This window comes from Cricetulus griseus (assembly GCF_003668045.3).
Source record: "Cricetulus griseus strain 17A/GY chromosome 1 unlocalized genomic scaffold, alternate assembly CriGri-PICRH-1.0 chr1_1, whole genome shotgun sequence".
Taxonomy (NCBI): domain Eukaryota; kingdom Metazoa; phylum Chordata; class Mammalia; order Rodentia; family Cricetidae; genus Cricetulus; species Cricetulus griseus.
This window is the reverse complement of record NW_023276807.1, coordinates 102,735,158-102,841,962: the sequence shown is the minus strand read 5'-3', so window position 1 is coordinate 102,841,962 and position 106,805 is coordinate 102,735,158. Positions and strand designations below refer to the sequence as shown.

Below are 106,805 nucleotides of genomic sequence, written 5' to 3'. Positions count from 1 at the left end.
CTTCTTAGAGAAAGGAAACAGAACCCAGAGAAAACAGAATGCGGAGATGGCATAATACCATGTTCTTCACAAAACCAGTATATAACAAAATCCCTAGGCAAACAAAATAAAGAGAAAGTAAGAAACAACAAGCAGGGTAGTGATGATGCACACCTTTAAACCTAGCACTCTGGAGGTAAATGTAGGCAGATCTCTGAGTTCAAGGCCAGCCTGTTCTGTAGAGTGAATTACAAGAAGCCAGGATTACACAGAGAAACCCTGCCTCAATAAATCAAAAACAATGGGCTGGAGAGATGGCTCAGAGGTTAAGAACACTGGCTGCTCTTCTAAAGGTCCTGAGTTCAATTCCCAGCATCCACATGGTGGCTCACAACCATCTGTAATAAGATCTGGTGACCTCTTCTGGCTTTCAGGCTGACATACCAGCAGAACACTATATACATAATAAATAAATCTTTTTAAAAAATCAAAAAGAAAAGAAAGCAAACAAAACAGAAGCTAAGCACTGTGGTGCAAGCCTGTAATCATTCTTTCTGAGGAGATGAAGCAGGAGGGTTAGAAGTTTGAGCACTGCCTGGGCTGGAGGATCCACACACATCCTGTCTCAGGAATAAATAATTAGGGGTTAGACAGATAGGTAACTAGTCTTTCTCTGTCCCACATAGGGCCTATTTCTGCAGCAGAGCACTTGTGCAGCTGGTGTGCTATGTAAAAATGACTGCCACATTGTGGACACAGCAGCTTCCCAGAGCTAGGGCAGTAGTCATGCCTGCTTGAGATTAGGTTCTCAGAACCAAGGTGGGCAGAGCCAGCTGTCAGAGCCTTTTGGAAACCAGCAGGCTAGCATGTCTAGACAGATTTTTCTTTGGGCTTCCAGCTCGCAAACAACATGGAGACATTACTAATTATGAAAGTGTGAACTTAGCTTAGGCTTGTTCATCTAGCTCTTATACCTTAAATTAACCCAGGTGGCTCTCTGTGAGTTCAAGGCCAGCCTGGTCTATAGAGCAAGTTCCAGAACAGCCAGGACTACACAGAGAAGCTCTGTTGGTTTTTTTTTTTTGGGGGGGGTGTCTGATTTTGTAGCTCTGGCTGTCCTAGAACTCTTTATGTAGATCAGGCTGACCTCCAACTCCGAGATCTGCCTGCCTCTTTGCCTCTTGAGTGCTGGGATTAAAGACATGTGCTCCCAAGAGTGGCTACACTGGGTGTTTGCACGTAGGCATGTCTACATGCATGTGTGCATATGTATACATGACTGGCATCGTGTGCATGTAGCAATCATAGGACAGTTTACAGGTCTCTACAACATGGGGATGGTGCATGTCCACATTTTTAGCACTTGGGAAGCTGAGACAGGATGATAAGGAAGGCCAGCCTCAATTATGTAGTGAATTCAAGGACAGCCTCAACTACCTGAGACCCTGTAGCAAAAACCCAAATACATTAGTTCCTCCAGCTAATCCTGCTACTAAACTGTTGTGGAATATTTTGGCCACACTGTGACACTTCAGACTGTCAATAAAATTAACCTTGAATAAAGAGGTGGAGCCAGTGACTAGCTTACTGGAATTAGCCATAGAAAAGCCAGCAGGATAGAAAAGTTTGAATAGAAAAGATATACAGGAAGGAAAGGGCAGGGGCTAGAGTTTGAGCTTCCTTTTGGTTCTGGGAAAGGTCTCTTGATGGGTCTCTACTAAAAAACAACATCAGCTCTTTGCTTCTTGGCTTCTCAGATCTAGTAGGTTTTCACCCCCACATCTGTCTATCTAAAATATATCTCTGTATGACATTGAAAACATGCCTAACATGGCCACAAATTTGATTTCTAGATGACTACTAATCTATTTCTTTCAAGGACTAGAATTATACTTTACATAGCCAAATGGACTATATAGGTACAATACCTTAAACAAAAGTAGAATCATATGTGTGTATTAAATAAAATAACCTTAAATTTATATCAATATACAAAAATATCCTAAACAAGAGTAGAAACATATAGAGTATTTTCTAACAAAAATAACCTTAAATCTATATCAATATACTGAAATCCATACCAATGTAAAATATTTGAGATTAATGGTTGCTTTTTAGTTTAAAGTAGAGTCAATAATCTACCCTTTTATCCTATGATTCCTATATCCCCCTTTTTCCTTTTCAGAAAGAGAGCCTTGAATCTAACCCCCCCTTACTTACTTTCCCCCCTTACCATTACCAGTAACAATTTGCAGACAACCCTGCTAAATGACAAACATCTATAATCCACTAAGAAAACAAAACCACACACCCCACCTCATGGAAATGTGGGCGTCATTTCTTAAAATTAATTTTGTTGTCTGGGGGTGACAGCATCTTTAGGAAACACTGAGAAAACCGAGATAATGGTCAAGACTTGGGGAGAGCCTGTTGTATTATATTTTGTTTAGTCTCTGTGTGATGGGAAAGTATAGCACTTATCTTAAATCTTGGCTGGATAGTCTGTGAGGCTAGCAGCCTTGGAGTTATTTTAGATGCAGAATTTTGAGGAAACTGTAACAGTGGCATTCTGAGAGGCTGGATCACCTGGGCTACTTGTCTTTTTTGTTTTTTTTTTTTTGTTTGTTTTGTTTTTTTGGAGGGGGGAGGGGTTTGTGACGGGGTTTTTCTGTGGCTTTGGAGGCTATCCTGGAACTAGCTCTTGTAGACCAGGCTGGTCTTGAACTCACAGAGATCTGCCTGCCTCTGCCTCCTGAGTGCTGGGATTAAAGGCCTGTGCCACCACTGCTGGCTACTTTACTCTTTCTTTAAAGACTTTCCTTTATTATTTTTAAACTATTTTTCTATGTCTGTCTATACTCATTTTTACTGTACCTGTTTAGAGGTTTGTGCAGTCTGGACTGCTTTACTGTGTGCTTGCTGCCTTTTCTGACCACATGAACCAAGCCTTAAACCTGCTGCATGGCTCTGCACAAGGTGCTGGCTGGCTCAAGCCAGCAGGCAGCTGGGGGTCACATTTCTGTACACCACAGCCCACAAGAGAGAATGTAGGACTAAGAAGCTGTGTTTGGCTCTGCGTTTGTGTTTGAAACTTAAAAAAAAAAAAAAAAAAAAAGCTTTTTTAGGTCTTATGTGGAAATATGTGTCCGCACATTGGATGCCATATGTAGTTGGATTTTTCTTTGGGCTGCCAGCTCACAAATGACACAGAGACATTATTAATTATGAAAGCTTGGCCTATAGACTAGGCTTGTTCCTAACTAGCTCTTATAACTTAAATTAGCTCATTTATAGTAATCTATGTTCTATCACATGGCATTACCTCTTTATTGTGGAATATTTATATGCTATGTAAAAGTATATTGCTATGATTAGTATAGTAAGAAGCTGAATGGCCAATAGCTAAGCAGGAGAGATAGGCAGACTTCCAGGAAAAGATGAGGAACTCGGGATGAATCTAGGCACTTGAGGGAGATGCCAAATGAGACAGGTATTCAGACGTACAGAATGAAAGAAGGTAAAAGGCCACAAGACCAAACATAAATTAATAGAAACTGGTTAAGTTACAAGGACTAGTTAGGAACAAGCCTAAGCTATAGGCCAAGCATTTATAGTTAATAAGAAGTCTCTGCATCATTATTTAGGAGCTGGCTGCTGGGACAGAGAAAGACTTGTCACACCTTTCTTCCATCTTGCACCTCCTGTTTCCTTTCTGAGTCTCCTGGTGTCTCCCGTGTACCTAGATTCCCTTTCTTTTCTCTCCCCAGAAATCCTGCCTATACCTCCTGTCTAGCTATTGGCTATTCAGCCTTTTCTGCTTCAGAAAAATGACTGGGTAGATTACTCCTTCCCAATGGGCTGTGCTGGGATACTAGTCAAGCATCCTTGCCAGAGGTCAGCTGGAATTAGGACTTGCTTACATCCAGAGAACAAATCCATTAAGTTCATACTGAAGATCCTCACTTACTATGCTGGCTTCACACCACAGGAACAGAGGAAGAATGGGGAAAAGCATTCCTCAGAGAGCCAAAGCCGGGTAGTGGGATGTAGGAAAGTCTCAAGGAAAGATCTGGTGCTCCAGGATTGGCTTGCAGATCTGTGGAACACTGAAGTTTTCCACTGAAGGGTCTTAGATCTCCACAAACCCGCAGCCTACCATTCCGGTCACACTATGAGGAAGAGGATGCTGCCAGATCTATTCTGGAGTGGGCAGGGATAGATGTGAGTTACCACAGAGGTGACCTGCCAGGAGCGCACATCACCTATGGAGTAGGGGTGCTAGCCTGGTCTCGAACCAGGGAGCTAGGACCAGCTAGCACAGCCTTCTTCGCGGAGCCTGTCCTCGGACAGGGAGTTCTGCTCCCAACCTACCCTTCGTCAAAGCCCCAGGAGCCATTTGCTACGCCTAGTATAGGACTTAGTTGCAAGGAAGCTAGACGTCGGTTCTAATGCTGCCAAAGCGTCCGCAGACCAAAATTCGAGGGTTGGTGCTGCAAACATGCAAGACTATCTGCAGGAAGTCCTGAGCTCAGCAAGAAAGCGCACGCAGCTCATCCCTCAAGGAGGAGCCTGGACGAACGCTTGTAGTTCGGGAAGGAAAGCCACCAGGGTGCAGGCTGGGACTGCTAGTCCGTCAACTAGCCGCCCGTTGCACACTGGGATTGGTAGTCTGTGGCGCGGGTTCTCTCCTCACCTAGCCCGCGGGTGCCTAGGGGCCAATGGGAGCGGCGCCGGCCCTGCCAGCCCCGCCCCGCGCCTCCGGACGTCTGTGCCGGGACATGGCCGCTGCCGGTACTGGGTCCTTGAGCTGAGCGCCGGCTGCCGGAGCCAACCGCTGCGGTCAACCGTCAGAGCGGGCCGGCCCCAGGCGGCGGGACGGGGAAGAGCCGCCGAGGAAGCGGAGACCGCCATAGGACGCCGCCGCGGCGGGCGCATGGCATCCATCTTGCTCAGGAGCTGCCGCGGCCGGGGCCCTGCCAGCCTCGCGCCGCCCCGCGCCACCTCCCCGCGGGGTAAGTGGCCGCCGAGCACCGGACCTGTTGTGGGTGGCCAGGGACCTGCGCGGGACACTCACGCGCCCCATGCCCCGAGGCAGCATGGTGATGACAAGTACCCAGAGGCTCTATGCCGCCTGGACTGGACAGCTTCGCTGTGACCTTAGTTGCTCCGGTCGCTGCAGGTCACCGCTACCGACGGAGGCGTTGGGAAAGTTCCTTAGGGCTGTGGCTGCCCTGGCGCTCTCCTCGATGATGAACCTAACCCAGGCGTGCCCTTTGGCCATCTCAGGCCTGGAAGCCGGAACTCCGGCACAAGGAGATTGGGTTTTGGGTGATGCCAGCACAGAAGGCCGCTCCCTGGGGTGGGGTGGCCGCTGACTAGGGTTTCTAAGGAAACTTGTATGTGTCCTGTTTGTAAGTTACGTTAAGGATGAAACTTGGTCTGTGAGAGTGGGACCCAACACTTTATGGTTTACCCTCAGAAGCACAGTTCTTGTCACCTTAACAGTATTGGGAGCTAGGCATGGTGTGCCAGGCGTGGTGGCACACGCCTTTAATTCCAGCGCTCAGGAGGCAGATGCAGGTGGATCTCTGAGTTCTGGGCAAGCCTGGTCTATATTTCGAATTTTAGACCGGGCTACATACACACACACAAAGCAACAAAACCAGTTATGATCAGTGGAAAGACAGCAGAGTATATGTGGGTTTGGTGCGATTTTTCAAGCTGCCTCTGCTATAAGAGCAATCTACCTGTTAACTTGTTCAGGATGCTGTAAAGCACTTCTGCCCTTTCTTATTTCTGTGGCTTAAAAATTAGCTGGTATTTGTGTGTGTGTTCTTATTATTCTAGGCATAAGATTGTTTTCTGTAGTTAATCAGTGCCCTTTGAACAAAAATATTGCTTCCTTGATAGTGGGTTAGTAAGCTGGTTAGCTGTGGAACCAATAGTGCAGGACTGGATAGCAGATCCCTACACTCACTGGAATGATGTGCTGGCAGAGGCAATAGGCCAATAGGATGAACATTCTAGTTTTTAGTCATAGTGAATAAATTGAGGGCAACATTGCACTAAAATTCTCTTTACTTTTTGTTTGTTTGTTCTTGTTTTTTGAGACAGGGTTTCTCTGTGTAGCTTTGGAGCCTGTCTTGGTACTCGCTCTGTAGACCAGGCTGGCCTTGAACTCACAGAGATCTTCCTGCCTCTGCCTCCCCGAATGCTGAGATTAAAGGCGTTTGCTACCAATGCCTGGCTTTCTCTTTACTTTTGAATACCTACCTTATTCTGCACTTTTGTGTGACATACTTTATTCTGATATTCTCTTTCTGTTTCTTCTGAGACACCACATTAAGTTAGTCCTTGTGACTTTTCAAATTGTAACAGTTTCTCAGATTTTGCTTGTTTTCCATGACCTTGGCAGTTGGATGAGTACTTAGGTCAGGTGTGTTGTAGTATGTCTCTGTTGGTATTTTGCTGATGAGTTCTGGGGAGGAAGGCCACAGATACTAAGTGTCTTTCTCACCACATGCTGCCAAGGCTCTGCAGTTAAGGTAAACTCATCATTGTTGATGTTGACCTGGTTCCCTGGCTAAAGTGTGCTTGTCAGGTTTCCACTGTGGAGTTTCTTTCCTTCCCCTTCCTTTTCTTTTTTTTTTTTTTCTTATAGTTTCAGAGGTTTAGTCCATTATCATGACAGGACATGACAGCATGCAGGCAGATATGATGCTGGAAAGGTAGCTAAGAGTTCTACATCTTGATCTGTAGGCAGCAGGAGTCTGTGTCCCCCTTTGCCTTTCTGTGCTGTTCTCTATGAAAAGAAGTCACTTGATATATAGAAGTGGAGCTGACAGATCCTATAGTGTGTGAAAAAGAAGCATCCAGTCCCTGATGCAATTGTGTCAAGGCTTAGGAAAACAAAAGGAGACTGGATTGGAGTGAGACAAGCAGCTGTTGACAGCTGCAAGGTGCACCAGACCTGGAGACTTTGCATGAAGGTCAGGTAGGACATTGCCTAAAAAGATATAAAAGTCTCTTGGAGACCAGGTGAAAGAGGGAAAGACATTTGGTCTTTCCCCCTGTTCCTCACACTGAACTCCTAAAGCTTTTGGAGTGATAGATAGCAATGAATTTGTTACTTTTTTTGTTTGTTTGTTTTTGTTTTTGTTTTCTCCTGAGACAGGGTTTCTCTAAGTAGTCCTTTGCTGTCCTGGAACTCTGTAGACCAGGCTGGTCTCAAACTCGGAGAACTGATCCACTGCCTTTGTCTTGTGAGTGCTGGGAGTGTGTGTGCCACTACACCTGGGCTGAGTTTGTTACTGAAGGAAAGTGGGGAGTAGACCTAGGCAGATGAGGAGAGGCCTGTTGTAATGAGATTAGAGGGCTGGGACTTAAGCCTAACATCCAGGGAGGTGGAGAATATAGAGTGGTCAGTGGGCCAGAGGAAAGGATACTGCAGAAAGAACCTGGGTTGCTCAGGACTCTCCTGGTCATGTCCATATCTCCTTTGGCTACTCATTTGTATCCTTTGTGGTAAACTGTGACAATGTCTAGAACACTGTGCTGGGTTCTGTGAGTTGTTCTAGCAAATTATCAAAATCAAGAGGGTGTTAAGAACCCTTCAAGGGGCTGGGCGGTGGTGGCGCATCACTCGGGAGGCAGAGGCAGGTGGATTTCTGTGAGTTGGAGACCAGCCTGGTATACAAGAGCTAGTTCCAGGACAGCCTCCAAAGCCACAGAGAAACCCTGTCTCAGAAAAACAACAACAACAACAACAACAACAAAAAACCCTTCAAGGACTTGAGAGATGGCTCAGTAGTTAAAAGCACTGATTGATCTTCCAGAGGACCTAGGTTCAATTTCCCAGCACCCACATGGCAGTGCACAGCTGTCTATAACTCCAAGATCTGACACCCTCACATACATGCAGGTATAACACCAATGCACATAAAATTTTAAAAAGAACTTTTAGATTTTAAAATGTTATGTGTGTCTGTATGGGTATGTATACTGTATGGGTGCAGGTGCCCATGGAGACTAGAAGAACCCATAGAACTGGAGTTACAGGCAATTATGAACCAGCCAATATAAATATTGGAACTGAACTCAGGTCTTCTGCAAGAGAAGCAAGTACTTTTAACTGCTGGACTATCTCTTGAGACCAAACCCCAAATTTACAGACAGCAGAAATGCAGGCTGCCTTCGTAGCTGTAGTGGAATATGGACCTTGAGCCTACCACCCTGAATGGCTTTGACAGTGGAGCAGTAACAGCCTGCCGATGTTATTTGGGGGAGAACCCAGGGAAGGGAGCTGGTCGAATGGAAACAACAGAGTAAGATCTGCCCAGCCTATCTTCTGTGGCCAATGGAGTGTTTCTGAGCCAAATCCTATAGAAGTAGGATTGGAAGGGACAGAGAGGAAGTCCTGGTAGGGGTTCCATTCAGACCTTCAAAAATGCCTGGTTAACACTTGCTTGCTTACCTTTCTTTATTTCTGTCATAGGTAATCTGAGGGATCGATCTTGTCTCAGTTGTACCAGGACCGTGGGGTTAATAAGCCATGGGTAAGTAAGCCCATCACTGAATGTGTCACTGTTCATGTCCGCTTGAGGATGTTGGCCATGCACCTGGATTTTCACTTTTCAGGGAACTGACAGCTTCTTGTTTATTCCTTGTTTCTTTTAAATCATCATCTGTTTACTTTGATGGCTATAACCATATAATGTTGGTGAATTTTAAGAGAATAAATGCTCATAATCCTAGTACCCAGTTATGTATACTGCTGGCATTTTGGTATAATTGCCTTTTGGTGGTTGTCTTTGTCTGGTTAGTTTGGGTTTTGGTTTTTGTTTTGTAAGACAGGGTCTCCATATATAGGATATGTAGCTCAGACTGGCCATCATTTTTGATGACCCAATTGCTTAGCCTTCTAGTTACTGGAATTACATGTGTGCTCCAACATGCCTAGCCTGACGTTTTTACTTATATGTCTGGTTTTTGGTGTAGTTGTTATCACTATAGTTTTGTCTGCCTTTTATGACTAATCTTCCCATGCTCACACAGCTGTCCTCTTTAATGACTTTCCATAGAATCTTGCCTAATTCTTTTCAGCTGTTTGTGGCAGGAGTGTTGGGATCTGTCCATGACAAGGCAGACCCGCTCTTGAATACCTTACCTTGGTCTTTCAAGGGTACCTGTAGCTAGTCTTTCTCTGTCCCACAGCCAGCTTCTAAATCATGACATGGAGACTTAATTATAAAAGCTTAGCCAATAGTTTAGGTTTGCTTCTGATAAGCTCTTATAACTTAAATTAGCCCATATCTTTTAATCTATGAGGTTTTGTTTGTTTGTTTGTTTGTTTGTTTGTTTTATTGTGGCTTTGTTACCTTTACTTTGTAATGCCCATGCTGCTTGCTCTGCATCCTGGCATCTCCTGTCTTCTTCCCAGCGTCTTCTCTGCCCCGAAAATCCTGCCTAGCTATTGGCCATTCAGTTTTTTGTTGGCTTTTTTTTTTTTTTTTTTTTTTTTTATTTATTAGTTCTAGTTAGGGAACAAGCTTGTTTCACATGTAAGTCCCTTCTCCCTCTCCCTCCCCTCACCCCATCCCTTCCTCCCCCACCCCCAGCCTACCCCCCACTCCATCCACCCACCACTCCCCAGGCAGGGTAGGGCCCTCAACGGGGGCTCTGCAAAGTCCACCAAATCTTCCTGTGCTGGGCCTGGGCCCTTCCCCATGTGTCCAGGGCCAGAGTGTAACCCTTCACGTGGGATGGGCTCTCAAAGTCCCTTCTTGCACCAGGGAAAAATGCTAATCCACTTCCAGAGGCTCCCTGGAGTGCAGAGGCCTCCTTATTGACATCCATGTTCAGGGATCTGGATCAGTCTTGTACTGGCCTCCCTGACAGCATTTGGGGTCGATGTGCTCTCTCTTGTTCAGGCCAACTGTTCCTTTGGGTTTCTCCAACCTGGTACAGACCCTTCGCACTCATTCCTCCCTCTCTTCAACTAAATTCCCGATTTCAGCTCAGTGTATATTTTGGATGTCTGTCTCTGCTTCCATCAGCCACTGGATGAGGACTCTAGTTCCTGGGTCGGTCGGCGGAATGGAAGAGTGGGGTGCTACCAGATTCAGGGAACAGAGGCCATTCAGTTTTTTTATTAAACCAATCTGAGTGTACAAAAAAATGTACAAAAAGATTATTCTACAATGGCTACTTGCCTCAGGGATGCCCACAGTATGCCCCTCACCTCACTCAGGTTGTATAGTAAGTCAGGTGTATTTAGCCATTCCCTTTGGTACCTAAAGCCTACAAGGTGACAGTGCCTATGAGATGGTGGCAGCATCTCAGATGAGGCTTTTAGACTTGCCCCAAGGTTGCTATTCTTCTTGTTTCTACCTCAGCCCTGTCTTACCCTAAGGACAGGGCCAGGAAATACCCTTGGCTGTCAGCTCAGATCACTGAAAGGGGGTTCATCTTCTTCCACTTCCATGTTCCTATCACTTTCCTCTGGGAAAGCAGGAAACCAGTGTTATCTTCTGTGCACTTCCTGTCTTTTCAGTTTCTCATTTCTAGAGGGTTTTGTGTTCACTTAAAGCTGTTAACTAAGTACTCAGCTCTGAAACATAACCAGTGGCACTTCTTGTAACAGATTTAATTCCCTGAAATAAAGACAAGTCATTTGTGAAGACTTGGTTTCTGTTAAAGCACATTTGGCTTGATGCCTTGTCAAGTGCTGGGATAAATAGGAGGGCCTGTGGGCTTCTTGGACACAGCAGCATTTCTGGGGCTGGATGGCTACTGCATACACATCGCTTGGTCAGATCCCCACACAGCTGACTGAGAGTCCTTGTGTATGGGCTTCCACCATGTGCCTGAAAGAGTCCTTGTGTGTGGGCCGCCACCATGTGCCTGTTGGGTGAGATGCTCATTGGATTTCTCTTTGGATATTTGGATAGTCTCAAGACTTGTCATGGAATCTTCTTTGTGCCAGTAATGGTATTAAAGTCTGTGTTCAGAGCTTCTTTCACTCTTTTATGGTGTGTGTGTTTTGTTTTGTTTTTTGAAACAGGATTTCTTTGTGTAACAGCTCTGGCTATCCTGGAACTCGATCTGTAGATCAAACTGGCCTCCTCGAACTCACAGAGATCCACCTGCCTCTGCCTCCCGAGTGCGGAGATTAAAGGCGTGCTCCTCCCTTCAGCCCCCCAGTTTAGCTTCTTTCACTCTTCCTGAAGTATGCTGGTGAGCTGTTGAGGCCCAGTAGTCCCTGCTCTTGGAGCTCAGGAGGAGTTAGAATAGGATTTGATGTAGAGTCTCTGGTTTTAAAGAGCCAACACCAAATGAAGATTAGTGGGGTGCTCTGTAGATGCCTGTTTTCCTATAAGGCCATAAAGGTGTGAGTTGTAGGAACTATGATTTATGACTGAATTGGCCTAGATGTTAATCCATACTTCAGGGCAGTATATGTAGCTAACACTGGGATCCACCGTATGCCATTTTCCTTAGTAAGTTCTCTGATTGGCACTCGAATAGGGACCAGTTCCCCACCCTTATTCCGCTGAGATTTTGAGTGTCCTGGATGAACCTATCAGTTCTCATAGGCTAAAACAACCTTTGTGGTGTTGTGACTGAAACACCATTAAGCTATCAAACCACTTGAGATTAGCAGCTTTTTGTTTTGTTTTGTAGAGTTGGGAATAGAACCTAAAGCCTTATGTTTGCTAGATGAATACTTTTATCAACAAGTATATCCACAGTCTCAAGATTAGCACCTTTTTTTTTTTTGCTTCCGAGAGATGGGGTTTTCTGTGTATCCCTGGATATCCTGGAGCTCACTCTGTAGACCAGACTACTGTAGTATTCTATTACACTTTACTTTTTTTTTTCCTTCTCGTGTTGTTAGTTCCTCAGACAGGAAGCAAGTATGGTCTAATATGGTATAACCACAGGCCTCTAAGTAGAGAGTGTCTGCACTTCTGGAATCATCTCTTGATTTTGAAGGCTACAGCTCTGTTGTTCTTACTTTGTGCTGAGGATGACTTGCTTCCTTGACAGCACTTCCCTGAAGAACAGGGTGACTTACCCTGGTTGGTATCTTTCCTGACAAGGACTCTCCTTTGGTTACTAGCTTGCTTCATGTCTTTGTAGGAGCAGCCTATGGTTGGAGGCTCTGGGGTACATTAAGGGAGTTGTCCTCTTGGGAATGGCCTACAGACATACTTTTGGCATTTGTGTAATGTTGATGAAAGTTGTAAACACTGACAGCAGAAGAGGTGTGTCTACCCTCATCTTGTGTATGTGTGTATTTATGTCGGTTCGTGTGTCCCATTTCTGTTCCTGCCTGCCAGATAGCTAAGAATATGTAGCTGATATGGTAAGGCTCACAGACACTTCTCTTTTGTAAGGTGCTACTTAGTCTTCCTGCTCCTAACTTGAAGGCTAGACATTCAGGCTTGGCAGGACATAGGCGCAGGACCCTTATGTAGATGATCACCCTTGCTAAGATTCCTGGCTTCATAATGTAGGTAGATGGGTGCTGTATGATTATCAACCATCCTGGCAAGTCTATGTTTGTAGAGATCAGAGGACAAACTGTGGAAATCAGTTCTCTCCTACCATGTGGATACCAGGGATTAAACAAAAGTCATGAGACTTGATAGTCAGCACGTTTACCCACTGAGCCATCTTGCCAGCTCTAACAGTGTGTTTCTTGTTGAAATATTGTGTTTGGTTGGTGCTGTTTCACTCCATTTTGTAGGTGATTTTCTCAGAAGAGGAAAGGGAAAAACAAGAGGAAGTCAGGAGATAGGGTGGTGGAAGCTAGGACCGTAGTCTGGCCCTTTGGTTAGTGCTGGTGAGTGCCAGCAGCACCAAGATTATTTCTGTATTGGTGAAAAATTTAAGAATGTTAGATAGCCATCTAACATTCAGAGTTCAAGGCCATCCTGGTCTACAGAACAAGTTCCAAATAGGCTCCAAAGCTACACAGAGGAACCCTGTCTTAAAAAGAGAAAGAAAAAAAAGAAAGAAAGAAGGAAAGACTTATATAATTTGGGTAGAGTTGTGGCTCAGTGGTCAGCACTTGGCCTAGCATATGGGAGGCCCTGGGCTCTACTGTTAGCAATATATATATATATATATATATATATATATATATATATTTTTTTCCCCACTGTTTGAAAAGCAAAACATAGCTGGGCGTTGGTGGTGCACGCCTTTAATCCCAGCACTCGGGAGGCCTCCAAAGCCACAGAGAAACCCTGTCTCGAAAAACCAAAAAAAAAAAAAGAAAGAAAGAAAAAGAAAAAGAAACATTATGTGTAAATTGTCAGTAACAGTGGTTAGTAATGAGTTCAAGACCAGCCTGGTCTACAAGAGCTAGTTCCAGGACAGCCTCCAAAGCCACAGACAAACCCTGCATTGAAACCCTCCCCCCCCCAAAAAAAATACAAAAAACAATGGTTAGTAATGTCTGTGATAGCAGTGATAATGGCTCAGTGGGTAAAGGCCTCTACCACTAAACCTGTTGACCTGAGTTTGATCCCCGAGATCCATATGATGGGAGGGAAGAATGGACTCCTACAAATCATCCTCTGACCTATGAGGCTCTTATACCTCATCCTCCCCCAACAACAGCAAACTCTTTGATGAGTTTAAGAAGAGGAAGATATTGGTTCAGCTCTTGCCTAGAATGCTGTGTTGCCTGCTTCATCTTTGTACATGTGTCTTTGTCTTGGTCTGTTGGCTGTCCTTGCACCTGCAGGCATCAAACCTTCTGTGGAAGCTATACCCTTCCTCAGTGAGGATGGGAAATTGATATTTAAGCCTGGTGATGCACTTGTCCCATGTGCAGAACTGTCTTCTCCTGTACTTTAAGGTGAGGCCAAGGTAAGAAGGTAGAAAGTAGAGCCTGCATCTCTCTGTTGGTAAGTAGCTGAATGGTACTCTGAAACTGGTTGTGCTGTCTTGTTCCTTATGGCTTCACCCCAAGTGATGTAACACTATGGTTCAGGACAGAGTGGATCAAAGGCCTCTTCACAACTCCAAGGTTTCAGAGCCAAGGAAATCTAGAGGTGTGGTAATATGGAGCTGGGTGTGGCTTGGAAAGAGATTGACAGCACTTTACAGGAGCCCCAGGGAGATAGATGAAGAGGGTTGGCTGGCATACAAACTCACAGACAAACGATCTCACTGTTTTCACTGGTCCACAGACATGTCCATAACACTCTTCTCTGATATTACTGCTTGCTGAAAGGTCAGTGTGAGCTTATGATCTGTGACAGAGGACAGATTTGGAGTTTGGAGAATGTCATAGCCAGTGATAGCACCAGAGCTGAGCCTAGCAGCTAGAGCCTTGGAGACCATTAAGTCCCATGCCCTGATTCTTTGTGGGCTCATAGTGCTCTATACCAGCTATCACTGTACACTACACGCTGTAAGCAAAACTATGTGTATCACTAGTCTTATATGAGTCCTGCTATGAAGCATTGTGGCTCTGGAGAGTCATACCTTGCTTCCCATTGCTTTGACAGGGCAGTCACATTGGCTCCATTCCTGGTAGGTGTATTTCAACATGAGATTACAAAGGAAGCTCCTGAAGCACAGAGAGGTCAAGTTATGAGGTCACTGCAATTGCAACAAGTGAACCAGTGTGCGTGCGTGCATGCGTGCTTGTGTGTGTGTGTGTGTGTGTGTGTGTGTGTGTTATTGTTGCTTGAGACAGGATCATAATATGTAGTACTGACTAGCAAATATTGACTATCTCACTCTGTAGCTCATGGTGGCCTCAAACTCAGAGATCTGCTTCCCAAATGCTTGGATTAAAGATGTTCACCACTACATGGGGCTTTTTAAACTTCTATTTTAATTTCACTTTATTGTGTATAGGGACAGAGGTACATGCCATGACACCAGTATAGCAGTCAGAGGACAATTCAGGAGTTGGTTTTCTATTACCAGTGCAGCTGACGGGGATCTAACTCAAGTCATCAAGTTTGACAGCAGGCAGCTTTATCCACTGATCCATTTCATCAGCTCAAAGCTGCAGATTTTGAGTTTGGACAGACTGCTTACTATACAGTTCCAGCCCTCATGCTGACATCTAGCCAAGGGCTAGAGGCAAGACAAAGTGGGTTTTGAGCACCCACAACAGGCTTTTAGAGTGAATTTGGAGTTTGTGGCCACCTAGAGGTTGATTTGTAAATGACTAGTAGGGAGAGTTTTCTAAAGTACATTGTAACCCTGAAGGAGGAAGTACAGCTTAGTTGTTTCATGACCAGATGGTAAGTCAGTGCAAACTCTCAGCTCCAGGTTAGGCATGGTCCCCACTGCAGTTTATCTTCTCTTTATGGTTACTTTGTAAGTGAGTTCTACTTGGGTTCCAGGCTGCCCTAGGAGCATGATCCAGTGTGGACAAAGAAGTCTAAGATTTTTAGCTAACAGCTCTGGTTGTGACCTCAGTCATTTTATAGCTGTTATGGAGCCTTCATTCTGGTGAAGAGGTGTAGGCCTGATGACGTATGTGCCTCTCATCTCTCTATGGCAGGTGTTTAGTAGGGAAGTGGACAGAGGTGGGGGAGTCATGCTAGAGCCAGATAAGAGAATGGACCCTGGACTCTCCTTTCGGGTTCCCCTTTTGTTCCAGTGCCTTCTGTCAACCAGGAGTCATCTGTTGAGAGAGAATATCCAAACTGGACAGACTCTTGACTCTTGGACCCCATACCCTCAAATCCCAAAGTCATGAATATCACTTCCTACGTCAGGTACTAGGGGTTGGGTTGAATCCAATCAAGCTTCTGCTTTGTATGCATGTCTACCCTGCTGTTGTGTGTCTTTGGGGGCTTATGAGTTAGGTCAGTGAGGCTCACACTCAATGTGAGGTCTAGCTAGGCCACACACCATCCTAGCCTCATGTGTAAGCCCTCCTAAAGGCTTCTCTAAGGAAGTAAATGGGATACATAATTTGATCCACCATGGAGTATGATTTGATGTTTGGTATTGAGTGGTCAGGTAGGTAGGAATTTCTCATTGCTGCTTTTCTGTTTTTCCCTTTTCAAGGAAAGTTCTATCTCGCTGTTGTACTCCAGCCAACCCTGTGTACCTCAGCTTCAAAAGTGAGCCCCTCAGCTGTTGGACTCAGAGGCCTGAGTGCCAGGGCACCATTGCAAGGGCAACATGGACACCTGCCTCTGCAAGATTGGTTGTCACAGGACCTCAGTACCTTCCTGTGCGCAGCTGGCACTCATCACCTCCCCTAGGAGAGGACTCTGTGATAGAGAAGTCCCTTAAGTCCTTAAAGGACAAAAATAAGAAGCTGGAAGAGGGTGGCCCTGTGTACAGCCCACCAGCTCAGGTGGTAGTAAAGAAGTCCCTTGGACAGAAGGTACTGGATGAGCTGAAACACTACTACCATGGCTTCCGCCTGCTCTGGATCGACACCAAGATAGCTGCCCGCATGCTGTGGCGAATCCTCAATGGTCATACACTGACTCGCCGGGAGCGCAGGCAGGTATGGTACACACCATGCTCTTTGTTTTTTGTTTTTTGGGGTTTTTTTGTTTTGTTTTGTTTTTTTGTTTTTGTTTTTTTCAAGACGGGGGTTTCTCTGTATTGCTTTGGAGGCAGTCCTGGAACTAGTGTAGACAAGGCTGGTTTTGAACTCACAGAGATCCGCCTTCCTTTGCCTCCCGAGTGCTGGGATTAAAGGCATGCGCCACCAACGCCCGGCTATGCTCTTCTTTCTATGCAGGTTATTTTCTACTCCTTCTGATAAAAGTTTATAGAAACATGAGCCTATCTCATACTACTAGTTGAATTATAATGTGAATGCTGACATGTTGTTTCCTTCCTTGGTGGTTTCCTGCAGCCTTGCCCTGGTCTCTGTGTTTCTGTTTCTACTTCATAGACACTGTGTCCCTCGGAGGAAGTCTCTTAAAGTTAAGTTCTTTGGCTCTGTGAGCACTGAATGTAATTCCTGTGTCCTTCAGCTCTGAAAAGGCCCTTCCTGGGGCTGGAGAGATGGCTCAGTCATTAAAAGCACTTACCGTGCCTAAGACTTTGTGCACAGAGTTTGAATTTAAAGGTGACAAACTAATCTGGCAGAGGAAATTTCAAGACAAAAATAAGATCAGAGGCCTACAAGATTGGCTCATCTGTTAAAGGCGCTGGTCACTCCAGCCTGACCACCTGAGTTTAGTTCCTGAAACATGTAAGGGTTAGGGAGAGAAATGACTGCATCAAGTTGTTCTTTCACTTCCATACGTGTGCTGTGACACACATGCACCCTCCCACATACATGATAGGCACACGCACATACAATGAAATCATTGTTTTTACCCAGGTTCATAATGGGGCTCAGGGGCAAAAGCTGCGTAGAATGACTTGAAAAACTTGCAATTGGTCCAGAAAAGCCAGTAAACGTTGGAGCTAAGGATAGTATAGTTGTTAAAGAAATTGGAACTGGGGCTGGAGAGATGGCTCAGCGGGGTTAAGAGCACTGGCTGCTCTTCCAGAGAACTCAGGTTCAATTCACAGCACCCACTTGGCAGCTCACATCTGTCTGTAACTCCAGTTCCAGGGCTTTTGACACCATCACACAAATGTAAATGTAAGCAGAACACCAACGAACATGAAATAAAAGTAAAATTAAAACAAAAGAAAAAGAAACTGGGACCATAGGGCTGGAGAGATGACTCTGATTTAGAACATTTATTGCTCTTGCAAAGAGAGGACTTGAGTTCAGTCCCAGAACTGTTTGGTAGCTCACAACCATCTCTAACTCTAATTCCAAGACTTTAGACACCCTCATTTGAACCACTTTGTGCCCCAGGCATACATATGATACACATACATACATGCAAACAAAGCATTCATGCACATAAATAATTTTTTTTGTTTGTTTGGTTTTTTGTTTTTCGAGACAGGGTTTCCCTGTGGCTTTGGAGGCTGTACTGGAACTAGCTCTTGTAGACCAGGGTGGTCTTGAACTCAGAGCTCCGCCGGCCTCTGCCTCCCGAGTGCTGGGATTAAAGGCGTGAGCCACCACCACCCGGCTGCACATAAATAATTTTTTTTTTTATTAATTCAAGTTAGGGAGCAAGCTTGTTTCACATGTAAGTCCCTTCTCCCTCTCCCTCCCCTCACCCCATCCCTCCTCCCCCACCCCCAACCTACCCCCACCCCATCCACCCACCACTCCCCAGGCAGGGTAGGGCCCTCAACGGGGGCTCTGCAAAGTCCACCAAATCTTCCTGTGCTGGGCCTGGGCCCTTCCCCATGTGTCCAGGGCCAGAGTGTATCCCTTCACGTGGGATGGGCTCTCAAAGTCCCTTCTTACATCAGGGAAAAATGCTAATCCACCACCAGAGGATCCCTGGAGTGCAGAGGCCTCCTTATTGGCATCCATGTTCAGGGGGCTGCATCAGTCTTGTACTGGCCTCCCAGATAAATACATTTTTTAAAATACTTTTTTTAAAGAGAGAGATTGGGGCCAAGCATGGTAGTGCACACATTTAATCCCAGCACTTGGGAGGCAGAGGCAAGTAGATCTCTGTGAGTTCAAGGACAGCCAGGGCTGTTCCACAGAGAAACCCTGTCTGGAAAAAGACAAAACAAACAACAACAAAGAACAAAAAGAGAGAAATCGGGACCATTAAAAACATGCAAGTCAGCTTGCCAGTAAAAGAACTGTCTGAGAAAAATACCCTGCTTGCTTACACTCTGTTAATCTGTAACAAGTTACTTGGACATGAATATATATGGGTTCTTGGGACAACTTGTTTTTACCTGTAATATGTAAAATGTTTAATCATGTAAGGGATATGGAAAACATGCTTTTTACTTGTATTCATTATAATTACTCACTTGAAAAATAGATGTAACCACATGGTAACTTAGATTTTGTGGGATACATAAGCTGTAGAGGAAAAATAAAGAGTAGAATACGGAAGACAAATAAAGAAAAAGTCAGAAGGAAACCATCAAAAAACAAAAACAAGTATTTTGTGAGAAACATGCCTTTAGGTCATCTAAAAAATTGCTCAGGCCTGGTGGTGATGGCACATGCCTTTAATCCCAGCACTTGGAAGGCAGAGGAAGGTGAATCTCTGTGAGTTAGAGGCCAGCCTGGTCTACAAAATGAGTTCCAGGACAGCCAGGGCTGTTACACAGAGAAACCCTATCTGGAGGAGAAAAAAATTGTCAAGACCATGGCCTATAGTAGACTCTGCTATGGAAAATTATAAACTCATTTGAATGCCTTCACAGGTCCTCTACTTGCAGATGGTAGTGTGGGACATCTTTCATAGATCACTATCTTGTCTAAATTGCTCTCCTTTGGGCCTGTTTTGTTTATCTGTTCAGCTAGTGAGCTGTGGGTTAACACCCTACCCCATTTTTCTGAAGGCCATTGGTATTTAGGCTATGAGAAAGAAATGGGTTTCTGGGGGTATCTTCCAAGAGCTCTTGAGTTGCATTTGTAGTAATGCTAAGAGAGATGCTCCTACCTTCTCTGTCCCCACTGATGTGCTCATATCTTTGCAGTTTCTCCGGATTTGTGCAGACCTCTTCCGCCTAGTGCCCTTCCTGGTATTTGTGGTGGTGCCCTTCATGGAATTCCTGCTGCCTGTAGTTGTAAAGCTCTTCCCCAACATGCTGCCATCCACATTTGAAACCCAGTCCATCAAGGTGAGGGCATTGGTGTTATGATAAAGCTCCAGGGGAACCTTGGCAGATTCTATGGCAGTCAGGGAACAAACATTCCAGGCAAACAGAGCTTAAGTGAGATGTTTTATTAGAAGGGGGAGGGAAGAGGGGAGGAAAGAGAAAAGAGGCCTGTCTGCCCCAGGGGGAACAGCAGGAAAGTGACCGGGAGTGGCTGGCGATCTTTCTTTTAAAGGGGTCCTTACACCCACATGCAGACTATGCATCCATGGAACCCTGGGCTGACCAGGGTATTGCCTGAGTGCATTCTGCCAGGTGACAGGGACAGGCCAGCATAATACCTGAATCCTTAAACCTGGGACTTTACACTTTGAAAATGAATCTAAGTGGGTAAAGAAGTATTTGCATGAAAACACAAGGTCTTGAATTTAACTCTCTGGAACCATGTAAAAACCAAGCTGGGTAGTACATCTGTAATCCCAGTTCTCCTATGGCGAAATGGAAGGTAGTGACAGGACAGCTCCCAAAAGATCATGCCAGCTAATAGCAAACAACAAAGAAGAGACCGTCTCAAACAAGTAAATGGTAAGAACCAACACCCAAGGTGTCCTCTAATCTCCACACTCACACAAGTCAATGTACATATATGTACATTAAACAGACAAACACAAACAAAAAAAACAACAAATAGAAAATGAGTCTAAAATTCCTTCCAGACTACACATTGCTAGAAGCATGGTGTCTGGTTCTTTTGTGAAGCATCAGCTGAGCCAAGTGATTATGTCAGACCAAATGACCCATGAGGCCCCAAAACCTCACTGTCTGGTCCTTCATGAAATAAGTATACCATCTTCTGCTATTGAGGTAGAGTTGGGATTTCACACAGACATTTTTTTAAAATCATGAAACAGAATTTAAGAATATATCACACTTAGATTTTGTTCCTTGAAGGGTATGGGATGTGGGAGACTTGTCTTGCAATAGGCAGCAGTCCAAGCAGGTTTCGAGACTACTTCCTACAGTAGAGCCAGGTCCTGGTGGGATGCAAGAGGGTGCAGGGCATGGCTGGAGTATAACCTTAACTTTGCTGTCATAGGAGGAAAGGCTGAAGAAAGAACTTCGGGTAAAGCTGGAGCTAGCCAAGTTTCTCCAGGACACGATAGAGGAAATGGCCCTGAAGAACAAGGCAGCCAAGGGGAATGCCACCAAAGATTTTTCTGCATTTTTCCAGAAGGTGTAGTATTCCCATCTGTCAGTTGTTGGTTTGAATATCAATATCCACTAGGCCTTTTCTTCCCTCTTCCTTCCTTTCTTTTTTTTTCTTCTTCTTTTCTTTTAAATTGTATACTCAACAGAATAAAGCGCTAGAATAAAGCTACCTCTCAAGGGAGCTGTAGTTATATACAAATGTGCTTCTCCCTGCTACTGAGAAAACTGGGTTGTCATCCAGGGCAGTGCCCCACAGTCCTGATGGAAAAAGGACAGCAGAACTGACCCCAGCTGGCATTCCCAGCCTCCTGGTGGACAGCAACTTGGATGGTGCTGCAGAAATAGATGCTTGTGTATACTTGTGCCTCATACAGGCTTAGATTGCCTAAGGTATAACAATTCCCAGGAGAACTTGGTGAGAGGTAGGTGGTCTAGCCTCTGCATCTACTCTCTCCTGGTTCCTTACTTCCAGCTGGAACCCAAGGTTAGTTCTGGGAACAGGAGAATGCACCTAATGGATAATACTTGGTCTTATTTCTGCAGATCCGGGAGACAGGGGAGAGACCCAGCAATGAGGAAATTATGCGTTTTTCCAAATTATTTGAGGATGAACTGACGCTGGATAACCTCACGAGGCCTCAGCTGGTAGCACTGTGCAAGCTGCTAGAACTTCAGTCCATTGGCACCAACAACTTTCTGCGTTTCCAGCTTACCATGCGGCTGAGGTCCATAAAGGCTGATGACAAAGTGAGTTGGACCAAAAGTCAAACCTATTTAGAGTACTGTTCTGGCCACTTGTCTTTGTGTTTTGCAAATGTGTCTTTGTTCCATTTTGTCTCTGCAGTACTCTGTCTTCTTGAATTTCTTTCTCATTTTCTTGTCATTCTTTTTTTTCTGACATAGCTTAGGCTGGCCTAGAACTCACTAAATGGCCCAGGCTTGCCTCATATTTGTGGCAATCCTCCTGCCCCAGGCTACTGAGTGCTGGGATTACAAACATAAACCACCATACCTGGTTTGTTTGTTTTTTCTTTTTGCTTGGGAAGAACAGTCCTGGGTATTGAACTCACATGTTATGTAAGCACTCTAACTCCTAAGCTGTATTCTTACCCCCCTTTTTTCTTTTCCTTTAATTCTTTTAGATTTATTTTATTTTATATGTATGAATGTTTTGCCTGCATGTATCTATGCATACCTTACCACGTGTGTGCCTGGTGCCCTCAGAGTTCAGAAGAGGGCATGGGATCCTGAAATTGGAGTGATTGGATGGTTGTGAACCATGTGATGGGAATTGCATCCTTGTGCTCTAGAAGAACAGCCAGTACTCTCACCTGTTGAGATATGTCTCCAGCCTGCCTCCATTTTCTTTTTTACATTTTTTTCTTGTTCTGTTTTTCATGTGTGTATAGTATTTATGTGTGTATGGATGTTTGCACATGTCTGGGGTGGGTATGTATGTGTGAGTGGGTTCACGTACATGTGTAAGCTCAAGGATGATGTTGGGAATCACCCTCAGTTCTTCTGTCTTACTCAGTACAGCAGAGTCTTCCAGTCAAACCCTAAACTCAAAACTATGGCTAGTTTCCTAGCCAGCTTGCTTTAGGGAGTCCCCAGTCTCTGTCTTCCAAGGCTGGGAATCAAGATTAGCATTTAACTCTTTTTTTTTCTGTTTACACATTTAAAATTTATTCATATCTTACAAACATACATATAACATCACTGTAACTACAATTTCTCACTTCCCAATATGATTGATTCCACATGAAGCACTGTCACTTGGGAAAACACTAGTTATACTGATCTATTTACAGCTTCACCAAAATTGCTCATGTCATTTCAGTATTTAATATAGCAGTTACAGGCATTTAACTCTTTTTTAAAAATGTTTTATTTTGATTTATTTATTTTTATTTTATGTGCATTGGGGTTTTGCCTGCATGTATTTCTATGTGAGGATGTTGGATACCCTGGAACTAGAATTATAGACAGTTGTGAGCTGCTGTGTGTGTGTTGGGTATTGACCTGGGTCCTCTGGAAAAGCAGTCAGTGCTCTTAATTGCTGAGCTATCCCTCCAGCCCCAGCATTTAACTCTTTTAAGACAATTTTCAAAACATTTATTTAGTGTGTCTTGTGTGTGTGCAAGCAGATATGGGCATCACACATTATATGTGTGGAGTCAGTTATACTTGCATGAGTCGGTTCTTTTAATTCTATTATGCTGTTCCCAAGGATCAAATTTAGGTTATCAAGCTTAGTGGGAAGTACCATTTTGCTTCCCTGGCCTTCAACTCTTAATCTTCTTGCTTCCACCGTATAGGATTGTAGGCATGTCTCACCACACCTAGCCTTAGCACTCTTTCTTTAATTTTATTTTGAACATACAGGGTCTCAGTTACCAGGCCAACCTTGAACTTTGAATCTTCCTTCCGCTGACCCCCAAAGCATGGGATTACAGGGGTGGACCACCAACCAGGCCTGGTCTGCCTGCCTGCCTGCCTGCCTTCCTAATTTCACTTCTCTTCCCTTCCCTCCTCTCTCTCCTTCCCTGTCTCTATTTATTTATTTGCAGGCAGTCAAGGGCTCTCTACTGTAGCTCTGGCTATCCTGGAACTTGTTTTGTATACTGAGCTGACCTCAAAACTCATTATGTAGATCAGGCTGGCCTTGATCTAACAGAGATCAGCCTGCCTCTATCTCTCAAGTGCTTCGATTAAAGGCATCTACCACCATACCTGGCCCTTGCTTTCCTTTCCTGAACATACTAATCATAGTTCATGTCCAGTATTATAGGACTGGGGAGAGTGGGGAGTCTATGGATCTTTGTCTTTGCTGTCCTTGCTTTTGTTTGTTTGCTTTATTTATTTTTGGTTTTTTTGAGACAGGGTTTCTCTGTGTAGCTTTGGAGGCTGTCCTGGAACTAGCTCTTGTAGACAAGGCTGGTCTCCAACTCATAGAGATTCACCTGCCTCTGCCTCCCGAGTGCTGGGATTAAAGGCGTGCGCCACCAATGCCCATCATTGTTTGCTATATTTATTTTTTCTGAACTATAGGCACTGACTGTTTTAACAGAGATTCTTCTTTCAGGAAGTACTCACTCAATGAGCAAGCCCAGGGGCTGGCTACTTCTACCCTTGCCAGGATGGCCTTGGGCTGGGAAAGTTTTGGGGAGCTAGCAAAGAGGGAGCTAACAAGGAGCTGACTTGTCCTCAGCAAGTAGTAACAGCTACCTCCTCTCCATCAAGATGTCATTAGGAACAAGTGTAAAACCATGGTTTCCACTCTAGCCCTTCACTGTCAAGTGCATTCAGGAGAAGCCCAGTGGAGTTAGGACTTTGACAGCTGCCCAACAGTAACAAGACCAGCTCCTGTGGTGTCAGTGGGAGCTAGGTGGGAAGCAGTAACGAGGAACTTCTGCCCTGGCAGACAGGGTGTTCAGGCTAACAGAAGTGGTATAGGGTGTTTATCTTAGGGAGTCAGCCAGTACAGTGGGGAGCCTGTGCCCTCATTTGTTCTAAACATCACCCCTTAACTGTAACAAGTCTTTCTCTGTCCCACCAGCCAGCTCTCAGATCATGACACCAAGACTTCTTATTAATTATGAAAGCTTGGTCTTGTTCCTAACTAGCTCTTATAACTTAAATTAACCAATTTACATTAATTTATGTTTTATGTTGTATTACCTCTCTTCCACCTTGCACCTCCTGTTTTCTCTCCATGTCTCCTAGCTTCTCTTGCTTGCCTAGATCCTTCCTCTTCTTCCTTTCTCTCCCTGGAAATCCTACCTATATCTCCTGCCTAGCTATTGGCCATTCATTTTTTTATTACACCAATCACAGCAATACATCTTCACGAAGTGTATATATATCCCACAACACTTAACTGTGGATGGGACCAAGTAGCTGTGTGGAGAGACACCTGTGTGACGTATAGCACCTGAGCCATACGGAACCTTGCTGAGGAATAGGGATAGAGAGCGCAAGGAACTGGCACTGTGCCTTTGTTTCCTATGGGGGAGCAGTCAGGGAGTGGTTTTGACCATAGGCTGTGAAACAGAGAGATCAAAGTTCAGTTTGGTTAAGAAAACCAGTTCACAGAGCAGCTCTGGCTGTAAGATGCAAAAATCTTAATTGCACTTCTGTGAAAGTAGTAACCCCTCCCCCCCCCCACACACACACCCCAGCAGTGTCAGAGGCAGCCAGTAAAACAGAAACTAGAATCCCATCCAGATTCTTCTGCCATGTACCCATGTGAAGAGTTGTATTAGGGTTAGAGAGATCACTCTGTGGTTAAGATCATTTGCTGTCTGATACAGAAATGATAGAATAAAAAGATAGATTATTGAATCTACTTTTCAACCATAAAAAGCAACTACTAGTCTACATATTTTACATTGGTATAGATTTTTGTATATTGATACAAATTTGAGTTTGTTTTTATTATACTGTATGTGTTTCTACTCCTGTTTGAGATATTGTGCTTAAGCAGCTCATTTAAAAATATAATGTTTAAACTCTAGACCTACAACTGTAGAGACTCCAAGGGACCAAACTAGGCCCTCCATATATGGGAGACAGTTGTGAAATTTGGACTATCAGAGAGGCCCTGGCAGTAGTACCACAATACAAACCTGGTATATGAGCTAGCTTGTTGGAGCCCATTGCCTATGGTGGGATGCCGTGCTCAGTCTTAATGCATGGGAGAGGGGTCGGGCCATGTGCCAGACTATGTTGACTCCTCATGGGAACCCTTACCCATGAGGAGGAGTAAACTGGGGGTGGGTTAAGGTGGAGGCAAGGGAGGGTGGGAGGAGGGGTGGGAGGGAGAACTGTGGTTGAAATGTAAAATGAAATAAAAAAATGGAAAAAATATAATATATAGTTAAAAAATACAGATTAATAATTAGTCATCTATAATAGTCACCCATATCTATCAAACTTATGGTCATGTTAGGTTTTCTAAGTATACAAAACAATCCTTTTCTACACTGTGAATATGTATTACTCTCATTGGTTAATAAAAAGGTGATAGGCCAGAAGGATCAGAAGGAAGATGGAGTCGGGAGACACCAGCCAGCTTCCAGGGAAGTAGGACTTATAGAAAATAAGGTAATGGGCTGGAGAGATGACTCAGAGGTTAAGAGCACTGTCTGCTCTTCCAGAGGTCCTGAGTTCAATTCTCAGCAACCACATGGTGGTTCACAACCATCTGTAATGAGATCTGGTGCCCTCTTCTGGCCTGCAGGGACACATGCAGACAGAAAACTGTGTACATAATAAATAAATCTTTAAAAAAAAAAAAAGAAAGAAAGAAGATGAGGTAACAAGCCATGAGCCTTGTGTCGAAGCATAGATAAGAAATATGGTTTAATCTAATTATGAGCAGTCTTTACCTATGTGGTGGCTCACAACCATCTGTAACTCCAGTTCCAGGGCATTTTCAACACTATCTTCTGACCTCTGTGGGCATCAGGCACACATGTGGTACACATACATATATGCAGGCAAAACCCTCATACATATAACTTAAATAAGTTTTTAAAAATTAAAAAGGGCCAAGTGGTGGTGGTGCATGCCTTTAATCCCAGCAGAGGCAGAGGCAGACAAATTTCTGAGTTCAAGGCTAGCCGCTCTACAGAGCATGTTCCAGGACAACCAAGGCTACACAGAGAAACTCTTATCTTTAATTACAAAAAAAAAAGAATGAGAAACAACCAAGACATTCTCAGGTAAAAGAACACAAGAATTGTCTCATATTCCTTAAAGAATGGCCAAAGAGCTTTTCTGGCTGCCCGGCCATCTTGGCTGCGCTTGGTTGGGGCTGCACTGCGCCTGAGGCAGGAACATGGTGGCCACCAAGAAGACAAAAAGTCCCTGGAGTCCATCAACTCCAGGCTCCAGCTGGTGATGAAGAGCAGGAAGTACATGCTGGGCTATAAACAGACGCTCAAGATGATCAGGCAGGGCAAAGCCAAGCTGGTCATCCTCGCCAATAACTGCCCAGCCCTGAGGAAATCTGAAATAGAGTACTATGCCATGTTGGCTAAGACCGGGGTCCATCACTACAGTGGCAATAACATTGAATTGGGCACAGCATGTGGGAAATACTACAGAGTATGCACATTGGCTATCATTGACCCGTGACTCTGATATTATTAGAAGCATGCCAGAACAGACTGGTGAGAAGTAGTAAACCAGAAATGCCTTCCTTTAATAAAACCACCAGAGCTCTTTAAAAAAAAAAAAAAAATGGCCAAAGAAACAAAGGAGATGGGTTGGTTGGTAAAGTGCTGGCCATATAAGCATTTAGACCTGCATTTAGATCCCCAGAACTATACAAGCACTGGTGTAGGCAGAGACAAGTGAAGCTTATTGGCTGGACAACCTAGCTGAACTGATGAACTTCAGGTTCAGCTAGACTCTTGACCCCAAAGAAATAAAAGAGAGTGATCAAAGAAAGACACCTCATGTATAGTTCTGGCCCACAAATCCATATGCATACATATGTACACACATTAACTGGTACAAACATTACAGATACAATACAGTACACACACACATGCCAAAGGAAGTTTTTTACTCAAAACTATTTATTATACAATGCAAGATAAGACTTCGGAATATCAGAAGTAAGGAGGCAGGAAGAAATTTTGAGTGAGTGTGGCCAGCCTTCACTACTACTTTCTAGTGAGCCAAAGGTCTGTAGCACTTGTGATATAGTTCTCTAAGAGAAGAGAAAACAGCTAAGATGACCAGATCAGGAGTAGAAGTAGGCAAAGGAAGGTGAGCATTCTGCCTATTGTTTCACTCTGTAAATTTCGTTAAGTGTGCTCTATATTCCCAGAGCACTCCATGACAATGCTGCAATAGCCAGAGGAAAACAGGGCAGAAACCCAATCAAAAATAGCTTTTTTTGTGTAGTAAATAAACTGGAAATGGCCCCATCTTACTGGGTAAACAGAACAATCCAGTCAGCCTTTGGGAAGCTGCCCATCAGTGAGGAGTCACCTTGGAAGCTCACGGCAGCCAGATGTGTCCTTAGGAACTCCAGAGGTTCCTACATGTGATTTCTGTGTGTTTCTACATGTTCACTATTTTCAAATAACAAGTGACAGCCATAGAAGTCAGGGTGTGTATAAAAGGCAGCATATGGATCCTCATTCAGGTGAACATGGCTCTGTCCTGCCTGCAGTGAGAAGGGTGTGTTTATCTGTGAGTATCTCAGAAAGTTTAATTCAAGAAACTGAGCAGTGGTGCAATAGGATAGTTGTGCAGTTATGGGCCCAACAGAGGCTCAGGAGTTGCCCAGCACATTGTTTACCCATTTCTTCTCTTAACCTGTTGCTTCCTCTGGGTCTCCAGGTCTCCTGTATTCCAAATTGGGGTCACCACGACCTACTCAACTGTAGACTGAAGCAAAGGAAACAACTCTGGGTATGAGGCCATGGTGTCTTCAGTGTGTGGGGCCTCTCTCCCTTAGCACTGTGGATCTGAGCTTTCTGTGGCAGGTTATGAGCCAGCAGGGCACAACTGGTTCTGTCACAAGGAAAGAGCAGGTTCCCCCCAGCACCTTCTCTAGGAAGTGCCTACATGGAGGTGGACTTTCTGACATCTTGGAGTCAATTTTGGTCATCTGTGCTTTCATGACCTTTCCAGATGACTCAAGTTACTTGAGATTCAGAACTTGCTCTGATGGCACTATTTTATCTTTTCTTTTTTTTCTGGTGCCACAGATAGACCCTTGCATCCCAAGGCACTGAGCTATGCCTAATAGCAAAACTTATCAAGAAAGTGGCTGCTGCTGCTCCTGCTGCTTTTTTTTGTGGGGGGTTGGGGTTCGAAGCAGGATTTCTCTGTGTATCCCTGGCTGTCCTGGAACTTGCTTTTTAGACCGGGCTGGCCTCAAACTCAAAGAGATCCACCTGCCTCTGCCTCCCAAGTGCTGAGATTAAAGACATGCATCACCACCACCCCACCTTTCCTTTTACTTTTAAAATTGTATGTGTATGAGTGTTTTGCCTACATGTGTGCCACATAAGTGCTTATGGAGGTCAGTGAGGGCATCAGAACTATAATTATAGATGGTTGTGAACGACCATGTGGGTACTGGGAACCAAAACTAGGTCCTCTGAAACAGCAACAAGTGCTCTTAACCAATGAGCCATCTCTCCAGTCTCAGGAAAATTGTTTCTAATTCAATACTTTTTTTACCCACTTGTGTTAACATCAGTGTCTTAGATCTGGATGATCTTGAAAAGCAGTAATTGGCTTTCTTTTCCAGCTGATTTCTGAGGAAGGAGTGAGCAGTCTGAATGTCAAGGAATTGCAGGCAGCATGTCGAGCACGAGGCATGAGAGCACTTGGAGTCACAGAAGACCGTCTGAAGGACCAACTGAATCAGGTATATGGCCTTAGTGGCTGGCTGGGCAGATTTGTAGCTTTCTCCTCTGTTATCCTCTGTTAGGAATTACCTACCTTTGCTCCAGACCTGTACAGGCCCGTGTGTGTGCGTGCGTGCGTGCGTGCGTGTGTGTGTGTGTGTGTGTGTGTGTGTGTGTGTGTGTGTGTGTGTGTGTGTTTTCAAACTAGAAAAGCCCTAAGATTGGGGTATGGCCTGAGTGGTATGTGTAAGGCCCAGAATTCTATCCTTAACACTGCATGGTAGTACACACATAACACACAAACCTGAGCATGATGGTACATCCTGACACAGAAGGATCACTGAGTTGAGGGCAGCCTGAGCTATAGTGTAAGACCCTGTCTCAGAACAAACAGAGAGAAAGAAAGGTCAGTCAGTTGATAGGCTGCTAGCCTAGCATGCACAGGGCCCTGGGTTGGATCTCTAGTACCATCTGAATGGTTGTACACATTATATGTAATCCTGGCACTCAAGATATGGAAGCAGGACAATCAGAAATTTAAGAGCATCTTCAGCTAAAAATCAAGTTTCGGGACACCCTTACAACTTGACTGGATTTGCATCCACCCTCTCAGCTACCCTGTGCCTGGCCTTCTGTGAGTAGGTGCTTGGTATGTGGTACTGTACCCTGCCTCAGCTTGAGGGTCCTGATGCAATAGTCCCTGTGCAGGTCTATGGAAGTATGTGACATTTACAGCCCTTCATCTTTCATATCAGAAGGCTTAACAGATGTGAGATATGAGCTTGGTCTTCCTCCTAACTCAGCTTCACACCTGTGGTGCCCTTGGCAGTTGTTCACCTGCCACTTTTCACTCTTCACATGCGGCCAAGGATAAGTGCACACTCATTTTCCCATTAAACACATTTCTGCAATCCTTATCCATTTGTCTTTCAAGGGCTTCTCATAACATAGGTAGGTTCCCAGCACAGACCTAAAGGCTGTGTACATTGGCAAACTAGAGAATCCAAGGTCTTAGTCATTTGACTAAGTTGTCAAGTCTATAAATAAATGTCTCAAGCCAGGTGTGGTGGAGCATGCCTTTAATCCCAGCACTTAGGAAGGCAGAAGCAAATGGATCCCTGAGTTTGAGGCCAGCCTGGTCTATAGAGTGAGTTCCGGGACAGCCATCCTACACAGGGAAACTCTGTCTTGGGGGTGGGGGATGATGTCTTTATCTGCTAAGCCATCTTGTCAGCCTTTAGTTTGTTTTTAGTATAGACAAGATCTCCTATATGACCAGTCTGATCTTAAATTTCTAGGTATCCTGCATCAGCCTTTCTAATTGTTTTATTTATATCTAAACACATGGGCCAGTACGATGGATCTGTGGGTAAAGGTGCTTTGCCTCCAAGTTTGACAACCTGAGTTTGATTCCCAGAACCCATGAGGTAGAAGGGGAGAGATGACTCCTAAAAGTCATGTGCCTCTGTGGCATGTGCTGCTACCCACTCCCAAATAAACAGTTGTAAAATATATGAGTAAAAACACAAAGGTTACAAATAGTAATGGGTATAAGTAATATATGTGTATGGTGCCTTAGGCCTTTTTTTTTTTTTTTTAAGTGTCGGGCTTTAATAGCCCAGGCTGCCAGAGAATGTGTGATCCTTCTGCCTCAGCTAGTTTAGGAATTACAGCTATACACCACTATCAGCCAGTGTACTAGCTTGTTTTTAAGCAAGTAACCATTCTCAATCGACCATTGAACTGATGGTCAATTGTTCAGTTTACTGAGATGTGGTGTGTGCTTTACATTATATATATTGGATATTTTTTAATCTTTATTTTATGTGTATGGGCATTGTATGTATGTTTGCATACCTCGTGCATGCAGGTCCCCATGGATGTCAGAAAAGGGTGTCGGATCCCCCAGAACAGGAGTTACAAACAGTTGTGAGCTGCCATGTGAATGCTAGAAACTGAACCCAGGCCCTTTGCAGGAGTAGCAAATACTCCTTCCAGCCCCTGAAACATAGAAATATCATCTTTGGGAAATGTATTTTAATGATGTAATGAACTATTTATTTAGTCGTGTTTGCTGTGGTACCCAGACTCTATATCCCTCAATTAAGCCAAAGCCACAGAAGGGAACTCCGGGGTGGGCAATCTGTCACCTTGAAGGAGAGGCACTGGGGCTGTAGGTCAGGCAAGGACAGCACGTCCAGTGAGTGTGCTTTGATTGCAGTGGCTCGACTTGCACCTGCATCACGAGATCCCCACATCATTGCTCATCCTGTCTCGGGCCATGTACCTCCCAGACACCCTCTCGCCTGCTGACCAGCTCAAGTCCACCTTACAGACCCTACCAGATATTGTGGTATGTATTGTCAGGAGATTCTTTTGACTCTTTATCTTTGTGGGCTTGGTACCCTCACCTCCACAGCTCTGGGATCCTCTCCACCTTGGTCTTCCTGTCCTCTTCACAGCTCCTCGGTTTGTCTCCCTGCCCAGCCCTGTATGAGGCACAGTCTCAGGAACAACAGTGCTAAGGTTGCAAATCTGAATTGATGTATTTGAGTTTTGCTCTGAAACTCAAAACAGTCCCCTGATGGGTGAGGATCCTTATCCTTGGAAGCCTGGAAGCACCTCTAAACACTTGGGAGGCAACAGCCCATTAGTGTATTCTGTTGTTTTGTATGAAGCCCAGGTGGTAACATTGCTCAGATAGAGATAAGGACATTATAGGTCTGACACCTCAGGCTCACTAGCAATTACCTTCTCCTTTCTCTTTCCCTCCAAAGACAAAGGAAGCTCAGGTGAAAGTGGCAGAAGTGGAAGGCGAGGAAGTAGACAACAAGGCAAAGCTGGAGGCTACACTGCAGGAAGAGGCTGCCATCCAACAAGAACACCTGGAAGAACTGCAGCGGGCTGCCAAGGCTGTGGTAAGCAGCCTACACTGACTGACTCTGTGGGACCCACGGCTGTCCCAGTCCAAGTTTCCTAGAGCCTGCCTTATGGCCATGTATGTGGCTCTCAGTCCTATCCTGTCTTTGCCTGTAGGGGTCAGAGTGGTATATGGACACAGGAGTGCTTGACTGTAGAACTATAGCTCTCAGGGACAGTACAGTAGAAGATATGATGTGGCATCTCTCTGGCCACCATTGGCATAGGACAGGCTGGCTTAGCACCCAAGCAGGAGTCACCAAGGGACCACCTTCTCAGGGTTGTTTTCCTAAGACTTGCTGACTCCCCATAACTGATCACCTCTTGGCCCCATAGTCTCAAAAGTTGCAGGAAGCTGTAATGTGACTGGAACTTGGAATTGCCTAAGTTATTCATGCACATCTCTTCATCCAGACTCAGTCCCAGAGATGGGCAGCATGTTCTGACTCAGTCTGTTGAGCTTCAGGTGGCCTGCTCATCCCGGGGCAGGGAACTACTGCTGCTGGGTGATCTGTGGGTCTTCTTTATCACTTAGTAGAATATTCCAAGTGTGACCTGTCAGGAGTACATGCAGAGTGTGGAGCCAAAGCCAGGTGACCAAGGTGACAGTGTTGTACTGCTTACATTTCAGAAGGACATCCAGCCAGAAGTATTGGAAGCCACTATTCCTGGGAAGCCAGGGGCCGAGCTGCAGCTAAAGGTACCTGATGTGATCCTGTCCTCAGAAGCACTGAAGGATACGGCACCTGTGCTGGAGGGTTTGAAGGTGAGCTGTACATGACCAGGAGAGAAGTAGAGCTGGGGTGTGGGTTCCTTAGCTTCAAAGAAGTCTTGCTGGGCAGGGGATCCTCTTACCCTCCAAACAGTCCACACTTCAGACCCTCCCAGAGATCATGGTATGTATTGTTGGGAAACTCCATTGACTCATTCACTTTGTGGATGGAGGGGTCAACTTCACAACCATGGAGCCCCTCCAGGGACACTTTCACTCCCTTGTGAGATAAAGTAGGGGCAAGTAAAGACCAGCCTTAGGGGTATGAGAAGCTTAGAGCCTGTGACACTGAGATGAGGCTGCCAGGCTTCTCATGGGTTTGTAGGCCCTTGTCCTTCTGTTGGGCAATGGGAGAGGAAATGAAAGCTGGGCCTATAAAGCAGAGCTTCCTCTGTAGAGGACCACCCTGGTGTCATTTGCTGGGTAACTGAGTATGAGGCTCCTTGAGAAATTCCTGTCAACAATAAATTAGACAGAACATGAAAATTTTTCTGAGTCCATCTGTCCTGAAATGCTCCAGGGATATCCCACATGAAGGAGCAGATATTCAAGTGTGGTGGGCAATGAAAACTCTTAAATGGATAGAGACAACTTGGTAGGTGAACAAGAGCGAGGAGGAGAGAATGCTAGATGAAAGCTATGTGTTCAGGAAGGTCTCTGCCTGGGGTCCTGTAGGATGGCAAAAGCCCTGTGTGTCTTGAGGGGAATGGATGATCAGGATCACACTTCAGGGCTCAGAAAAAGGAGGTAAAACTTGCTCTTGATAAAAGCAGAAAGTGTGGAGGGCTGAGGCCTGGCAGCTGTCTCTAACAAATAATGGCCTTTGCAAGAAGGGGTATGACAAAGTTTCTGACTCCGGTCTGGTCACTGGAATTTTGGAGAAGACAGTGTGAGTGAGCCCAGCAGAGCCTAGTGGGTGCCTTTGAAGACTGGCCTATAGAGAGCAGGCTGCTCCATGGCCCAGGAGACCCCAGAATAAACATATGGTGTGATCAAGGCTAGAAGGTCATGGTAGTGACACAAGTCCCCCAAACCTGGACTCAAGGTTGTTCCCATACATTCCTGCAGGAAACAGGCTATAGAGGCAAGACAGAATGATCCCTGGAGTTTAATGACCAGCCACCCTAGCTGAATTGGTAACCCCCATGTTCTAACCTAGACTCTGTCTCAAAAAAGAAGGTGGAGGATGGAGAGATGGCTCAGTAGTTACACTGCTCTTGTTCAAGGCCTGTTCCAAGTGCCCACATCTGGTGGCTCACAACCACCTGTAACTCTAGCTTTAAGGGACCTGATGCCTCTCATCTCTTTGGGTACCTACAGTTATGTGCACATTCCCACATACACACATACAATTAAAAAGTTAATTTTTTAAAAATAACTCTCAGAGGGGGCTGGAGAGATAGCTCAGAGGTTAAGAGCACTGAATGTTCTTCCTGAGATCCTGAGTTCAATTCCCAGCAACCACATGGTGGCTCACAGCCATCTGTTATGAGATCTGGTACCCTCTTCTGGTGTGCAGATATACATGGAAGCAGAATGTTGTATACATAATAAATAAATAAAACCTTTAAAAAAATTAACTCTCAGATGTAACATAGTAGCTCATGCTTTTAATCCCAGTACTCAGGAGGCAGAGACATACATGCATAAATAACAAATAAATAATAAATAAACCTCTCACAACTTAATAAATAAGACAAATAATTTTTAAAATTGTCAATACTGAGCCAGATGGTACAGGTTTGTATTTATGGCTACTCAATAGGCTAACACAGGAGATTCACAAGTTCAAAGACGGCCTGGGCAATCTTGTGAAAGCTTATATCCAAATAAAAATAAAATAGCAGGGCTTAGAGAAATGGCTCGGAGGTTAAGAATACTGGCTGTTCTTCCATAAGACCCAGGTTTGATTCTCAGCACCCACATGGCAGCTCACAACTGTTACTCCAGTCCCAGGGGATCCAGTGCCTTTTCTAGTCTCTTCAGGAACAAGGCAGACATGTGGTACACAGACATATATGTAGGCAAAACATACCCATATACATAAAAATAAACACTCTTTAAAAAATGTGAAATAGGGCCAAGGATATGATTCAATAGAGTACTTGTATAACATGCTTAGGATACTAGATTCAGTGCCCAGTACTGGAAAACAAAAAAAAAATTTGACCTTCCACCTAGTGTTGGAGAGGGTGTAGAGAGCCTTGGTCACTTTGGAAACACTTTAATAGTTTTCTAAAGCATCAAAATCATACCCTATGATCAGCTGCACTGCTGCTGGGCATTGCACACCAATGACTATGCACAGACATTCACAGCAACTGTCATTGTAATCATTGAAAGCCAATAGGAAGGAAAAAGATGTGCTTTGATGTGAAGAAATATTTTACCATTGGATGCCAAAATAAGTGAGTTGGTCAAAGAGGCAGAGCTGGTTCCTCTCCTATAAAGTTTTAGAAAACAGGCTGTAGAGATGGCTCAGAGGTTAAGAGCCCTCTTCTGGCCTGCAGGCATACATGCAGACAGAACAGTGTATATAATAAATAAATGGATTGCTAAATTAAAAAAAAAGTCTGCCCTGTCCTGTAGAGCAGGAGACAGGTCAGTCTTGCCTGGGAATGGAATTCTGGGGAATATAAGGGAGCATTCGGGGATAACTAGTGTGCTTACTTTGGTGGCTGTGGGATATAGTGCACCAGGAAGACAAAGAGAGAGATGTCATAGCCAACATAGCCCAGAGCTGAGCTCCAGCTCGCTTGAGGCTGTCCTCGAGTGGCTGCCAGAGCACTTGGTGTGAACAGAGAAGCTTTCAACATTAAGGACAGAAGCCATTTGTTCCCTTGACTTAAGCTTATCTTCTTACTCATTTCTTTCCAGGGAGAAGAGATAACTAAGGAGGAAATTGACATCCTCAGTGACGCCTGCTCTAAGCTAAAGGAACAGAAGAAGTCCCTGACCAAGGAGAAGGAGGAGCTGGAGCTGCTGAAAGAGGATGTCCAGGACTACAGTGAGGTGGGTGAGCAGACAATGCAGGTATATAGACCATTGCAGGGAGCCCATCATCAGCTGGTCAGGGCCCAGACTGACACTGCACAGGGTGGGTACAATACAGCTTTATCAGACCCCAAAACATCAACTAACACTCCTGTCACATATATAACAAGGTGGCCAGAGAATTTGGAAAGAAAAGTCAAATGGAAAATAAATTTTGACCCAGGATATAGTTGGACAGTAGAGCACAAGGCCTAGCATATACAAGCCCCTAGCTTAGAATCCTAGCACCAAAAAAAAGAAAATGAATTTATCCCAAAGCTTTGCCACAGTGATTCTAATTGGGCTACTTCGTAGGTAAGTGGCATCCTTGTTAGTGCTAAGTAGACAGTAATAGGTATCTGCACTCCATTGTCATATGCACAGCTTGGTTGCTTGATACATGAAATCTTACTTTCTTTCATGCCCCTCCAAGGGACTTTTTTTTTCTTATCTAGTGGTTGTTCTCCCTCTCCCCTCCCTTTCTTCTTTCCTTCCCTCCTTTTCTTTCTTTCATAGTGCTGGGATCGATCCCAGGGCCTTGTGCATGCTAGACAAGTGCTGTGCCGCCACTAACTACATCCTCAGCCCCAACAGACATTGTTTTCTTAATCTGAGATAACAGTGCTATTATCCCCACTCTGTTGGGCAAGTGATGGTTTGGAGATTGCTAAAAAATCAGTCAGCTGTTTCTCATCTTCCCTATGGTAGTCCCCTCTAGCTGTACAACTTCACCATCAGAAACCACATTTTTCACCAGACAGACAAGACAGTGCCTCATTCCACTCTGCTCTTCACCCTATTCTTGTCCCTGTTGTTCTTGCTCCATGTAAAGAAAGAAGGTGCTTAGTCTTCCTTGAGCCTTTATGTTTATTCTTTTCCATTTTATTTGTTTATTTATCTTTATTTCACGTGCATTGGTGTGTTTGCCTGCATGTATGTCTGTATAAGGGTGTCGAATTCCCTGGAACTGGAGTTACAGACAGTTGTGAGCTGTTACGTGGGTGCTGGGGATTGCACCTGAGTCCTCTGGAAGAACAGCCACTGCTCTTAACCACTGAGCTGTTTCCCTGGCCCCTAGATGTTTATTCTTTAGTGACTATAAAGGAAGCTGATATTCAGAATAGATTTTTCCCTCTAATAAAAAAAATGAGCTTACAAAAATAAAGGTGGACTGCTAAACCAAAAAATTAATAAAAACAAATGTGCATGGTAGACATAAGATCTTCTGATTTTTCTGAAGCTGAATTTAATTCTTTTGTGGTGCTAGGGAATCAAACAGGGTCTTATGATTTAATTTCTTTTTCAAGCTCAAATTAATATAGAGCCCTCCTTCTTTTTTGATACAAACTTTTTAAAATTAGGACTTACAGGAGATCAAAAAGGAACTTTCAAAGACGGGTGATGAGAAATACATCGAAGAATCCAAAGCTAGCAAGAGGCTGACAAAGCGAGTCCAACAGATGATCGGGCAGATCGATGGCCTAATTGCACAGCTGGAGACCAGTCAACAGAATGGCAAGCTGGGCCCCCATGAGAGCTCTCCAGCGGGGTAAGTGAGCCATGAGCCTCTTCTAGCCTGGCCTGCAGCTGACAGGTGCTTTTGCTGGGATCCAACTCCAAAGCATATCATATTCTTTAGCCTCTGCCTGCCCACCCCACCTAGTGCTCAGGAGCTGCCAACATCTTATTTTTCTTTCCTTCGAAGCTCAGTCTCTGTATCCCTGAGCTTGTTCTATATAGATAGCTCAGATCTGACTCCTCCCTGCCTGTGTCCCCTGACCTGTCTTTCCTCCCTTTCCATGGTGCCATCCCCTCGAGCTTTAGTCTTAACCAAACTTGGCTCATGGTTCTTCAAACTGCCAGCTTTCTCTTGCTTCCTTCCTATGACACCGTTGTGGGCAGTCTGCCTTCTGTAGCATCCACCAGGAAACAGTGGCACACTCCATGCTTTTGTGGCCCAGCAATGAGTGATCCTGATCATAGACTCTACAATGAGGCTGGCTGCCGGTGGCTGCAGCTGGGCTCTGCTTCTGCTCCAGGCCCTATACCCAGAGACCCTTGTTACCTCCAGATGAGGCTGTTTCTCTTTTGAATGTCTATTGACTCCCTGACAAACACAAGCCTAAGGACCTGTGGTGGTCTCCACTGTGGGGATGTGCACATGTGTATGTGGGTGCCCATGGACTCCAAAAGAAGTTGTCAGATCCCTTAGAGCTGGAATTATAGACAACTGTGAGCCATCCAACATGGGTTCTGGGAACTGAACTCAGGTCCTCTGCAAGAGCAATAAGTGCTCTTAACCACTGAGCTGTCTCTCCAGCCTCAAGATTTTTCTTTCAGTTTTGTGTGTGTGTGTGTGTGTGTGTGTGTGTGTGTGTGTGTGTGTGTGTGTGTGTATGGTATGTGTGAGTATGATGTTTGTATATGTGCTATGTGCAAGTGTGTGTGTGCTGGTATATATGCTTATGTGCACATGGAGGCTGTCAGCCTGCAAGGCCATGCATGATCTTCCTGCCTCTGCCCCCACCCAACAGAACTGGGGTTATAGACAAGTAGGTGACTACTCCCAGCTTTTTACATGGGTTCTGAGACTCCGGTCCTTGTGCACTAAGAGCAGTGATGTTTTCTATTAGTCTCCATGCTAGCCTTGAGTCCTAAAGGGAAAGAGCCTGAGGATCTCACTGTGGGAGGAGTCATGCTGTTAATTCCAGTTTATGCATGGCACCGGGATCAGAGCCGATGGGAAGAGCTGTGGGTAAGGCATGAGGCCGAGCACCTGGCCAATATCACATGCAGACTACACTCCCCAGGGAGAGTGTCATCAGTGTCAGTGAGCTCATCAGCGCCATGAAGCAAATCAAGCACATTCCAGAACACAAGCTGATCAGTTTGGCCTCAGCCCTGGATGAAAATAAGGACGGCACTATCAACATCGATGACCTTGTTAAGGTGGGTCTGAGTGAGGGATGAGCCAGGCACACTGGCTTGGCTGCTTCTCTGCTTTAGGGCCCAAGGGTTTGGGGAGAAGCTGCTTATTCAGACCCTTAAGACTCTCAGGAAGGAGCTGGAGAGATAGCTCATCAGTTAAGAGCACTGGCTGCTCTTATAGAGGATCAAGGTTCAATTCCCAGCACCCACATAGTAGCTCACAACTGTCTGTATCTCCAGCTCCAGGAGATCTGGCACCCTCCCACAGACATGCATGCAGGTAAAACACCAATGCACATAAAATAAATCTTTTGGGGTTTTGTTTTTTTCTTTTAAAGACTGTATCAGGAGGTTGGATCTGCAGGCCCAAGTGTCTCAGCCCTTTGCTCTCATTTTGAAATCACACTGGAATTAAGAAGTTATAAAAGAGCCTGCAGGCAGGATATTGTATACATAATGAATAAATAAATCTTTTTTTAAAAAAGTTATAGAAGTTATAGACATAATGGTGAGATGACAAAATGAGTCCCTGCCCTGCCAGAGGCCCACTCTAGCATGTCTCCTTGTTCTGTGTCTACATGTACCATAGTACCTTCCATCCCTATTAGATCTGGGGAACAGGGTGAACACACCTACCAGGACCCTTTGGGGAGCTGCCTGAGATCCAGAGAGACACTGAGTGGGTAGAGCATGTAGGGATAATGGCTAAGCTCCGGGTCCATCAGCCCACAAGTAACGAGTCAGGATCCAGCCAACTTCTAGGGGACATCTGAATTCCAGCCTGCAAATTATCATGGACCTACTTAAACCATAAGTCATGTTTTTGAGGGAAAAAAAACTGCCTTCGTGGTTCCCAGCACACCTGGCAAGTTAGTGATTTTTCTAGATAAAGCCAGAAATACTGGCTAATTACCTTTATGCTAAGCATTTTCCACACTCCCCTCAGTCTTCATGGTAGGAGCAGATATACCCCAATACCTAAACCCCACCCCACCCCACCCCCCACCCTTGCTGCACCAGGAAAGCCATGTTCATGGCAGGGCCATGCTGGCTGGAACAGGGACTTGATGCTACAGTCTTGTTATGAAGTATATGGCCTTGGCGGTCTGAGACTCTGAGTACCAGAACAGCAGAAGGAACCCAGGCACCCATAGCATGCAGTGAAATGGCAAGTGCCTAGCCAAGATGGTTAAGAGGAGTCAAGTCCTACTTCCCCAGAGCTGTCCTCAGGGACAGGAGATGAATGCAGTGGTGGAGCAACTCCTAAGTCCCCCTCTCCTATGTGTGTAGGTAATCGACTTGGTGGACAAAGAAGATGTTCAGATCTCTACCACCCAGGTAGCCGAAATTGTGGCCACACTAGAGAAGGAAGAAAAGGTCGAAGAGAAGGAAAAGGCCAAGGAAAAGGCTGAGAAAGAAGCCGCAGAAGTGAAGAATTAGAACTGCCTGGCTTTTGGCCCCACGGGGTCTGCCTTCATCATGCTACACCAACCACAGTGGTGATGACACAAAAGTGATTGCTTTGAGGTGATTCTTATTAGTGGCAAATCTAATATTTTGTCTGGAATAAATCAGAAACTTCCATAATCAAGCAATTTTTAATTTTTATCATTCCATGAAGATTCAGTCAGGCTGGAGCCTTAGAGCCCTCTGGGTGATTGTGTCTGGACTTGTGTCATGGTGTGGTACTTAATGGCCCTAACCGTTGGGTTAAGGGTACAGCCACCAGTAGGATCATAGCCTTACACTGACCCTAGCTCCAAAGATAGCTTGGGCCAGCTGAGTAGGAAGGCATTTCCCTGTGTATGTCCTTACTTGCTCAGGGTCTGACCAAGCCTCTGTCCCTTGAGAGGAGAGAGAGAACCAAGTGGACTCCCAGCACCTGTGTGGAGCCAAGTGAATGTGCCTGCCTTTCCTCAGAGGCCTTGGGATAGGAATTAGAGAAACACAAAGGCAGGCCTTCTCTGCTCTGAAGACACTGGAGTCAGTCTGAGAATTTGAAATGCCAGTGTATATAGATCTGTATGCTCACACCTCTACAGTTGTGTCTTAACTACCAGCCCTGACAGCAGTTTCTGTCTTGTATGGATTCTGAAGCATGTTAACTGAAAACGTTCTCAATTTACCATTGATCTCCACCTAATTCTTTAACTGACTAGTACTGAATTTCCACACATGACCATCCGCTTAATTCATGAGTAATTCCTTAACTAGTGGGTGACACAGAAGAAGCCTTTGAAAATGAAATCTTTTCTATTGGGCAGTCCACATTGCTGAGTAGGCCTCAGGGATAGAACTGACATCTGCAGCCTGAATATACCTCAGGTTTTATGTGGCTTTTAACATACAATTTAAGTCCTATCACAGGACAGTGGCCAAGATGGGGCTTCACAAGGGCGTCTCGGCATGTTGCAGACTCAAGCTTCTTTAGCATAAATAAATGCTCATGACTGTGCTGCCACCAAGCATGAGGAAGTAGTCCTGTGGTACCACAGAGCTTTCAGTGTGTGTTCCCTGCCTGCTAATGGCTCACTGGCACCCCTCTGAGGAGAGCCTGCACTAGCTTAGAGTCCAGAGCTCTTTGGTTAGTGGCCAGCAACCTTTCTTACTTGGAGATGGCTCCTTGGGCAGGCCAGGGCTGGGTATCCTGTGGCCTCACCACCACCACCTTCCCAGTGTAACCTAGGAGCACAGAGAAAGCAAGACCTTGAGTTCAGCTTGGGCAATTAGCAAGGCTCTTGTCCAGGAAAAAAAAAAAATCCTTGGGACTCCAGACAGGAATTGGAAGATGTACAGAGAAGTAGCAACTAGAATGGAACCGTCTCAGTTTCTTGAAACTTTTTTCTTAAAGGAAGCACATGATGCTAAGCAAGAATAAGATAATTCTCAAATGTAAACCTGTACAGATTTAACGGTGGAAGGAGCCTAGTGAATATATGGTCACATCTGTGAATCCTGGTGTACCCAGCAGCCTAGTTCCAGCTGTCAATGTATACATCTGAGGACAAAATTGTGGTTGCCAAATGTGTTCCCACAGTGGAGAGTTTCTCCAATGAGCAGCCTTCTGGAGCCTGTCCTGTATCTACCTATTGTCTTCATCCTTTATTGTATTACTGGGCACTGCCAGTGGCCCTGTGTTGGCTGTTGCTGGCTCAGGTCATTTCCCTGCTGTCCTGCTACTCTAGACTCTGCCCTCACAGGTCACACCATCACCCTGGAAGTGTGGGTTCACCCTGTGAGGTTGCAGGGCCTTAGCACACATGTGTGCTGGAGGGTCTAGCAATGGGTACTTGCTTTGTTTTTTGTAACTGTCCCCATATCTGTTTGTTTCACTGCTTGACCTTAGTATAGCTAGGTCAGGGTTAGAAATGGCAGATCCACTGGGCAGTGGTAGTGGTGAACACCTTTAATACCAGCACTCCAGAGGCAGAGACAGGTGGATCTCTGGGTTTGTGGTCAGCCTGGTCTACAGAGCAAGTTCCAAGACTACAAGGGCTACACAGAGAAACCCTGTCTTGAACTGCCACACCACCACTACCCCCCAAAAAAGAAAAAGAAATAGCAGGTCCAAGACTGAAAAACTACATGAGCTGAGTATTTGAAAGCTGTGTTCAACTGTCATAACTGCTGTGTACCTCAGTGCTTGCCCAGGGGGCAGATGTCCATACCTGTTAAATGAAGCTAGAGTTTCTGACACAGAAATCTGGTGTTCTTTTCTCCACTCTGAACCATCTCCCACACAGGATATGGGAAGTTGGAGTCTGAAGTCCAGGCTCATTTTGGACTATCAGCATCTTAAATATGAAGGGCACCATACAGTTCTAAAAAGCCATCCTCGTCAGTCTTAGGCTGTGTCTCCTGGGACCATGGTAGAGGAACAAGTTCTGTACCCTCTTCCAGGGATCCCAGAGCCTCCAGCTGTATCACATGTAAACATCTTCCGTGTCTATGTAACAGCCCAAAGGGATACTTCTGAGCCCTGGGCAAGCTGACTAGCAAAGAAATAGAAGGGAAACTCAGGCCACCCTAAGTTAATGATTGTGCTGTGGGCACAGATTTCAGAGGGGCTTCACCCTCCCCTCAGCCCTCAGTGACTGCCAGCTCACCTTTAGGGGCTTGAGCCTGGGTTCCAGGTTCATGCCTTGTGTGACCTATCTGAGGAGATCTGTACCCCTCACCCTGGTACAGCCCTGGTTTGTGGAGTCCGACAAAGTACTTCTTAGACTACAGGCTGACCCAGGGCCCTGTGAGACTGGCAGGCTGCCTGGGATGATGTTCTCTAAACAACTTGATGTAAGGAGGTGACTGAATAAAGTGCCACTGGTGACTTGTCTGCTGTGTAATAGTTTGTCTAGCTTAGTAGTTCTGACACCTAACCAGGCTCTCCCTGCCTGCAGAGCCCCTCAAATGGCCGCAAACTTGTTACCTCACAGCCCCGCATTGTACCTGGTACAGGGTGGACAGGAGCTGGGACTTTGGCTGAGTTCCAAGGAAGTAGGGCCTGTGCCTACATAAGTGTTCTACTCAGCTCTTGGACAGAATCCAGCCACAGGGAAATGTAGAAGGCAATGGGCCTGGTGGAGGCAGCTTCCTAAGTCCCACCTTGATGCTTACTCTCAAGTGGCTCAGCTGGGAGGGTCTAGGAAGCAGGGTAAAGGTTTAGTAGCCATCTCCTGGTCTTTCCAGGACACAGCATGTCTTGGGTGGCCTCCTGTAGCCATTCTTGACATCTTCCAGAATGCTTAAGATTTACGTTGGTTCCCCAGGATAAAAAGGTACAAGTTGCAGGGCAAGAGTATGAACTGCTTGAGGGTGGGGACAGCCATTCAAAGGGCACAGCACGCCTGCTGGCTATAGTGAGAACAGAGCAAACATCCAGATGAGATAGATTTAAGACAGTAAATGGAAGTTCAGTCCCCAAGTGACTCGAGGAGAGAGCCTTATGTGCCAATGAGTCAGGGTTTGATTGTGCACAAGTCTCTCATTGGGAAAGCAGGACATCTGACACAGTTTCCTGCCTTTTTTAAAATTTTGTTTTGCTGCAAGTATGTATTGCACCTTGTGCATGCCTACTACTGAGACCAGAAGAGGTTGTCATACCCCTGGAACTGGAGTTGATAGTTGTTACCATCATGTAGGTGTTAAGAATAAAAGCCAGGTCATCAGAGCAGCAAGTACTCAACTAAATCATGGAACCATCTCTCCAGCCCAGAGAGTAATTCTTGCTGCCGATCCTCAGACCACTGGGGACACAGCTACATGCCAGTGGATAAGCAGGAGTGTTCTGGGAGCCGACCTGTGCCTGCTGCTAGCCAGAAGCCAGGAAACCATTCATCACCACTGCCTCCCATATCCAAATAGCAATGCAGTCAGGTAGAGATTCCTCCCAAAGAGACTACTAGACACAGCAGAAGGTGCCTGGGTTCAGTAAGGCATGGGAGATTTGAATGCAAATCCAATGCTTGGTAGTACAGAGCTACTCATACTGTTTACTCATTGGGCAGTGGCCACCCAATAGACACTGGTGGTGCAGCTCAAGGCCCAAACCTCTGTCTCTTCTAAGGTGGCAATGGGAATATCATGGACAAGAATGGTCTGACCTATGACCCCTGTTCCTCTCAAGACCACTCTGTCACCATGAACCAACCCCTTGGTTCAAATCTTTTCTTGGAGTTAAAAAGACTTCCAGGTTGCCATAGGAAGCTATGCTCAGTATGGCACTAGGGGGCGCCAGACTGGCACACAGGTGACCCAAGCCATGTCAAGCCTGTTTCAGGGGTAAGAATGTATCCATCGGACACACACACACACACACACACACACAAGAATGTATCCATCTGGTACCACGCCCCTACACACACACACTCTCGCCCGCGCGCGCTCTCTCTCTCTCTCTCCATGCCTGGTCACTATCATAAGGTATCTATGTGGCTCAAGTCCCTGGCATGAAACTGTCTGGTGCCAATTGAGGTTGCTATGGTCAACCAACGAGAGTTAAGCCTACAGTTTCCTCTAAAACCCTGTACCTCCCATTTCAACTGTCTAGAACCAGTATTTCAGTCACCTTGACTATGCAAATCTCCTATAAGATGGGCCTAGTCCTAGCGAGATGTGGAGCAAGAGAGAAATTTCATTCCTTAGATCTTCTCCCAAGGTTAGAAAGTATGACAGACAAAATGGATATAGGAAGGAAACACTAAGTTCTCTCTACATTGTCCTGAAATTCATTACGTAGATTATTAGGCTTACCTCAAACTCAGAGATCCCCTGCACCAGGTTTGGCCCAGTGTAGATTGCTTAAACCAGGTGTTTGGTTACCTGGCTTCCCCAAAGAGATTACTACATATACTTAAAAGCACCATCTGTCTTCATGGGATCCCTCCCCTGTCAAGACAGCCAGGGAGCTGGAGAGGCCAAGAGCACTTCCTCCACACACCCATGATCGCCTCCGATGGACACAACTCTATTGCACCCTTTCCTTGGAACCTATAGACTAGTAACCCTGAGGTTTTACCTGCCACCTTCGGCCACAAGACGACACCCCTGAGCCCAGCTGTCCTTACCCAGGTAAGGAAAAGCAAAGATAATTAGTCCCCTTGGAGCCTGAGACCAGCACCTTGCACTGGGGACCAGAGGCTGCTGATTCCTTGGATGCTATTATCCCTCCTCGCCTGTCCCCACAGGCAGTAAGGACACAGCTGTGCAGATCCCAGAACAGAAGGTAAAGCACTCTAAAAAATCAGAGCCAGTTCTCACTTTATTTTCTGGAAGAAAGTTGGCTATGTTAAAATCACATCTGCCAGTTTGGGCTGACAAACTATGTGCTGGGCCCTAAGAAAAGTTACCCTGAGCCACTGTCCTTGCCCTGCTTGCTAATGGGCAAGGTACAGCCACCCAAGCCTAGGGCCCAGTAACAGTACAAAAAGTAACAAAACTGAATTCACCACTCTTACTCCCAAGCTTTGAAAGGTAGCAGTCTAGGCCATAAAAGTCTAGAAGCACTCCATAAGAAGTGTTAAGGCTACAGCAAATACAACTTATAAAGACTCAATAAATTATATAGAGATAGATATATAAACTTGTAACATCTATTAACATCTGAACCTTCAGGCAGGGCTGGCTCCTCCCTGGGCACAGGCTTCTGCCTAGAATATACATCAATTAGAATAATCTGTATGAAAATACCGGTCACCTTGAAATTTTTTAAAAATCTCCTAAGAGGAAGGTCCTATATAAATCTAATCCCCCATGAAAGAGGGCCAAAGGAAGTAAGAACTGGAGTCACCTCTAACTCGAGGGCTGCTGGAGCTCCAAGGGCTGCCTCTAGTCCTTGGGGGCCAGATGCACATTCTCAGCAACCCCCAAAATTCCACATAAACCTCTTCAACTGTTAATAAGTTACAACTTAAAAGTTTCTGCAATACCCTAGAACTAAATACTATGAACTTGGGGTGGGGGGGCTGGGGCTTTGAGGGATGATAAATAGCTTTACAAATATACAGGTCCATGTACAAACAAAACTGTGGTGCCAGAAAAGCTCCTTGCTTCTTGGCTTGTTCTTGGCATTTTACCAGTGAGCCCTATGGGGTATCTTGCTCCTCTGGACCTCAGTTTTGCCTGCCTCCATATAGATATTCTTTTATATATATGTATGTATATATCATACAGGACATCTATTTATATAAATGTACATTTGTTTCTGGAATAAACCTTTCTGATAGAAGTTATAGCTCCCACCTTCAGGTACCCGTAATTTCAGTCTGAGGGTCGGGGTGAGAAATAGAAGGCCTGGAGGTGGAGAGCTGTGACTCACCACCAAACACAAGGTGCCATGTAGAAGAGAGGCTCGCCACATAGGGCAGAGCTTCCCTGCAGGCTCAGCTTTAGGCACCAAAAAGGCCAAGGTCCACCCTGGACATGGGAGTATAGCCTTCTCTACAATGGTCCCTGGGAGGTGGCAGTGGGAAATGAGGGAGCCAGAACCCCAGGGTTGCACAGGGTGGGCCCTCTTTACATTCTACATTTGGTGCTCCTGACCCTGGCCAGTCAGAAGACCACTGTACAGCAGTGCATGTTCCCAAGGGGCCTCTGCACCCAGGAGCCAAGGACACACACACACAGGAAGTCCTGTCTATTGTTGGTCCATCACACTGGGCTGGCTGGAGTCCACTGCACACCAGCAATAGCAGAGCGGGCTAGGTTCCGCGTAAACATTGGCTAGGGCTTGGTCTGTAGGATTGTTGGCCCCTCACGTCCGAGGTCCCCCATTAGTGGGTGGACCTGAGGGCAGCAAATCATGGGTGAACACAGAGTCGTCTCCTGAAGAGCTGGAGCTAGGAGTATCCTGGCCACCTGGCGAGTACTGCTCAAAAGGCACCGATAGGTCCAGGTATTCCTGTTGGTAGACAAGGCTGTCAGGATGTGCCTTGGCACTCTCTTCAATCCCATGGCCATTTGTGTTCAGACTGTGACCTTCAAGGGCAGTCCCACCACTGGAGCCCCAAGGAACAACACCCAGAGGGAGTAGGATTGAGTGGCACTTACATCAGTTGACGTAACAGTAAGGATGCGGTCTAAGTCCTCTACCAGCTGCTTGAAGGTAGGCCTCTGTGAAGGTACCGCATGCCAACATTCCCGCATGATCATGTACCTGTGGCAGGTATAGCTATTGAGTTCCTGGCCTGCAGGCAATCCCTACCTCATCCCAGCCACTAATCCTCTACTCATCCCAGGGACCCTGGTAGGAATCCTGCCATCCCCAGGGACTGGGTAGAGGAATGAGCAAGGGATGCTTTGCTCACAGGTCATGTGTGCAGTTGGCTGGCTTGTCCATGCGGTGGCCCTCTTTCAATAGCTTGAAGAGCTCTTCCACTGGGATGCCAGGATACGGTGAGCCCCCCAGTGTGAAGATCTCCCAGAGAAGGACCCCAAAGGACCAGCTGCAAGGGAGTGAGGACAAAAGGCCTGTTACTCCTGGTCCATTGCTGCTGCAGCCCTGCACCAGGACACACCACCAATGGGCAAGGGGTGAGGGCACCAGGATAAGTAAGACACCAGGGCTATACTGTTGGCCCAATGAGGGGATAAACTACAGCCTGGGAGGACCAGGATCCTGAAGGCTGTGAGAGGTGCAACTCCCTAGCCCCATCCTATGTGGGGATACATACACATCACTCTGGTGGGTGTAGACTCGGTCAAACAGGGCCTCTGGTGCCATCCACTTCACTGGTAGCCGGCCCTGGACAGAGGGAGAGGTATTGGCTCTCATGTGTCCACCAGTGGAGCATTACACCCAAACTACCCTAGACCAGGGCTCACATTTGTGGTCTTCTTGTAGTAGTCTAGATTATGCACGTCACGGGCCAGGCCAAAGTCTGCAATCTTCATCACATTATCCTCAGTCACCAGCACGTTTCTGGCAGCCAAGTCTCTGTGAATGCACTGAGGAAACATACAAGGAACCTGGGCTAAGCTGACACCTCCCCAGCTCAGGCAAGTTTGATATTCACTCTTCCACCCAGACAGACCCCACCTGGTCTGGGACCTATCTCTGCATACCTTCTGGGAAGCCAGGTATTCCATGCCCCGGGCCACCTGGTAGGCACAAGACACAAGATCCTTGCAAGTAAGCTGTTCTTCTGGCAGCCTGCAGGCATCAAAGGAGTAGTCCATGCCTGGAGGCCGTCGTGCCCGCAGGAACTCTCGTAGGTTGCCCTTGGCTGCATACTCCACCAGCACATACAGGGGCCCTGGGAATACACACAGCTGAGATGCTGTGTGACTCAGGAGCCCCCCTCTACCAATCTGCCCACCTGCTGCACCTACCACCCTGTGTGCAGGCCCCCAGCAGGTTGATGATGTTCTTGTGTTTGCCAATCATTTTCATCATCTCCATCTCAGACACCAGGTCCGACAGGTCCTTGTCAGTGGCATCATCTATAGCAGGAATGGTTTTGTCTGTTAATGGCCCCACAGCCCTCAAATGCCCTTCTACATTAGGCAGTGGTAGCACACGCCTTTAATCCCAGCACTCGGGAGGCAGAGGCAGGAGGATCTCTGTGAGTTGGAGACTAGCCTCGTCTACAAGAGCTAGTTCCAGGACAGCCGCCAAAGCCACAGAGAAACCCTGTCTCGAAAAACCAATAATAATAATAATAATAATAATAATAATAATAATAATAATAAAATGCCCTTCTACTTCTCTCCCTTCTCACCTTTCAGCATCTTCACAGCCACCGTAACAGGCTTGGCAGTTCGGTCCTTGTCAATGCCAATAGCTTCTGCCATGACAACCTGGCCAAAGCAGCCTTCTCCAAGGGGCTTACCGAGTGTCAGCCTGGCCACAGAAGCAGAGGCAGTAAGTGTGTGCCCAGAACTCCCAGGACTCATAGTCATGTGCCACTGTGTCCTGGAAGCTCCATGGGCATTTGCTCATGAAGACCAAAAGTAAACCTCAAATCTCACCCCGCACTCTACCTCAGGAACATCTCATCCCACCTTCAACAGGTCCCTGCCTAGTAACTCTCCAGTCCCCAGCCCCAGAACCCCCACCAAGTACATACTGTCCCTCACCACCACTAACCGGGTCCTGGATAGCTCCCACTTGGGGTCAGCAGGCAGCTCAAGTTCAGAAACATTAGCCAGAACAGGACCTTCTCCGGAGGACAGCCGGGCAATGCGGACAAGGGGTGTGTTGGAGTTCATAGAGGAGTTGGACTCCAAGGATACCTGCTTGGGTCATCAGGGACAGGTTGGTACCACACAATGTGGGCTGAGCAATGGAAAAGCGGTGAGGTGGTATAGCTACCAGGAATAGCAAGATTAAGTCTATGTGAGGCAGGGCGTGGGGTCAAAAAAAGGGCTGGTTTCTCTGACTTCTATAAAGTGGATACTGAAGACTACTAAAAACTGTTTGCACCACAAGATTTAGGCTCCATGTGGAGAACATAGACAGGGAGGGATCAGCCCACTCAACTGCAGAGGAATGAGTCCTAGGAGGCCCCAGGCCCTGGGTACTACCGGGACTCTAGGAAACCCAATGCAGACAGGGAGCTCAAAACCTGGTATCTACTTTCTGTTACCTGTCGCTTAAGCGGGAAGCGAGAGACCTTGTGCACAGTGGGTGAGCCCAGGCCCTTCTTTGGGGGACTTCGAAGGCGACAGAGCGTCACAGCTGCCACCACCAGGATGAAGAGGAAGAATCCCACCCCGTAGCTGAGGATGCCTGCATACACGCTGCCAGCTTCATCGACTTCCATCAGCTCCTCCTCAGCTGTAAAGACACAAGTTTGGGGGCCTCATCCAGCCTTTTCAGGTTTCCCACCGGCTGGACACAAGCACCAGTGTGGGAGGGAAAGTACCTGAGATACTCAAGAGATGGAGGGATCAAGGCTCCCCACTTGCCTTGGTAATATAGTTAAAAACAACTGTAAGTCAGCATGGCCAGACCCAGGACAGAAGCCCAGCAGAGCCAGAAGCATCCATACCGCCACCCGGGCACCCAGGAAATGCCAGAGCCTCAGATCAGGACTGTGGGCACCCAACTAGAAGATGAAGGGGGGGGGGCCTTGCAGGACCAAGATGGGGCAGGTTGATGCTCCCATACCAAGCACAAGGCTGGGGTTTCATAGGGCAGCACTAAGCCATAGGGTGCCCCCTGTAGTCCCTGGCAGCTTTGGCATGTCCTGAGCCAGCACCCCAAGAGAACCAGTGCAGCGTGAGCAGAAGCCAGTACCTGGCAGCACCACCAGCCACGCAGAGTGATGGGAAAACCCGATAGAATTGCCTGCCAGGCAGGTATACTCCCCCGCGTCCTCAAAGGTGACATTGTGCAAGGACAGAACCTCTAGCTCCTTGTCCGTAGTGTTAGCGCCTGCTGTCTACAAAGAGAGAACAGAGTGCGATAGGCAAGCGCCAGCACTTCCCTTTGGGTACCACAGCAGTCCACACGGAGATGATCCAGCCAGGCTGCAAGGAAAACGCCGCCACCACCACAACCTCAGCACCACCATGGCCCTGACACAGACAGCCACAGAGGCCCAGAGCCCTCTGCCTCCTGCACCGAGGCACTGAGCCTGAAGCCAGTCCCTCCACCGATGGCGAGTCCTCTGTCCCAAGGTGAGCAACAGGCAGGTGGGCAGCATGGTGCCACACAAAGGCAGCATGTAGAATTAGTGCAGAGGTAAGAGGAGAGCAGATGGAAAGGTGGGCAGATAGACGGATAGGAAGCCAGAGGGCATCAGAGTCAGCCAAAGATGAGTGTAAAGTCGATGCTCATCAACAGCACAAGGCTCAGCCCCTGGCAGGCTCTAAGGATCTTCTAAGTGTGCAAGTGGGAGATGCAAGAGGACAAGTCTGGGGGCTTTGAAGCAGGTGGTCAGTCAGTGGTAGCCAATGGCTACCAGTATTATTAGCCATCACAAGTAGAGTGCCAGCCACAGGCAGGGTCAAGCAGGATAGGGGTCAGGTCGTGCAGGGCATGCAGGCAGGTGCATGGCTGGAGCGTTGGAGCTGGAGCTCAGCGTGCCAGGCAGGCATGGGACAGAGTCGTTACCTGCTTGAGGCCCGTGAACACGCAGCCAAAAGGCCTTCTCAGCCACGCCTATGAAATTGGTGGCTCGACAGAGGTACTCGCCCCCGTCCCGCTCCGACACATTGGCCAGGCGGAGGCGTGCGTCTGCCTCCACATTCTCACTGATCCAGGACTGCGGGGACAAGAGACTGGGCTCAGGCACACCCCGAGCCAGCTCCAGAAGGACATGAGGACAAGGCAGGGCAAGGGAGATCCCCAAGGATGGGCTGGGGGATGGGCAGCAACACCTGGAAGGCTGCCTGGAGGAGAGGCACATCATGGCAGTGGTAGGTGTGGTTTTAGAGAGGCCTTTCTCCATGTCCACACACACACCCCCACATACACACTCACAGAACCCACAGCCTCCAAACCCTCAACCCAGGGGTTGTGTCAGGGCAACTAGAATATGCTCATGAAAACCCACACCCATTGTGGGAGGCACACCAGACAAGGCCCCAGCGGCCTCTCTCAACAGCCAGGATTCTATTCCTGCCAGTGCCTATTCCCCTCCCCCACCAGACCTCCTTGTCTCTGAACAGATGTTTTTCTTTGGGCTTCTAGTGTCGCAAAGTCCCAACTCGAGGCCAGGGAACAAAGCTACAGGCTGACGGAGGCAGGACAGAGCCAGTACTACACTGCAAGCAGATGACACCAGACAATCCAGACCAACTGGGGAGTGTCTAAATAATCAATAGGATCCAGAGGGTACTAACTCCGCAATCATCCTCCTGCCCCAGGCCACCATAACTGTCACTCAAGAGAAGCCTTCTGCAGGCCCAGCCCTTAGAACTGGGCAACAAGTCGCATGGCACAAGCGAACCTGTCTGGAGCTCAGAGCAGGTGAGAAGCACTGAGACTCGCTGCTCCTTCTCAGAAACTTCAACACCTGGACCAAGATCCCAACATATCCCTCAGCCAAGAGGGACTTATGGACCAGGGCCAAGGTGGCCAGCTGACCCATCCATCCTCCCACCAGCTGGCAGCAGAGCCTACCTTGAGTACAGTGACATAGGGTGTGCCGTCTGGGCCCACTTTGCTGCCATTCACTTCCACATGCTTCAGCCACTGGATGTGTGGCTGTGCATCGCTGTACACCTTGCAGTGGAACTCCACGTCACTGCCCAGAACTGCTGTCTGGTTGGCTGGCAGCCCAGCCTGCAGGATGGGCCGGTGTGGGGAACGCTCTACAAGAAGCAGCCAAGTCAGGGGCAGTGGGCCAAGGGGTCCAGGGATGCCCTGCCTTAACCACCCGGCCAGGCCCTCACCTAGCACATCCAGAGTGTACGTCTGCCGGATGCTGCCAAACTTGTTCTCTACCACACAGGTATAGTTGCCACGATCAGAGGGTACCACACTCTCCATGACCAGACTCCACTGCTGGTGCCGAAGCTACAGGTAAAGTTAGTATGTGAGCAGATAAGACTCAACCATGTCTAGGCCCTGCCACTCCAGGCCCCTTTCCAAGACCCACCTTGATGCCCCCTATGCGATGCTCCCCTCGGAATTCTTTGCCATTCTTCAGCCAGGAGATGGAGGGGGTAGGATTGCCAGCAGCTGGGCAGCGGAAACGTACAGTGTTTGCTGCTGGCACAGCCAGCAGTTTCTTATCCATACGCTCTGGTCGAGTCCAATAAGGGGCCCCTAATGGCAGAAGTATCCATAAGAACTGTAATTCAGTGCACTTTTCCCAAACTGCCTTGCCCACCTACCCTCCAGCCTGCTTCCCCTTCTGTACTGACAGTCCTTTGCTTTGACTAGACAGGCTCCCTGAAGCCTCGACACTATGCCACTACAGCTGCCCCAATCTCAGGCTTGGGCATGTCTTCTCTTTGCCCTTTGGTTGCAGGTACCCCACAAGGTAGAATCCAGTAGGATGCAGACCCCTGGGATACAGCTAGGGCAGATCACCCCACCCATTTGCAAAACCCAAGCCAGCCTCGGCAGTGCCCAGAGCCTGGCAGACACTTTTCAGGTCGTTTCCCATCCACTGACTTCCCTTCCTTCCTCTGGGATGGGTGAAAGATGACATCCTACTTAGACCCATGAAGCAGCTGAGGGACACAGCAAGGATCCAGAACAAAATAGGGAGGCAGGGCCCTTCCACAGTGACCTCGCTGTACTCTACCATAGGACCATGTGCAGCTCTTGAAGTAGGAACCACCACACAGGGCAGGAGAGATCTGTGCAGACACTGGTGAGGGCCCCCTCCCAGCTCTGAGAGGCCCTCCTAGCTCCTAGGTTGACCAGTAGGCTTGGCAAAAGACGGCTACACTCGGAATCTGCAGTGACTTAATGCTACCCACTGCCAGGCATGATCCACCAAGTGACCCTTTAGTCACCTTATAGCCTAAGCCCATGTGAGACACAAGCACCAAATACAGCCTAGAAAAGCTAGACAGCAGAAGCAAACAGTAACTCAGGGAAAGGGTACTGGTAATGTGGCTAGAGCAGGAACTGTAGGGCAAATGGATTAGAAATTTTGCTCTGAGTAACCTTTTAGCCAAAGGGAAAAGGGAAATGAGAAGCCAAGTAATTCCTCAGGACAGTAGCCTTTGTTGGCTTCATTCCTAGATTCTAAACCTATTTCTGTGTAGATTCCACACTCAAAAATCTCATACAAGCCCTTTTATCTGTTCTCCTTGCCTCCCCCACACTCATGAAATTCATTCCCCTGTTTTTCTGTCAGTTTTGTTCCTGATTTCTCTCAACACCTTGTCCACACTACCTCAGAGGTTTCCAAATGTTCCAAGCACTCAGTCCACAGAGCCTAGTCTCCCCAGTTATAGCCACACACACACCATCTGTGACACTCCCACCCCCACACAGTGTATGCCTCAGTGTGGCACAGCCACTCCTCTCCTGCCGGCCTAAACCAACAGCCACTAGTGCCCTTAATTCCTGATTCTATTTGTTCCTAAACAGCAACCTGAGCTCCATGACTGACTACTCAAACCTGTGATGCCCTATCCCACCCGAATCAATACCCAAATCCCTGCAGACCAGCCCCACCTCCTCACTGCTCCTCTACCACTACAGCAATGTTACCCTCTATTCACCAAACTACAGGAAGCAGGCAACCCAGCCCCATCCTGACTAGGCTCAGTGTGCCTAGATTCTCATCTCACCTGTATCTTCAGCCACGTCCTCCCCATCTTCGTCGTCTCCTGAAGATGGAGCATCTGCAATAGTTTTAAGTAGGCAGTGGTTCTATGACACCCCAACATCCAGAGACCTGCTGTTCCCCATATTTGGGGCCCACTGTTCCCTACCTTTGGGGTCCTACCTTTGCAATGCCACTCATTGGGATAGTACGTACTTGGGGGTACCTACTCCTATCAGCAGTCAGCAACATTCTTATGCAAGGGATACTGCAGCCACCCTGCCCAGGACTGCCCTGACCTCCCTGGCTATGCAGTTGCTCAACACACTTGACAATTCCATTCCAGGTAAGTCCTCCACTTACCTGTCACACGCACATTGAAGTGGCACAACACACGCTGAGTGAGCCGCTGCTGGCAGCTGTAGACCCCCGCATCCTCATGGGAGGCATTCAGCACTTGGAGCCTCTGGGGCCCCACCAAGATGCGGTGGGAAGCCACCAGCCCTGTGCCATCCTTAGCCCAGACAGTGGGACCTGTGGGGGCACCTCCAGGCGGATGGCAGCTTAGCTCCACGGTGTCCCCACTGCCAAAGGCCACCTGCTCCTGCTGGCTAGGCTCAGACCCTGGGACCTCTGTGGATGAAATGGAAAGCTGTGAAGCAGATTCTCTACATTAGCACTTTACTTTGTAAACACACTAGCAAAGGCTGTGGCAGGCAAGTGAGAGGTATGCTCCTGAGGCCTGGGGGCCTGCCAGACAATGTTCAAGCCAGGAGTGGGCAAACCATTTCAGTAAGAGCCCAGTGGCATCAGTAACTCAGCTCTGTTAATGGTCTATGCTAGAGCTACTGGCTCTGTCCTGTGGGAGGAAGCTGTTTTCCAAATATGACATGGAAGAGGCACAGCAGCCCTCCCAGGGGCTGAAAGATCATAAGTGTCCTGAAGGGTGGGGGACAACTCTATGGTACAACACCTCTTTGGGATGTCTAAAACCCTGAGCTCATTCCCAGCACCAGCAAAGTGTCACCAATTCTTCTTCCTCTGATTCTTCCACCATTTGGAAATGTACAATCAATCCTTAGCTCACAGGGAAGCACAAAAGCAGGTTGGGGACAGGCTGTCCTTCACTGGCCTCTGGCTCAAAACTCAGAGAAGAAATAGGAAGCCCTTTCAGGGCCCTGTTAGCACCCAACCCTCGTCTTGGCTTCTGAAACAGTATGGGTGGAGAGCCAGAGAACAGAACACACTTTAGCAATAGGAAGGAGAAAGCTGGGTATCGTGGCTCACACACTCCGGAAGGCTGAGGCACTACTACCACAAGCTCAAGGCCAGCGGGCAACAGTGTGAAACTGTCACAAATTAATATGGAAAGATGACACAATGTCATGCAAGAACATGGGGGATAGCCCTAGAATACTCCACAAAAGCTGCTCTTCACATGAACTATGTACCTCCACCAGCAGCCCAAGTAGTTAGAAAAATAGGACAGATTTACATTCGGGACACAAATCTGGATACCTAGGTCTCTGGTAAGAGGGATATAGGAATGAGCTCATAGGTGGCTGAGGACATGGGACCCCCATTTCACAAATAACCAAGTTTGGAGGGGCTGTCAGAGTAGCCTTGTGGGCCAAGTGGAGCCAGCCACCCACCCTGAGGGATAAGAAATGAGTAGTATAACCCCTTCAATGGGCAGATGCAGGTAGCCATACACCTCTCCCCTGCCCTGCTCATGAGTGGGCCCAAAGACCTCACACTCAGGAGCTCACTACCAGCTGGGCTATCACCTCCAGACCTCCGTGCCAGGATCCAACAATGCCTATCACAGGGGCAGCTGGGCTCGGGGCCCAGGACAGGAGTGGGTGGTCCTACTGAGCAGACCTCCTCCTCCAGATCCAGCTGGACTGGCTATAATGTCACTTGTCATTCTGCCGACGCATGGCCTAGATTTGAGGCCCAGCTGTCCACTCTGGCCACACCAGTCCTTTGTCAGGCCCAGTTTGTTCTGCTCATCCCAGAGTCAGCCCACAGGCTCCAAGTCCACCAGGATTCTGACAGTCAGAGGAACCCAGGTGACCCAGGGGCATCCACGAAGCTCATGTCCCACAGAATTCCAGCACTTTAAGCTGTCCTAGATAGCCAGGGGCTATCCATAGCCAGGGGCCTTCTATCCTGACCACCCAGTGCTGGAAGCTGCTTGAGCCTCCCCACCCCAAGAAGGCCAAAAACTGGCTAGTCAACAGCCTCAGTCTAGGCTTTGGCCCAAGGCAGGGCAACAGCCAGTTAGTTCCGGTTTGGTCTGGGCAAGGCAACAGGTCACACCATTCACACAACTATTTGCTTTAACCTAATCCAGAGATATACTGGAGAAGGACACAGCAGCCCCCTGACCAGTCCCTTGGAGAGACAGATGGCTGGAGGTTTGGAATGGCTCAGACAGCTGAGAGCTGATTTTTGACCTGCCCACCCATCTCTGTCCACTAGGAGTCAGCAGAAACCAGACACCTGAAATTTGGAGGCCTGGGGCAACAACATATCCACCACCATCACCACCCCAGGGTCACAAGATTAGAGGAACTTGTGTCATGAGTCAAGCAGGTAACAAGAGAAAAACAGTGCAAGATGGTGCTTGAGACAACACAGAGTATGGTACACCCTGAAGAGGTAGTAGCAGAGCTCTGGCCAATGGAACCCCACAATATCAGCCTCCAGGAGTGCACAGATAACTTCCTAGGCCCCAATAACAAAAGCAGAACTAAATGCAACACACAGGCACTGGTACTTCTGCTGTGCCCATTGAGGGGACAGTGTCCCACCACATGGACAGGTGGGGATACCAGTCTCCACTAGTATCCCCACCACCTCATGGTACTGAGGTGGACCAGTGTACCATGCTTACTGGGGCAGGCTAAGAGACACTGTGTCCCAGTCAGGCTGTGCTGGGTCTGGAGTCTCCCAGACTGCCTCAGTTCCCTTCATTATGACACAATGTACAAATCCTAACTTGCAGACCTGAAGTCCGGAAAAGCATGGTTAAGTGGCTAGCGCCTGTAAAAGGGTGTACAGGGACGAGGAGAACCTCTGTCTGGGCATCTTGAACAAGACAATGTAATCAGCCCACAGCTGATCAGCTGCTGGGACGGCTGTTCAGAGGACTTGATAACCAGTTCTGGTCACTACTGTTGAGACACAAGGAAACATCAAAGAACTAGCATCAACTCAAGCCCTGTTTCTGAGGTTGGTCTCCCTAAGGACTCCAGAGACTTGGGCTTTGGAGCAAGACCAGGACCCGGATGCAGGCAACATCTGCTTTGATTGAGAGCACACACAGCTGGTGTAGGAGGTATGTCCAGGTATACGATTAAAACAACCAAAGAGAAAGGAGGGTGCCCCAAGGAACCCTGAATACAACTCTTGCCTTCCTCTCCTTCCCTACTCACCACCATTCCACCAGGAGAAATTCCAGTTTCCACAGTTTCATAACAAAGAAAGAAAAAAGAAAGAATCCAGAGGCTGGGCGGGCTAATGAGGGTTTACTGGGGATTATCTGGTTTAATCCCCGAAACAACCCTGCCATTACCAGTCCTCTTTGGCAGGACAGGTGAGGAAACTTAAGTTCTAGGAGGGTACCCAAGCCTAGGCAGGTCTCAACCCCAGGTGGCTTTACTCACAGCTCAGTCATTTCTCAACCTTGCTCAAGCCATCTTTCCACAAGACCTCACCTTACCCCAACCCACCCTGGGTAACTCATTTGTCTTCTGGGCACAACTGTTAAAAGGGAGGGGGTATGTCCAGGTCCCACAAGCTCCAAGTAAACCGCAGGCTGAGAGGACAGGGTGCTCCTAGGCTCAGCATAGGATACAAAGCTTCAGGGCCTAAGATCAGTCCAGGTTAATGAACCACCTCGAGAGCCTGCAGGGCTCAAAGTCCAGCCCTGAGGTGTCGGGGCGGGGGGAGCGCAACGCCCAGGGAGGTGGAAGGCTCGGCTCCAGTCACCCATTGCTACAGGCCTGCTTGGGGGTGAAGCTTGGACCCCCTGCGGGCTACTCTCTTCACCACAGCGCACACAGGGGTGGCCAGGGTAGGCTGGAACCTGAGCCCCGCCCCGCAGCTCTTGACCCCAGCCAGCTCCAGTTTGGTAATTTACGTTCCCGGGGAAAGCGCCAGCCGAGACCTCTGTAAACTTCACCAGCTCTTTGTATTTTTACTGCTCGGCCCATCTCGTTAAGGAACCGGATTAAGTTTATTGGCCTATCAATTCCCTACCTGTCTCACCAGCTCGAACGCAGAGACGCGGGGCGGGCGCACATCCCACCGATCCCTGGCCACCCAGCTCAACTTCGGTTCCTGTAGCAGGGTCGTGCCAGGCCTCCACAGTCACTGCCTGGAGCACAAAAAGGGTGTGCGCTCCGCCCCGCCTCCCCTACCCTAGCTCACTGACACCCGATGCAGGCAGTAATATCTTCATCTGAATGCACATGCTAATGTGGTTCAGTGGCCGGCCATTCGGCGCCCGGGAGCCAGGCCGTCCTAGCAGGCGCTAAAAGCGCGCGCTGACCTCCCGACCGCCTCTGTCATGCCGCTGAAAGACACGCACATTCAAGCTACCGGCCCACTTTCATTCATAAAAAAAAAAAAAAAAAAAAAAAAAAAAAATGACATTGTTCCGAGAAGCTGCAGCCGCTGAGGGAGAAAGGGGCGCGGGGGCGCCGGGAGGGGCACGTCGCCATCTGCCTCGTCCCGCTGCGCTCGCACCTCCCCGAGAGGCCGCGCCGCCATCAATGCGCGGTCTGTGGCCGCCGGGGTACAAAGGAGCGGCTGTTCCGCCTCAACTCGGGTGGGGCGAAACTTACCGAGCGAAGGCCTCCCTCCGAGAGGCCTCCCGCCAGACCACTGCTCAGCTTTGCCACGCTGCGGCTGGGCACAAACAGGGGCCGCGGGCATCGCACCTCCCGGAGGCGGCGGGACGCAGGGCAGACTGACCGTGGCTTCCCTCCTGTATCCTCAGCCTCCGGCCCCATTTGATGGTACTCAGTGTCCCATCGGACTTTGGCGGCCGGCCGGGCTACGTAGGCGGCGCCACGATCCTGAGACAACCGCCCCTCACCTCCCAGAATGCGGCTTGAAGGGCGGTCCACCGGCGCCCCTGGGAACCGACCCCTCAGGCCGCCTACAGGGAAAGAAAGGAGCACCGGCACTGAAACTGTCACCTTGTCATGCGAGACACAGAGCGACAGATCCGAGCTTTGGCTGGAATACTACTCCTGTCCACTCCAGAAATCTAACCTTCACTCTGGCCAAAACTGAGCAAGAACTGTGCCGGGAGAACGGAAAAAGCAACAACTGACACTTTCCGTCCTCTCTCAGATCCGAGGAGCAACAATGGGAATCGTGGAAAATCGGCTCGCACACCCTCCCGATGCGGCCAAGCTGGGGACCACGGCCACCACGCACTGCTCGCCGTGGCACCTCGCACTTGGATGGTGGCTCTGAGACTCCAGACACACCATAAATTGCCGCTCCAGATCTGACAGCGATCTGTGGGGCGGGGTACAGAACTCGGGCGCACCGGCCCCAGTGGTGTCACTCAACCTGACGCCCCCTCTTCACCCAAGGAACTACCGCTCGCAGTTCCCAAAGCCTCTGTGGGCCAGGGTCAGCCCCCCGAAAAACACCTTGGGTCAGTCCTTACCTGCGGGTCTCCGCACAACTCGCTGCTCTGGGCCGGGTGGTTCAGAGGTAGCTCCGGCCAATACCGCAAAGCAGAACGCTAGCACGCAGGCTGGGACTACCATGGCTGGAACGGGGGCCGAGGCGTCTTCAAGCCGCGCACGCGGGCATGCTGCACCCCCCCACGCCCGGCTCCGGCGCCGGTGGGAGGGCGCCGCTCCGGAGTCTGCGAGAGGAGACCACTGAGTTAGTTACTTAGGAGGGCAGCGGTGGGTGAAGGGGGAGCGCTACCTCGTTCCTGCGCCCGGACCCCCGGCCGCCCCGCCCGCCGCCTCCCTGGGCTCCGGGGCCGCCTGGCGCCGGCCGCCTCCTCCCAGCCGCGGTCTCTCCCTCCTCCCCTCCCTGGCCGCCGCAGAGCCCTCCCAGGACAGCGGCAGTAGCGACAAACTTTCCAGACCGGGAAGCCGGTGCCCAGCCCAGCCTCGCCGCACGCACGGACCGCTCTAGTTCCAGCCAGCCTCGCGCCTGACTGCTTCAGCGCCCGTCCGGCCCCTCCGAGTGCCAGCCGGGTCTTTCACACCAACCTGGCGGCCTCTAGAACCCAGCTCACCACGCGCAGCTCCGGCCTCGGCTCTCAGCCCGCCCTCCCAGGATCTCTTCTTTCCCAGAGACCGTTCGCCCTCCAGTGAGTCCCAGCGTCGGGAGTGGACTTCACGGAGCCAGCTGCTCCCGCCACCCCCGCCGCCACAGTGCACTGAACTCCGGCTGCCCGGCGCGCGGCAGCCAGTGGGGGGGGAGCAGCCTGCTCCCGCCACGCCCAAAACACGCCCCTTCCCGCGGCCGAGGGGCGGGGGATCCGAGGAGGCGTGGTCAGGCGGGGGCGCCGGGCGGTCCCGGAGGGCGTGGGAGCCCGGCTGGGACCAAGCGAGCGAGGCCAGGATCGCACACTCAACTCCTCAAAGCAATGGTCTAGCTCAGCCAGCACGCGCCTTCGTCCAGTAAGACGAAGGGGCTCAGAGGGGTGGCCTCAGTGGGGGTTCAGGTGTTAAGGATGCTTCACAGCGAACCGGCTCCCCGCCCCCATCTGAACCCTAAGCAAAGAGTCGTAATTCCTCGCGTGCAGAGCCTGATCGCTTTTCAGGTAGACAAATGGGTGTGAAGGATGGAGCAGAGTTTAAGGATCTCATCCTAGAAAAGGAGGGCACACTGTTGTATATATCAAACAAACTGGTGGCCCATGAGCCCAGCTGCCTGGGTGTCCCGCTGTGGGGACGGGGGTGTTGTTCACACTTTCCCAAGTTCGTAAGTGAACTTAATTGCCCAGACTCAGAATAACAAGAGCTGGGGATACCAGGTGAAAGATACCTGGGATACTGGCAGCCCTGTCCTAGAGCTGCCTGAACTTCAGCCTGTGGAGGTCCAAGGGCAACACATCCATCCTGGACACACGTTACATCTGCAGAGTGTCACACTGACAGCTGGTGCCAGGAGGATCAGGCTGGCCACCCCATCGTGCTGACAAGCTGTAGGTTCTGCCTTGCAGACTCTCTGAAACAGCACCCACCACCACCCTGTTGACTGGTGGCTTCTGTATCTACGCTCACAAGGCAGGGGATTCTTATTTCAGAGTAAAGCTTCACATGGTCTGAGACCTATGGGAGCCACATAGGGAAGAAGGTGAGGTGAGGTCTTGGCTCAATGCTTCTGCTCAGTCTGGCTGTGTGTGGCTTGAAGGTCTCTCCTTGCTCATCAGAAAAAAAAATGGAAAATGAGCCATGAAAACTTTTCAGTGGCTCATTGATCATTTTTATCTGTCCCAGATCTCTGAATAGAGCTCTGTTCCCGAAGCCTTCATGTTACTGCTCAGAATCCACCCTTAGCTCTGCACCTCCTCCTGCTGTCACTCATGTTGCTTGCTCTTTTGGCTAAGCACACTTCTCTGCAGACTGGGTAGAATCCAGGCCTGGGTCCCCATGCCACCCTCAGGTAGCTGCCCACAGGTCCTCTCCCATGATGCCACCCCAGGGGGTCAGAGCAGACATTCTCCCCTAATCTATTGACAGATTAATTATCAGTAAATGAACCAGAATGTGAATTCTGACACCTATTTCCACCCCCTTCCTCTGGAGGATTTACCAGAACCATCCACATCCTGTACCAACTGGGAGCTGAGCATCCATCCAAACAGCAGTACTTCATTATTTCTGGGGTGATCTCCTTGGTAGAAATACCCAGTCAGGAACCCCAGGCCAGTGGTGGTTCTCTGAACCCTGTGGCCCAACAGACCTTATCTCCCAGGCTATCTTGCTTTCCACCTTCTGGGTGGATTTGGCCAATGGGTAACACATGCAGAATAGAGGGCTCCAGACCTGGCACTTCTTCTCTGCCCCCCCCCCATGACCAGGCATTGGCCAGTTCTTGTGTACCCCTGCTCAGCCGCAGCAATGTGGGGGACTAGTCTCCTTCTTCAAAAATTAGCTGTCCTGAGCCTACTGCCACTTTAAAACCTGGTTGTCTCAAATTTATTTTCACAGTTCAGGACAACAGAAGTCTGAGGTCAAGATGAGCTGGCCGTGGGCCTTTACAAAAGGGTTCTTCCTGCCTGTGACAACTCTGGGACCTCCAGGCATCCTTGACTTACGGCCAAATCACTCTAGTCTCTGACTCTACCTTCACCTGGCTTCTTCTGTGCCTTTGCCACATACCCCATCTCTCATAAGGACACTTGTGGTTGGATTTGGGGCTGTCCATAAAGTGCTGGATGACCTCACTCAAACTCCTTCCCACCATTACACTTGCAAGACTCTTTTTCAAAATAAGGTCACATTCATAGAACCCAGGAGTCAGTGCACAGACCTGCCTTTGGGGGAGCCACTTTCTGTCCACTACACACCTGGGAGTTCCTAATCCTTTGATGTAATGCACATCCTGACATGGCCTGGGTGCTAAGGACTCTCCAGCATGGCTGCCACTGTCTGGTGGCCCTTACATCAAAAGGGCACAGCATTTTGAGATTCCACTGGTTCTGCAGAGTTGATCCCAACCAACACGGTCCCCATGAACCAGCCTCAAGTAGCTGCAGCTCATTTTGCCTTACCCTTATACCAGGACATAATTCCTGGAAGGCATGGTCTATTGTCAGTGGGTGTTTTGGTTTGGTTTTTGGTTTTTTGATACAGGGTTTCTCTGTGTAGATTTGGAGCCTGTCCTGGAACTCACAGAGATCCACCTGCCTCTGCCTCTGAGGGCTAAAATTAAAGGCTTACACCACCACCACCCAGCTCAGTGTTCTTTCTACATCAGTGGGTTCAGCAGGAGTCAATCTGCTTCTCAGAGAGCTACACAAGATGAGGCTGAGGCCACCATTCTGTTCAAGCTGAACAGTTGAACTCCAGGCTGTTACTAAGACTAGGCTCTGAAGTGGTGGGTATCTTTGGCCCATGGCAGAATCCCAGGGAAAAGGGCTGGAGCCTGCAAACAGCCAGTGCTGATGATAGGGGTGGTCTCCTGATGCTAAAGCCCCCTTCTACACCTATACCTCCTTGCTCACTTTCTGGGACCCCATCAGATTTTTAAGCCCACACAGATGGATGGAGTCTTCATTGAAGGTGAGCCCGGGCAGAGGCCAAGGCAGGCAGGCACACTAGGGACAGCTAAGGGACTCAGCAGTTTTCTGAGGCCTATGCTGCTGCACAACAAGGAAAGGAACTGTGGAGGTGTACCAGTTGCATGTGCCCTGGAATGGAATCCCCACAGGCTGGAGTAGGCAGCCTGACCTCTCCTCTCCCCAGCCAGGCCAGGGCTGAGGCTGGGGAAATGGCAGCAGAGGAACTCTCCTGAACAGACCTGAATTCACAACTCACCTCTTATCACAGGGCTCCTGGCAGCTGGCAGCTGATATAGTCCACAGTGGGCCTGGAACCCAGGCAGGGGGAGTCCCGGGATCATGCCAAGTTTGCCTTCAGGTAGGATGCCTAGTCTAGAAGTGCTGCCACGAGGCTCCACATCCTTCAGGACAGAAGATTTTCAGAGCCCCAGAGCTACTCTGTTCCTCCTAGGTGTCCCCATTTCCTCAAATATAGTGGCAAACATCATTGCTGCTGATAGGCTCAGGAGCCAGTGTAGCACCATGCATGGGGGCTCAGATGCATGGGGGCTCAGAACTCCCTCTTACAGGACTGGCCTGATCTAGTACACCCAAAGAAGAGAGAACAGATTTGAATGGGGGTATGGCTGTGAACAGCTGTAGGTAATTTCTGCCTTTCAAATTCACTCTCAGGATTAAAATAAAAAGTACATTTGATTTGCACATTATAACAGAAACGGATTTTTTTGTTGTTGTTTTGTTTTTTAAGATGAAGTTTCTCTGTGTAGCCTTGGCTATCCCGAAACTAGCTCTGTAGACCAGGCTGGCCTCGAACCCACAGAGATATGCCTACCTCTGCCTCATAAATATTGGAATTAAAGGTATTCGCTACCACCACCCAGCACAAAAGTGGAATTTTAAAGAACATGAACAAGAAGAGAAAACACTCCAAAAGCCAATACTAGCCACTGTGTAAGATCCTTAATTTTAGCTGTGAGCTTCCTGGCAGGTTGAGCTAAAAGAGCAATAACAAATATCTTGCACGGTTGGAAGCCTGGACATACTGTTATATTCCAGACCAAGCTTTCTGGCCTTTTCGCCCCTTGATTCACTCAGACTAATAGACCTGAAGTCCTACCTTTTGGTTGGGAAAATGTGCCTGGATGAGCAAAGAATGGAGATCAGAGCTGTGGAAAGATGCAGGGCAAGAGCATAGAAGGGTTACTTAGCAAAAAGCAGGAAGAATTGACAAGAAGCCACCACAGTGCCATGAAAGCAGTACCAAGCAGAGAGAGGTTAAGGCCTCAACAACTCAAGGACTGGCAGGCCAGGCCGGTAGCTGCTGAGCCGTTCAGAAATCTATTTTCCTAAGCTCTTGGCCTGAAACCTCAAGTGTATTTTCCCTAAGTTTTATTTTTTCTTTGACCCCAAACTCTGGTAAATTTAAGGGAAATTTAATTATGGTGTTTTGGGTCCATTTACACTTAAACCCTCTCAGCATTTTTTCCAGGACCCCTTTGCAGTTCAGCACGCCTTGGGAGCCTCCTAATGAATGTTTTATTATTTTTTTAAAGGCCTTGCTCCCCCCTCATGCCCCCTAGGACTAGCCTTCCTGCCAAGAATAAACAAGTCCTAACTCTGCAGGCTCCAGCAGAACTAGGAATCTAGGCCCCAGGGCCCAGCAGCCCTTGCCACACCCTCCTCCTCCACCCCAGTGGGTCTCTATTGCATTGCACCCCTTCCTCTCAGTCCACTGGCCCCTCCTGACATCACCTATGACAGTCTTGCTCTGTCCCCCTCTGCTGGTTGGCCCTTGCACCCATCATCCATATATGACCCTCAACCCAAACATCCAGTTCCAGTCTCTGAGCTTAAAGCAACTACCTGGTGCCTGGCATGTGTGTGTGTGTGTGTGTGTGTGTGTGTGTGTGTGTGTGTGTGTGTGTGTTTTCCTAACCCTCCCACAGATGGCTTGGGCTGGACAATCCAGGTCCTGTGTGGTCAGGAGAATGTGAAGTTGGTAGTCTTGGTACCTGCTGACAGAAGCCTCACAGCAGCCCCATTTGACAGATAGGGACTAAGGCAATGTCTTAGTACTGTCATATTACTCAGCCATAGGGCTCCCAGAGATGTTTCGGCTGAGCTTGTGAACACCAGAATGTTTAGAGAGCCCTTAGAACAGTCAGGATCCCACCAGCTCTGGACTAGGTGCCCCATTAGCTTGAGGGAAAGGGCCAGCCCACCCACAAGGCCTGAGACTCTGAAGGTTCTGGAGGACCTGGGGCAGAGGCCTGCTCTCTTCAGTCCAAATCTGAAAGTGCTTTCCCTGTCAGCTGGACTCCATCAGGGGCTAATGGGTGATGTTCTGCATCTCAGCTTAGGTACAGGAATACAGGTAATATCACAGGCAGGAAAGCTGAGGCATGCTCTGTGACCATCTCTTTTCCGTGAGTATCCCTTTCTGCAGGGATGTTCAACCAGGATATTCCTGCCCAGAAGGCAAATGTAGAATGCAGGAGCATTAAGAGGCCTGAGGGATGGTCAGGCAGTTGCTCCTTAGACACCTGTCTCCACGTGGCTCCCAGTTCCTCACTGACCTAGCTAACCATCTGGTTAGCCCCTTCTCTTTGAGCCACCACTTGTTCTCAGTCCCCAAAGCCCCAGCACTGTGAAGGATGGACATGCAGGGTCTGCAGTCCCTAATAGAGATGTCTTTGCTTCTAGAAGCCCTCTCCTCCTAGCCACGCCCATTGCCTGCCCCTGGTCCTGGCTTCTGACAGCTTTATTGTCCACTAGCCTGGCCTGGATAGGGACCAAGGTGTGATGAGTCGGCCTTCTGGGATGTGAGGGTACAGACCATCACAGAAGAGAGGTTAGAAGTCTGATAGGGGGTTCCCAGGCAGTGTGCACCCCCGCAATAGTCCACACCTGTGTCTATGCTGGCCCTGTTCACACTAGTCTGACCAGTAATCACCATCCTCATAGGCCCCAGCTAGGAAGTAATGGGTCCCATGGCCTCTCAGGACCAAGTGAAAGATGATAACATCTGGCTGGGGAAGGGATACAAAAAGTTTAACTCTGAGGAGCAGGGTCAAGGGGAGGGCCTGTCTGTTCCTGAGGTGGACACACCAAACTCCTCTCCTTGGAGCTTGGTGGGCCTCAAGGTGTCCTGACAACTCAGCTCAAAAACCAAACCCCAGCATCCAGGAGAGCCTGCCCAGAGAGCCGGTCACCACCTAGACCAGTGTTTCCCCAGGGCAGAGCAGGAATGAAACCCAGGACGGCAGCTGGGGCCAGAGCCCAGGTTCCCAAGACCAAGTTATCTTAAAACTAGGGTCTGTGTTGCCTCAATGTGGATCAAAGCCGCTTACCCAGCCTGCCACCAGAGCTGGATTCCCACAGCCGCTTCCACCCTCACTCCCCCTTCCCACCTCCCACAAGCTTCATGCCGGCTTTGCTACCCCAGCCTCCTTGTCCACAAGGACCCTCCCACCCTCCCCTTCCCTGGAATGTTATCTTGAGCCTTTATACCCACTCTTGTGACTCTGTGGCTTATTCCCACATCTCCTTGTCACCTAAGGGTCCTCATCTTTAAGAAGGCCATGAATGGCTTCTAGGAGGGGGTAAACACTACCAGGGCCTGTCTCTGCACAATGTGCCAGTTCATCTTGAGTCAGAAGACAGAGACATGGGACAGATGACTCGAAGGCCGGATCAGGTGGAATCATTGGCACCTCAAGTCCTAGGGATACCTGTGTCCTCAGGGGACTAACTATAGTTTAGTTATATACAGCCAGTCAAATGCCTTGGGCAGGAGAGCTGCTGTGGGCCAAGGCAAGGATGTTCCTAAGAAAAAGTTGTGTGAGTTCTGACTATCCCTTGCCTGCCTGCTTGCCTGCCTGCCTGCCTGCCTGCCTGAGTGCCGAGGGCTGGGTTGGGCTTGGAAAACTGGGTCAGAGCAAGGCTGGGCAGGCCCCTGTGCCAGCACCACCTCATCTCACCCAGCAGAACACATGCTTGTAGCAGGACAGGGACACTCATGGTGGCAACCTGGGACCTAAACCGTCCTGTGTGTACTCATGTGCAATCATCTGGAAGCCACATGAGCCTCAGCTAGAGCTCTAGAGTTCATCCAGCCTCATGGGTGTCCACTCTAGGTCAGAACAGCTGCAGCCAGTCTCAAGCCCAGGATACCCCACTTTGCAGGCTAGCCCACCACATCTGGGTAACCCACATATACTAGGCAGCCTAAATGATCACTGCCCTCAGGAAAGTGGTTTATTTGCTGAGACCCTGCGCCTCTGGGATCCCTTGAGATAGAGACAAAGTAGTAGTTAATGCAAAGTCTTCAAAAAAGCAGCAATCCACCTGCCCTGAGGCACACAGCACATCAAGAACCACCCTTTCTGCCGGCCCCAGGACATCTATCCTGGCTCCCCCCACACACAGCACATCCTCCCACCCAAGGACTTCAGGGCACCCAGGACAGCCATGATTACCCTAGAGAAGATGCCAGGATAGCAAGGGCTATCCAATGGCTATAGGGCTAGTCCCTCCCAGGGGTCCCCTCTGTACCCAGTGTTCATTCTGGTTGTACAAGGGAGCAGCATTGGCCTAGATCACAGAGGTTGGGATGCAGAGGTTCAGGGCAGCAGTTCCCCCTGCTAGGCATCCTTCCCCATTCCCTTACTCCATCCCGGGGACACCCTCTAGCCCAACAGAGGCCTGCTTTTCCCAGGCCTGCCTGAATGCACATCTCATCATGAATTTGGTCCCAGTCTGCCTTGCTGGGTCCATTAGAGAGCAAGTCTCCAAACCATGACCACCCACCCACTTATCAGCATTAGGAGACCCTCCTCTAGCTACTAAGACAAGGGATCTCTGCCCAGGACTCTTGCTACATTCACTCATGCATTGTGCTTGCCTGGGATGAAAGAAACTCCTTATCACTCTGAGCCCCCACTTCTGCTCCCAGGGGCAGGTCCCTGTCACACCTTGAATCACTGACCTAAAGATCCCAGAGTAACTAACACTCTAACCCAACACACACACACACACACACACACACACACACACACACACACACACACCATGTTCTCCTTGTAAAGGGTTTAAAGGATTCTACTGCTTGCTACTATCGAGCTCACAGAACTGGTAGTGCCAGAAACCAGCAGGTTGGGCAGGTGGAGACTCGATGGGTGCCGCTCCCCTAGGCCTCTCTATCTGGCTTCTCCAGGCCTGCCCTGAACCTCCTGTTCTGGAAGAGAAAGTGAAGACAGCTCCACCTGCCTCAGCTGTGCTTAATGTTGAAGGTTAGACCACCTGCCCTGAAACCATGGGCTCCCCCAGGCCTCTAGTGTCACACACCCCAGATCGTTCCTGGAGGCTCCTGAACATCTACATACAGGATAACAAACCCCATCAACACTGAGTCTGAGAGGGTCCCTATTGGCTTCCTGCGTGGGCCCCCAGCAGACAGCCAACTGACCACCCTTTCCCATTATTAGACAATGTTGGGCCTGGGGCCCCAGCACATGAGAAGTAAATGTGGATCATAAAGTATGACTTTGGAGGACGAGAGGGCTTAGGAGCTGAAGACTTCTGGAGTGCACAGTGTGGATCCTGGGAATATTGTTATCATGACCATCAGCCATCAAGACACCCTCAGAAAAAATAATTAATTAATTTAAAAAAGCCAGGCGTTGGTGGCACACGCCTTCAATCCCAGCACTCAGAAGGCAGAGGCAGGCAGATCTCTGTGAGTTCGAGGCCAGCCTGGTCTATAGAGTGAGTTCCAGGACAGCCTCCAAATCCACAGAGAAACCCTGTCTCAAGCCCCCCCCCCAAAAAAAAGACACCCTTGGCCCTGGAGCAGCTGGCCAGGAGCAAAGACAGAGAAGATACATGCTTAGTGGAAGAGACAAAAACCGTATGAGGTAGGGTGTGTGGAAGCAGGAGGCTGAGATGGAGAAGAAGGGACAAGTGCCCAGCAGGTAGATAGACCTAGTCTAGGTCAGGGTTCAGAGACAAAGAGGGTGCTTGTAGCCTAGCAACAGCAGCACAGCATGAATGAACAAAAGGTGAAAGCAGCTGTGTTGGTACCTGTAACCAGAACATGCAAGAAAGGGGTGGCTCAAACCCTACCACAAGATAGGTTCAGAGTCTGCAACCTCATTCTCTTCCACATGGAGGTCAGCCCTGGCCCTATCCTTTGCCAGAGTCCACATATGTCATAAGGAAGCTTTCTGAAGTCCCTCAGCACATGGCCTTCTCCCAAACTAGCCAGGTGGGTCAGGGGTAACAGTCTGCCAACAGCTAGGCTAACTAATAAGACTGATGAGAAAATCAAAGGTGAATTCTCAGGAGCGTACCTTGTGATTCTAGACCGATAGAATTGAAGTATCAGAATCCACTCTGCAGGAATTATCTCCATAGCATGCATTCTACTATATGCCAGTTCTCATCCACAGAAGACCATCACTAGTCAACTACAGCAGTCTCTATGTACTGGTTGCTCTCATGGCCTTGGAATCCTTCCCTACACTTCTGCACCACTATGGATAGAATCCTATGGCTAAAATCTAGGCCTGTAGCCTGGCAGTGGTTGTGCACACTTTTAAGGCCAGCACTTGGGAAGCAGAGGTAAGGGATCTCTGTGAGTTCAGCACCAACCTGGTTTACAGATCAAGTTCCAGGACAGCCAGGGCTACACAGAGAAACACTATCTCAAAAAAAAAAACCAAAAAAACAAAAAAAACAAATTTGGTTCTGTGATTTCACATCAACAAGCCAGCAGATGAAAATCTGCTATTGGTTCTCAGCCCAGTCCCCATGCCACCCCAGGTCTCTGGTGCTTCTCTCAGAGGCTCTGTCCTTAGTTACAAAACACTGGGTCCCGTAACCAAGGGGAATGTAAAGGCTAATGGAGACAAGCTGAGCCCAGTCATCATTCATCAAGATTTTCAGAAGTGCCGGGCGTTGGTGGCGCACACCTTTAATCCCAGCACTCGAGAGGCAGAGGCAGGCGGATCTCTGTGAGTTCGAGACCACCCAGGTCTCCAAGAGCTAGTTCCAGGACAGCCTCTAAAGCCACAGAGAAACCCTATCTCAAAAAAAAAAAAAAAAGATTTTCATAAGTGCTCTGAGTTATATAGATGGGGCTTCAAGTTTAAGTGGGCTCCTACAACTCAAGCCCGGCTCATCGGGTTACTAGGGCACAGTTATATAAGGCCTGGACCAGTGTCTTACTTGTGCTTGGACCCTCCAGGAGCAAATGTGGCCCTAAGGACAGTTGGCCAGATGCAGTGATTAGCAGGGCACAAAACACAAACGATGCATTGTGTAGGAACCCCTGAGCATCCAGGAAGAGCACCAGATTCTGACCCAGTGTTATGTGGCAAAACTTTTCCTTGGAAGATGCAACATAAATATCTACTCACCCTAGACAGGAACCCAAGACAGACTAAAGTACAGATAACCAACCACCAAAGTCCAACTTGATGCATGAACTTTATTGGGGTTACTTACTTACAGGAGCACAAATAACTCAACAATAACTGTATCTCCAAAGCTCATCCCAGCACAGCTGGGAACCTGGAACACACAGTACAGCCTGTAGGCAGCTCAACATTCCAGGTGCCTCAGCTGGTCTAAATCTCTTCCAGGAAGCAACACTGGTTTAGGGAGCTGGTCGGATCAGATCACATGAATTGTTTTTGCAGCTTGGCTTGTCTGAGGGGGGCTCTCTTTCATTGCTTACTTGGTCAGAGAGGGCCTAATTACTTTCATTGCTTACTCTGGTCAATTTCAGGGACTTCCTGAAGCTATTTTGAGTTGTTTATCATCCTGTTTAAGGAGCTTCCCTGTAGGATGTAATGTTTCCATCTCAGAGGAAACTGTTACACAACATCCAGGCTCCCACATCAGAGCTGTGTGTGACCCCTCCAGCTCCTACCAGCTGGACCTAGGGAGAGCCAGCATGGATAGAGGTCTCCCACCAGTGGGCGTAGCCTCATGGGCCCTCTTTGTTCAGGATGCCTGACGCCTACCAGTTCCTCCAAAATCCAGGCCTGCCACCTGTGGAATTCTGGGAGAGTCCTAGAAGGTTTGTTATTGGGACTTAAGCTGGTTTTGCCACACCTTCTTGGGTGTAATATCTTTACCATACTAGCACCTGTCAGGGAGGCTTTGACAACAGCTTGGACACCTTTTTTTGCCTGAGGGGGGGGGGGCGGTGTTGAGACACAGTTTCTCTATATAGCTTTGGAACTCACTCTGTAGACCAGGCCTGCCTCTGCCTCCCAAGCTTGGGCACTTTTGTGGATGACACTTCATGCTAGGAAGCAGCTCAGGTAAGTGCCCTACTCCATGATGAGGGACTTCGTGTGTGTGTGTGTGTGTGTGTGTGTGTGTGTGTGTGTGTACGTACATACCAGGGTCTGGAGCCCAGTAGGAGCTTTAGCCATTAGCTAGGCTTTCCTAGTCTAGCGCCAGTTGCTGGTAAGGAGCTGGAGCTTCACTGGGGGAGGCTGAGCCTGTTCAGGCCTTGGGCTGCTAGAGAGGAAAGTGCCTGTTGGGGAAGCAGACACAGCTGCTGTGCAGGGTGAGCCTCACACTTCCTAGAAAATACAGCTTTTACACATCATATTTATTTAGGTCAAGAAAGCAAAAGCATTCCAGACCTCCAGAGAAGGAGAAGAATTACTGCCCTTGTGCCTTTGACTAGTTTTGAGCCCCCTGGTAGCCAAAACAAGGACAGAAGAACAAGATAGAGGCTGGGTTAAAGCTCAGCTAGGAGAGTATTGGCCTCAAGTATGAAGCCCTAGGTTTAATCCCCATCACTACATAAAAAACCAAGCATGGTGTTGTGTGCCTATAATCCTGGGGTTAGGAGGCTGAAGCAGGAGAATTGTGAAAAGTTCCAGGCTAGCCTAGGATATATAACATATTCCAGTCTAGCCATGGCTATATAGCCAGACTTCGTCTCAAAAACCAAAATGGCAGGACATGATGGCACACACCTTTAATCTCAGCACTCAAGAGGCAAAGGTAGGAGGATCTCTGAGTTTGAGGCCAGCCTGGTCTACAAAGTGAGTTCCAGGACAGCCAGAGCTGTTACACAGAGAAACAGTGCCTTGAAAATAAAACCAAAACCAAAAAGAAGACAAAATAGAATAGGGTGGCCAGGCATGGTAGCACACACTTAAAATGCCAGCACCCAGAATCTTAAATTTAAGGTCAACCTGTGCTATATAATAGGATCTATCTCAAAAACAACAAGCAGAGTATGGTGGTACACAACTTTACACCCAACCCTGGGCAGAGGCCCATGGGTCTCTGAGTTCAAATCTAGCTTAGTCTACAGAGCAAGTTTCTTGTACAGCTAGGGCTATAAAACAAACAAACAAAAATGTTGAAGCCAAGTTGAGTAGAGGAAATGTAGGGCCCATCTCTACCTTAGTCCCCATCCTGAACTATACATGGAGAACAGCAAGGAGCCACTCTCAGGGTAAAGCCACAGTGTGCCAATATTCTGGCACTGAGTTGTTTGGCAAGACAGAGGACAGCTGAGGGACACTGAACAGGGATACCTATTTCTGACACTTGTCCATGAGTAAGATGGAATGCAGTTCACAGAGCTGTTGGCTACTGCATTTGCCCAAAGTTACCTGATGTCCTCATGGCCTTTTAAAACAGCACTGTTTAATTCCATTTCCAGGCAGTACAGGATCCTGTACAACTCTGAGTGTGCTTGTATCCACTCTCTGGCAAAGATCTATAGCTCACACAAGCAGGGCTTCCAATATAACTTTTTTGGACTTTATCTCTACACTCCCACCACAGTTCCTCAGACCACCTCAGGGCCTTTGACAGGCTGCTCCTCTCCCTGGAGATATCCCCACTCCCCAGCCCCCGACCCTCACCCCATTCCTTATAGGAACATTCCTGCCTCGCTCTCTTTTGGGAGCTGCAGAGGTCCCTAGGGATGGATCTGCCTTAGACATGACCTCCTGACTTGGAGCAAGGCTTGTGCTTGGGTCCAGAATTATAAAGTGACCCAATAAGTGACTGGCTAAGCCCCAAGGCATGATAGATGCTCCAAATCTGCACATGAACATCTAGATGAAGCTAGCACCGTCAGGGTAGACAGTACCTAGAGCACCCACTGGCAATTTGGCTTCTCTGTAAGTGCTTGTTGCTGCTTGGCTCCTCCCACCAGCCCAACCCAGATAAATGCTAAAAGATGATGACCTAGAAGATGGCTCCTGGGCCTAGTTTACTAGAGGACGCCACATTCCACTCTGTTGGTCCAGCTGACCCAGGGCTTTTTACAAAGTCATGTCTGATGAAGTGTTCTTTGACGTAGACCGTATGTGGCCACCCATGAACAGAGGCTTAGGGGGCCAAACCTGGCCAGGGCTTCCCAGCAGGGGCCAGACTAAGGCCTGCAGCCTGTTCTAGAACCAACATCTTGGTAGATACTAGATATCCCTACCTGCCCAGAGAAAGGGATACAGATGGCTGGATTTAGGTCTTGGGCTTCTGACAAAGCAAGGGTGGTCAAGGCCTGGTACTTCACTGCCCTATGTTACAGGTCTCCTCCCTGGTCTCTTGCTTTCCCTACCCCATCTCACTTCGACTCTCTCTGTATGATCATGGATGGACTCCACAACCACCACTCCTACCATACATGGCCCCTGGGTTCATCTGAGCCATATAGGCTAAGGCCCTGCCTTTATAGCTGGAGAGCTATGGCTTTCTGGAAACTGGTTGTACAGGAAGGCTGCTTCAGTGATCCCCAACAATGCTCTCACCCTCTTTTCTACTGTGCCAGTCTCAGAATTAGGAAGTCCTGCAAAATCCTGCAGGTGATGTCAGAGCTGGGGGGTGGGGTGGAGTAGGTTGCTGCCAAGAACTCCTAGTTAGGGGCTCCATCTAGCCTGCTCTTTCAGCCTACTATACCCATCACCCCTCAGCTACAGGGTGGCTGCCACGTAGGATGGGTGTCAGGCTGCCTACCCTCAGTCCTCACTCAGCCCATTATGAGAACCAGGACTTCCTGCAACCCTGCAGAACCTCTGCACTTCCTGGTAACTGCCAGTTCCAGGTTCCAGTTCTCTGATATCCAGGGCTTCGGCCCTGGCTGGCAGGAGAAAACAGGCTACACACCAGTACTTGTGACCAGTACTGCAGACAAGTCCAGGGTCAGCACAGGCTCTGCCTGGGGCACTAGAGATGCTGATGGACACTGGTCAGTGGTGGAACCACGGGGCTAGTCCAAGTAAAAACTGGGGTTCAAGCTTCTCAGGGCTCCAGACAGCCTCACAGCACTGACCTCAAGCCACAGAATAGTAGTGGGGACAGTTACTGCACAGACCAGCGAAAGGAGCCCTGCCCTGGTTTCAGTGGGGCTGAGCGGGAAGAACACGTAAAGGAGGGGTCAGCTAGCCTGCCTTCAATAACAGGCTTTACGCAGGAGCATGACATGATATGATTAAGGCTTCGAGAGCTCCCTGGCTGCTGGGTGGAAAGGGGCCAAGAGGGCAGAACCTACGGTCAGCCAGATGGACAAGACCCATGCTTGCTCCAGGACAGCCACAGGAGGCATGAGTGGGGTCCCCAGGAGCAGCCGACATCAGTAACACCAGGGAGAAAGGGTGGGGACAGAGGAGGGGTCCTGAGTTGGGGGGCTGACAGCTCAATCCTGCCCGTCACTGCTCAATGGGCCCTTGTCCCCCTTCCATTGAGCACTGCATTCCCGGCCCCCTGGAGACGGCCTGGCCACAGCCATCTCCGGGGAGGCAGGAATGCAGCAGGCGGGGCTGGAGCTGGGGGTGGGGGCTGCTGTTCTCACGCCCGGGGCCACTCTGGCCGACTCAATTGGAATTTAAATGCTGGCCATTGTTGTCCCAGGAATGGCCAGGAGTCAGCTCTACTCTAGGGGCTTGGCCAGGCCTGGACTGAAGGGGCTAGCCAGCCCCACAGCCAGCTCCTATCAGACCCAGCCAGTCACTCCTGCAGGTTGGTCACCACTCCTCCTCCAGGCAGCTCTCCAGGACCACTCCCACCCTCTTTTATGGCTTTCTAGCTTTGATGGGTTTGTAACAATGTGCTAGGAAGGGGCTAACTGGGGGGTCTGCTTTCCCATGCCCTATGGTCCTTCAAGGACATGGGGGGACAAGGATGAGAAGGGCTCAGGACTACATTAGAGACTTGAGGATCTGTTTGGCAGGAAGCTGAGGTCATATACAGGTAGGGCATTTGAGGCCTCTTCAAGGACCTGACCCAGGCTGAGCTGGATTAAACCTAGGTTCTTATAGGATGGCTTCCTTAACTGGACTCAAAGTGGAGAGTCCTAAGAGGACACGTTTCGGCCCTAATTCTGGAAGGGGTCTCACTGAGGCCTCCAAGACCTGCTGACTCATCACTGACCTCACTTCCAACATCAGAGTCACCCCCTTTCCAGTTCCAAATAGGGACCCCAGTAGGATGTGTGTGGTAGACACCTGGCTTTGAAGGACACTCCAAGAATCATATGCAGGCCTGCCAACCCTCTGTACAAGGCGTGGGACCATTGTTTCTCTGCTCTACACATCACCCAGGATGACACTGGCCACACAACTTCAGGCCCCCACCAAGAGCCATCCCTCGGTGGGTGAAGTTTCTGTGCCCTTGGCCCCATATTCCAAACTCTTCCAAATGCAGCTTGAGCCTCCAGGCAGTGAGCACATCCCTTCATCTCTGGGGACCTGAGCGCTGGGCCAGTTGATGGGAGCCTGGGATGGTCTGCCCCCTGCCTCGCCCACCATCTCACTCTCCTCTTCCTCTCTTGGACTTTATTCATTTATTTATTTGCTGAACCTCTGACGTCCCTGAAAGGGGCCTTTGTCCAAGCAGACAATCATCAGCACAAATAGAAACGGAGCTGTGTTTGAGCAAAGTCTGGTGTGTGTTTGTGGGGGTGGGGGAGTGGTCCAGGCCGGAGGTGGGGCGCACAGCCAGTGAGCAGCCCGCCAAGGGGAGGGGGGCTGGCCCATGCCAAGCTATGAGCCTTGCAGAAGTGACCCATACTCATGAGCCAGGACACAGATCCATCCATGCCCCTGCTCCAGTCAGTTCTGTGAAATGAATGGAAGGGGAGAAATCCCAGAGGATGTGGCTGTTACACTCACACAGGCTGGACTAGGCTTTGGACTCCATCCTCACAATGGCAGAGACAGGATGAGTGAAGAAGACACCCAGGGAATGATCCTGTAGTCGGGTTCCTGAGCATGCCACTCTGCCATTCCTAGAATACCCCCTGTAAGAGCCTAGAGGCCTTGGCAAGTGAGACGAATAGCAAGGAGAAAGGGAAAGGCTGCCTTACCTCCACTGCTGCAGCCCCATCAAGCTGAAATTAAGACTTGCTGGTGGACTGGAAGGATAGCTCAACAGTTAAAATCATTTGATGTTCTTGCAGAAGACCTGGGTTTGGTTCCCAACACCCACATATTGGCTCGCAACCTTCTTTAATTCCAGTTCCAGAGAATCCAATATCTCTTCTGACCACACACTCCTCCACACATGTGCTGTATATACATAGACACTCAGGCACACATACACATAAAAAAAAGTTATTAAAAAAAAAAAAACAGGACTGGAGAGATGGCTCAGAGGTTAAGAGCACTGGCTGTTCTTCCAGAGGTCCTGAGTTCAATTCCCCAACTGCATGATGGCTCACAACCATCTCTAGTGAGATCTGGTGTCCTCTTCTGGCCTGCAGGGATATATGCAGACAGAACACTGTATACATAATAAATAAATTTTTAAAAAAATAAAACAAAAAAACAACAACCAGCCAGGCATTAGTGGTGCATGGCTTTAATCCCAGAACTTGGGGAGGCAGAGGCAAGCAGATCTGTGTTCAAGGACAGCCTGGTCTACAGAGAAAGTTCTAGGACAGCCAGGGATACACCTGACAGAGAAACCCTGGCTTGAAAAACAAACAAAAAACCTTGCTGGTGTAGTGGCACAGACATGAAATCCCAGCACTTGAGAAAGTAGGTTTGGAGTTCAAACCCAGCCTTACCACCCAAACTGCATGAAATGCTGTCTCAAACACACACACACACACACACATACACAAACATACACAAGGGGACAGGCACACGCTTGTATTGGAATGAAGCAGGAGCCCCTGGAAGACTGAAGAAAGACATGACCTAACAATTTTTTTGTTGTTGTTTGGGGAAAGGATGGACAGGGTCTCTCCAATTTGCCATGAAGTTGAGGGTGGCCTTGAACTCCTGATCTTCTTGCCTCCACCTCCTGAGTACTAGAATTACAACTGTTGTGCTACTGTACTCAGTGTCTGTGGTACTGGAGATGGAACCCTCGGTTACCTGCATGCTAGGTAAGTGCTTTAGAATCTGAGCTACATCTCCAGACCCCCTAACTAGGTTTTTGTTTGTGGGGGTTTGTGTTTATTTGAGTTTTTGTTGTTTGGATTTTTGAGACAGGATTTCTCTGTATAGTCCTGGCTGTCTTGGAACTCACTCTGTAAAGCAGACTGGCTCAAACTCAGAGATCCACCTGCCTCTGCTTCCTGAGTGTTAGATTAAAGGCATATGCCACCACCACCTGGCCCCCCTAAGTAGGTTTTTTATGTTTTTCTTTTTGAGGGTGTGCAGAAGGAGTCACTGCAAGTCAAGTGGTAAATGCAAGATATCACTGCAAGGAGATCTTGCCAGGGAAGGTTAAAAGCCTTCTAGTATGGGGATGGCTTTTTATTTGTATTTGTTTTTAGTTGTTACCCTTTAAAAACAGTGTCTTACCATGTAGCTCAGACTAGTTTTAAATTCAAAGCAGTCCTCCTGCCTCAGCCTCCTGAGTGCTAGGACTACAACTATGAAGCACCATCCCTCATCCAATGTGCTTTTAGAAGTTTATTTAAACTCTTTATCTTGGTGCTGCTCCAAACCCAACTGGGTGTCTTTAAGGTAGAGTGTGTTCAGTTGCTGATACATTAGCTGGTATGAAGCTAATAGAGGTACATTCAAGAAAAGGATTTGGGTATAGTCCAGCTGGCCCCTCACTGCCTCCCCACAGAACCGTGGAACATAGCTCCTCTCAGTAGCACTGGACCTCTTGGGCTTCAGAGTCTATCAGCTATAGGTTTGACTAGATAGGATGCTGAGATAGTCCTGATCCTAGAGAACTTTCTGATGGAGGTACACTGTGGATAGATGCTGAGCATAGCTGACCATCCAGGTTGAGTGCCTGGCTCCCGCCCTGGCATGATGAGGTCAGTGCTATATCCTGGGCCCCAAGCCTAGGGGAGGGGTAGGGGAAGCTTCCTGTCACTCTCAGGCCAGACAATGCTGACCCAGCACTGGCCACATTACCCCAGCTCTGCTTCTCCCACTGCTGGCACTGCCCCACACACAAACAGGGCCCTTTCATAGGCATCAGAGGCAGAGCCTCAGATAGGTGGGTGCAGGCTTGAGCTGTCTGCCCAATGTCTGTGTGTCTACATCTGATGGGCTGAGCATATCACGTCAGGGTGGGACTCCAGGATCCTCATTCCCTATGGCTAAGGTCTCCACAGCTGAGGCAGGCAGTAAAAACAGGAAGCCTGGCACACAGGTCCTAAATCTGGTCTACCAAAGTACTCCCAAAAGGTAGCTTCCTCTGGGGAGGACACTGCCCTTAATGCCATCTAGGACCTGAGGAATGGAGCCCGGATATAAGAGGCTGCTCCAACCCGCAGTCCAGGGCCAGAGTCGTGTATCCTGGTGCTCACAGATCTGCTTAGCTAGCACATTTGCAGGCAGTAATTTCTGCTTCAAGATGTACTCAGCTGTTCATTCCAGTGCTACCAAGGAGCTACCAAAGAAGACCTGGGATCAAGGCTACAGTTCCCACAGCGCATAGCAACAGCCCCAGTCCAAGTGGCCCTTTCACAGACCAAAAAGTCTGTGGCTGGGACACCTCTGGCTGGTGTTTGAGAAGGCAGAGTAGGATAGCATCTTTAGAGACGCTGATCTACCCTCCCCATCCTCTGACATCCTCATTCTGGCATCCACTCACCCTGGTGGAGAGTCAGTGTGAGGTGACTCTGTAGCAGGTCTGGGAGATCTCCAGTGGACACCTGGCCAGCTCCCAATTACATCTTTGGCTTTGGGATCTCTCAAGTATCAGCTCAGGTTGAAATGGGAATGGGAACTGAGTACAGGGCAAGAGCACACAAATCCTGTTGAGGTGGGCTAGGATACAGCTCCCAGAATGAGCTGTCCAAGAGGAATAGCCCCATCATGGACAAGAGTAGGGAGCTAGGCAGGTATAAAGAACAGAGGCTAGGCATGGTGGTGAGCCTATAATTCCACTCAACAGAATCAGGCCAGAGGATCACAAGAGTCTGGGGGTTCAAGACCAACTTGGACAACATGATGATACCTCATCTCAAAAGGAAAAGGACAAAGAGGAGGAAGGGGGAGACAGGGCAGATGAAAACTGCCTTATGGGAATTGGCCAGGTATTGCCCAGTAGCTATCTACAGAGGTGTGGACACAGAGCTGAGCTGAGGGACATTCCAGAAGGACATGTGGAGGGCCTGGGATGAAAAGCACAGTTCTGGACCCTGTGGCACCCAACTCCCCTCCTAAGGGACTGAGGTGAGAATCAATTGGGTTTTGTGCTTCTAGTAAGATGAGCTGCCACAGACCAGATCCCCATACCACCTCCCTCATCCACTGTCCCCAGGGCCAGCTTTGCTATGGCAGTGGGGGGGGGGGGCACAAACATTCTGGTACTCTGCCTAAACAGCTGCCCATACTCCCTAACACAAACCAACACTATGATGCTTTCCCTGTAAGCCCAAGTTGGGCCAGCAGGACTACTTCTGCAAGATGAGGACTTGAGGTCAGCTGGAGGTGTGATCTTCCCAAGAAGTCCACATCTGAATCGGGTCTGAGTGACGAAAACCATATAGTTAGTAAAGGGGGTGCAGGATACAGATGGAGGGCACTGATGAGCAGAAGCCTGGCAACCACTATGGCTAACCCCTGGGGACAGTCTGGGTCTAGGATACTCAGAGGGCAACAGTGTGAGAACAGCTAGGTAAGCCGACACCGGAGCCATCTTTGTCTCCCCCCCCCCCAGTCCCATCCCAGCCTTGTCCCAGATCTACTGCCATCTGATCAGGAAGCTTACCCCCCTGGGTTCTGGGGGTGTGGACTACAGTGAGATCAATCCCTGGGTGTTTTGTGTGTTGTCATTGTCGTTGTGGTCATCAGTCCCCCCACTCCACTCCTACCCCAACCCAGAGCCCTCCTCCCCAGGGCCCGTTCTGCAAAGTGCTCCAGGCCCCTGTCACTATCTGGGACTGATCAGTTTTGGGAGGGGCAGGGACAAAGGTCATTTTTATCTTTGTGTCTCCTGGGACAGTCCTCCACTTTTGCAGCAAGTGAGGTTGGATTTCTACTTGGCCTCTTCCCAGGCGCCGACACCTCCTTTGGGCGCGACGTCCATTCTGTTGCTGTCACAGATAACACCTCTAGCGCTCACCGGCTGTCCAGGGAACAAGGGCTGGCACCAGGCTCTAGTCAGGCAGAGCAGAGGCACCAAGGCCCAAGGGAGGACGGCTGGAAGCCAGAAGCTTATTCCTCTTCCTGTGTTCCGTCAGCTTTTCTCCAGGACTCAGACTGATCCTGTCTCATGCAGGTCCCAGCACCCCCCTTGCTTGCTCTCAGGTCAACAGAGCCTGGTGGCCCCAGGGGACCCACAGGAAGGTACTGACTTAATGGTAAAGGCACCCCTTATACTCTAGAACACAAAATACCCTTAAATCCACTAGCCTTCATCTATAGACACAGACTGTCCAGGGAGGAGGCTATATAGATACACAGATATAGCAACTCCTGGTACTTTCATTTCATAGCTTCCAACCATTGTTTTGTGCCCTAGAGAAAGGGACCATGAGCATCTTGTGCTGACTTAACACATTCTTGTGGCCTTGGTCTCATACCCTTTGATGGAACAAGCGGGAGGGAAGTGTTTGAGCCAGAGTCCAGCCTGGGGATGTTCTTCAGTGGTCTTCCCTAGGTCCCCATTACCTCTGGGTCTTTGGGCCTGTGTGACAAGCACCTACAACTCTGTGTGGCCTGGTGCTGGCTTCTGTCAACCCCCTGCCTTTGCCTGTACAGCTCTGGCTTTCTCAGTAAACTGGGTCATCCTGTGGCCTCCAAATCCCAGCACACAAATTTGGTCTCCATTGCCACACACCACAGATATTTACTGAGCCCCAACCAAGCCAGGGCTGGGCCAAGACACCCCCCTCTGCCCAAAGCACGAGGCCTGCACTTTCCCAAGGGTTACATGCTCATGTGTTCTTCCATGTCCACAGTCAACAGTGCCCCTATCAATCAGACAATGGGCCCCAAGCACACTCAAGCTTAGCAAGGTCAGGATTTTGATACATGTTCCTGGCACCTAAAAGATAAGGTCTGTGTTTTCAACCATAACCTAGCCTGCCTGGAGGCCCCAACGGCTGTCTGTTGCTCCCCTGCTTTCCAAGGCTCTGGACCACTCTTTTTGAAAGTCTAGAGCCCCAAAGTGGTAGTACGTAAGTAGAGGGGGCTATAGAATGCACCACAGTTCACACTTGGAGGTTCTTATGAAACTCTGGGACCCCAGTTTTGGACAGGGCAAGGAGAAGAGTTTCTGGCCCCAGTGCTGGCTCCTTAGGGCTCAGCCTCTAGATTTCAGCTCCAAAAAGGTGGCATTTCAAGACCACACAGTACAATACAACACAGTACAGTAGGCTGGGAAAGTTTGGTGGATGAGTGCTCCTAATAGTGGCAGTCCCTATTCATGCACATATAGCCAGCAACCATCAGCCATCTATCCTAGCCTGGGACCATTCAAGAGACCCTCCAATGTCCTCTCCCCTATATCAGCCATGAATGCTGGGCTTTACCATGGAGTCTCAAACCCAGGTCTGGTCCCTTGCCCAGACCACAGCCTCCAAGTGGTCAAAAGACACTGGACTAGAGTTTGAAAAACCTACCAAGGTACTCAGGAGACTCCCAGTCTCGGATGGCACCCCAGGTGGGCCTAAATCCTTTGGCAAGTCCCTGGTCTTGCTCCTCTCTCTATGACTATTGAAGGGGCTCAGAGCAGGGTCTTGAACCCCAGAGTCCAGCCTCTCACTCTGCTCTGCTCCCCCTAGATGGCTCCCTGGCCTTCAGGAAGCTGGGCCCCTATTCTGCTGGACCCACTCTGACTCCCGAGTGCTGTTCCCAAGGCCTCACCCAGACAGGCCTTTCTCTTGGGGAGCGGCAAAAGACTCATCTTGCTTGCCCATCCTGCCAGGTGGGCTAAGTGGGGGGTGTCTTTTGAGCCTCTCCCTGGGAATGGACCCAAGTCACCCTTCCAGGGCCAGCTCCAACCCCCACCCCACCCCCGCTCTGCGCCCCCTGGCGCTGAGCCCAGCAGCCCACAGAGCTCATTAGCGCAGCAGCAGCCCTGCCGAGCTCGCTTTAATTGGGGCTGGCTGGACGTGAGAACCCGGGGACCCTGTGCCCGGCCCGCAGGGGGAGGGGGCGCCCGCCTGAGCTGCCCACAGAGGAGGCCCCAGATTAGCAAGAACTCAATGGGCCCAGCGAGAAGGGTAATTAAAACTGGCCGCCTGGGCTGAAGCAGTTGAAGGGGGGGGGCGCGCTCTGTTGCTGGCTTGTCTTGCATGGTGTGTACCCTGCTGCCTTGGAGTCCTATGTGGCCACATCTGCCTCCCCCATCCTCCTTGCCAATGTGACAGATAGACTATACATGGATACTAGTGTCTTCCTCAATGTTCCCTTTTGAAAACTGGGTTCACAGGGCCCTGTCTCAGAGTGCTTGGGGGTAGTGGGGTTAACAATGTACAGAAACAGATCTTAGTTCATGATGGGTGATACAGTATGGGCAACCACTCCAGAGCCCCCTGGGAACACCTCTGTCCTGGGTCTTCTAGGACTGCTGAATTGACTGACTAGGAGATAGATACTAGGCCCAAAGGGTGAGACCCTAGAGCTCCAAGAGGAATGAGCAACCCTTCAGTACTAGGACTCTTGGGCCTCTTGTTTCTTTCCCCCTCAGCTGATCTACTGCTACTCCTCACCTAGACCATGCAACAGGGGTCTAGGTCAGAGCCTACAGGTTGACCATGTCTAGAGCACAGCCTCTTTGGCCAGGCATCCCACCCCAGAAGACTAGCAAGAGCTGTCTCAGCTGACCCAGGAGCTTCAGAAAGTTCTGTTTGGAAAACAAGCTGAGGCCAGCCAGTCATACTGAAGATGAGAATTTGGGGGGTGAAAGCGGTTCAGGCAGGAAGCCTAAAAGGGCAGGGATATGAGGGTCCTGAGTTGCTGATGGGCCATTGGCGGTGGGTGGGTGGGTGGCTCCCTCAGTCAGCTGCCCTATACCAACCCTATCATTACTTGATCAGGTTTCCAGAAGAAACCCCAGGCTCCTGTGGTTTCCTCAGAGCCATAGGATCTGGCCAGGCCTGTTCTTGTCATAGCTAAAGTAGTGGGGGCTCATGGGGACCTACCCTTCCTCACTCTGCCTTTCTAGAAGTTGAAGGGGTCAGAGTTAGTCACAGATTCTTGCCTGTTCGTAAAATCAAGCTTTCTGGCTCCGGGTTGCCCTGGAGGGGCCCAGGGCAGAAGGTCCCAGCGAGTTTCTGCTGAGGCATCAGTAGATACTGTGAGAGAAACCATAGCCAGGTTTTGCTAAGCCCCAGCCAGGTCCTCAATGACCCTAACCCTTCTGTAAAGACACAAAGCAACATAGGTGGCAAATTTTACATTGAGTATACAGGTAGGACAAGCCTGAATTCTCTTGGCAAAATTGCAGGGCAAATGAGGAGGTGGTCTTGGGATCCTCCAAGCTCCAAGAGAAAATCTCCAGGACTAGAAGCACTTTTGTGTCCACACAGCAACACCAAGTCCTACCCTGAACAGGATGCCCACCTACCAAGCCCTAGTACCTTTGTGCCAATCCATGGGTGGAAGGTGCAAGGGCTTTTAGTATCTTACAACCAAACTTGAGAAGCCAACATAATTCTGTTGGTACAAAAGTGGGGGCTGCCAGCTCTCTACAGGCTTGTCTGGGTCAGGTTTGGCCACATTTTTTCTCTCGGAGCCTAGTGTTTCCTCAGGTGAAGATGTTTACTCTCCTGGGGCGGGGGCACTTGGAGCTGCAGGTGTGTGTGGGTTGCATGTGGGGGCATGTGTGCCCAGGCCTGAGTCTGGGTGGCTCAACAGGTCCCAAAAGGCAGGTGGGCTTTCAAGAGCCTGGGGAGGGAGCTGCAGGACCACTATGAGGTCAATGCAGGCCCAGGCCCCTACTCCACAAAAGATGGTGGCTGAGGGAACTCGGTCAGGTGTGGGTAGAAGTAGAGGCTCCCATGGTGTGGAGGTTCATGTTTGACCCCTGCTGTAGCTGTGCTGGATAGTGATCCTGGCACTCTTCCTATTTCTAAAAAGTGAGTAATAATGACTATAAGAATACCTCTGTTCCCTACTTTAATCCAGGACCTGTGTCCAGGATACAGACAGCACTCAGAATTCTGCTGGGCAAGTGTCCTCTTATTAGGAGCCACTGCCTCAAAGCCCCAGGACTGCGACACGAAGGATGTTGGGCTAACCTGCCCATGTACCCCTGAGTCCAGGCTGGCTGTGAGGGAAAGGACAAATGACAGTGCCTGGGGCTCAGCTTGGGAAAATCCAGTTGGCTGCCTGGAGGAAACAGTGTGAGGAAGGATCTTCCTCACCCAGGTTCGCAGGGTGAGGAAGATCGGAAGCCAGAGGTCTGGTGGGGAGCCCACATCTTCCCCGACCTGGAGGTCAAGGGACTGCGATCTCCCCCTGGCAGCCACGGATGATCAAGATATAGCGTTGCTCTGCCAGGTAGGCAGCCAGGTAGCGGAGTGGGCTGCAGCTCCATGCTTGCCACGCCCCAGCGGCCGCGAGCGCAGAGTCCCAGGGGGCGCGCGGGCTAGGCCGCGTGGGGCGTGGCCGGGAAGGGGCGCCCCGGGCGCCGCTCAAAGGCCGCTAATGTTCGCTAATCCCGGCCTTTCAGGCGGCCGCGGCCCGAGCTGTTGGCCCAACAACAGGCGGCTGAAAGGGGAGCGCAGGGCGCGAGGGGCCCCGGCCCCGACGACCGCTCCGCCCACGGCCTCCCCGCCGGGGACCGACCTCGGCGCGATGCGCGGGGACTCGGCTCGAAGCGGCGCGCACATGAGGCCGGGGAGGCCGCGAGACCGGGACTAGACCGCCCCTCCGCGCGCTGCACTCAGGCCTGGCCCGGCGCTGGCCCCTTGCGGCACAGACGGCGGCCCCTCCGGAGCGTGACCCCAGCTTTCAGCGCCGCCCCTGGCCCGGCCCCAGCGCCTCGTTAGGGATTTAATTAAGGAGCCGCCGGGGATTTGCATAATCTCCGCGCCGGGCTGGGAAGCCCCTGGAGGGGGCGACTAACAGGGGCGGAGCCGGCTGGGCACGTCCGTGTGGGCTGTGTGCGGGCCTCCCAGCCAGGGCCCACAAGTGGTCGGGTAGAGGCAGGAAGAACCCTTTTGTGTTCAGGTCTTTGGCCCTGGAATTCTCCATTCCAGCTGAGGGTCCCAATGTCTAACTCTGGCTGACCGAGCTGTAGACCCAGCTGGGCCTCCGGGCCCTGAACAACCCTGAACCTCCCCTCCCATACTCACCTCCCCCCAGGACAAACATTGAACGCAAACATTCCAATACCAGCCCCACCCCAGGAACGACAGGCCCGCCCGTCCTCAGGTCCTCCGGAGCCGGCGCCCACCCCATCCCTAGAGGCATCCAGGGTTCAAGCCCTCAGTGGGCCCAGAGCCAGGACAAAGCTAGAGGCAGGGCGATGGTTCCCAGGCCAGGACATCCCCATACATACGGCCTGACCAGGCCTGGCCAGTAAGTAGGTAGGGACTGCGCCTAGATCTGTAAATAGGGTGAGACCTCTAAGGCTAGCCTTCTGGGCCCTGTGGTTTTGGCTGTATCTTAAGCCCATGGAGGGGAACAACCATCTACTGACACATTCCTAAGGTCTCTACCAGCCTATGGAATTTGGAGACAGAAGCATTGGTTATGGGGTTTGCCTTTGTAGCTGAGTCAAGAAGGATGACACTCTCTGCTCTCCACTGCCTGCTGGCATCTCAGATGGCTTACAGGCCCAGAAGCTGCCCCTCCCTGTGCCCAGCACGGTCTGCCCTGTGGACATTCCCACAGCCTTCAAAGGGCACTGTGGGGCAGACTTTCATCTCCTGGGTGGCAGCTGGGACTGGAAGATCCCCATGGGCACAGCACCTTCTAGTGTCCTGGTAGGACCTGTCCCTACCCCTGCAGCCCACATGGGTTCTGCCTACCCCATTAGGGAAGAGGCTTTGAGACAGAGTAGCAGACTGTAGTCCAGGACTAGCCAGCCTGCTAAGTCCCGAGATTCCTTACCTCCTAATGTGGGACTCTAAACCAGCTCTGCGTAAGAACTTGCTTCTCTCTGGCAGGTACCCTGATCTGTGCCAAGTAGGCCCTCAGTGACAGGAGTGCCCTTTCCACCACACCACTCTGTACCTGTCATGGACCAACATCTTATTTCCTCACCAGGGCTGGAGTAGCTGAGTGCTGTGTACCTAAGAACCAGCCAGACCTAGATTCGAATCACTGATGGCTCAACCAAGAGCCTCCTCTTCCCAGAAGCCCTCCTGGACATTTTCCACCCTCCTGGTTCCATACTCTTCCCACCCAAGTTACAGTAGCAGCTTATTTTATAGTTTGTGCTCCTTAGGAGAGTGGCCCAAAGCCCAGGGACAGTGCTTTGCCAAGACACCTTGCAGCCTGGTGGGAGATGCAGCCATCAAGGACTCTGGAGAGGTGAATTGTGAACTCTGAGCTATGAGGAAACAAGCAGAAGGTCATACTTAGAGGGCACAAAACCAACAGCATCTTTGACAGAGAGGCCCTGGTGTCCTGGCCCCTGTTTGTGCCAAGTTTGTGTCATTTGCTATGTCAGGAGAATAGGCTTTGGCTTCTGCTCCTGCAGAGGCAGAAGCAGGGAAGAGGGGGTACAAATGAATGCCACCCACAGAGGGATCAGCTACAGGCAGTAACCCCACCATAGCTTGTGGAACAAGGAGGCTGAGGGCAGAGGGTAGTAGGCAGAAGAGGGAGCTGCTAGAGAATGAAATGCTGGGGTTGGGACATGGACCATCTTATCATGGCCCTGGCCATGCTCTAACCTGTGTCTCCACCCAATTACTATCTAGGTCTACAAGACACTAGAGCACTGGTCACCACAGAGAAGTGGGGATAAATCTAGTTTTCATTAATTTCCACTTCAATTGTCTAAATAGTCTAAACAACTAACCCTCACTTTCCCTCCTCTGGCCTCTTTGGTCCCTTCAGATGCTGGGACAGGCAAACCCTTACTCTACCCTTCAGAGCTTGAGCCCACCAGGCTGAGCTCTGGGCTCCCCACCCTCATGCCTCTCTTCATTCTTTCTAGCATTATTGAAGACAGAAGGAAAGACACAGCAGCTCTCATGGGCAATGTGGTTGTCCTGGGACCCCAGCTCTGGGTCCTGATGTCCTGGCCAAACATAGGTTAGCTTGAAATACTGAAAGACTTAAAGTCTCCCCTGTTGGGGCAAGGGTGAGGCCATGGGCTTGTGGGGCTGTGGTGCAACAGGGAGCCCCTCATTGGCCCTCCTGCCACTCCTGAAGGGGCCTTTCTGTGAGGCCCCGGTGCGGCAGGAGCCCCAGCCTGCCTGGTGCCCAATCTTACTGTTGGCGCCTCTCGGCCTGGCGGCCACAACCCTGATGTTGCTTTAATAAAACAAAGTTTTTCTTTCGTGCGAGGCCTCCAGCGGTGAAAGGGCCGATTTACAGAGCTTGAGCCCCCTCCCGGCTACCCCGCCCGCCCTGCGGTGGCGCTGGCTGAGGCCGTGGGTAATTTATAGCTTCAACTTAGCACACTCGCGCTGGGCCAGCCCGGCAGCATGACTGGGGCCCTTTATCCTGGCCCCCCAGCCAGCCCCAGGATGGCTCACAAGCTCCATTCACAGCAAAACACTCCCTCCCGGCCACGTTCCTTATTCAGGCGTTTGGAAACCCCTCTGAACCCCATGGGTGAAAACAAACCTGGCTGTTTGTGCCTTGGCAGCAGTCAGCCACACCCCTGAGCCTACAGGCCCAATGTTACCCCTCTCTGGTGACGTGGATGCCCCTGGCCTGTTCCACAGGTGAGAAGGTCCAGCTTTGAAGTACTGCTTCCAATAGTGGCATATCCTGAATTAAGCTGTTTGAGTGGTTATGCAGGCTGTGTCCCCTGGGTGGGTGGGTAGCACATCACACCCTATTTCATGACCTCCCACCCCAAAGAGGAAGAAGTGAAGTGCCTGTCTTAAGGCAAGGCCTCCTTTCAGAGGGAGAAACCTGGAAATGTGGGCACAGTGGTTTGCATAACTTGGGGAAGCTCCCAGGAAAACCAGCATTGTGATCTTTTGGTGGCAGTTGCTCACCTACCAAGTACACAGAAGGCATGGCTGGATGTTGTACATGCCATCAAAACCTATCCTGATAGCACAGCACGAGGAGGCTCAGATCCATGTCACTTTGGGCACACAACTGTGGTTTAGCACAGACACATGTAGGCTCCCCCTTTGATGAAGACAAGCATGTCCATGCAATATCTGCACTTGGACCCAACTAATGGACATCAGTTTTGAAAAACTTATTTTAGGTTAATTTATTTTACTCTATGTGTCTTGCCTACATGTATGTATGTGCACCAAATGTGTGCCCGTTGCCCACAGAGGTCAGAAGAAGGTGTTGGAACTGAAGTTACAGATGGTTGTGAGCTGTCATATGGGTGCTGGGAATTGAACCTGGATCCTCTGCAAGAGCAATAAGTGCTCTTAACCTCTGAGCCATCTCTCTATCCCCTAATGGGCATATTGACTATGCCTCTGAAACTCTACAGGGGAAGGGCCATACCGATCCCAAACTCAGCCACTGATAGATCTGTTCTCCCAGCTGTTGAGGTTCAATCCTGTCCATCCAGACTTCCAGGCCTCCCTCCTCCAGCTGGCCTCCTCTACCCTATTGAGCCATCATGGGTATCCTTGTCTACCCTGACGGCCTGTGGTCTGGTCTCCTAGGAGACCTAGGTAGGGCTCACCCTCCCGTCCTCAGGACTCGCCTAGCTTCCCGGTTAGGGTCCTGGGCTCTCCATAGTTCTGCCTTCGGCTTTCTGCTCAGGCCTCATTGTTACAGGCTTCTGACCCTCAAGCTACTTTGGAGAGGCTGTTGACCAGATGGACAGGGAATCAAAGCTCTCCCTGTTTTCTGAGTCTGTGTGAATATATGCCTAGAGGGGGCAGGCAGAGTTAGCAGACCTCCTGAACAGGGACATGTACCTGGAGCAAATGCAGAAGACCTAGGGACATACAGCCCTACAGCCCTGTCTGAGCTTTAATTGCCTTGTCCAGTGTTGATTTCTTTTTTTAAATATATTTTTAAGTTTTATTTATTTTATGTATTTGCACATATATCTGCATGTCAGAAGAGGGTATCAGATCCCATTATTGATGGTTGCTGGGAATTGAACTCAAGACCTCTGGAAGAGCTGCTGATGCTCTTAACCACTGAGCCATCTCTCCAGCCCCCAGTGTTGATTTCAAGGCTTCTGGGGTGTATTCCTGGGAATGGGGATATCAGCAGTCCTAAAGGCTTTTATACACTGAACAGTTTGTACTCCTTTCCCCAAAATGCTCCCCATGAATTCTGCCAGCATACCCACTTGTCTTCAGGGAAGGGCTACTCCCTTTTATCCTCCAGTCCCTGAATGCTGTCCATATACCACCTTGTACCCCCGATGCAGCCTTCAGGCTGCTCCTCCCTTGCTCAGGGCTTTAGGGTCACCAATGCTTCTTCTACCCAAGACCTCACCCTGTCTCCTGTACCACTAACCCTACACTTGGGGTGGACTATTCTCATTCATTCCTTAAGACAGTTGCCTGCTCCATGGCCACACATCTCTATTAGGGCAGGAAAAGTGAGGCAGGGCCTGAAGTCCTCCTGGGGCATAAACTGGTGGCTGGAACTGGTAATTTCTTGAATCCAGTTCACAGTGGGCTCTGAATTTCTTCTACCTTCCAGAGTTAGATCTTCCAGGGATGGGAGAGGTAGACAGCATTCAAAGTCCCACCCAGGCAGGCTCTGCCAGGGCTTTCAGTCTGGAAGAGGGCAGGTTCTCACATACAGGAGACACGCTGGACTTGTGTTCCAGGGTCAGGAAACGGGAAAGTCTCAAGTGTAGAAGGAAATGATGGCCGATGGGCGGGCGGTGTTCTGGGCCTGGGTCCAGCTGTAACCTACCCACTTCACAGCCTGCTCTGTACTGGGCAGCAGCTGGGTAATAAAGGGTGGGACCCTGGCCCTGTTTCTAGAGGTGAAATTTGCACCTTGTTTCCTGAGTGTCATTTAGTTAGTGATGGGTACAGCAGAAGGGTTGGGTCCGGGCCGGGCCAGCATCAGGTGAGCCCAGTATGAGTGCCCGACAGGGTTAATGAGCTGCCTCTGCTCCCACCATTATAGCATGGTCATTAAAACCCCATCTCCTGCCTCAGTCCCAGCCCTCCCAGGGCCTCCCAGGGCCTTTGTCTCTCTTTCTAAGGCTCTGACAGGATCAGGCGGGTGGGGGCCCCAGGAAGAGAAGGGGGCCGCAGCATACAAAGCCCCCGGCCGCTGGCCCTTGGTGCCTTGTCTGCCAAATTGCCAGCTATAGCCACTCCCAGGATGCCCTCCTCAGGGGCTGGCACGGGCCAGGCTGGGAGGGAGTCCCCAGAGTCCAGTCCTGGATGGATCCACCCTGGCCGCACCCCATGGCCACCCCCGCATCTTTCCCAGGCCTGGTGAGAGCCCCCATCCCTTCTGAATTTGCCTATGCTTGGCTGCAAGTTGCTAGGAGCCCGATGAGAGGGGGTGGGGGGAGTGCGGCCTGCCGCCAGGCCAGGCAGAGGATCCGGGTAGGGGGGCTGGTGCCCAGGGACAAAGCCCGCCTGTGATTAAGTCATCTGCCGGACAGCACCACGCACACCACGCAGCCAGCTGAAGGCTGGTCCTGTCTTGGGCTGGGTCTTCAGCTGTGTCCCCTTCTCTGGGGTATCTGCCTCCCCACTGCCCATGTAGCTTCTATGCTCTAGTGCCCTATGGTGTCCTACCAGTGCCTCTCACTCCTGCCCTTCAGCACTGCTGCTGATCTGTAGGTGACCAGACCCATGTCCTCAGGCTTTATTATGCTTTGGGCTGGGGAAGTATCTGGCCATCCCCAAAGTCTAAAGTGTCTGCAACTCTTGTGCTGTGTAGCCTGCTATCCCCACAGCTGTCAGCTCGCAGAGTTGGAGGGCTGAACAGGACAGCTGGTGGCCACAACCACTTTGTTCAGATATCTGGCCCCACCTGTCTTTCTGTAGTCCTGCCTGTCTACCTCTGGGACCCCGGGGGGAATCTCCAGTTTCCCCAATACAGTCAAGCAGTTTCTTTCCTGTAGTCCCTGCCTCACTTGGAGTCTGACATGGTGGGAAACAAGCTGTGGTAGAGACATCTCACTGAATCATGGGCTCCTTGGGCATCAACAATGCAGAACTGGCCAGAGTCAAGATATGGGGAACTTAGCCGGGCAGTGGTGGTGCACGCCTTTAGTCCCAACACTCAGGAGGCAAAGGCAGGTGGATCTCTGAGTTTGGGACCAGCCTGGTCTACAAGAGCTAGTGCCAGGACAGGCTCCAAAGCTACACAGAGAAACCCTGTCTCGAAAAACCAAAACCAAAACAAACACACAAACAAAGATATGGGGAACTTGTGTGTGTTTAAGGCATATATGGGACAGGTCAGTTCCTGCCCCATTTCGGTCACCTCTAAAGTAAGGCTGTGAGCCTCTGGAGAGGATGTGGGAGCTAGAGGCTGAAGGGTGTTGATAGGGATGATGACAATGGGATTATGGCAGTGAGTTGAAGAGATGGGGTTTCAGGATGGGGAGGAAACTTCCTGGGATTTGCAACTAATCAGGCCCAGGGCACGACACCGGTTGTATTTTGTTTTTTTCTCCCTCAGACCTTATCTCTGAACCTGTCTTCTGGCAAGAGTCTTGGTAGTTGGGAAAGAGAGTAGGGTGGGCAGGGGTGTGGATGGGGCTCTAGGGCCTCCAGCCTTTCTGTGGGACTGAGCCAACCTTTCTTCCCTTGCAGTAGTGAAACTGGGGCCAAAGCCCAGCAACTCCTTAACAGGTGAGGTAGCCTCTGGAGTCCAGTGGTGGAGCCCCCAGGATCCCACTTAGCTTGACCTTATCAGTGACTTACCTATAGGGTCTGAGTGACAGGTGAACATGGCTGAGATGCCCAGAGAAAATGAGATGAGGGAAGATCTTCTTTGCCCACTCCAGGGTCAGTTAGGGAAGAGAGTACTGGATCAGCCTGGACCCTGCTTGCCAAACCAGGTGGGAGACGGACAACAACACTCTGCTGTTGTCAGGCCCAGAGCAGAGGGCACAGGGCTAGCCCAAGGAAGACATACTTACCCAGTGCTGATGTCCTGGGAGGACATAGCCACCAGAGGTACATGGCCCTTAAGGGATGAGGGCTTTCTGAATCAGTACAGAACTGTTCTTTGTGACCAAGCCAGAAATCCACCAGTAGCAGGCTCTACGTGTCATTTAGTGGGGAGGGTGGGGAGGACCCCTGAAGTTTCCTGCCAAGAAAAGGTGCCAGGCTTGAGGCCAGCAATAGGGGAAGAAGGTCTGCCATGATGATGCCAGTGCTGTCACTTACTCTACTCTTTTTTTTTTTTTTTTTTGGACAGGGTTTCTCTGTGTAGCCCTTACTGTCCTGGAACTCACTCTTTAGATCATGCCGGCCTCGAACTCACAAGAAATCCACCTGTCTCTGCATCCTGATTGCTTGGCTCTGAAGGTCAAGGCAGATGGAGGTGGCAGTGTGAGGATGTGACCTTCCACTGCCACTCCACCTGCACTGTCCTAGGCAAAGGGCTCTTGTGTTCCTCTAATTCAGTGAAGCCTCCCAGACAGCTCCAACACTCAGGCATGGTGAAGGTCCCCTGAGTTCAGATCCAGAAGCTCTCCAATAGGACCTCAGCTTCCTTCCTGGGAGCCCTAACTTTAGGTATACAGTGGGTGCTCAGGAGTTCTACCCTGGGACTGTGTCTCCAAGTACTTACTTCATGGACTCCCTCCCCTACACCTGCTGTCCTCTCTAACTCTCCCACAATATCCACCCATAATGATCACCAGGACACCCATAAGTACCAGCTGGTGGCCACTCCATTTGGCTTATTTATTGACAACATCACCCAAGCAGGGGGCAAGCTCCATGAGAACTTGGCTTCTCCCCCAACAACATAGGGACAATACATACAGTTGGTAAATGTTTGCCAGAAGATAAATGGATGACCACCAGCAGATGGACAGAGTGATTTGGGGGTGGGGTGAGCAGGATGGACATGCACGAGGCTGACTAGGACTCTGGGGATAAGGAGACTATATGATAGTTAGGCTCCATAATGGGCTTGGAGGGTGCAGCTGTGGTGGCCAGAGATCTGGAGGAGCCATAGTCTGCAAGTGGCTTCATTGTCCCTAAGTGTGGGCTCTGGAATGAAGGGTATGAAGTGGTGGGGTGAACTCATGGCAGGGGTCATACATATCTGTAGAGAGGGAAGATATAGGAGGTGGGGGTGGGGAGCAGCCGTTAGGAATGCTATGTGGAGAGAGGGTCATACGGTAAGGAGTGATGGAGGTGTGAGGACAGTGTGAAATTGAATTGGTATTTAGGGGGACCCCGGGAGCTGGCACTTGCAGGTGTGACAGGGGTAAAAAGATAGGTGATAGGGGTGTGGAGTATAGAGAGTGGAAATTGAGTTGGCGTCTCCTGGCACCTGCAGGTATATGTGGTTTCTGAGCGCCTGCCAAGGGAGAAATGAATCTCGAAGGACAGGCAGACAGCCTATCAGTCCAGGTTAACCCATCTCCTGTGCTATTGGCATTAGTAGAGTGAAGCTACAAAGAGTACCAGAGACAGTGAGGGTCTGGCCTGGAGATACCTGGCACAAACAAAATTGCTTCTGTTGCCCCCCCCCCTCCGCCTAGAACAGAGAGCTGGGGGCCTTCAGTGGGCAGAGAGAGATGAGTCATTGTCTTGGAAAGCCCAAGTGAACAAGCACCCGCACTTGCCTTGGTGGGCCCAGTGGGTGCCCCCACCTCTTCTGCACCCAGCAGGCATAAGGCTAAAGGAGGATGAAGTCATGTCTGCTGTGGGTGCCCCAGGCCTGGATGCAAGAGAGTGAACTGGCCTGGAGCCCAGGGCACCATGTGCCTGTACCTTGACCCTGGCAGCCTATATTCACTCAGGTCATTTTGGGGTCACAACGAAGGTGGAGAATTGTGAAGTGGATAGAATAGTGTCTGTGTACCACCCCCCCAACTAGCTAACCAGTGACCTTTGGGTTGGAAGCCCCTCTGTGGACTCTAGGCATTCCTGAGCTCCTCACATTCAGCACTAGGCTGTCCTGCCTAGTGTGATCCAATGTTCCTCTCTCCTCTGGCCTCCTGGTAGAAGCCAGTATGGAGCCAGGCTGGGGCTGGTGTTACTTTTGTGTTGCTGGCTTTGGTCAAACGTGGTCAGCAGAGCTTGCCCCATGTGTCTTTAACCTAAGGGTACCACTGGGTCACCTGCACCTTCACTTCTAAGTGTTCATTTCACAGGATCACTGGGTGAAGTGAGGCAGGACTGTCGGCAGCCCTGACTCTGAACCCTGAGCTAGTCTACTCTATCCCGGTAAACGTCACTAGTATCCGGCCAAGGCTAACCTTAGAGCTCTTCTACTACCCAGATGCACTGTAATCACACCTGGAGGCCAGGCCAGTTCTACCTCCAAAGCCTTGTAACTCCAATTCCTCTTTACTTCTTTGTTTTTCAAGACAGGGTTTCTCTGCATAGCTCTGGCTGTCCTGGAACTAACTCTGTAGACCAGGCTGGCCTCAACTTCACAGAGATCCACCTGACTCTGCTTCCTGAGTGCTGGGATTAAAGGTGTGTGCCACTACTGCCTGGCTTCTTCTCTATTCTTCAAAGCTATCCTGTCCTCCCTAGCTTAGCTGGCCAGCCTCTATTGGACAGGGTGAGAACAGGGTTTGAATGGAGTCTCCTGGAAGCCCTCTGGTCCCTTGCTGCCCATCCATCTGCTGTGTACAGACCTGCCAAGCTGGAGTGGAGTGCAGCCAGGCAGGATAAATGTCTCTAGACTTACTGTCCAGGCAGACCCTCCATGGGAAGTGACAGGAAGACAAAGTAGGCAAATCGTATTAGCTGGCAGACTACTGAGGTCTCCATCACTGATGGTCTAGTGACCCTCCTCCTTGCTGCCTAGGTGAGAATTGGAGCCATCTATCCTGTGTGTGGAACCCTTGGATCAGTTCTTCTAAGCAGGTTGCATGAGATACCATCTTGGACTCTGCCAGTCACTGCTTTGAGTTTTGGTTTTGTTCACCCCAGTAATCTTCCAGCCTAGGGTGAGAGAACCAATTGCCACATCTTACTGTGTTGCTCAGACAGGTCAGCTCCTCCAAACTTGATTCCCTGAGCCTCAGTTTCCCCATCTGTTAAATGGAAAGTATATTGGAGAGTAACAGACACTCCTAGCCAGCAGAGCCTTCTTGGCAAACACTGGGGCAAGCCCTGTGCCAGGGGCTATGGTCAGCAAGGGGTGGGTCTGTGGTCTATGTCCCCTCCTCCCACCCTAGTTGGCTGGGAAGAGTGCCCATTCAGGGTCCCCATCTGGAAACAATTGCACTGGTGGTGTTCAAAGATATAATTAAAATATATCGAGTTGTATGCTCCATTCTCCACTGGGGCAGAATCCAGACTAGTTATGAAATCAGATCATGCTGACATCGAGCTCGGGGGCACGCGGACATAGAGAGCTTTTCTGGCTCAGCTGGCTTTGTGGATTTTTTCTATTATGGTGTTCCCCTGGGAGAATGAGGCCAGAGCTTCTTGGTGACAAAAGTTCCTGTCCCAGCAAACTGGTATTCATGGGCAAGGATTCATGTCTGGGACATCCACAGAGGCAGCCACCATGAGCATCAGGAGGGATGTCTACACCTGCCCTTTGCTGGCTTCTCTTGTAGGTGCTTCCTAACTATTAGAAGTACCTGCTGACTGAGGTGGGGAAACCCACCTCCCCATAGGGTTGGGGTGACTACTTTGTGTGGCAAGGAAAGGGGCTCCACCTAGTGTTTGAGACTCAGAGTTTGGTAATTATACTCCACTCCCCACGCCACACACACCTTGGCAGCTGCTGCTCTAAGACTCCCACCATGTCTCCTTTAAGAGGGTACAAAGGGCTGGGCATGGTAGTGCACACCTGTAATCCAAGCACTTGGGAGGCAGAGGCAAATGGATCTCTGTGAATTTGAGGCCAGCCTGGCCTGAAAGTGAGTTTCAGGACAGCCAGAGCTATTACACAGAGAAAGCTTATCTGAAAACAAACAAACAAACAAACCAAAAAAAGAAGGCCCAAAGGAACCCCCAATTCCAGCACCAACCATTCCAAGTCTCAGAAACCATGTAGCCAACCCAGATGGCATCCAGCACATCTTTACCCCATCCTTGGAGCTCCCTGAGGGCTGCCGCTTTTAGGACTTGAATCTCCCTGTTTGGACATCCCTATGGTCCCAGTAATCTGTGACCTGCAGCCAGAAAGCTGACCACCCTTTCAAGTTCAAGTTCCAGCTGTGGGATATTCCTGAGCCTATCTCGGTTTCTGGTCCCTCTGTGGAAAAGTGCCTGTTCATGGCTAGGTGGAGCCTATGGTTCCCGAGCAGGAAGTGCTCTTAGAGTGCAGGGCCTGAAGCTATGAACTCTGTGAGGGAGGAATTTCTGGGCTCAGGCTCATCCTAGGACCTCCTACTCTAAGGTAGTTGCAGGGCTAGGCAACAAGGGGCTTGAGACCTCTCACTGTGTTGGATGTGCAGGCAGAGGGGGCTCCTTCCTCTTCCCCATGGAAGCTGGTGATCAGAGTTGGGCCCAGCCTCACATAATAGTAATTGTCACTGTGCTGGTTCCTCCCCCTCCCTCCTTCCCTCCCTCCCTCCATCCCTCCCTCCCTCTTTCTCTCTCCCTTGTGTAGTCCTGACTGTCCTGGAACTAGCATTGTAGACCAGGCTGGCCTCAAACTCACAAAGAAACACAGCCATTGCCTCCTGAGTTCTAGGATTAAAGACATGTACCACCTCCCAGCATGGCTCTTCTCTCCATGTACTGTTGTTGATCTAAAGAGGCTGCATATTCTCTTTGTGGGTAAGGTTAGGGGTTTGGGTTTTAAGGTACAGGTTTGGAGTTTTTAAGAAGATGGGATCCATAGCATGGGTAGCTATATAGGAAGAACTGTTAGGGAAAATAGGCAGTGCCCCCAGCCAAGGCCTACTAATACCAGGTCCATTTCTTTGGCTTCCTCACCTTTCCTTGAGATGAACCTCTCCTCCCTGGAGCATCCTTTATCAGCCCAGCCCACACCTCTCCTTGGCCCGAGTCCTATACCTTTTGAGACTCAAGATCCTTCCTGCTACAGGAAGCCTTTTCTTCTGGCTGCTCTGGCCTCACCCAGTTATCCCCAGCTGAAGGAGGGGACACTGCAGCAGGGCCTGGTGGGGCACCTGGAGCCAGACAAGCCTAGGCTCAGGGCAAGGGTACATTCCTGTTTTCTGGGTGTGTGGGGAGGGGGGTTCCCAGAAATGCTAAGGAGGCCTGGCTGTCAGCCCGCAGGGAGAGCCCCTGGCACTTCCTGCTTGGCTAGCAAGAGCAGAGGCGAAACATGTCAACAACAACAACCATAACTGCTGGCTTGTGCTTGTACAGATCCCCCTATGCCCTTGGCCTGGAATGGTTTTGCTGGGGCCTAGGCTCCCTTCTTATGAAGCCTGATCCAAGGGGCTCTGGCATTCCTTGCCTCAGATGGGCCATCCAGTCTTCACATCTTTTGGTGTCTTGAGCCAGTTGCTAGGGCTCAGTTTACTGAACACAGAACCCATCTAGTTAGCCTACAGGACCCTCCCTCCTCTCTCTGGATCACTGTCAGAGCTTACTGTCAATATCACCAAGTATGTAAGACTGGGACTTCTATGAGAAACTAACAGGTTCAGGCCCCTGGGGTGTTCCAGGAAGTGGTGGGGTGGGCAGTTAGGGCAGGGTGGGGAACCAAAGATGGCTTTGTGACCTCGGGCAATCACGTTGCCTGTGGGGTGGGGACGCCTCTCCCATCCTGCCCCAGGGTCGAGGTGAGCTCATGTTCTTGGCGGAGGAGCAGCACCTGGCGCATCAGGCCTTCTGAGGGAGCAGGCAGGCACGTTGGGGCAGCACAGATCTGGCCCAGCCTTCCTGCCTTGGGCAGTCCTGGGACCAGGCAGGGCCTCCCAGAGACATAGCAGATCCCTTGGAAAGTCGGAAGTTGGACAAGTGAGGCCTTAACCAGTATTAGAAACCTCTCCTAGAAGAAAGGCCCTGACCCTGTAGGCCTCATTCTCTCTGCTCTGGGAAGCCCCTAATATGGTAAAAGGGGACTACCCCAGCCCTAGTCTGGCTCATAGTGTCTTCTGTGGAGGGGGATAAGGAACAGGCCTGGTCTGGGCCATTGGTGTTTCATCTTTAGTGTCGAGCAGCAGGGATCCCTTAACAGAATGCTTAAGGAGTGAGCACAGAATGGGGAGACTCCTGAAGTCTCTAGGCCCAGGTCCCCTAGGCCAAGGCAGCTCGCTAAAGCTAAGACTAGCTAAATGGTAGATGGGCTATTATGTCCCTGATGGACAGGCACTGGGAGACTAGAAGACCCAGCAGTCCCTGTCACATGGCATTCCACCCTTATGTGGGTAAGCTGCTCAAGGGCTGGGTGGGAGACACTGTGGGAGGACAGTTCCAAGGCCATAAGACAGTTACCCCAGGCAGAAGGGCTTCAGAGCCCCTTGGCAGGCCCTGGGTCCCAACCTGCATTACTGGCCTCATGGACTCAGCTCTGGAATTGCCTGCCCTATTAGATGGTGTATGGTGTACCAAGTAAAGCTCAAAGAGTTTTCTCTAGGAGGTTCCCACAGATTATCTATAACCCAGCTCTGCCTCAGTTCTTCCTATTCAACTCAGAGGATTCCAGGGTGTCTTCAACCTCCGAGCCTTAGTAAGCACAGCGTAGGGAGCATGGGGTTCTACCTGCATTAAAGTGCTTGGCAGTACAGCCCTTCAGGCATAACCCTGCATGACTTCCCACAAATCTTCCAGTACTCCAGGAGTAATATACCTTAGAGAGCTAGAGACCATATGACAGGCCTTTCTTCTTCACAGGGCTACCACCAGCAGTGCACACAGGCAACTCACAGGTGGCTTGTCTACCACATGGGGGTCTTTTTCTGCCTCTGTAACAAAAGGTAGGTAATGTCTGCCCTAGTGAATGTCACACTCAGCTGACAAACAGCTCTTCTTGCTCCTGCTCACTTGCTGTGGACTGACCCTCCCCTGAATTGACCCTTCTCCCACAGTTCTGGCTGCACCCCTTCCACGTCTTCTTGTGAAAGCAGTTCCCTAGCCCCTGTAAATCCAGCCCTGTAAGCCCAGATTGGTGCTGTTAGCACCAGGAGGGTTTGAGGGGTGAGCAGAAATGTGTGAGGGACCCTGATGGTGGTCACAGCAGGGAAGTGACCTTAGAAGAGATGAGAATGAAAATTCAAGTTCAGATTGACTTTGTGAACATGAATCAGACTTTAGGGAGTCTAATGCCAGGCGGTTCATTTTCAATATATTTAAAACACAGTACAATTTGGGCAAGTTTCCAGGCAGTAATCATTCCCATTCCAGGTGCGCAGTAAAGCTTGAGGTGTGAGTACTTAGAGACTCCTTACAAAGTACATGTGATCATGAGGATGGCTTCTATAGCTAAAAGGCCTAGATCTAGTGTGGTCTCTGACCAATAGCACAGAGGTCAGCAGTACATGTGACTTCCCCACTAAGGGTGGGTTCCATTAACTGGGAGCTAGGGAGGGAGAATAAACATTCTGGGGAATTTGGGTGAGGTCTGCCTCTGTAACAAAAGGTAGGTAATGTCTGCCTCCACAGATAGCAAAAAGATCACCAGTTTGTTAACAGCAATCACTCTCAGCTTTCTGGATGGAATGTGGGTATTTTATTTCATTTCCCCATTGAGGAGACACCCCTGCATGATTAACATTCCTGGTTTTCCTGGATGTCTGTGGGGACAAGGAACTTCATGCTACCAACACAGAGGGCCCCTAAGATAACGGGGATGATGACCTTCAGGGGGCCACTTTTAGCCTCGCTGGGCATGATGTCTCATCTACTCTTTTCTGGCCTGAATAGAAGAGACAAGCATGTGTCTGAGTGCCTTAGTGTATATAATTCATCCAATTTTTCCACATGTACATGTGATCTTTCAGTTTGGAGCTTGATGCCAGGTTTTCTGGGGGTTTGCTATAGAAATGATAGGATAAAAAGGTATTTTTAAACCAAAAGAGCAACTACTAGTCTTAAATATTTTACATTGGTATGGATTTTTGTATATTGAAACAAATTTAAAGTTAATTTGTTATACTGTATATATGTTTCTACTCTTGTTTGGATTATTGTGCTTATGCAATCCATTTTAAAATGTAATGTATAATTAAAAACACAGATTAATAGTCTTCTATAATAGTCAAATTTATTGTCATGTTAGATATATTTTCAAGGTCATAAACATATATGTAGACAGATGGTTTTCAAACACTTCAAAGACCTACAGAATATGACATTTGATATGTTTAATAACCTAAGGCTTTTCATGACAGTGAAACTTGTCTGCTCCTGGCAGTACCAATCTACTTCAGAGAGGATGATGGGCATTGAAGAAACTCCATATGGAGTTTGCTTTCTTTTGGCAAAAGCTAGCCATTAGGGCAAGAAACTGCCTTTGCCTCAATAGCTGACAGTACAAACTTATCCAAATTGGACAAGCAGGACACAAAGAAAGGCTACTCCCAACTTTGCCAAGACAGGATAGGACAGTCCTTCAAAATTTCCTGCTTCTGAAAAAAAATCTGTCAGATATTTTAGGCCTGTAAGCCAAAGATGGATGCCCCAACATTGCAAAGGAACTTTGGGAGACTGTCTAGGGAGCCTGATATCCCTGTCATTAGCTAACTGTTCATCCTTCTAGGGTCTTTGATGGAGTTGAAGACTAGATAGTTACAGTTTTCCTTAGTTATGATAGAAGGTAAATTAGCTACAAAACTTTGGAGTCACAAAGGTAAGATAAATAATAGAATATTTTATCTAATTTTGTCAAATACAAATGGACTGGATATTGTAACTGTAATTGTTACTTAATAATCGTTTTTTGTTGCATATAATCTTACTATGTTAAATTTGAAACCTTCCTTTTTATCTTGACAAAAAGGGGAAAATGCTGTGGAATAACCCTTCTGTACAATGTGTGAATATGTCACTATGATTGGTTTAATAAACAGACTGGCCAATAGCTAAACAGTATAAAGTTAGGCAGGAAAGCCAAACTGAGAATGCTGGGAAGGAGAAGAGCAGAGAGAAGCTGCCAGAAGACACAGAGGAAGAAAGACATGCTGAAGAACACGTTAAGCCACAAGGCATGTGGCAATGCATAGATTAATAGAAATAGGTTAATTTAAAATATCAGTTAGCTAGTAACTAGCTAACTGGTTGGCCGAGCATTTATAATTCATATTAAGCCTCTGTGTTATTTGGGAAGTGACTGCTGAAACACAGAAAAACTCCACCTATAGGGGTTCTGGCCTGCTCCTTTAACGTGAAGGGGTATAGGATAGCAAGCGCTGCATAGATGATGGTGAGTGGGAGTTTGGGGGACTTAGTGGTTCATGATATTGGGATGCAGGATCCACATCTGCTCACCACTGAGCCCTGGGCAAGGTTTTATTTTGCTATGGACTCCTGTCCTACAGCATGTGATGGTGCCTGCTATGACTAGTTCCTACCCTTGGGGGTCTGGAATCTCTTTGCTTTTGCCTAGCATGGGGTTCCTCCTGACTAAGGGAAGGTGTGAGTTTGTGAGGGCATTCATGATCAGAGCTATAGCTAGCTGGTCAAGATCTGATGAAAGGGCCAGAAGGGCCCTTAGCACCCCAAGGTATACGACTAGAGGCCCAGGAGCCTGGACGTATAGGACTGGCTTGGTGGAAGTTAGCTCTCACGCACTATCTAAGCGGCGCAGGCCTGTCCAATGCTGCCCCCTGCAGGCTGCCTGACCTGATGGCTGACAAATGCAAGGCTTGGGATCAATTCCTGGGGTCAGGGAACAGAGGCCACTAAGTAGTATCAGCACAGATGACCCTGTCCCTATTACATAGGGCCACCATAGGAATTATCTGTATTCCTTGGATATATATACCTCAATTCTGTTATCGATCCTTGAGCACACCCCAGAAAGGCAGAGCCCATTTCAGATGTAGAGGTGAGTCTACCGATTCCAGGGTGTTCCTTTTCCTGGGGTGGCCACCTTATAAACCTTGCCTCTCTGAGGCCCTCTCCAGAGAGACAAGAAACATGGATTCATCCCACTTTAGGCAGAAATGGATTCAGAAGAGAGAGTTCAGGGTTCTGGTTTGGGTGGTGAGGTTCTACTAGCACAACCACCACTGAAAGCCTTCTAGTGAGGACTCTGAGGGGTCCAGAGTGTTTGGGGTTCATCTTGGGCTAGGTGCAGCACCTTGTCCAGGAGGGGGCAGTGCTGGAGCAAGCCAGGCATCATCTTGTGGGTGATGATGGTCAGCTTAGAGATCCACTTGCAGGGTCCACTTAACTCTCTCTAAAGGGTCTTGTCTGACCCAGGGAGGCTGCTTGGGTCCTCTCACTCCTATGTGGTCTCGGAACCCAGAGGTGAGACTAGGCTTCTTCTGGTGGGCTCAAGCTCCTAGGAGCACCACCTTGACCTGTGACTACTGATTAAAGGGTAGGCTGTAGCCAGGCCACTCCTCTGATGGTGAGCTTATTTTACTAGGTCCACGAAAGTAGTCACCATGGGGTCTGGAGAGGGGAACTAAACAAAACAGTGATCCCTGAGGCTGGAGGGTAGGTACAGCCCATTTAGTGTCTGGGGAAACAGACCTTGGCCTATACTACCTATGGTCGTATGACAGGGGGTGATTTGAGACAAGCTCTTATTTTGTAGCCCTGGCTGTCTTGAAGCTTACTCTGCAGACCAGGTTGGTCTCAAACTCAGTGAGATCTGTCTCACTCTGCCTCCCAAGTGCTGGGATTAAAGGTGTGCACCACCATGCCTGGTTAACACTCCTCTTATCAGGCTTTTCTACTCTCATGACCTCACAGATACTAATTACTAAGGTTGGGGACTTAGGTGTCAGTACATACATTTTTAGAGAGACTCACATTTCAACAGTGGAATTTGCAAGCTGGCTGAGCTGTGGCACTGTGGGGAGGGTTTCTGTGATGCTTACTTCTGTGCACAGTAATAGCCCCTCCTCCTTCCAGTTGCCTCTAGGGCATTCCCTGTTCCCATGTTCTGCCCTGGCAGGAGGCCCACAAGCACCCACTGTGTAATATCAAGGGACACAGGGCTACGGAAGTCTGGCCCTGCTGCTGTGTGCCCAGCTAGGGTCATGTTTACTCATGGAGGACCAGTGCCAGAGTCCCCTTCAGCCCCCAGGATAAATGCCCATTCAGCCATACAAGGCTCCTTTGTCCTGAAGTGGCTCAGCCCAGGCTGCTGCTGGGCGGCCAGTGTCCTCAGCATGGCCCCAGGCCAGGCTGGCTACCCTAAGGCATCCAACTGCCCTACAGGACTTTCTCTGGACAGACTGGCTTGGCTGGGAGAGGCCCCAGCAGGGGATAGGGCAGCTCTCAGGACTGGAGAAGCCAGGAAGACAGAGCCAGTGAGGAGGCCTGAATACAACCTTCTACCTCTCAAGGCCTCTTTAATAATGCCCCAAGAAACAGGAAACCCTTGCAACCATATTGCTGCCCTGTTGTGGGTATCTGGTCAGCTCCAAGGCTTCAGGCCCTGCTGGACCCTTAAACCAAGGTGAGAGAAGTGCTGCCATGTCCTACATCTGGCTACTAAGTGCCCTGTTTCTCTGGGCCTCAACACCCTTGTTTGTGAAGTGAGCCTGGCAGGCTCTGTCATGCTCAACAGTTAAGAACCCCCTAAGTCAAGGGGAAGAGAGAAGGTGAAACTGTGGTTGGAATGTAAAATAAATAAAAATATAATAGTAATAATAATAATCAAAGAGCCCCTTAGGTCAAAGTGTGCTTGCTTGCCCCATCTTTATCTGTGTAGGGCTGTTGTGGGTGGATGGTTCTAAGAGATAGTCAGGAGGTCCCATAGATCTGCAAGAACATGGTAGTGCATTTGGGAGACTTGGGTTGAGGAGAGAGGCCCAAAGCCCAAGGATAGCTGGCCCCACAAAACTGTTTAGGTACCTGTCCCACTAATGCCTAATCTAGCTCTACTGGCTTTCTGCCTTAGCAAGACACTATCTTCCAAATAGCTTCAACAGAGGCCTCCTGGGAAGCCTGGGCTCCTGGGCTTCTGAGTCTGTTCTCCAAAAAGGCCCCCATTTATCTCTATGGTAGCTCACCTGGATTCTTCTAGCCCATGACTGGCTTTCACTCTTGGTGGTAGCTACCTGGGGACCGCCAGCTGAAGACTAGCAGGCAGTTTCCACAGCAAGTCCTGGTTGAGGGGGTACTTACTTCAGGAGTAGCTGGGACCTTGGCCCGGGTCTCTTGCTGGGTGGGACCTCAGGTTTAGCCACAGGCCTGGGTATCTGTCCCTGTATGCTGTGTTTTAGCCTCTACAGCAACTCTTCTGGGAGTACAGGAGCAGTACTGATTCTCAGTCCTACCCACACATACAGATCTCCTCAGCCTGCTTGATGGTTCTGGGGGCTGACTAGATCACAACCGGGCCTGTTCAGAACTCCTGGGCCTGACCAGAAGTCCTCCTTGACACACATGCGCCTAGCCCCACTCCTGTACTACAGGGCCAGAATAGCATACAATGGGGACTTTTGTTTTTCGAGACAGGGTTTCTCTGTGGCTTTAGAGGCTGTCCTGGAACTAGCTCTTGTAGATTAGGCTGGTCTCGAACTCACAGAGATCGGCCTGCCTCTGCCTCCTGAGTGCTGGGATTAAAGGCCTGCACCACCACTGTTAATGGGCTGTCTTTTGAGATGCTAACTCCAATTTGCTGCCTGACTTGAGATGGTCTACTTATCCTTAGCTTTAGACACTGAGCTTTTAAGTGTCTGTCCTGGTGTACCACAGTCCACAGCTTCCTTTCATTATCTGCAGAATGGTGGAAAGCTGGAAACCACAGCACTTCTTTTTCAGAGAAGTCTGTTTGGGCTCCTTGCTCCATGGAAGAAGTCTGTACTCTAGTCTGTTTGCCTTAGCAGCCACTGATGTAGGTACCTCTATACCCTTGTGCTAGGTCAGCAGAAAACTCATCAAGCCCTGTCTGTTTAGCTTTTGGTTTGATGTAGAAATTTGGGTCTATTTGGCTTTTGATCTATATAGTCCCAAGGTCTCTGGAATAGGGTGTGTGGTGGTTTGAATAGGAATGGCCCCATAGACTCATGTGTTTGAATGCATGGCCCATGGGGAGTGGCTATTAGGAGGTATGGCCTTCTTGGAGTAGGTGTGGCCTTGGAGGAAGTGTGTCACTGTGGAGGGCTTGAGTCAAGCTATGCCAAGTGTGGTGCAGTCTCCTGCAACCTGAGAATTAAGCTGTGGAACTCTCAGCATAAGGAACTATATTAAAAGGTTGCAGCATTAGAAGTTTGAGAACCACTGTTATGTAAGAACCACAGAAAAGTTGGGGGTTGGTGGTGCAGGCCTTTAATCCCAGCACTCG

The 106,805-nt window shown here is 49.4% G+C and overlaps 3 protein-coding genes across 7 annotated transcripts; 2 read left to right on the top strand and 1 right to left on the bottom strand.

Moving 5' to 3' along the window:
• Positions 1–4,462: 4,462 nt before the first annotated feature.
• Positions 4,463–43,203, top strand: Letm1 (leucine zipper and EF-hand containing transmembrane protein 1). 3 transcript variants are annotated; one of them, XM_027387195.2, is made up of 14 exons: positions 4,463–4,991; positions 8,474–8,534; positions 16,030–16,480; positions 19,513–19,656; positions 20,729–20,866; positions 21,385–21,588; positions 29,120–29,239; positions 31,441–31,572; positions 31,997–32,137; positions 32,770–32,904; positions 35,788–35,922; positions 37,305–37,492; positions 38,754–38,892; positions 40,162–43,203. In XM_027387195.2, the coding sequence occupies exons 1-14, from the start codon at positions 4,478–4,480 to the stop codon at positions 40,309–40,311; spliced, it is 2,652 nt and encodes an 883-aa protein (XP_027242996.1). In that variant the 5' UTR covers positions 4,463–4,477; the 3' UTR covers positions 40,312–43,203. The 3 variants fall into 3 exon arrangements, with proteins under 3 accessions (XP_027242996.1, XP_027242997.1, XP_027242998.1); XM_027387196.2 differs by lacking the exon at positions 4,463–4,991 and adding an exon at positions 15,617–15,734 and having other exon boundaries at positions 8,490–8,534; XM_027387197.2 differs by lacking the exon at positions 4,463–4,991 and having other exon boundaries at positions 8,503–8,534; positions 16,035–16,480.
• On the top strand, positions 26,731–27,072 carry LOC107978793 (60S ribosomal protein L30). Its single transcript, XM_027387198.2, has one exon. The coding sequence runs from the start codon at positions 26,746–26,748 to the stop codon at positions 26,980–26,982; it is 237 nt and encodes a 78-aa protein (XP_027242999.1). The 5' UTR covers positions 26,731–26,745; the 3' UTR covers positions 26,983–27,072.
• A 2,407-nt stretch (positions 43,204–45,610) lies between the features above and the next one.
• On the bottom strand, positions 45,611–61,009 carry Fgfr3 (fibroblast growth factor receptor 3). Of its 3 annotated transcripts, none has more exons than XM_027387202.2 (18): positions 60,797–61,009; positions 60,235–60,438; positions 54,906–55,175; positions 54,568–54,621; positions 52,914–53,083; positions 52,708–52,831; positions 52,436–52,626; positions 50,606–50,750; positions 49,953–50,143; positions 49,454–49,602; positions 49,086–49,207; positions 48,697–48,807; positions 48,430–48,620; positions 48,190–48,312; positions 48,039–48,109; positions 47,673–47,810; positions 47,416–47,521; positions 45,611–47,266 (listed from the first exon to the last, which is right to left on the bottom strand). In XM_027387202.2, exons 2-18 carry the CDS (start codon positions 60,335–60,337, stop codon positions 47,120–47,122), a joined length of 2,406 nt encoding a protein of 801 aa, XP_027243003.1. In that variant the 5' UTR covers positions 60,338–60,438; positions 60,797–61,009; the 3' UTR covers positions 45,611–47,119. The 3 variants fall into 3 exon arrangements, with proteins under 3 accessions (XP_027243003.1, XP_027243004.1, XP_027243001.1); XM_027387203.2 differs by having other exon boundaries at positions 49,454–49,599; XM_027387200.2 differs by lacking the exon at positions 50,606–50,750 and adding an exon at positions 51,425–51,575 and having other exon boundaries at positions 60,823–61,009.
• Positions 61,010–106,805: the final 45,796 nt, after the last annotated feature.

Coding starts and splice junctions, on each gene's coding strand:
- Fgfr3 (XM_027387200.2), bottom strand. CDS start 60,337: ATGGTAGTCCCAGCCTGCGTGCTAGCGTTCTGCTTTGCGGTATTGGCC. Junction 48,110..48,189: donor ACTACAAGAAGACCACAAAT/GTGAGCCCTGGT, acceptor CCCTCTGTCCAG/GGCCGGCTACCAGTGAAGTG. Junction 47,267..47,415: donor TTACTGTTACGTCAACTGAT/GTAAGTGCCACT, acceptor GTCTACCAACAG/GAATACCTGGACCTATCGGT.
- LOC107978793 (XM_027387198.2), top strand. CDS start 26,746: ATGAAGAGCAGGAAGTACATGCTGGGCTATAAACAGACGCTCAAGATG.
- Letm1 (XM_027387195.2), top strand. CDS start 4,478: ATGCAAGACTATCTGCAGGAAGTCCTGAGCTCAGCAAGAAAGCGCACG. Junction 4,992..8,473: donor CCGCGCCACCTCCCCGCGGG/GTAAGTGGCCGC, acceptor TTTCTGTCATAG/GTAATCTGAGGGATCGATCT. Junction 31,573..31,996: donor AGACCCTACCAGATATTGTG/GTATGTATTGTC, acceptor TTCCCTCCAAAG/ACAAAGGAAGCTCAGGTGAA.